Raw genomic sequence first — 131581 nt, 5'->3', positions numbered from 1 at the left:
CCAGCCCAAGGCTTCTTCCCTGGGTCCCCGAGTCAGGTGCCAGCCCATGGCTGCTTCCCTGGGCTGCAGCAAGACTGCAGTTAGTCCTTTGGAGAAAGAGCTAGAGAGGCTACAGCTGGTTCCTGAGAGGCCCCGGAAGCTGGGGGCCCGCAGAAACAGAGCACTGTGCCTCAGTTTCCAGTGTAGGGAGAGGTGTGTGCCCGTATGCACAACAGGGCTTTGGAATGTCACCCTGATTAATGGCATGCTAAATTCACACACACACACACACACACACACACACACACACACACCCCGGGCCAGCCAACCACAGGCAGACCACTCTGTAGGGAAACAGTGGTGCTTCTCCCCCAGCCTTGCTCAGACTGTAGCTATAAACATTGAGAGCTGAGAACTGAATCCATAATCCCAGGACACTTTCCATATGAATCTGGACCGCTAAGCATTTATTCAAAGCCTATCATGGGCCTGGTGTTCATTTGGAGTCCATACCTCATTTTCTTGTGAGAATTCCCAACAGAATAGAGTTTTTATTTTTGCTTTTGCTTTTTATTTGAACAACTTATTCTCTTCAAGTGATTTAAGATACTACAAGTCATGTAGTTCAAAGTTCTGCAAACTAAAAAAAAAAAAAAGCTTCAAAGGTGGTATGCCTCACAGTGTTTGTTAGAAAGGGCACTGGAGGGCGCCTGGGTGGCTCAGTTGGTTAAGCGTCTGCCTTCAGCTCAGGTCATGATCCCAGGGTCCTGGGATCGAGCCCCGCGTCGGGCTTCCCTTGCAGGGAGCCTGTTTCTCCCTCTTCTTCTGCCCGCCACTTCCCCTGCTCATGCTCTCTGTCAAATAAATAAATAAAATCAAGAAAGAAAGAAAGAAAGAAAGAAAGAAGAAAGAAAGAAAGAAAGAAAGGGCACTGGATTTGGAGCCAGATAACTCAAGTTCAAATCCTGACCTACCCAGCTGCCTGGCCTGAGGCCCTGGATTCCTTCATTTGTAAATTTTGTTTAATAATCCCTGCCTAGAAGAGAATGGATAAAGAAGTTCTGGTACATTCATACAGTGGAGTACCACCCAGCAGTGACAACGAGCAAACTCCTGACATATGCAGCAACATGAAAGAATCACATAAACTTTATCTTGAGTGGAAGAGACCAGTCACAGAAGACTACATTCTTTGGTTTGGTTTGGTTTGGTTTGGTTTGGTTTGGTTTGGTTTGGTTTGGTTTTAGAGAGTGTGTGTGTGTGTGTGTGTGTGAGGTGGGGGAAGCCCAAGGTGGGGCTCAATCTCTTGACCCTGAGATCATGACCTGGGCTGAAATCAAGAGTCAGACAGTCAACCAACTGAGACCCCCAGGTGCCCCACAGAGGACTACATTCTGCATGAGATTCCATTTGTATGATGCTCCAGATCAGGCAAAACGGATGGGGGAGGGGTGCTGCAAGTCGAATAGTGGTCACTTCTGAGGGGCATTGACTGGGAAGGGGCGTAATGCAGACAATGTGCTAAGCGAGAGCAGGTGGGGTTATATGGGACCAAATACGCCAAGATGCACACTGTGCACTTCACACATTTTACTGTATGAATGTTTTACCTCAGTTGCAAACAGAAAAAAATTCCCTGTCAAGTGCCCATGGCTGTGGTGAGGACCGTGTAAGACTAGACTTGCTTGTAAAACATCGATACAAATGAACTGTTATTGTTAAGTAATAATGCCGATGAACGATGTTAGAGCTTCGAGAAAGAAAGCCATACTCTTCTAGCCCAGCACTAACGTAACTAGGAGTAGAAATTAAGAACTTCTGGGGGGCACCTGGGTGGCTCAGATGGTTAAGCGTCTACCTTCGGCTCAGGTCATGATCCCAGGGTCCTGGAATCGAGCCCCACATCGGGCTCCCGGCTCGGCGGGGAGCCTGCTTCTCCCTCTGACCCTCTCCCCTCTCATGCTGTTTCTCTCTCGCTCGCTCTCTAAAAAATAAATAAAATCTTTAAAAAAAAAAAAAAAGAACTTCTGGGATATTTATGTAATGTCACCAAAAGGATATGATGTTAAGGTCTACAAGATTTCTGACATAGAGGTCTACACTTGGCATGTGTTGAGTGCTAACCCTGTTTATCGTCTCATTTAATTTTCTAACAGTCGAGGTGGGGTTATCCCCGATGCTGTCAGTTACATGACCTTTCCCCGGCCTTGGATGTCAGTAGAGTATCCAGGCCCTGAGTCTCAAAGCTCCTAAGGCTCTGCAGGCACCCTCTGGACTGTCACCCAGTAGTGCACCTTCTTCTTCCTGCAGTTAATGGTCCCAATGATTAGGTCTAGTAGTGTTAACCATACAATCAATATTGCACCTTACTGGGAAGGGAGGTAGGGTGGTCTGGTCATGACGCGTGCCTGAGGTGGGGTATGCAGTTACTGACATTCAGCAGGAAATTTCTATTGAAATCTGGTGCAGTGTGGGAGATTTTCCTTTTTTCTTATTTCAGAAAATGGGACAGATTCTCCAACTGAGTTGAGTCCACTTCTGACTGTGACCTGCCCCTAACAGACTCACCTCCAAATATCCTCTTCCCTCTCAAGGCCATCCATAGTCCCCATGACCTACAAGTCCAGCTCAAGTGCCACCTTTGCCCAAAAAATCTTCCTAGATAGCCTTACCCATAATAAACTTCTCCCTTTTCCAGAAACCCAGAGCAGCAGTGGTGTGGCTCCGAAGTGTGACTTGGATGGTACTTCCCTCCTCCCGGTCACCCACTCTCCTCCACCAAGTACTCCAAATAAACACAAAATCTTGGGCGCCTGGGTGGCTCAGTCAGTTAAGTGTCTGCCTTCGGCTCAGGTTATGATCTCAGGGCCTTAGGACTGAGTCCAAATTATGCTCCCTGCTCAGCGGGGAGCCTGCTCGTCCCTCTCCCTCTGCCTGCCCCCCCCCCCCATTCATGCTTTCTGGCTCACTCTCTCTCTCAAATGAATAGATTAAAAGATCTTTTAAAAAAATAAAATAAAATAAACATAAAATCTAAACAAAAACTGTGTGCCACCACTCAAATGCACCTTCAAGATGTGCTCTCTGCACCTGTCTTCCAACCTGGTGTCTCCCTTCGGCCAAGTGACATAGAAATTCTGGAGACTTTAAAAGAAGACTAGGCAGGAAGTCTGTTCTACATACTTGATTATATTTAACGGCCCTATTATATGTTGCCTTCTGTTTTTCGCATTTATTTATTTTCCCAGGTCTTGATCTTGGACACGGGAAGAAACCATATCAGTCTTATATTGTTTGCTCCATGGGGTCTCACAGGGGGCTTAACATAGCTGAGAGAGCACTAGTTACTAAAGACTTCGAGGGCTCTGCTAAAAACAGACTCTACTCTGTACATTCAGCAAGTTAACTTTATAGTATTATTTATAGGAGTGTTGCTGATAGTCATAATGAGAAATCGTGGTTGCTCTTATAATTGCATTTTATTGATTTCTCCAGTTGTTAAAGGCAATTTATAAAAAGCCAATTGGACTTGAAGCCGTACCACTGCTATTTTCCATGGTAATACTGTACTTTCTCATTACTTCTTTAAAAACCGTACTCAGCACATTTTGTAGGCTGAGGAAATCAACTTCTCATCTGGAGCATGTATATCAATAAACATGTTTTAATTCCAATCACACGTCTCCCCAGTGTAGGATTAAGTTATTTCTCATTCTGTTCAAATGGCAATTGCAGTTTATTTATATACCAGATAATTAGTGTTTGCCATGGTCTTCCTTAGGTTGACAGCTGTGCGGTTGGTATTAACCCCTGAGGCAGCACAGGGCCACAGTCCTTTATCCAAAATCCTTGGGGCCAGATATGTGTGTTTTGGTTTTTTTTTTTAAGATTTTATTTATTTATCTGTCAGAGAGAGAGCACAGGCAGGGGAAGTGGGAGAGGGAGAAGCAGGCTTCCCGCCGAGCAGGGAGCCCCATGCGGGGCTCGATCCCAGGACCCTGGGATCATGACCTGAGCCGAAGGCAGACGCTCAACCAACTGAGCCACCCAGACATCCCAGTTTTGGGATTCTACATTTTTTCGAGTTTAGAAACGTAAGTAGATTCCTAAGCCATAGATTTTATAATACCCTCAGCGAGAGCTGGGGCAGTGCCCAGTAATCAAAAACAGTAGTAGTTCTGGGGTAAAACCTAGTGAGGTCATCTTAACTAGTTTTACACTCGTGTCGGTCGGGTTTTGCTGCTAAATGAGGTTCCAAGCTTTTTGGATGGTGCAGTTGTAGGTGAGCGTTGGTGGGCTGGTCTCCTAAGGTGTTCCTGGAGCAGGCCACTGGCTTTGTGAGACTTTCCAGACCCTGGGCACCCCCCCGGCCCCATGCATCACTCATTCATTCGGGCATTCCAAATCCAATTTAGCAAACATCTGTTGAGTTTCGATGTGCGGGGCACCGTCCTAGGTGCCGTGAGAGATTTTAAGGGGAATAAGAGGCCTCCGTATCAGGCTGCCTGGGCTGCCATCACGAGATACCAGGGCTGTGGGGCTTGAACCACAGACATTTATTTTCTCACAGATCTGGAGGCTGGAAGTCCAAGATCAAGGTGCCGATGGGCTGCTGGTTTCAGGTGAGGCCCCCCTTTGGGGCTTGAAGATGGTCACCCGCCTGCTGCATCCTCGCATGCTACCTCTCTGTGCGTGCAGAGCGCAGGCTATCTCTGCTGTCTCCTCCTCTTCTTATCAGGACACCAGCCTTATCTGATGAGGGCCCCGTGCTTATGACCTCATTAAACCTCATTGTCTCATAAAAGCCCTATCTCTCAATAGTCACACTGGGGGACAGGGCTTTAGCACAGCATTGGGTGGGGGACACAACTCAGTTCCTAGCTGGCTCTTTCCCTCTCAGAGAGCTCACAGTCTAGTGTTAGACCCCGGCCAGAGCACAGCTAACCTGCTAAAATCTGTGCTGAGAAGCGAAGAGAAACACAGAGCTGGGGCGGAGCAGGGACATGGCAGGGGGCACGACAGCCTGAAGCAACACTGAGTGAAGGCAGAGCTGCGGGGAAGTGTGTGGAGGGGGACGGTGTCTGTTCAGGGATCCCTGACGATCAGTTCTGCGTAGCTGGGTTCTTGGTGCGCAGAGAGTTCTAGGAAGGGAGCCCAAGGTGGCCTCTGTGTGTTGGCTCCTGGCTTATTTCTGCACTGGAGGCCGAGACCTGTTAGTTCAGAAGCCCTCCCATGCCAAACTCAAGCCTTCACACATCCCATTATTTTAAAAATAGCCCAAACACACAAATGTTTAGGCAATTAGAGACCGCGTGCTTTGCTTACCCCATGACTCCCGGCCCAAGTGCTCTTACTAAGATAGGCCCCCACGCTGCCAGAGCCCCTTTGGAGTTCTCTGACCCAGAGACTTCCCACTGGGCTACTGAGCAGCATCACCTAGACACGTGAGTCCCTCCCTGATGCCCCTCTCCCCTGGGGCTTGCTTTGTCCTCCACCCTTTCTGGATGGCCTCAGCTTGAGCTCCCTACCGTCTGGGTCTCTTGCTGTGAGGCCTTAGCCTTTCCTGCAACCCCATCCAAGCCCCACCCCACCGAAGCTCGTGTGCGCTCCTGCCACCTCGAGGTCCTATCTTCTCTCCTTGCTCAGCGCCAAATCCACCGAAGCCCTGCAGAGAGGCAGGGGGAAGGCTGCCATCAGAGGAGGGACTTTTACTCAGTGACCAGAGACACAAAGGGCAAAACGCCTTTCACTCCCACCCCACACTCTCCACATCACTCTGGCTAACCTGTTCCTGGCTCTGGGTAGTCACTCACCCGAGAGCCTGCATCTAGACGACATGGCAGAAGTAGAGCTGTGCTGTGATCACCAGCCTCGCGCCTGTGGTCAAGATGTGAGTCTGTGAAAATTCTAGCTCCCCGGTGAGGAGAGAGAGTGCAAACGTGTTCCACTCCCTTCGGGAGCCCCTTACCTGCTCTATGCCAGAGGCCGTGGCTACTGGAAGCTACGGGACATTTCCTGTCCTGGTCTGGAAGCTGTAGAATCCTTGTGTTGCCCCCTCAGGTGACATCTCCCGGCCCAACTGCCTGCCTGCTTCCGGCCCCGTGTGGCCTCTTCGTGTCAGGGCTCTCGGCCTCCTGTCAGCTGTAGCCTGCTGCTGGCCCTGCCAGGGGTTCTCTGGGGGCTGGGCTCTCTCAGCTTGGCCTTATCCCATGGCTCTCTTAGGTCTGGGCGCTGAAGAATCAGACAGATGTTTCCGTGGTCACCGTTTCACCCTGCTCACTATCCTTCCTTTCTTTCCCGGGGACAAATGAGGAAATATTTTCTGAGGACTTGCTCTGGGCAAAGTCTTGTGCTGAAAGCTTGGGATCATTCGAGTTGTCTAAGACTGGCTACCTGCTTCATGCCACTCACTGTCTAATTGGAGAGAACACACACACACACACACACAGAAAGTATGTTCACACGCAGAAAGTATAGTTCTAGCTGTGTGCTGCGGGTCGGATCATAAGTCTTCATACCTTCTCCGGCCTTGAGGTGTCCTGTATCACCGCTCCCCTCTGCTCCCCGGATTCCAGCAATAGTTCTGTCTGGGGCTCCAGGATACACCTCAGGTGCATACCCCACATGACTCTGCTTTATCACCCAGGGCCTTCCTACAGCCTCCTTGGCCTCCCAACTACTACAGGGGCACCCCTCAACAAAGAGGGCAGGAGTGGGGTGAGAAGTGCCCCAGCTTCCACCTTGGGCAATCATACCTGCGAGGCTTTCTGCACAGTTCCTCAGAAGGCCCCCAGGTGGAATGAGACCCAGTTGCCCACAGTGGTAACCACCCTATAGCACTTTCTTGTATTGGCTCCTCCCTTGTTACTCTGCCCATCCCAAACTTCTTCCAGAATCACCTACCAAATAACCTAACTGCAGCCAAGTCCTCATAGCGTGAGACACTCTCTCATCTATAAAGTGAAGGGTTTGGACTAGACACTCCCTCAGGACCCTTCCAGCCCTAGAAGCACCTCGGTTTTTAGACAAGAGAAGTACATCGCAGACAGTCCCACCAGAAGCCACACAGCTGATTAACGGCACATGCGGCAAGAACCTGACATGAAACTGTCTTGTTAGATCAGCTTTCCTGGAACCTCATCTATAAAGTCATTTCACATAAAAGTCCCACATCACAACGTTTGGAAGCACTAAGTTAATAACTCTATCCAAAATTCATGTCTTAGAACTTTAAAGAGTTTATACCTGGAGGCAATTTTTGGCTCCTAGAGTTCTCTCCAGCAACAGCTTCTCCGGAGGCATAAACAGAATCACATCTTTTTATTGTGACCTTTTCCTTTATCTCAGGGACATCCCTGTATAGGAAGCTATTCTTTTTATTAAATGAAGTTCTCGTCTATATTCTGAGGGGCTGTTTGCCCAGTTTATATAAGGTAATCAAAATATCAGAAGGATGCTTTAAAGAAAGAAAAATATTCATGCCCATTTGTAATTTATGGAATGTGTATGCATAAGTGTACTTGATGGTTTTGCACCCAAATGCTGTGAGCACACATAAAGGTGTGGATACAGACCACAAAGTGACAGAAATAGAGTGAAAAGAGCCTCATGCCATATATTGCCTAGACAGCAAGCCGTGCAGGGCATATTGGTTGATTAAGAGTGCATTGATAAATTGGGTTTTGGCAACAAATCATGATGTTATATGAAGAAAGTGCTGAACCAAGACATAGGAGATTTTGGGGGGTTTCTGTTTTATCATTTCCAAAATAAAGGAAACTAAAACATTCGTGATGGGTTTTTACACTCTAAAAGTCTATCATTGATTGATTTTGACAGTACCACCTGTTGTGGGGAGGCAGCGAACCAATGAAACTAAAAGCATAGACTCTGTATTCAGCCAAGGTTCGAATGCCAGCACCAGTCCCTACTAACTGGGTGGTTTCCCAACACCAACAAACAATTCTCTGGTTCTCCAAACGCCGATGTTCAACAATTCAATTCCGTTCTGACACTAATTATCCGGAGTTGGTGCAGATCCCACAGATTAAAAGCTCAGTCCCTCCAGACTGCCCCCACCCCATTTCTGAGGCCAGTCGCAAGCCCTGGGCCACCTAGACTTCTGATCGGCTGGCTACCAACTGGGAATTCCTACAATCCCCTCTCCTTGCCTCAATAATTGAGAAGAGCTTACAGAAGTCAGGAACACTCTGTATTTACATTTACAGCTTTATTATAAAGGATATAACTCAGGAACAGCCAAGCAGAGGAGCCGGGGAGGTAGGGGAGAGGTAGGGGGGAGGTAGGGGGGAGGTAGGGGGGAGGTAGGGGGGAGGCAGAGCGTCGGTCTCCTCTCTAGGTGCGCCACCCTCCCAGCTCCTCCTCGTGTTCACCAGCCAGAGCACCCCAAACACCCAACATTGTTATGTACGGGTTTACATACAGCTCAATCTCCAACCTCTCCCCTCTCCAGCTTCTTATTGTCTTGTTTATAACAAGCAGGTAGGGCTGCCAAGGACAAGACAATTGTGCCTACATTTTTTCAGTTGTGATTGGATGGTGGGCACTCAAACATGGACTGCATTAAATGAAGTATAATGCACCGATTAAAGGAGGTGGTGGTCCCACTGTATTGGGCTCTGCAGACCTCTTCTGGGCTGTTTTTATCTAGCTCTGAGCATCCTGTTTTAACACAAATCTGGAAAAATGACCAATGACCACTAGAGGGCAAGGTGATGATGAAGGGGCCGAAGTCGCAGCGCATGGACCAATGAAACATGTTTATCTAGAGAATAAATGGCAAGACACACAGTAGTAGCCGCCAGATATTAAATTCGGTTCGTAAAGATCCAGAAACCAGCATCATGACCAATGGTAGCTACTTCAGAAGGGTTGATTTTTTTTTAACTCTTAATGGAAGCCCAGTACACATATAGAAAACTGCACAAATATTAAATATACAGCTTGAAGAATTTTCTCGAGGTGAACACACTGAATCACCACCACCCAGATCAAGAAACACAACATTAATACCCAGAAGTCCCTCTCCAGGAACTCATCCAAAAGGGTAATCACCTGATTTCTAATACCAAAAATTAGTTTTGCCTGCTCCTAGGCTTTTCCTAAGTGGAACCTCATAGCATATGTCTGACTTATTTTGCTCATCATTATGTCCATGAGGCTCATCAATGCTGCTGCATGCAGCAAAGTTCATTCATTGTCATTGTGTATAGTGTTTTCCATTCTAGTCTGGTTGGGCATTTGGGCAACTTCTAATCTGGGCTATTATGAATAGTGCTGCTATGAACAATCTTATATATGGCATTCACTGCATATATGTATGTATTGGGTAAATAAGAGTGGAATTTCTGGATCACAGGGTACATATATTTTCAGTTTTAGCAAATACTGCCTCATAGTATCCCAAAGTGATTTTTAAAATTTATATTCTGGGGCACCTGGGTGGCTCAAGTCGTTAAGCGTCTGTCTTCCGCTCAGGTCATGATCTCACGGTCCTGGGATCGAGCCCCACATCGGGCTCCCTGCTCAGCAGGAAGCCTGCTTCTCCCTCTCCCACTCCCCCTGCTTGTGCTCTCTCTCGCGCTGTGTCTCTCTCTGACAAATAAATAAAATCTTTAAAAAAATAATAAAATTTATATTCTTAACATCAGTGTATGAGAGTTCCAGTTGCTCATATTCTTCCTAATACTTGTTTGCCTGTCTTTCTCATTTTACCCATTTCGCTGAGTGTGTAGTTATTCATGGTGGTTTTAATTTCACTTCCATGGTAAGTAATAACATTGAGCATCTCCCCATCTGTTTATTGCCCATTTTCTTATTCTCTTTTGTGAAGTGTCAAAAGTCTTTTGTCCATTTTTCTACTGAGTTACCTTTTTCTTATTTATTGTACCAGCTGTTTATATATTCTGGAAATAAGTCCTTTGTTGGATAGATGTTCTGCAAACACCTCGAGGAGATAGATTTCAGTCTGATATAAAGAACCTCTTTATTAATGGAAGAGTCCAAATTTGTAGCCACAGGTGGCTACAAATTAGAGATATTGAGGAGAGAACCCTGCACTGGGAGGATGGGCCAGATACTAATGCCCACATATGGGTAACATTCTATAGTTAATCAAATCATGTACATATTCTAGACTTTATTTAAACCTTTATACAACCTGGCTAGATAACACTGATGTCTGCTCATTTTTAAAATTCCTGTTTTAGGGGTGCCTGGGTGGCTCAGTAGTTAAGCATCTGCCTTCAGGTCAGGTCATGATCTCAGGGTCCTGGGATTGAGCCCCACATCGGGCTCCTGCTCACCGGGAAGCCTGCTTCTCCCTCTCCCACTCCCCCTGCTTGTGTTCCCTCTCTTGCTGTCTCTGTCAAATAAATAAATAAAATCTTTTTTTAAAAAATTCCTGTTTTATTTTTAAGGCTGGCTGGCTTCCTGTCCCTTCGGCATAGTGCTCAGTGAGTGATTAAGCTAGTAAGGCTTTTACCTTTTGCTGTGGATCTGTGTGAAGATTGGGGAACACATTCAAAGTTTAGGCCAAATCTGCCCCAGCTTTTACTTTCTGTATGTGCAAGGCCTCACATTTGGCCAAGGATCGGTAGACTGCTAGGACCTGCCCAGGTTCTTTAATGAGCAAGCATGTTGCTTTATGTCTACACAGACTTCCAGACTACCAAGAATATGTGGAAGCCCATTCAAATATCAAAGCCCATGGCTGTCATGTTCCCCAGATCTTCCTGTAAATCTCTGGCTGTTCTGCTGCTTGTCCCAGTCAGTATTACAACCTCAGGCTAGTTGTGATGTTGATCTTACCTGACTGCCACAAAAATCACCATTATTTTGACAATGCCCCAGGCATGGCTTTTTCCAAATGGTGCTCCCTATCAAGTCGGCCTAATCTGGCAGTGAGGTTGCAGGTCCTCACGACCTGCCTTGCCCTGGTAGAACTACTGATCCACGTAGCTGAGGGGGTATGGCAGTAGCTCCAGGCCAATATGCCATAGATTCCCACCATTCTCACCAACGTTTTGTAGATTTTCTGGAATAAATGCTTCTCCATCTGTTGCATGCCTTTGGTCAATTTCCAGTGCTGAAATGGCTGTTTTTGACAATGTTTCCCATTTTATCAATGCCCTTTGGGAAGAGGATTTCCAGAGCTCCTTACTCAGCCGTTTCAAAAGTTCTCTCCCCTCCCTTTTAAGGAGGCTCTCTAGAAGACCCTATAACACTTTGACTGTCTGCAAGGGGGTGTAAGTATCTTACTGATCACACAGGGCAGCCATCGTTTAGGGTGGAAGGGGATTGCACAAGGGCAGAGATACAGGAGAGAGGATCATAGGGACCATCTTGGAGGCTGGCTACCATGCTATCCTCACCTCTCACCTGGACTACTATGATCATTCCTTAACTGAGTCTGTTTTTATCTCCCTAAAGTCTGTTCTCAACACAGCAGCCAGCAACCATCTTACATCTTATGTTGCTCTTCTGCTCAAAATCCTGTAACAGCTTTTCATAGCCAAGTAAAAGCCAGTCTTCACCATGGCTCCAAGGCCTTACATCATTTAGCCCTCACTGCCTTTCTGATTAATCTTCTACCACTCTCTCCTCCCTCACTCCACTCTAGCACAAATGCTATGCCTCAAACACACTAAGCAGACTTCTGCCCCAGGGCCCTTGCACTGGCTGTTTCCTCTGGCTGGGATCTGCCCAGATAACCATATGGCTGGTTCATTCAAGTATCAGCTGCTCAAAATGATCTTCGAGCACTCTTGCCATTTCCTTCTTATAGCACTTAACACATTGCCTGGTTTCCTCCACCAGGACAGAAGTCCCACAAAAGCAAGGGGTTTGCTCTGTTCTTGCTAAAGTCACATGCAAGGTAAATATCTGTGTAATATTTAAATAGATGGGCTAATGAAAGTGGATGTTAGGCCCAGCTCTGCCCTGTTGATACAGTGAATTCTGTATATGAGACAAGGCAATTATGTATATGAGAGAAAAGCAAGAGGAAATAGGCGTTTGAGTGGATGGGTGGGGAGAAAGTGTAGCTATTAATAAATGAACAAGAAAGGGAAGTGTGGGGGGTAAGTCAGGAAAGTAACTATGTGATATGAAATAAATCATTCAGATTTGTAAGTCTATAAAGTCTAAAAAAAGGCTAAAAGTCTAAAAAGTTTAATTTGAAGGAATAACATTACATAGAATTATGCAAACTCAGAGAAATAAAGGAAGTTTATCCATGAGTTGAAAGGAACAGACCAGCATACTGTAGTTAAAAACATTAAAAGACTGAGAAAAAATACATTAACATTAATGAAACTATGGTGGAAGCTTATCAGGGTATGCCCTCCGCATGGGATGAATGTTTCGGGGCAGCACTTGATGGAAGGACAGGATCTCCCTGATCTTGTCCTGGCAAAACTTGTTTGCTGCTACCCCTGCTTCAAACTCTCGGCGTTCCTCTTCTTTCTGCGCTTCCCGGGCCTGCTGCTGGTAGGATATTTGCATCTGAAGTTGCTTCCTGTATTCCTGGGCCAAACTGGAGCGCCTAAGGTATTAGAAATGTCAAGTACAAAATTGTAAAAGCAAGCATTTGGACTCATTTAGGGCATTAGAAGTAAAATGTAACTTTTGAAGTCAAATTAAAATTCCCATTAAAATCAGGGTGAGATGGGAAAAAATAGATGGAAAATTCATTAATGTGTTTATTACACAATAATAATTAAGATAAACAGAACAAATACTGATTTTAGGGAGGGAATGCTTCTGGCCCACTCAGAGTATTTCCTGCTATCTGGAGTGAGTCCTTGACCTCTCTCCATCCCCTCTCCCACTCTTCTCCAAGGAGTAAGTGACTTTTCTACTGGTCAGACCAGGAACAGGTTAGTCTGCCGGTTTTCCACTCTGCTCTCTGTCAAAGGGCCACGGCCCTGCCAGAGAGACCTGGCACTGCTGGGGTCTGGGTGGGTGTGTGTGTCTCATTCTGTTCAGTATGAACTAGACAATTTCCTCCATACATAAGCCACATTTTAAACATATAAACCACATTTTAAATTTTATAGCGTTTTTTTTTTTTACTATGGTAAAAAACACATAATGTAAAATTGACCACTTAACGATTTTTAAGTGTAGAGTTCAGTAGTGTTCAGGACATTCACATTGTTGTGAATCAGTTCTCCGCAACATTTTCATCTTGAAAATTTGAAACACTACACCCATTAAACAACAGCTCTCTTTCCCCCCTACCCCCAGCCTCTGGCAACCACCATTCTAACCACCATTCTATCTGCTGTGTCTATGAATTTGACTACTCTAGGGATCTCGTATAAGCGAAATCATAGAGTACTCATCTTTGTGTGACTGGCTTATTTCACTTAGCATAATGTCCTCAAGGTTCATGCATGAGTTGGCATTTGACAGGATTTCCTTCCTTTTCAAGGCTAAATAATATTCCGTTGTATGTATATATCATATCTGGTTTACCCATTCACGTGTTAATGGACATGTGGATTATTTCCACCTCCTGGCTATTGTGAATAGTGCTGCTATGAACATGGCTGTGTAAATACCTCTTCAATGTCCTGCTTTCAATTATTTTGGATATATACCCAGAAGTGGGATTGCTGGATCACATGGTAGTTCTAGTTTTAATTTTTTGAGGAAACTTCATACTGTTCTCCATAGTGGTCATGCCATTTAAAATCTATAAGCCACATTTTTAAATGTCAGCTTTTATCAGAAAAGAAAGCATGCACATACCTCTGTGGCAGATTCCATTTTCTACAGATGGTCACAGTAGCATCTCCCCTCCCATATGCTCTTCTGCGATGTGAACCTCTATTCCCCTTATCAAGAGGTGGAGCTTCGGTCTCCAGCCTTTGAATCTGGATAGGCCCCGGTGACTATTTTTATGACCAATAGATTATGACAAAGTGATGCTATGCCAGTCCTAGGCGCAGCCCCTGTCTATTGGAACTCTCCCTGCCAGAACCAGCCACCACACTGTGAGAAGCCCCAGCACATGGAGAGGCCACATAAAGGTGTTCTGGGTGATAACACCAGCTGAGTCCTTAGCTACAGTCAGCACACACTGCCAGCTATATGAGTAGGTATCTTAGGTGTCCAGGGCAGTTGAGCCCTCAGGTAATGTAGCCCTGGCTAACATCTGACTTGAACCACATGAGGGACCCCAAGGAAGAACCACCCAAGTGAGCCTTGTCACCAGAGAATCATGAGAGATAATCATAACTCACTTTAAGGCACAAATTGTAGGGTATTCTGTTATGCACCAATAGGTAGCTATGATACCTTCCACACATACTTGTTTTTCTTCTCTCTCAGTTGATTCAGTAGTTGGGCAGGGAAGCACATTGCTATTTATCAAGTCCCCCTCACATCTCCAACAATAAATTTTTCAAAATGAGAAGGAAAGACCTCCACAGCAGAGGCAGTAGCAGGAAGTAAGTAGGGTAGACCAGAAATTATTGTTAGTGCCCCCAAACTAACAATAGGCGCAGGTATATAAACCCCACTCTTTCTAGAATGGAAAGAGCTTATTTCTATGTACTGAGTATGTGTAAGTCATGGGACAGAGCCAAGGGATGGGAAAGGGGACCAGCAATTAGAGGAGCCAAGTCGTCTTCCTCCACCACACCGGTCATCTGAATTGGGTATCTTGGTCACCGGTGGGAAAGGAGCGCTATGGTCCAAGAAATGCTGCAAAGAGGCATCTGCCTATTTCCTCCACCAGAGCCTCGTGGTGGCAATCAGAGGGGCATTGTCAGAGAAGGCAGTGGTATTTCCCAAAGCACCTAGATCATTTCAGTTTTCCAGCCCAGTGAGGCTACAAAAATTCTTCTGAGGACATTTTGCATGGACTCCTATCCTCAGAAGCCATTTCTGCTACTCCAACTAATCAAGCCACACTGTGTTTCAGGGTTTGTTTCATGGGAAAGAACAGTCTTCTTGTTATTTCATTAGGATTTAATGTTGGAGCCTATTTTTAAAAAATTGTTTCTAACTTACTTTATTTTTTAAGGTATTCGTTCAGCTTGATACCTAATGTCTATAATCACAATGTATACAATAGCAATAAAATTTAATTTTACCAAGATGTTTGCTGCTTATTTTTATATGGAATTTTGTAAAATGACTGGAACTTTTAGGACAAATGTAATACTGATGTAAAAAAATGTCAATAATGCATGAGTGATGGCATGTTGTCCTCTCTCTACATTAAAAATTTTCCCTGTTTTTAGGCAGTAAACAATAATAAAGAAAACAAAATCATACCTTGCAAAATTCTCCTTCTCTTCACGGTTAAGCTCTTTAAGACCTTCATTTATGCGTTCCTGTTCCATAGCACGCTCTTCCTGTTCTTTTGCCTTTCGTTGCACTTAAGAAAGACAAATGTAATTTTTGGTAAATGGCTTTCTTCAGACAAGACTTGCTGGCATCCCTCTGGGCATCAATGCCATCCTGTCTTTAGAGAGGCAGAGCCTACAATCACTGGGCTGTATCTTAGGTCAATAGGGTAGAAGTAGTCCTCTCCAAAAAGGGAAGTAGAGGGTTTAGGTTCGAATGTGTGTGATCTACACAGATTTTTTTCTTAATCATTTTTCACTGAAAACCTATGATCAGCCTTTTCAAACCAGGTTACCACTATTAGAACACTTCTTACCTTTCTCTTCTTGAGGACAAACAGTTCTGTTGTCAATTTGTGTTAACAAGAGAGTTTATTTATGACAAAATAAATACTGGAAAAGGCCTGAGTTTATTATATATAAGGTATTTATAAATTAAATTTTAAAAACATAAGCATCCAGTAAGGGTGACAAAATTACAAAGAAAACAGAGTTCACAAAAGAATAAATACAATTGGGAAATACACATCTGAAATGTACATCTTTGGCCCCCAAATCCACTTAGAGGAACTTTTCTTAAATAATCATATATAAGCCAAGAAGAACTATATACAGAGATAGTAACCTGTATTCTAAAATAGTAGTAAAAAGATTCAAGACAATCTGAAGGTCCATTAATTGTGTTTAGGTAAAATAAATCACGGTCCATTTTTATAATGGATTTCTAGGCAGCATTACAAATTTTATAATTGAAGAAAAATGACCTAGAAAAATGTTTATGATAAGTGGCAAAGGCAGGCTGTAAAACAATATATTCAACATAAATCCTAATTTACTATATACATAGTAAAAATACTGGAAGGAAATACACGAAGTTGTGAATAGTAGCTATTCCTGGGTGGTAGAATTATGGTTGATTTTGTTTCTTTGTTTAAAAATGGCCCCAAATACTTAAATTTTCCATGTTGTCTCAATATATTTTAAAACATTTATCATGGGTAAATACAGAAATTTGTTAGCTTATAAGCTTTTTTCCCATTTTCTTACAACTCCACCTAATATGGGCTTAACAATTTTCAATGGCTGTTATAATTCCTGGAGTGGAGAATCAATGAGTTTTCTCTTGCAAAGACAACTAGTGTGAAGTCTAATGGTACCCGAATGGTAAACGTGTCCATCTTCTGCCTCTCCGGTTCACTGGGCTGGACATGGAACAGTGGAAATCTGAAGGTGGCAGTTCACCCTCTCAACAAATATTTCCTTTCGTGACCAAGCACTGTTTGGAGCTGAGGGCATACAAAGGTGTGCTAAGACAGGGATGTGAGCAAGCCACAGTGAGAGCCTCAGAAAGAGGATTTATTATGAATAAGGGGACATATTTGAGGAATGAGACATTTGAGCTGGCCTTGAAGGATTGCCTCGATTTCTCAAGATCAAAAGCATCATAAGCAGAGAAAACTACCCAAGTAAAGGTATGAAGGTATGGAGACACCTACAGAAAGAAAAGAGGGACAGGTAAAAGAGAGGAGGGGTGTGTGTGTTGTGCCCTATCTTCTCACTTCCCTTTATAGTCACTAAGGTGCAAAGACCATTCAACAGACACACTGTTCCTTTAACCTTGAGAACATCTCCAACATGACTGCTAGAATCTGCTAGGATATAAAACTCTTCATATGTTTATACTCAATGTATTAAATTAGGTAAGTTCTACAAGGCAGGGCTCTTGCCTTAATCCTTTTTACATCCCTCATACCATTTTACATATAATACCTACTTAATAAATATTTTGGTTGCTACTTAAGTTGAATTAAGGCCCAACTATAATATTATTATAATTCATGTCCTTACGTTTTTCCTGAACTTGAAGTTTTCTTGTACACATGACCTCATTCACAAGTTGTCTCCTTGCCTCCTTTTCAAGTCTCAGCTCCTTGTCCTCCTCAGCCAACTTCTTTTCCTTCTCTGCCTCTAATACTCTGTCCAGTTCTTTCTCCTGAGCTCTCTCCTCCTCACGCCGCTGAGCCACATACTGACGATATATCTCCTGTTCTCTTGCCATCTCTTCCTACACAACAGAAGAATCACCTCACGTTGTTAACTTGTAGGTGTGATGATAGTACAGAGGTTAAGTTTTACAACAATCTTTTAGAGCTACAATCCCAATTTTTTAAAACTACATACTGACACATTTATAGATGAAATATTCTCTCTAGGGTTTAGTTCAAAATATTCAAGAGTGGTGGTAGGGAACGGGTGGGACACACATGAAATACAGAATCGCCATTCGTTGGTGGTTGTTGAAGCTAAGTGAAGGGCATATGGGCGTTTATTGTGTTATTCTTTGTACCTGTGCTTTATAACACATTTTTTAATAAGTTACTTCGAACACTTTCCCAAAGTGTTTTTCAAAGCAGTTCCCAGATAATTTTTAATTATACAGCTCTATCTGTTTATTTATTTTCATTTAGGTAGGTTATGAAATTATAACCTGATAAACAAAATAAGTCATTACCACTATGATAGCACTGTTTCTGACTAGAAGCTCGTCACTTGATACTTTGATGATAGACCTTCTCAGCCTTAGCTACCCTTTGAAATCACCTGGAAGCTTTAAAAAGTACCAAGGGCTGAATCTCACCCTGAGACTCCAATCTAATGAACAGCGTTTAAGTTCTCCAAGTAATTTTAATGTGCAGCTAAGACTGTCAACTGGGCTTTGCAATGCTGGCATTTTTAACTGGCTTTTCTGTTATTCATGGTATTATACTTGTGCCGTTCCATCCAATCTCTGTCCTGACCTCTTTTGAGAATATCATAGATCTGGGGGAGGACCGGCAAGGTCTGAATTGTACCCTCAGAATGACTGGCATTCATAGTCTCATACTTGGGAGTAAATTTAACAAAAGAAGTGCAAAACTCATACTCTGAAAACTAAGAAACTGAAAAAATAAGTGGAAAGACAACCTACATTCATGGATCAGAAGGCAATACTGTTAAAATGGCAACGTCTACATTTGATCTACAGATTCAAAACAATCCTTGTCAAAATCCTAAATGGTTTCCATGGAGAAATCGACAAGCTGATTCTAAATTCATATGGAAATGCAAGAGAGTCAGAAAAGCCAAAGCAATTTGAAAAAGAACAAAGTTGGAGGATTCACATTTCCTGATTTCAAATTTACTGCAGAGCTACAGTGATCAAGCCATATAGATACATGCTACTGGCATTAAGGATGGACACATAGATTAATGGAATAGAACTGAGAGTCCAAAGATAAACTCTCAAATTCACTGTCAATTGATTTTGAATAGTGTACCAAGACAATCCTATAGGGGAAGAACAGTCTCTTCAACAAATGATGCTGGGACAACTGGATGTCTACATGCCAAAGAATGAAGTTGGACCTCTACCTCATACCATACACAAAATTTAACTCAAAATGGATCAAAGGCCTAAATGTGAGAACTAAACCTATAAAACTCTAAGAAGAAAACACAGGACCACCATCTTCTTGACCTTGGGGTAGGAACACATTTTTAGATATAACACTAAAGGCACAAGCAACAAAACAAACTATAGATGAATTGGACTTCATCAAAATTAAAACTTTTACACTTCAAGGGATACCATCAAGAAAGTGAAAAGACAACCCACAAGGTGAAAAATATATATATATTTTTCAAATATAAAATACAAAATATAAAAGACAACCCACAATTTATGTGTAAGGGACTTGTATCTAGAACACATAAAGCACTATTACAACTCAATAATAAAGACAGTCCAATTAAAAATTGGGGAAATGATTGGAATAGATTTCTTGAAATTTCAAATAGGTTCAAATAAATTTCTCCAAGGAAGATATATAAATGGTCAATAAGCACAGAAAAAGAAGCTCAGCATCAGGAGGATGTGGAGTCATTAGGGAATGCAAATCGAAACCATAATAACAGATCACTTCAAACACACTAGGATGGTTGAAATAAAAAAGATAGACAATAACAAGTGTTAATAAGCATGTGGAGAAATCAAAACCTGTGTACACTGCTAGTGAGAATATAAAATGGTAAAGCCACTTTGGAAAACAATTTGGCAAGTACTCAAAAACTTAAAGTTACCTTAGGACTTGTTAATTCCACTCCTAGGTATATGCCCAAGAGAAACAAAAACCTAAGTCCAAACAAAAATTTATATATGAGAATATTCACAGTAGCATTATTCATAATAGCAAAAAAATGCAAACAAATCAAATGTCTATAGATTGACAAATGGATAAATGAAACATGGTATATCCATACAATGGAGAATTATTCAGCCATATAAAAGAGGGAAGTATTCATACATGTTACAACATGGATAAGCCTTGAAATATGCTAAATGAAAGATGCCAGTCAAAAGGTCACATAATATATAATGCTATTCATAATAAAGTCCACAATAGCAAATCCAGAGACAGAAAATATATTAGTAGTCGCTTAGGAATGGGAGTAAGGAGGGGCGCCTGGGTGGCTCAGTCAGTTAAGCATCTTCTTTTGGCTCAGGTCATGATCCCAGGGTCCTGAGGTCCAGCCCCAAGTTGGGACCCCTGCTCAGTGGGGAGTCTGCTTCTTCTTCTCCTCTCTGCCCCTCCCCGCTGCTTGTGTGCATTCTCTCTCAAATAAATAAAATCTAAAAAAAAGGAATGGGGGTAAGAGGTAAGGAAGAGGGAAGAGCGAGATAATAAAAAGTTCTAAAATTGACTGTGGTGATGGTTGCACACTTATGTGAATATACCAAAAACCACTGAATGTATATTTGAAATGGGTAAGTCGTATGAATTATACCTTAATGAAGCTGTTAAAAAATAAAATAAAATGATCTAATGGAGAACAAAAAACTTAATAGCAAAAAAAAAAAAAGGAAATCAAATAATTCAATTAGAAAATGGGAAAGAAATCAAGAAATGGGCAGAAGACATCAACAGACATTTCTGCAAAGAAGACATCCAAATGGCCAACAGACACATGAAAAGGTGTTCAACATCACTCGGCATTAGGGAAACACAAATCAAAACATCAATGAGATACCACCTCACACCAGTCAGAATGGCTAAAATTAACAAGTCAGGAAAAGACAGATGTCGGTGGGGATGCGGAGAAAGGGGAACCCTTCTCCACTGTTGGTGGGAATGCAAGCTGGTGCAGGCACTCTGGAAAACAGTATGGAGGTTCCTCAAAAAGTTGAAAATAGAGCTACCCTATGACTCAGCAATTGCACTAAGATACAAATGTAGTGATCCAAAGGGGTATGTGCACCCCAATGTTTATAGTAGCAATGTCCACAATAGCCAAACTATGGAAAGAGCCAAGATGTCCATCAAGAGATGAATGGATAGAGAAGATGTGGTGTATATATATATATATACAATAGAATATTATGCAGCCATCAAAAAAAACCCCAACAAATCTTGCCATTTGCAATGACATGGATGGAACTAGAGGGTATTGTGCTAAGCGAAATAAGTCAATCAGAGAAAGACAAGTATCATATGATCTCACTGATACGAGGAATTTGAGAAATAAGACAGAGGATCATAGGGGAAGGGAGGAAAAAATGAAACAAGATGAAACCAGAGAGGGAGACAAACCATAAGAGACTCTTAATCTCAGGAAACAAACTGAGGGTTGCTGGAGTGGAGGGGGGTGGGAGGGATGGGGTGGCTGGGTGATGGACATTGGGGAGGGTATGTGCTGTGGTGAGTGCTATGAATTGTGTAAGACCGATGAATCACAGACCTGTACCCCTGAAACAAATAATACATTATATGTTAAAAAAAAAAAAAAAGGTAGTAGGAAGGGAAAAATGAAGGGGGGGAATCAGAGAGGGAGACGAACCATGAGAGACTGTGGACTCTGAGAAACAAACTGAGGGTTTTAGAGGGGAAGGGAGTGGGGGGATGGGTTAGCCTGGTGATGGGTATTAAGGAGGGCACGTATTGCATGGAGCACTGGGTGTTATATGCAAACAATGAATCATGGAACACTACATCAAAAACTAATGATGTAATGTACGGTGACTAATATAATAAAATAAAAAAAAAGAAAAAGAAAATGGGAAAGAAATATGAGAAAATATTTCACTGAAGAGGATATACAGAGAGCAAATAAGCACATGAAAAGTGGATCAACATCATTAGTTATTATGGAAATGTAAAATAAAAAAACAATGAGATATCACCACACATTTACTAGTAGAGCTAAGGTAAAGAATAGTACGACTAGCAAATGATGGTGAGGATGTGCAAAAACTGAATCATCCGTTCATTGTTGGTGGGAATGTACATTATTGGTCAGATGGTAAAGCTACTCTGAAAAACAGCTTGGCCGTCTTAAGAAAACTAAACATGGGATCACAATTGCCCTTCAAGGCATTTTTTCCAGAGAAACAAAAATTTATGTTCACATAAAAACCTGTACAGGAATGATTATAGCAGCTTTACTGATAATAGCCATAAACTGGAAGGAACTCAGGTGACCTTTATTTTTTATTATTATTTTTTTTTATTAAACCCAGGTGACCTTTAACAGGTAAACGGTAAAAACAAACTGTGGTATAGTCTTACCATGACTACCACTCGACAATAAAAATAAACACTACTGATACCTTCAACAACCTGGATAAATCTCCAGAGTATGATGCAGAACAAAACTGTCAATCCCAAAAGGTTACATACTATATGATTCCATTGATATAACACTCTTGAAATGACAAAATTATGGAAATGGAGAATAGGTAAGTGGTTGCCAAGGGCTAAGAAGGGGGTGAGGACAAGAGGGAAGTGGATATGGCCATAAAAGGGAAACATGAAGAATCCTTGTGATGGGAATGTTCTGTACCTTGACAGTTCAATGTCAATATCCTGGATGTGATATTATAGTTTTGCAAGACATCGTAGAGAAAAACTGAATAAAGGGTCCACAGCATCTCTTTGTATTATTTCTTTCAACTGCATGTGAATCTACAATTATCCCAAAATAAAAAGCTTAATTAAAAAAAATAGTAGCAGACTCCTGGTTTCTAGTCCGGTATATAAGGAGCTTAGAAGCTGCCACTCTGGCATCCTGACAACAAGCAAAAAGCTAGCAAACTTACTAAATCAACAGTCTCAGGGGCGCCTGGGTGGCACAGTCAGTTAAGCATCTTGGTTTCAGTTCAGGTCGTGATCTCAAGGTTGTGAGATTAAGACTTATGTTAGGCTCAGTGCTCAGCACGCTCTCTCTCTCGATCTCTCTCTCAGAAATAAATAAATCTTAAAAAGAAATCAACAATCGGGACACCTGGGTGGCTCAGTTGGTTAAGCGGCTGCCTTCGGCTCAGGTCATGATCCCAGAAGCCTGCTTCTCCCGCTCCCCCTGCTTGTGCTCTCTAATGCTCTCTCTGACAAATAAATAAATAAAATCTTAAAAAAAAAAAAAAAGAAATCAACAGTCTTACATCCATAAGAGAAGTGAGGTCTCCAGATTGGAGAGACAGACAAGTAAATACAGACAATCAGAACTTACCATAGTGGAAATCCATGAGCAGAAATTTCTATGGGAACCAGTGCTGGGGTAGGAAAACCTGTAACTGATGAATTGCTAGAGGCTCAGTGTAGATGCCTCTAAGAGTTAAAAACTCTAAAGAGACCCAGCATTGAAGGGTGGGGGAGACCACACTTTTGTGAGTTTTACCCCCTGAAGCTCTATCAGGTTCGCACAGTGAGTATCAGAGAAAAAGCCTTTCACGCTTCCCGAGCAGGAGAAGAAATGGAATCATTTTGAAATACACCAGAGCATTCTATTCTTAGGTTTGCTCTCAGGAGAAACTATTTAACCAGAGCCGAACCTGCTGGGGTTTTATCTGAGCCTAACTGACCTGGAAGAAGGTAAATACTCAACTCCAGGACCCCTGTAGCCTTCCATGTGGGAAAAGGGAAACACCATAATCAAGGATTCCAATGACAAGGGAGCATCCAGACCCAAAGGCATCAGCTCTAAAGATAGAGGGAGGACCCCTTCCTCTGCTTGCTTGGATTTTTATGGCTTGATGCTGACCTCACCCTTCTATTGTAGTTATTACAACAAAGGCTCAAAGCCAGTGGAACACACTAGATGAGGCCTGATTCCTTCTCTGTAACATTGGTATGGTCCAATGGGTCTATCACATCTCTGAACATAGCAACACAGATGACCCAGATTTCATCTCCAGTCTTGAAGAGGCCCCAATTGTCCCTAAATCCAGATAATTCTTCTTACAGGGAAATCCCCTCCCAAATTAACAGAGCCACGTGCCTCCACTTTGTGGGGACCTCCCATACTATTCAGGAGGCACTGGAAGGAGTAAATTTAATGGCACCTCATGAAAGAGACACTTAACTAGACTCTCAGATTTTATAATACCAAGGCAGCCCACAAACCCAAGGCCAGCCTTCAGGTGCCAAGCCCTGCAACGGACCTTTCAGAGCAACATTCCTGCCTCCTGGTCCTGGAGCTCCTATGCCAAATCTGTCAGGAAGCAATGTCTGAGACATTTCAAATAGCAGGGGCCTTGTACTGGCAGCTCCACCAACTGGGGGTGCCCAATAATATATTGGGACAACCCGAGGTAAGCTCCTCTGTTTAAAACAAGTGATTACCTCACTACAGAGCCCAATCCTAATGTCTCAGAGACCTTCAGAGAGTCCCAAGGCTCGCTCTCTCTCCCAAACAACTTCCCTGACCTGCAGGCTTGGCAGTGGCCCAGAGAATTACCCTAGGGATTTGGCAGACCCTCAGAGCTTATCCCACCCGCACAACTGTCCATTTACAACTCTGGTGGCCCACTAGGTCAAAGGCAACCACCAGACGTTCCTGGCTCTGCTAGACACAGAAGCCCAAGTCACAGTGATTCTAAACTCAGTCGTGGACACCACACATTCCTTTGCAAGGGGCACCCCTGCCAACCCAGCGGAGCTCACTGAGATCTGCTCAACTAGCAGTAGGGCCCATACTTGTGGTCCCACCCTGAGCCAGGCCTCTAGGATGTACAGTTGACTCTGAACAATGTGGAAATGCACAATGGTATATAGCCACTTTGGAAGACAATTTGGCGGTTTCTTAGAAAACTAAATATACTCGGGTGCCTGGGTGGCTCAGTCGTTAAGCGTCTGCCTTCAGCTCAGGTCATGATCCCAGGGTCCTGGGATCGAGTCCCACATCGGGCTCCCTGCTTGGCGGGAAGCCTGCTTCTCCCTCTCCCACTCCCCCTGCTTGTGTTCCCTCTCTCGCTGTGTCTCTCTCTGTCAAATAAATAAATAAAATCTTTAAAAAAAAAAAAAGAAAGAAAAAAGAAAACTAAATATACTCTTACCATATGATCCAGCAACTACACTCCTTGGTATTTACCTAAATGATTTGAAAACGTACAGCCACACAAAAGCCTGCATACAAATGTGTACAGCAGCTTTAGTCATAATCACTAAAACTGGAAATAACCCAGGATATCCTTCAGTAGGTGACTGGATAGCCTGTCGTCCATCCACACAATGGAATGTTGTTCAGAGTGAAAAGGAAATGAGCTGTAGAGCCAGGAAAAGGCATGGACGAAACTTAAATGCACAGTACTTGGTGAAATAAGTGAATCTAAAAAGGCATCATACCGTATGATTCCAAATTTATTACATCCTATAAAAGGTGAAATTGGAGACAGTAAAAAGATGAGTGGTTTCTAAGGGTTTGGAGTCAGGGGAGAGGAATGAACAGGGGGAGCACAGAGGATTTTAGGCTAGTGAAATTACTCTGTATGATACTTTCATGGGCTACATGTCATCTTACATTTGTTCAAACCCACAGAATGTACAACACCAAGAGTAAACCTTCATATAAACTATGCACAATGACTTGTCGATGTAGGTTCATCAATGGCAACAAACATCCCACTCTGCTTGGGGGATGTTGGTAGTGGGGAAGGCTATGTCATATGTAGAGGCAAGGGGTACATGGGAAATCTCTGTATCTTCCGCTCAATTTTGCTCTGAGCCTAGAACTACTCTAAAAAATAAAGTTTATTTTTAAAAAGGAACAAAAAAAAAATAGTACCTACAGGAAAAGCACAACACCCTCAAGAGTTCAATACAGATTTCAAAAGAACAGACAACTGAATACATACTGTAATGCTTTTCGCTACTCTCTGCCTGACAAAACTTTACATATTTTTCAAGGTCCAACTCAAATACCACTTTCTCAGTATGTCTTCCCCAGCTTCTCAGCATACTTAGTCACTCACTTCCTTCACTCCCATCCTGCTATCACAGTGCCAACTCCATGTTATAGCAGTGTTCCAAATTCAGTGGGCATCAGAATCCCCTGGGGGAGCTTGTTAAAACAGATTTCTTGCCCCTGCCAATTTGAATTTGGAGACTCTGATTCTGGAGGCTATGAATTTCTATTTCTAACATCCTCCCAGATAATGCTGACGCTGCTGGTTCGTGGACCACACTTAAGAGTAGCACAGTATGGTTCATTCTACATCTGGCTGGCTCCTGTAAGACTGAAAGCTAAGCAGGCTACCTCATCCAGCACATAGTAGGCACTGAATAAACATCTTACTCTTTTTTGCTTCTTTTTATCAGCCTCTTCCTCTAAGTCTTGAAGAGCCCTCTGCACGAGCTTCATGTTCAAGTCCTGCTCTTCTCTGTATTTCTGCTGAATATGTTCTATCTTCTCTTGGAGGGCTTTTTGCAAAGCAGCTCTAATTTCCTGTTTTGTCTTCCGTTTCTTTAGCTTATCCTGTTCGTTCTCAAGTTTCACCTGTGCTTTGTTATTTTCCTAAGGTAAAACAATAATGAAGATTATGCATCAGTATAGCTGTACAAAACAAATAAGGTAATGCATTTCACTTAAGAGATTGAGAATCAAGGGTTTCTTTTTTTTTTTTTTTTTTAAAGATTTTATTTATTTATTTGACAGAGAGAGACAGAGCGAGAGCAGGAACACAAGCAGGGAGAGTGGGAGAGGGAGAAGCAGGCCTCCCGCTGAGCAGGGAGCCCGATGTGGGGCTCGATCCCAGGACCCCGGGATCACGACCCGAGCCGAAGGCAGACGCTTAACGACTGAGCCACCCAGGCGCCCCGAGAATCAAGGGTTTCTTGGAGATACACACACCTGAATTTAGAGGGACTGTAAGATAGAAAACTTGCGGGATGGGTTAGCCCGGTGATGGGTATTAAAGAGGGCACGTTCTGCATGGAGAACTGGGTGTTATACGCAAACAATGAATCATGGAACACTACATCAAAAACTAATGATGTAATGTATGGTGATTAACATAACATAATAATAAAAAAATGGCTATGTCAAAAAAAAAGATAGAAAACTTGCTTTTCATTGCTGAGTCAGCAATAACACTTTGTGCTGTGAATGATTATGAAATAATAGGGCACCTGGGTGGCTCAGTTGGTTAAGCGACTGCCTTCGGCTCAGGTCATGATCCTGGAGTCCCGGGATCGAGTCCCGCATCGGGCTCCCTGCTCGGCAGGGAGCCTGCTTCTCCCTCTGACCCTCCCCCCTCTCATGTGCTCTCTCTCATTCTCTCTCTCAAATAAATAAATAAAATCTTTTTAAAAAAAATTATGAAATAATAAATGGTTGTGGAGTTCAAAATGCAGAAAAGTATAGAGAAAAATCACTTTTAATCTTAGTACCCACCACCCACTACCACACTCAACATTTCAGTGTATTGGCTTTCTAGACTTTACTCTTGTCTGTACACCTGCAACATCTAGATATGGACACATTATTAAGCAGCAGTAGGAGTCCCAAACTGGAAATGTACCATCAGATGCATATACAAAATTAAATTGTATGCATTTTGTTCTTTAAAAGTAGTACTTTTCCCCCATTCCTCTCATTTCTTATCTTTCTGACCCTCCGGGCTGGCTTAATTGCCTGGCCAACCAAGCAGTTTTAACTAGGGCACCAATGTTGTTGGGCATTGTGGGTTTGCTAGAAAATCTGGGTATGGTATAAACTGCAGCACTAGTCCTCCTGCCAGAGGCAGCTGAGCAGTCCTGGAGGAATAAGTACTTGCCCAGCTGGGACAAGAGATGACGTGGCAATAGTGAGGATGGTATACAATTCCCAACGTGATTTAACCAAGACTCACAACATCCGCAATCACCATGATCACTGGTTTGTGAGAAGACAGTTATATGCTAGACTTTCCTATTAATGTCATGAATAGTAAACCCTGAATTGTGAGGGTCAAAAGAAAATGTGAAAATCCTCTGCCACATCTAATGAAAAGCAATGGCTATCAAAAATGAAAGCCAGTAGAATAGCAGGCCACATTTTTTTAAAAGTAAGTCTGACTACACCAGGACGAAGCAATCAGCCAAATCCCCACTATGAGACCTGGGGGAGATGGGACAGGACAGGCGAGAAGTGTTCAAGATTAAAAGACCTAAAAGCAGTTCATCAAGTCTTGGTTTCTCCTGGGTAGCTCTGATTGTGCCCCTGTTGTGCTGATGTAATGAATTTATTGCATCCCTTTCGACCTCAATTTTGCCCTGGTTTGAATAAGAAAGAGTCCCTCTTTCTGAAGAGACTCTAAGAACCATGTTTGGATTCTGATTTAAATATCAAGTAATTCAGACAATGATGGAAATTTGATGTTGATTTAAGGTGATAAAAAGGAATCACAGTTACTTTTTTTAGGTCTGATATTGGCATGTGTAAGAAAATGTCCTTAATCGTGTCATTGAGATGCATATTTGACATGTATTTAAGGGGGAAATGACATGTCTGGGATTGTTATTTTAAAACATAAAAATGGAGTGGGGTTGGGGGAGGTAGAGGAAACCAATATGGCAAAATTATACAGCTGCTGAAACAGGGAGAGGGGTAGACAGGGGTTCACTGTACTCTTGACTCTGTGCATTTGGAAATGTTCACAATAAAACATTTAAAAAGGGTGGAATTTATATAACATTCTCAAAATCACAAAATAATAATGATAAAGAATATATCAATGCTGTCAGGAGTTAGGGTGGAGGGAGGTTATAACTCTAAAGGAGTAGTAGCTTTAAAGGAGTTTCTTTGGATGATGGAACAGTTCTGCATCCTGATTTTGGTAGTGGTTACAAAAATCTATACATGTGATAAAATTTCACAGAACTACACCCCTTCCCCCCAGGACTACACGTAAAAACTGGTGAAATCCAAAGATTTTACTATATTTAAATAAAGAATGACTTTAATTGAAGGTATTACACCAATGTTAATTTCCTGGTTTGTTTTGTTTTCAAATGCAACTTATTTTTGCATGTTTATTTTGTATCCTGCAACTTTACTGAATTTGTTAATTAGATTGAACAGTTTTTGGGTAGTCTTTAGAATTTTTGCCATATAAAACATTATCATCTGCCAATAGAGGCAATTTTACTTCTTCCTTTCCAATTCTGATGACTTTTGTTCTCTTTCTTACCTAAGTGCTCTGTTTAGTAGGACTTCTAGTACTATGTTGCCCAGAGTATAACAGTGGGTAACCCCTGCTGGTTTTTTTCCTGATTTTAGAGAAAAAGCTTAAAACCTTTCACCACTGAGTGTGATGTTAGCTATGGGCTTGTCATATATAGTTGTAATTACGTTGAGATACCTCCTTCCATACCTCACTCATTGATAATTTTTAACATGATCGGATACTGAATTTTTTCAAATGTTTTTCTGCATCTATTAAGATAATCATACAATTTTTGTTAATTTCCTGGTATTTATAGTTATATATACAAATATATAAATACAAACATAAATATAAATACATACATATATAATGTTTGGTTACATAACGGTATATACAGGACCTCAACTATTTTTGCACTTCTTGTGAGTCTAAAATTGTTCCCAAAAAAATGTTTTTGAAAGGAAGGTAGAAATAGAGCTAAGCATGGTATAATGAAAAATAAATATTTGGTCTGTATCCCTGTGTCCTGGTACATAGCTTCTAAAGCCCTTGTGATCTCTCAAGTGGTAAGACTATCTTTTGTACCCTCATGTTATGACTGGTGGCTGGAGCCCCTACATAACTTCAGGGTGGGGCTGGTAACCAGAAAGACCAAACCATATGATTAGAGGTTTGAAACTTTCAGTTCTGGATATCCCTCTACCTCCAGAGAAGAGAGAGGGGCCAGAAATTGAGTTCAGTCACCAATGGTCAATGATTTAATTAATCATGCCTACATAATTAAACCTCCATTAAAATGCCAAATGATAGGGTTGGTGAACACATGGAGATTGGGAACATGGTATGCCCAGAGGGTGTGCAAGCCATCTGTACTGCCCCCCATACCTTGCCCTATGCATCTCTTCCATTTGCCTGCTTCTGAATTGTACCTTTCACAATAAACCAGTAATATAGCAAGTAAAGCACTTTCTTGAATTGTATGAATTATTTTAGTGATTTATCAAACTTAGGGGGAGTTATGAGAACCTCTGACTTTGTAGCCAAGTCGGACCGAAGTGTGGGTAACCTGAGGACCCACCACTTGTGACTGGCCTCTGGAGTAAGAGCAGTCTTCTGGGACTGAGCCCTTAAACCTGTGGAGTCTAATGCTATCGCTGGTAGCTAGTGTCAGAATTCAATCAAATTGTAGGTCACCTAGTTGGTGGCATCCATAGAGAATTAGAGAATTGTTTGGTGTGAGAAAAAACCCACACATTTGGTGTCAGAAGGACTGTGAGTAAAAATGACTCACTAGGTATCTTAGAACAGAAGTAATTTGGGGGCCACCATTTCAATTTTCTTAGAGAAGCTAAAATATTTAGACATCTTCCATTAAACTCTCCAAGAGAAAACAGTCTCAAACCCAGGAAGGTTTTTAGTGCTCTGAAATATCTTACCTTTGGCACTTCTTATGGTTCTAAGTTTCAATACTTGGGATTTCCCAGGAAAATATATTTTTTTCTTAAATTTGGTGGTATTAAAGTATCAGTTGCTGGAAGCTTTATATACATATAAAATTGCTACTTTTTTTAGTGCTTTCATACATTTCCAGTGACAGTTCTAATTTCTCTGTAGTAGGGGCAACGACCTTGTTGGAGCGAAATGATTGAATTTGGTGCCTGGGGTGCAGAGGCCACTGTAGCTGTTGTAGAGCACTGACATAGGATTTGGAAACTGTCAGTTACCCATATCAAAGAATAGGGGGATGTTGCCAAATTGCCACCAGCCCTCCATGGTACTACCCATGATTATCACATTTCATCCTCACAACAAAGACAAGTGCCTTTTGCCTCATTTTTTAGATAAAGAGATCAAGTCACAGTAGTGAAGTAATTTGCCCTATGCAATGGGATGGCACTGTTGACTGGGCCTTGGACTCCAAGGCTCTGACCATGGTCTGCTGCCCTGTGAACTAGCCAGGCCATGAGGCAAAGGGCATGGCAGCAGGCCTGCAAACTGTGTACTATACCCACAGAGTGGATCAACCCGCGACAAGCATCGTAAAAGGCCCACCACAAAGCGTGCCTCCTCTTCCTTCAGCTGCTGCTCAGCCTGCCTTTGCACTTTGATGCCGGTGATCTGGGCATTCAGCCCCAGGCGTGTGTTCTCCACCAGCTCTTTCTGCCTCCTCGCCTCTTCAGCTTCTCGCTTTTCCTTGGCTAATCGGTCTTCCTCCCAGAGCTTTGAGAACATCTGCTCTTCCACCAGTTTCTGCCTTTTCAGCTCCTCATTGAAAGCTATCTGTGCTTTTCGCTCCTCCCACACCTTCTTCTGATGGATACAAAACAATTCAGCACGGAGCTCCTCACAGCGTTCTCTGAAAGGAGAATTTATTTTTAAAAGGCAAAACCCAGCCTTTCATGAAACACTGCTCTATTCAGGCACACATCTGCACAGACACTGAAGTATGAAAAGTAAAAGACCTGGAGGTAGACCACCAGAGCCGAGAAGACATGTGAGGGGCAGCGGGGAGACAGGCATCATGATGTCACAGGCAAAGCACAGGCACTGGCGTCCGGCCAAGCAGACTTTGAAACCGCGATCTGACATTTCTGTGTGACCTTGGATCACAAACTCGACCTATCTGAGCCTGTCTCTTTATCTGTAAAACAACTCTCTTTCAAGGTTCTGGTAAGGATCAGAGAAAATGGATGAAAATATCTGGTAGTGAATAGAAGCTAAATAAATGGTAACTATTATTATTACCATAGAGGAAATAGAAGCAGCATGGGTCCCTGCAATCTTACAAGTAGATTAAGGCTTTGGTAGGAAGAGGCCCTGCATGCCAAGGAAAGAGTTAAGGGTCAGCATATCATGAAGCTGCCCCAATGCCCCTAATTCCTGGTGGGACACATGTCACTGAAGGGGTTTCTGCCAGAGCTGGGAAAATAGCCAAAATGCTACCTTTTCATATCTAGACTTATGTCACCATTCCAGAAGAAATGCTCTTTCAGTAAGTGTTTAGACTTCATCTTTTCTCTCAGTCTTAGTAATTTAAATTTCCTCAAAAGTTCTTCCCGGAGCCTGTTTTTAATTTAAGGGCTATGATATTCAATACTGTCTACACTTTAGATTTACTTAGGGGTATCTTTAAAATCCTATTCTCCACTCCTTCCCTCTGCTACGCCCAGACCAGACTAGTTAAATCAGAATATCTGGGGGCAGGACCCAGGTACCTGTATTTTTTCAGAGAGCCTCAGAAACTTCTGGCACATAGTCAAGTTTGAGAACCTCTGATTCAAGGTAATGTTTATAAACATTAAGTCTTCCTGGTTTCATCAAGTTCAGCACCAAGAAGCTGAAATTTGAGAATGGGCTCAATAAAAAACTTCAAAGAACTTTAGTTGCTAAGGCTGAAAGAAAGGTTGATGTCTAAAATTACAAGTGTGGTCAATACCACAGAAATTGACATTTATCAAATACAGTTGAGTATTGTTCAACATTTGATGAGGACTAGTCTCATTTTCCTAAATAAAGGGGAATCTCTGTGAGGGCTCGGACTTAGGAACATATTTTAGGAATATATTCCCCATACTACCTACCCAATGTCCATTAAATAACTGTTGGTTAAATTGATATACAGTCATGCTTATTAGCAAAATAATGATAACTGGCAGTTATCTATATTCTGTGGAAATCTCAAAAAGATTACAGAAGCTGAAATTGCTAGGTTACCAAAAAAAAAAAATTTTAACATTGAAAAATGAATTCATCAGTGAAATTCTATCAGAATTGGTCATGACAACTAATTAAAGTCCTTCTCAATCCTATGACTTATACTCCAGAAAAGTTATTCAATCAATGAAAAATCTGAAGCCTAAGAATAACAACAAATATGGTTTATGATATTTAAAAAAAAAAGCTTTCTAATTACAAAACTAATACACGCAGAAAAACTGGAAAATATAGAAAAGTATGAAGACACTAAAAATACGCTTAATCCCTCTCCCCAGAGATAATTGCTTTTAGCATGTTATTGTATTTCTTTCCAGTCTTGTGTATGTGCATTTTTACTAGAATTGGGGTCGTTTTGTAGATCTATATACCTATACTGGTATCTCCTTATATTTTAATTTTTCCACCTAACATGATTTGGGGAATGTTTCTTCAAGGAATCCTCTTAAAATACCTGACCTCACAATTTTATTATAGTTTATTAAGCTATGGAATAGAGTCTACAACCTATAAATATATCAATTTATTTAAATATTTCCTTGTTTGATGAACGTATAGGTTACTTCTGACCTTTACTATAATGTTGCAATGAATATTTATAAATGTAGCTCTTTCTGCTTACCTCTGATGATTTCCTTAAGGTAATTTCTTTCCTTAATATAAAATCAGAGTACAAAAGTGTTGCAAGGCACCTGATGATGCATGTTGCTGAGAAAGCCTGAATTAACACTGTATGAAGATGCCCATATCAAGTATTTCTTTAGATCAGTAGATCTTCAAACTTTGATTAGGTATCCTTTTCAGTAAAAAAAATTCTAAGCACCCACAAACAGGTAAGATTATTATTTATAAATTGTATGCAATTATTACTATATTACTATATCACATAAATTATTAAATATAGCAAAAATAAAAACCAAAGACAGATGAGATTTAAAAAAAAACATCAAATATTTCCTCCCTACATTCTAATGATTCACCTATTCACTTAAAACTTGAGAACACTTGATTCAGGGAAGCTCACTTTTATCTACAGATAAAAGTGTGTCTATCTATTTTCATTATAATAATGATTGATAAGAGGAAAACTTTTTGTTTGTGAGTGTTTTACATGGTACTTTCACAGTAAAATCTTATTTTATCCTCACGTGTATCTTATAACTTAGATGGAACAGAAAGTACTATCCCCATTTTAGAGTTACACCAATTGAAACTCAGGGAACCTTAGTGTCTTCCCAAGCCACATAGCCAGTAGTTGTAGTATTATTAGCAACAGTTATTGAGTGCTTATTATTTGTCAGGTGCTGTTCTAAGCACTTGACACGTATGAACTCTTGTAATCTTCATAACAACCAATGTTGCAACATCACTCCAAGTTCATTCTTCTTATTATTATCCCCAGTTTAGATAAAACAGAAGCACAGAGCAGTTAAGCATCATGGGTAAGTTCATACATTTCATATGTGCTAGAGCTGGGACTGAAGGCCTGGTAGTCTGGCCCTGGAATTTGGGTTCTTTGGTACTTTGTTCTATCACCTCTCTCAGTAATTAACAAAGGCAAGACAATCCTCAAGTGTTCTGACAACACATCCTAGGGTATTCATTTCATAAAAACACCCCAAAAGAAAACAAAGCCAAAAATTGCCTACCTTAATCTGGGATCCAATCACTAATTGTATATAAATATAGAACACTTAAACACAAATTTCATGGGACGCCTGGGTAGCTCAGTCGGTTAAGCGGCTGCCTTCGGCTCAAGTCATGATCCCAGGGTCCTGGGATGGAGCCCCACATCAGGCTCCTTGCTCAGCAGGGAGCCTACTTCTCGCTCTGCCTGCCGCTCCCCCTGCTTGTGCACTCTCTCTCTCTGACAAATAAATAAAATCTTAAAAAAAAAAAAATTTCATGATGTATCAAAAGCATCATCCATAAAAGAAATGTTGATAAAATGGATTTCATCAAACTTAAAACTTTCTGTGAAAGACCCTGTTAAGAGGATTAAAAAAAAAAACAACTACAGACTAAGAAGAAAAATGTTTCCAAACCACACAGCCTGCACAAAGGACTCATATCTAGAATATGAGGCACCTGGGTGGCTCAGTCGGTTAAGCGGCTGCCTTCAGCTCAGGTCATGATCCCAGGGTCCTGGGATTGAGCCCTGCATCCGGCTCCCTGCTCGGTGGGAAGCCTGCTTCTCCCTCTCCCTCTGCCTGCTACTTCTGCTTGTACTCTCTCTCTGTCAAATAAATAAATAAAATATTTTCAAAAAATAGAATATATAAAGAACTCTAAAAACTTAATAGCTAATCCAATTAGAAAATGGGCAAAAGAGGGGCGCCTGGGTGGCTCAGTCGTTAAGCATCTGCCTTCAGCTCAGGTCATGATCCCAGGGTCCTGTGATCGAGCCCCACATCGGGCTCCCTGCTCAGTGGGAAGCCTGCTTCTCCCTCTCCCACTCCCCCTGCTTGTGTTCCCTCTCTCACTGTCTCTCTCTCTGTCAAATAAATAAATAAAATCTTTAAAAAAAAAAAAAGAAAATGGGCAAAAGACATGAAGAGACATTTCACCAAAGAAGATACAGAGATAGCAAATAAGCACATAAAAAGTTGTTCAACATCACTAGCCATTAGGGAAATGCCAATTAAGACCATGATGAGATATCACTACATACCTCTGTTCTAATAGTGACAATATAAAAATCTGGCAAGAATATGGAAAAACTTGGTCTATTATACATTACTGGTGCAAATGTAAAATGGGACAGCCACACTGGAAAACGCTTTCGCAGTTTCTGTAAAAATTAAACATACATAGAAAGACCCGGCAATAGCATAGAACAATTATCCTAGAGAAATGAAAATTTATGGCCACACAAAAATCTGTATACAAATGTTCATATTAGATTCATTTATAATAGTTAAAAACTAGAAACAATCAAAATGTTCAGTAGTGAATGGTTTACACAAACCTAAGTACATCCATACAAGGGACTATAAAGGACAAACTATTGATACATGCAGCCACTTGGACGGACCTCAAAGGCACTATGTTGAGTGAAAAAAGCCAATCTCAAAAGCTCACATATTGGGGCGCCTGGGTGGCTCATTCGTTAAGTGTATGCCTTCGGCTCAGGTCATGATCCCAGGGTCCTGGGATCGAGCCCCGCATCGGGCTCCCTGCTTGGCAGGAAGCCTGCTTCTCCCTCTCCCTCTGCCCCTGCTCGTGTTCCCTCTCTCGCTGTCTCTCTCTCTCTCTCTCTTTGTCAAAATAAATAAATAAAAATAAAAATAAAAAAAACTCACATATTGTGTGATTCCATGTATGTAACATTCTTGAAATGGTGAAATGATGGAGATGGAAAAGAGATTAGCAGTTGCCAGAGGTTGGTAATGATGGGGGTGAGAGGGGTAGGTGTGACTATAAAGGGGTGGAATGAGAGAGATCTTTGTGGCGATGGGAGAGTTCTGTATCTTGATTGTGGTGGCAAGTTACATGGATCTACACATGTGATAAAATGACAGAAATGTGCACACATGATGGACCACTGTGAATTTTCTTCATATTGTGCTGTAGTTATGCTTAGATATAACTATGGTGAGAAACTAGGATAAGGGTACATGGCACCTCTGTACTATCTTGACAATTTCTGTTAATATGTAATTACTTTAAAATTTAAAATAAGAGAGATCATTGGCTATCTTGTCATTATTATTCATTTCATTTCATTATTACGGAAAATAATTTTTCTGTTTAGAGGAGTGGAACACTAAAAATGACCCATTCCAGGCATCAAATATTCTAGGTACCTAACAGAAATGAAAGCACATGTCCACCAAAGACACATACAAGCATGTTCATAGCAGCTGTGTTCATAAAAGTCCCAAAGTAGAAATAACTGAAATGTCTATCATCTGGGAAATGAATAAACTGTGGCATATTCATACAGGGGAATACAAAAAGGAGGAGGAGGAGACGGCAGAGAAGGAGCAGTAATTTTATCTTGCTCTACATATGTATTAAAGCTCCAGTTATATTTTCGATAATGGGGCCTTAATTATTTATTTATTTACTTAATGCTGAACTAGCATGATTTTTAAAAGACCATTTATTTATTTGAGAGAGAAACAGAGACAGAGAGCATGCAAGTGGAGGGGAGGGGGAGAGGGAGAGAAAGAATCCTCAAGCAGACTCCGCGCTGAGCCCAACACAGGGCTCAATCCCAGGACCCTGAGATTAGGACCTGAGCTGAAATCAGTAGTTGGACACTTGACCGACTGAGCACCCAGTGCCCCAGTGGGGCCTGATTTAGCATCCTTGGTCAAAATTTAACCCTCACCCTTCACTCTCATAAAGAATTAAAACTGTGTGTGATGCTCTGTATTGAAGAGTTGGCAATATTACATTAAAAATACTAAAAACAATTTGTTTTCAGATGAATTTTAGCACTGTAGGATATAACTGTTTCTTCAAAAAGCTAACAATTTATCTAACTAGCAAGTGATACAACTTCTCTATGAAGCTGTATACTCAGTTATACAAGATTTGTCTGTAAGATCTATAAAATGTTACCAAATTAATAGGTATTTTAAGAGCACAAACCGCTTTTGAACCTCGTTTTTCTTACTGTGTTGAGCAACATTTACCAGGGAGTGGAAAATATATGAATGGTCATTGAAATTCACTTGCCAGTGTCCCCTTTGTCCCTCCCTGCATCTTCTCCTCCAGCCGCCAGCAGGGAGTGTTTGAGTCCTACCAAGGACAGCAGTGAGGTTATACTTTACATAGGCTAGAAAATCCAAGTCTAATTCTGTCTTGGTTACTACAAGCTTTAAGACTCAGGAAAATTAATACCTGTGGAACTCAAGTTACCCATTTGCTAGATAAGGAAAGTGATGAGTCCATTCTGGCCCTATGCATTACTACTCTGGTTTTCTTTACTGCTTTCCTTCAGCAGGTCCCCAAGCCCTGGAACTTGCCATTCTCTCCAGTTTGAACAGTCTAATTTACTGCTAGCTCAGCTGTATCTGCGATTTGTATGCACTACTCACTGAAATAGCTTACTTGTCCTCTGGGCCTCTACCAGGATGATTCAGGGCACTCTATATGATTAATAGCAACTTAATGGCAGAGAGAGAGGAGGTGGCAAAAGCTCTGCCTCTGAAACCATGTCTTAATCCTCTACATGTCTGGTTTTGCGGCTTTTTTATACCTGTTGACCTTTGGATTTCTCATCTGCTCAAATTTTGCATGCTGTAAAAAATGAACTCTTGTATTCCTTCTGAATTGTGCTAGACTTTAATTCAGGGTTTACGTTTACTTTGTTACATTAGTCTGTTCCTGAATCCAGAGTAACATGATACACAATCTGCCCCACTCACATTTGGTGACCTGATAGCTTAAATAACACTCATTTTTTTGTTAAGCCAATCAATCTATTATTTAATCACAGAATCTGGCACAAAGTAGGGGCTCAGAAATATTTATTTAATAATTGAATGACAATGGCTATGCTTTAAGCATTTCCAAGTAACATTTGAACTTTAAAGATCCCTTCTCAAGATAAAAATATTAATCAGTTACTCCAAAATTAAGAGACTGATAAAGTGGATAATCTGGAGCATTGCATGGGTTACATCGTGTGATCATCACTACATTAAGAAACATGAATGAAAAAAAAAAAAGAAACATGAATGAAAAGAGGGGGCAAAATGAACATATCATCCTGAGATATATAATAGTAGTTCTTGATGTTCACACTCTTATAAGGCATTATTAGAGGCACTGAAAGTATAACTGAGGAATTACATGTATAATGAAATTATAAATATGTAAATATGTCCTTGCTCTAAGAGCTGTAGATCTAAGAAGGAATGTAACACACTGAGACTTTTTTAGTATACCTTTGCTTTGGAGGTAAGGAATCTCCCACAGTTTGTGAAATTAAAAGCCTTTGCCAAGCTCTTCATGATACAAATCATCTCAGAAGATCACCCTCAGGTACTTCCATGCAAATCTTCCCTCTTTAAGTGCAGGGTATTGGACTGAACTGAGGGCACAGACTCAGGGTATCCCAAGATGGAAAAAGCAAAACAAAATGGGTTGATGGAGACAACCACAGAATTGGACTGAAGACCAGGGATCTGAAAACTGAGAATCACTGTGGGTATGGGTCAGGAAGTGGATCAAAAGTTAAGGTGATCAGACTCCAAGGACCAAGAGACCAGGCAGGGAAACAATAAAGAACAGGGAACCGAGCACACATTCTGCACAGGTGGAGACAACAGCACTAGGGACAGCGGGGAAACTCAACTCTACCAAAGACTTCCTGCGACAGGAACTTCCTGCCAATATAAGTCTGAGGTTAATATCTAAAATTCAATAACAGAATCTCACTTGGTACCTTCCATTCTAATTGGGAGATAAGCACAGAACACTAGAGCATGGGACTTACACAAACTCAGTACCTGCATGAATGGACGTGAACAATGCAGTAGACTACAAGTTTTCTACCATTATCCCCCTATAGAATCGATTTTGATAGTCGCCCATGTATGAGAGTACCTTTGTGGGAGTCTAGGAGTCCAGTGGGGAAGGCACACCACTAGAGCCAAAAATCCGATAATAGACACATTTGAAAGGATTGAGAACAGCTTCATTTTATCCATGTCACCTCTCCCCCAAGGTGGCAAAACTCAGTGATAAGAGAGATGCCCCTCAGTCCATGATTTCTCTCATAGGAGAAAGTGAAAGCATGTAAGTAAGCATTTGACTTCCCCCAAGTGGCTCTGCTTCTTTCTTGCCCCACCCAAAATACTGAGGTGCATGGCTGAAGGGTTGGAAGAGGTGGGGAGCACAGCAACCAGGGCCTGGAACTCATCAACGGACATGGATCCTCCTAACTGCCACATGGACTCCATCATTTCAGATGAATTATAACACTGTAGAATATAACTGTTTCTTCAAAAAGCTAACAATTTATCTAACTAGCAAGTGATACAACTTCTCTATGAAGCTGTATACTCAGTTATACAAGATTTGTCTGTAAGATCAATAATTGGGGACATCTTGCCTGCAAACACACCAACTGACCCATGAACAACCCCATTACTCCATGGCACACCCCCTGTGGCCAGCTGCCTTCATGTGCTCCACTAGACAGTGAGTATGAGTCTTTGCAGATGGCTAGCCAGCATAAACAGAAAGCTAGCCCAACTCTGTGAGACTGGGAGAAGGTACACAAATTTGAGGATTTCAGGGTACCATACTAGGGAAAACAAATGGAAGGCTCTCAGCATCTGGCCTGGCTTTTCAGAATTGAGAGAAGACATATAATCTTAAAAATCCTCTCCCTGAAAATAAAGAACAAGAAGTGAAGGGCAGGCACATCTGTAAAAAGGTCTGAGAAAGCCTCAGAATCCCTAGCTGGGCTGACTGATGAAGGTATTTCTCTCCTGAAGCAATCCAATAAAGACTGGAGGAGGTAACTGCTTCTTCAAATGTGAAGAGAGCAACACAAGACTTCAAGGAACACACAAAAAAATCAAGAAAACATGATGCCACCAAAGGAACACAGTAATTTTCCAGTAACCAATCCTAAAGACAAAGAATTCAAAATAATTATTCTAAAGAAGCTCAGTGAGGGGTGCCCAGGTGGCTCAGTTGGTTAAGTGTCTGCCTTTGGCTCAGGTCATGATCCCAGGGTCCTGGGATCGAGCCCCACGTTGGGCTCCCTGTTCAACAGGGAGCCAGCTTCTCCCTCTCCCGGCTTGTGCTCTCTTTCTCTCTGTCAAATAAATAAATATCTTTAAAAAATAAAAAAAAGAAAATCAGTGAGCTGCAAGAGCACAAAGACAGACAAAATCAGGAAAACAATACATGAACAAAATGAGAGTTTCAACAGAGAGAGAGAGAAATCATAAAAAAGAACCAAACAGAAATTCTGGAGCTAAAGAATACAATGGGTGAAATGAAAAATGCAAGAGAGGTCATCACCTCTCTGTTTATCAGATTTGATAAAACAGAATAAAAAAATCTAAGAACTCAAAGATAGGAAATTTGAAAGTATCCAGGGTGGCTGAACAGAAAAAAACAAGACCCAACTATATGCTGCTTTTAAGACATTCACTTCAGTTTTAAGGACATATAAAGGCTGAAAGTGAAGGAATGGAAAAAGATAGTCCATGGAAGTAGAAACAAAAAGAGAAGGGGTGGCTAAACTTCAATCAGACAAAAGAGATTTTAACTCAAAAGCTGTAAAAAAAAAAAAGACAAAGAAGGTCCTCATATAATTATAAAGGGGTCAATTCATCAAAAAGATATAACAATTATAAATATATATACACCTAACACCTAAACATATTAAACAAATATTAACAGATTTGAAGGGAGAAACTGCAGCAATCCAGCAATAGTAGGGGATTTCAATACTCCACTTTCAAGAGGAAATAGATCATCCAGACAGAAAATCAGTAAGGAAACACAGGACTTGAAGTACACTTTAGATCAAGTGGAACTCACAGACATACACAGAACATTCTATCCAACAGCAACAGAATACACATTCTTCTCAAGCACCCACTGAGCACTCTTGAGGATATATCATATGCTAGGTCACAAAAAAAAATCTTAACAAATTTAAGACGATCAAAATCTTATCAAGTATCTTTTCTGACCACAATGGTATAGAACTAGAAATTAATAACAGAAAAAAAAACTGGAAAACTAACAAATAATGTGGAAACTAAAAAACACACTTCTGAACAACCAATGGGTCAAAGAAGAAATCAAAAGGGAAATCGGAAAATACCTTGAAACAAATGAAAATGGAAACACGACATACCAGATTTATGGGATGCAGCAAAAGCAGTTTTAATAGGGAATTTTATAGCAATAAACACCTATATTAAGAAAAAAGAAAAATATCATGTAAACAACCTAACTTTACTTTCAAGGAACTAGAAAAAGAACAAACTGCCCAAAGTTAGCAGAAGAAAGGAAATAAATAAATAAAACAGAGACTAGCAAAATGATAGAAAAGACCAAAGAAACTAAGAACTGGTTTCCTGAAAAAATTTAACAAAATTGACAAACCTTTATCTGGACTAAGAAAAAGTAGAGAAGACTCAAATAAATAAAATCAGAAATGAAAGAGGAGACATTACAACTGATATTTCAAAAACACAAAGGATCATAGAAGACTACTATGAATAATTATAAGCCAACAAATTAGATAGCCTGGGAGAAATGAATAGAGTCCTAGACACACATAACCTATCAAGACTGAATCATGAAGAAATATAAAATCTGAAAATACCAATAATAAGTTAGGAGATCGAATCACTAATCAAAAAAATCTCCCAATAAAGAAAATCCCAGGACTAGGTGCCTTCATTGGTGAACTCTATCAAACATTTAAAGAAGAATTAATACCGGGCGCCTGGGTGGCTCAGTTGGTTAAGCGACTGCCTTCGGCTCAGGTCATGATCCTGGAGTCCCGGGATCGAGTCCCGCATCGGGCTCCCTACTCAGCAGGGAGTCTGCTTCTCCCTCTCCCACTCCCCCCTCTTGTGCTCTTTCTCTCTCTCACTCTCTCTCTCAAATAAATAAATAAAATCTTTAAAAAAAAAAAAAAGAAGAATTAATACCAATCCCTCTCATAAGCTTCCAAAATATTGAAGAAAACACTTCCAAACGCAGTTTATGAGGCCAGCATTATCCTGCTACCAAAGCCAGATGTGGACACTACAAGAAAAGGAAATTACAGGCCAATATCCCCGATGAACACAGATGCAAAAATTCTCAACAAAACACTAGCAAACCAAATTTAACAGCATTTTAAAAGTATCATACACCATGATCAAATGGAATTTATCCCTGGGATGCAAGGATGGTTCAATATACACAAATAAATAAATGTGATGCACCACATTAACAAAATGAAGGATAAAATTCATAAGATCATGGCTATAGATGCAGAAAAAACATCTGACAAAATTCAACATACTTTCATGATAAAAACTCTCAACACATTAGGTACAGAAGGAATGTAGCTCAACACAATAAAGGCCATATACGAGAAGCTCCCAGCTCACATTATGCTCAGAGGTAGAAAGTTGAAGGCTGTTCCTCTGAAAAAGTGCCCATTCTTGCCACTTTTATTCAGTATAGTACTGGAGGTCCTAGCTAGAGCAATTAGGCAAGAAAAAGAAATAGAAAGCATCCAAAATGGAAAAGAAGCAAAACTGTCTGCCCAAGACATGATCTTATATATAGAAAACCCTAAAAACTCCACCAAAAAAACTGTTAGAACTAATTAGTAAATTCAGTAAAGTTGCAGGATATGAAAACAACATACAGAAATCACCTGAATTTCTATACACAAGAAATGAACTATCTGAAAGAGAAATTAAGAAAACAATCCCATTTGGAAGAGCATCAGAAACAATAATATATTTAAGGAAATATTTAACCAAGGAGGTTACCTGAGATTAACTGGAGTTAACTGAAAACTGTAAGGCACTGATGAAAGAAACTGAAGACACAAATAAATGGGAAGGAATCATTTGTCCTTGGATTGGAAGAATCAATATTGTTAAAATGTCCATACTGCGCAGTGATCTACACAGTCAGTGAAATCCCCACCAAAATTCCAATGGAATTTTTCACAGAAATAGAAAAAAATCTTAAAATTCAGATGGAACCACAAAAGAGCCAAAGCAATCTTGATTAAAAAAAGGACAAAGCTTGAAGCATCACATACTATATTACAAAGTTATAGTAATTAAAACAGTATAGTACTGGCATAAAAATAGATATATAGATCAGTAAAACTGAATAGAGGGCCTAGAAATAAATCTGAAAATATGTAGTCAACTAATCTTTTACAAGGAGGCAAAGAACACATAATGGGGAAGAACAGTCTCTTCAATAAGCAGTATTGGGAAAACTGGATATCCACATGAAAAAGAATGAAACTGGACTATATAAACCATTCATAAAAGTTTAGTCAAAATGGATTAAAGACAAACATAAAATCAGAAACTGTAAAACATAGGGAAAAAACCCTTTGACATTGGTCTTGGCATTATTTTTTGAATATGACACCCAAAAGGAAAGGCAATAAAAGCAAGAATAAACAAGTAGGACCACATAAAATTAAAAAGTTCTGCACAGCAAAGGAATCAATCAACAACATGGAAAAGGCAATCATGGGATATTTTCAAACTATGTTATCTGTTAAGGGGTTAATATCTAAAATATATAAGGAACTCATACAACTCAGTGGCCCCAAAAATCTGATTAAAAAATGAACAAAGGACCTGAGTAGACATTTTTCCAGGGAAGATATACAAATGGGAAAAGTACATGAAAAAGTACTTGACATCACTAATCACCAGGGAAATGCTAATCAACACCACAGTGAGATATTACCTCACACCTGCTAGGATGGCTATTATCAAAAAGACAAGAGATGACAATTGTTGGCAAGGATGTAGAGAAAAGGAAACCTTTGTATGCTGTTGGAATATAAGTTGGTACAGCTATTATGAAAAACAGTATGGAGATTCCTAAAAAACTAAAAATAGAACTACCATATGATCCTGCAATCCCACTTCTGGGCATATATCCAAAGGAAATGGAATCAGGGAAGATTCCCATACCTTGATATCTGCAATCTCATGTTCACTGCAGCATTATTCACAATAGTCAAGATACGGAAACATTCTAACAACATTATGTGAATGGATAAAGAAAATGTGTGATATATATACCATATACATACACATCTATGTACCTATACATATGTGTGTGAAATGGAATAGTAGTCAATATAAAAAAGAAGGAGGGGCGCCTGGGTGACTCAGTCGTTAAGTGTCTGCCTTCGGCTCAGGTCATGATCCCAGGGTCCTGGGATCGAGCCCCACATCAGGCTCCCTGCTCGGTGGGAGGCCTGCTTCTCCCTCTCCCTCTGTCCCTGCTTGTGTTCCCTCTCTCGCTGTCTCTCTCTCTGTCAAATAAATAAATAAAATCTTTAAAAAAAAAAAAAGAAGGAAATCCTGCCACTTGAGACAACATGGACGAACCTGGAGGATACCATACTAAGTGGGTTAAGACAGACAAAGACAAATACTGTATTCTCACTTTTAAAAAAAGCTGAGGGCGCCTGGGCGGCTCAGTTGGTTAAGCGACTGCCTTCGGCTCAGGTCATGATCCTGGAGTCCCAGGATCGAGTCCCGCATCGGGCTCCCTGCTCAGCAGGGAGTCTGCTTCTCCCTCTGACCCTCCCCCCTCTCAAGCTCTCTCTCTATCTCATTCTCTCTCTCAAATAATAAAATCTTTAAAAAAAAATAAAATAAAATAAAAAAATTTTAAAAAGCTGAATGGGGCGCCTGGGTGGCTCAGTTGGTTAAGCGACTGCCTTCGGCTCAGGTCACGATCCTGGAGTCCTGGGATCGAGTCCCACATCGGGCTCCCTGCTCGGCGGGGAGTCTGCTTCTCCCTCTAACCCTACCCCTCTTGCGCTCTCTCTCTCACTCTCTCTCTCAAATAAATAAATAAAATCTTTAAAAAATAATAATTAATTAATTAATTAATTAATTAATTTTAAAAAGCTGAATGTATGGAGAGTAGAATGGTATGGTTTCCAGGGACTGAGGTGGGAAAAATGAGGAGATGTTGGTCAAAGGACACAAACTTTCGGTTATAAGATGAGTAAGTAAGTTCTGGGGATCTAATGTAGAGTATGGTAACTATAGACAATAACACTATATTGCATATTTAAAATTTGCTAACACAGTAGGTCCACAGCTTTCTCACTACAAAACAACAGCAGAACCTCAGTTCCTGCATTATCCAATGATGTGTATAATTACCAAGACTTAGAGGCACAACTACCGTGTATACCATCTTAAGGCCATACTTTACTATAAGTTAGTATGTCTAAATCATTTTTTCATTCACCAACTTCAGATTCTGTGTGTTTTTCTGATATCATTACCTGAATTGCTGGTCTAGTTTTTCAGCCACGAGATCTTGTCTCTCTTTTTCTTTCTTCTCTTTCAATAATCTGGTTTTATCTCTCATTCTATCTTTTTTCTCCTCAATTGTTTCTTCTTTCAACTGCATTTCAGTAAAATACCCACTTTCTTCTGATGCTAAAAGTTCACGTAGCCTAAAAAAAATTACAAAAAAAGTAAAACTGTCATGCCACATGGGCCGTTTTACTAACTGGTTTTTATTTACTTTTATTTATTTAATTAGCACATGTTTATTTTTATTTTTAAAAAAGATTTTATTTGAGAGAGAGTGTGCATGAGCGGGGGAGAAGCAGACTTTCTGCTGAGTAGGGAGCCAGACAGGGAGGCTCAATCCCAGGACCCTTAGATTATGACCAAAGGCAGACACTTACCTGACTGAGCCACCCAAGTGCCCCCAAAGCACAGGTTTAATCATAAATTTTGCAAGGGAAAAATATCATTGCAGTCTTCTATAAAATAAGACTAGTCCTCATTTTAAAGCAACAGAAACTGACATGCCATATTTTATTTGATCTCATACAAATTAGCTAATGTACATCTTCAATAAGAGTATGAACAGATTTTAACTAAAGTAACAAAATATAAAACAATATATTCTTTTGCTTTCTATCAAATGTGGGTTATTACAAGTGAAAATACAAACAGGCAGGAGCTATTGATTGGGTAAGGATATGACTATCTCAGCTATGATCCTTACTATAAAAATTTACTTGATTTTTGGTCGATCTTACATTAGGGTTTGTTTTATAGTCTGAAGCACCAGTTTGTGAACCTTACTTATTTCGTCTTTCTTCAGTGTTGATGATAAAACCTTGCATGGCATCCTTGATTCTTGCTTTCACAAGACTGTCCACAAACTTGCGATCATTGTGCTGGTCCCACTCAACTTTCAAGCGATCTCTCTCCTTTGACTTAATAGAAGCCAAAATAGCATGATGTTTCTGATGGCTGTGTTGGATTCTTTCCAGATGTTGCTCAGCCCCATGAACTTGGGGAGGCTTGGCTCTCTGAAAACAAATAATTATCACTTACAATCGATCCAAAACCGATTGCATATTTTCAACTAATCATGACCTCCACCAATACTAAATAAAATTGGATGTATCAAAGTAATCCTGCTACAGCTGCAAAGAGCTTAAGTGCCTAAGGTTTAACATGTTTGATTCTTTGAGCCTATACTTAAGATGTCATCAAATCAGTCTCAAATATTTCCTAAGTGCCACTTGAGTAAAAGTTCACGGAATTATAAAGTTAAAAATTTGAGCAGGACTCTAGAGATTATTTAGTCAAACTCAGAAACATTAAGTGATTTGTCAAAGTGCTTCCAATAGTCAGGGCAAACCTGTATAGAACAAGAATTAGAGGTCTTCTAATTCCTGACCTTCATCTTGCCCCCCACTATCCCACATTGTTTCTCAGGGGTAGACAACATAGTTACCATCAAAATAATTTCAACTAGAAGAGGCTACTATCTCTAAGTATATAGGATATATATAATGAGTTGTGACAATAAAAAAACTCTCTACTGAGAAGGAAGGGAAGGAGGGAGGGAAGGGAAAAAAGGAAAAGAAAAAAGGGGAAAAAACTGATAGTAATGCTTTATTTCTCTTGTGCCCAGTTTAATGCAAGGGCAGTACTCCTGATATTTTGGGGTAATTTGAATTTCTACATTTTTTTAAATACAAACTTCCACTAAAAAGTTGGAAACACCCTACTTTGAATACATATTGATATATTTAATAAAATCACATGGACAATCTTTCTCATTTCTGTATTCCTAGCATTGAAGTATAATGCCTTACCACTGTTGGTTCTCAGTGTGAAGGAAGGAAAGAAGGTAGGGAGAAAAGGAGGGAGGAAGGAAACATTTCTGGGTAGGCTTGATGCAATTTCTGCTCCTCCTGGGGCCATCATGAAATCCACTGTCTTGAGTTTTGTATTTTCAAGCCAGTTTTATCAAGTCAAACTTAGGTGAATAGTGAGACTGCAGGATGCTGATTTACAAGTAACAAGATTCTTAACTCAGATGGCAGAAAGTCAATCTGATAATTTACACTTCTAACATTACACTAACATCACTGTCAGGATTATCAAAATACTAGTGTTAAGTCTTGGTAAAGGAGACTCCTAGAAAAGAAAGAAAATCAACATTTGTAGATAGCCTGATGAAAAGATTCAAGGTACACATACAGGTACCTAGATTTAGCTGAACAAGATAAGACAGGGCTGAGGTGGATTGGAGACAGATGATGTTGGGGGTTATATCATGGTAGGTAGCTAATCCATATCAGAATTATTTAGAGCCTAGAGCCACTTAATTAACAAACTACTGTTCTCTAATATGTATGGCATTGTATGAATGAAGATTCAATGATAACGAAGTGGAAAAGGGTCAAGACTACACCTTGTTCAGGATACACACAGGAATTCAGGCTCCCAGTAGACATATGCGCTGAGAACCAAGCACCAAGGTCATCAAGAATCAATTGTCTTGAGTTGTCAGAGCAGGAACCTGGTTCTGAGGTACATTTTGACTGAAAAGATGAATGAGGGTGAGGGTGGTAAGAAATATCCTGAGTAGTAGCCAGGCTTCAGGAACCCCTTCAAAGCTTGGGGTATCCTGTATAGGACTCTGTGGTCAGGAAGGGCCCAGTGTCTGGAAGAGTAAGATATGAACTGGAGTTCTCTAACAACAAGGTGATACCAATCCATGCACAGTCTCAGTATTACTCAAAATCCACACTGTTTAACAGAAATATAATGTAAAACAGATCCATAGTTTAACATTTTCTAGTAGCTGCATTTTAGAAAGTAAAAAGAAACAGGAAGTTAATTTTAATAATATGTTTTATTTAACCAATATATTCAAAATATTGTCATTTCAACATGTGACTCTAGGCACATTTCAAGTGCTCAAAAGCCATGTATGGCTAGTGGCTACCATATTGGACACTGCAACTCTAAACCATGCTAAAGGCAGGAGAACATAGGATTTAATCACTACCTTGTGTTTCCAAGGTCACTGAAGGCTCTGTCACTGTAACATGTTAAATTACAGTTTCTAATGAGAGAGTTTACAGTTTATATGTCTTAAAGAACAGTATTTTACAGTCTAGGTTTAATTCTGGCCTCTACCCATAACAACTGTGTGATTTTAAACAAGGTACGTAATCTCTTTGAATCTCAGTTTTCTCACCTGTCAAAAGAAGCAAAATAAATGTGCTCCTAAAAAACTATTTTGAGAATTAAATAACTGGGTCCCTAAGCAGCACTCACCACGTAACTGCTCCTTTAGTTCTCCGTTACTTCAGACGTTACATCATTTATTGCTTTCTCCTGGAGGAATTGTTTAGCATCAAGTCTCATCTCTGGTGGCTTTAATTCTTCCCCCACCGCAACGCTGCTATCTCTAACATCCATACTTCTTATCACACTCTGACATCTGAGATGCACAACGCTGACTTTTCCCTTTTCCTCTTTATTCTTCTATAAGCTCAAAGTATTCAGTTGGCCTGCTTCTCTGGTTTGGTGGTAATTTTTTTTTTCATGTTCCTTATTTGTTCCCAACACAAGTAATGGCACTCGAACAATAGCCCAGTCCCTGAGCTCTGTGTTGGGATACAGAACCCAAAGTAGATGAGTTTCTGTCCCTTATGAAATCTGTCTATAATTACCACCTTGAACCCTACAATCTGTAGAAGCCTCCAATGTACTGATTTCCAGACCCAGAACCTATACAGTCCTTGGACCCAGAGAAGAGGGAGTAGGTCTGTAAGTGGACTGAGAATTGCTATGTGCACTGTGGTGCATAATAAAACTGCATCCTTCATTATTCCTGTTATTTCTTCCACAAAGTACCATCACAGACATATAGCACATGATTATCTACCATGTTAGCCTTTAATGGTTTATGCATGAACAAATTGTTTCTGCAATTAGATAATAAGCAACAGGAAGGCAGGGATCATACTTTTAATGAAGAATAAACCTCCCAGGGTCATTGTATTCACCCCTGTATCTCCCACAGTGCTGTGGACACAGCAGGGGCTCAAGTAATACCTCTATAATTGCCTAATTACACATGAAGGTTTTCTAGCCTGTAGAAACTTGTAGGAACAAAGGAATCTAGGTGCATAGACCAAGTGTCTGCGGTTCTGAGCAAAACCCATCAAATTCTGCAGCACATAGCATTCTCCTGGCCTACCACCACCCCAGCCCTAGAGGCAACCAACTGTCCTATTGCCAGGCCTGCAGGGACACTTCTGTTACAGTTGAGTTGGCACAGGAAGGTCACTGTAACTGCTCACAACCCCTCACAGCCCAATCCCCCTTCCATACACGATTTCCCTGGGAATGCAGGACCAGCCCAAGATTCAGACACAGCTGAATCACCACCAGCCAAGACCCGATTTCCTGCCCTGCCCCAGCCCAGCACGCTTTGTGTGACAGCCATGCCACATCACAAGGGGACAGACCTCCTTTGGGTGTCTTGGAGACTGAAAACTCTCAGTATCCCAAGTGGTGATTCTACAAATACAGAATCTAAATATAACTGGTGTGAGGTGGGGGTGGGGGGTGGAGGGTGGGGGGTTGAGGAACAGAGTACAGGAACTAGGTGAATGGCCTTATCCTTCCTTCTTTCAAAATTCAACCCACCGCACAAGGCACCTGCTCCCCTTGAGAGAGCCCCGGCTGGGGCCCGGTTGGGCTCGGCTAGGCCTGGAGTGCAGGGAGATGCAGAAAGCAGTAGGGTCCCGCACACACATCCCGTGCTTACCACGATCACCACTTTGGGAGTGGGGCCCTTAACCTCCCGCTGTACGATGCCAAATCGCTGGCTGTACATTTTCGAGTCCCTCGGGATGGGGGCGGCGTCCGCCGCGGTTTCCCCAACAGTGGAGACCTGCGGGACCAGCTTCCGCAATGCAGAGGTCTGGTTGCCATGGTGCGCCCTGCAGGGTGAGGGGCAGGTGGGAGGGGCCGAAGTCGGTCCCGTCACCATGGTGACCATAGACGCCGGTGCTCGCAACTTCCTCCCGGAGCCGAGGAGCTGAGTCTGCGCGGTCCTCACCCCGCCCTTGGCCAGGCCTCCGGCGACCGCGCTCCCTTCCTCTAGAGTTCATCAGAATAGCAGAAATAAGCCTCCTTAACCCGAAGTGAAGGCGAAGATCTAATTACATTCCATTGACTTTGCTATTTATATCCTGTAATCAGCTTAAAAGCATGAGAAAAGTTAGTGGATACTCTGTGGGAAGGTTAAATGTTGCGGGCATTTTTAGGTGAATCTTGATGATGGTAATAATCATCCCATGACAACCACCTTATATTTGTGTAGTTCTTTACGGTAATTTGCAAGGTATTTTCACACATAAAACCTTTGGACCTCACAAATGTCTTACAGGGTTTATGGAACAGCAGGTATTATTATCCTCATTTTCCAGCTAAGACAAGGCCTAGAGAGCCTGTCTTGTCAGCCCACCCAAACCAGTAATGATAAATCTGTTACTAGCATCTTCCTACTGCACTGGGCAGAAACCACAGCTGACTCGGGGTACCCTAGGATGGGGGACAGATCAGATGGCCTAAGAGGGCAATGACAGGACCTGGCTGGGCAAAATAAAGACCAAGAGTCTGAGGTACGGTTCACAGTAAACCAGGGTGAGGACATGGATGGGAAGCGCAGGTAATGAGGCCCTGAGAATCCGTATCTGAGGGGAACAGGCAACACAGCTCAGGGAACCTAGAAGGAGCCCTAGGCACAGGTGGAGCCCACAGCTGTACTTCAGTCAAGAGCAAGGTGGTAGTAACTAAAAGCCAATTAAGAATGACGCTTTGGTACTCTATTCTAAAGTGGGGGCGAGCACAGAACACTAGAGCATAGAAAAAAATCAGAACCTTGTCAGTCACTGACATCTAACAATAACCAAAGTACGACTATTGTGTATACCGTCGCAAGGCCGCAATTTACTGTAAATTAGCATTCCTTAATCATTTGTAATCCACCCACTTCGGATTTTGTATGCGGTACGTTTCTAGATTTGGATTCCATTTCCTGAATTGCTGGTTCAGCTTTTCAGCCACAAAATAATGTCTCTTTTTTCTTTTTAATAATCTCTTTTAATAATTCTCATTTTGTCTTTTTTCTCCTATAATGCTTCTTCTTTCAATTGCAGTTCGGTAAAATACTCATTTTCATTTACTGCTAAGAGTTTACGTAGCCTGAAACAAACAAAAAAGAAAGAAATTAGAGGTCGTCTCGGTTCCCTGGACAGAGTCCTGAGGGTCAGTTCCTTGATCTTCGAGTCCCACGGGCGACTGGCCCGCTGGTTGGTCTGTGTGGAACCACCCCTCACACCACACCCTTGGGAAAGAAGGGAGGCAATGAAAAAGCCCTCAGTCAGGCGCGGGGTTTGGGAAAAGCAGCAGAGATACACGAGAGCCAGTCGGGCACCCCAGAGGTCGTACAGCCCGTAGGATCCCGTCGAAACGAGTTCGGTGACGGGGGAAGCCGACCCTTGGCGACACTTTGCTGCCCTCGAACGTCCCAGCGTCGGTCCAGAGCTCGTCGTGCTGCACCCTTACCCCGGGCGTGCCCCGTAACTTAACTCCAGTTCCGTTTTGCCTGTTTTACCACTACGTGAAGAAGAAGAGTCGGCTTTCCTCCCAGCCCGGCCAAGGATTGGTGTCTCAGCCGGGCGGAGGCCACGCCCCCGAGCCGCCCCGGCCAGGGGTGAGGGGCTGCGTCTCCCGAGAGCGGTGGTGGGCTGACCGCGGCCCCGGCGCCCCCTGGCGGGCCTATTCGGAGGGTGGAGGGGCGGGGCCGGGACCAGCGTCCCGCACGGTGAGCCTCTGCCTTCAGCCAAGCCCCAAGGCCTGGAGAAGCGATTGGCCCAAGGTCCTTGGACAGAACCTGACCCTGATCTTGCCACCCACCATCCCACTTTCTCAGAGTCAACACTGTTACCACCATCAAGACACTCCCCAAAGAAACACTGAATATATGAAACAGTAAACGGGACAATAAAAATCATTTTAAAATAATTTTAAAATAGAACAGCTCAGAGATAGAAACTATTTATATTATTTCCAATTCCTATTGTGCCCCAACAAGGTTCACGCAAGGGCTGTCCTCCCGACAGTTTCCTGAATTCTATATTTTCACCATTAAATTCCATGATAAAGTTGGATATCCATTCACCATTGTAATACATACTGATGTATTTAATAAAATTGCATGGACTATATCTTTTTCATTCCTGTATCCCAGTATCAAGTACAGTGCCTACCATGGGCCAGGTTCTCATTACTTGAATGAATGACACAAAAATAGCCGAGACCAGCCAGTTTTTTTCTGGGTGGGCTTGACAGTATTTCTGTACTTGCTGGGGTCACCATGAAATCCATGGTCTTCAGCTTTGCATTTCCAGCAACGTAGCTTTATCAAGTTATCCTCAGGTGAGCAGTGAGACCCTTGGGAGCTGATTCATGGCAGGGTGGCTTTGTAATGTGTCACCTTGACTAGGCTACGTTTCCCAGAACTCCCTTCCCCGTATGCTTCCGGTTAGGATGGGCCACAAGAGACATTTTGCATGGTAACTGGAGGACAGAAGTGAAGCAGCAGCATACTGTTTTTACACTCGGAAGATTGGTGCAGGCGCACCAGGCACTGTTGCAGTTCACACATGTTGTCACTTATCTGCTGGCTCACCTCGTTGGTGTGGGGCAGCAGTCAGGCCTGCAGTCAGGCCTGCAGCTGCTCCACTTTCCCTGGGATCTTCCTTCAGCTTCTCTAATTCCTGGGCAGGATGAGTATTTAACTCTGTGATGAAGGGCACCAGCTTCTTCTACAGGACACCCACATCATCGAAGTTGGAGGTGCTGAGACACCGACATGGGTTCTAGGCCATCCTCGCCGGTTCCAGCTCTTGCTTGTGCGCGCCAAAGTGTCCTCCGTCTCCCACACTTTACATCCATCTTCCCTTCCCGATTGCCTGCCCTGCAGACTTCAAGCTCCAGCATTAGATGCAAAGACAACAGCCTTACAGAGACTGTTTACTCAGCTCCCACTACTGCATAAGCTCAAATCCCTATTAAGTCCCTTAAAATATACATATACATATATATACACACATATATATACATATATATATGTAATCTTTATATTAGTGGTGCTGCTTTTCTGATTGTACTGTGATACACACTGTAACCAGACTCTTAGGAGTCTGAATGCCAATCAAATAAATTTCATATAAGACATCACAGAATACTAGGGTTGGGTGGCTGGGTCCTGGGAAGAACAAAACAATACCAGAAAATTACCCAGTCTTGTCTCTGGCTCAAGAAGGTAAAGCAAAGGAAAGAGCAGAGAGGGTAGCAGAAAGGGTTAACAATAGGGAAATGTCTAATCTACATCTGAATTATCTAAAGCTGCAGGGCCTGGACTAGAATAAGGCAGGGGAGATACAAAGGCTACAGAATTTAAGGAGGCATGCACTCAGTCACAGCCCTGTAAAGCTGGCTACGTAAGGAACCACAGGTCTAAACTTTTTGGCACTTTATGAAGAACTGGGAAGTGAGGCGGGATCGCATCAAGACTGGCCCTTATGTAGGACTTGAAGCAGGAACTCGGACCCCTAGTAGAGACGGGCCAAGGGCGGAAACCAAGCACAAAAGTCATCAACGGGCAGGGGAGACAAGTTGTCAGCAAACCAGGCTGGCAGCTTTACTTCTGAAGACTGCTTTGGCTGAGGAGAATGAGGGCAACAAGCAAAATGGACAGTGACCCCTGGGGAAAGACGTCTATTAGTGTCTGAGGAATATTATGCAACACCTAAGGCCTCAGAAGAACCCAGTCTCTTGAATGCATGAGTGCTGTGACAAGGTGACCAAATCCACACAGCCTTGGCACTCCCTAAACCACGCTAGAGGCAGCAGCGTAAGCGATTTGTTCTGTTTAGGGTAATCCACTTTGTTTTCAAGGTCACTGGAAACTTCTGTTACTATAATATTACACATTATTGAATATAGGATTACAGCTTACAGTTTGGTGGCTTAAAGAACAAGGTTTTTACAACCTGGGGTTTTTTTCTAGGCTTACTGGTATTAGCTGTCTGACACTGGACAAGTTATTTAATTTCTTTGAGTCTTGTTTTCCCATATGCAAAAATGGGCAAAAATTATTGTCTTCCTAAAAAGATTGGAGAATTAAATAAATTATATCAGTAGGAGGAACTAACCAAATAGAGTTCCTTTCCTCGTTTATTCACATTACACTTTCCAATGCTGTCTCTCTGAAAAAATGGAAATGTTCAGAAACACCGCCAGGTCTCATCCAGAAGCCATTGAAAGATTATTCATGAAGATGGCTTGTATAGGCTGTTTTGTGGTGGCTTTTACATCCCCTCTCCACCCCAGATCCCCTACCTGTAATATCCACACTTCTTATCACAGTCAAGCTCCCGGGATTTGCACCAGTTGGAGCAGATGCAACAACTTACTATTCTTTCTCTTCCTTTCCTGCTTACTTCCGCTATAAGCTCAAAGTACTGAATAGGCCTGCTTCTCTGGTTTGGTGGTAGGTTTTTCCAGTTCCTATTGAATCCTACATAAGCCCCTCGGTCTACGGTCCAGCCTCTGAGTAGAGCAGTGTTCTCTCATAAAGCCAGTCTTTAAATATCACCTTGAATCCTACAGTCTGCAGAAGCCTCCAGTCTACTGCTTTCTAGCTCCAGGTTTTTTAAGGTCCTTGGACCTAGAGAAGAGGGAGCAGGTCTGTATGTTGAATGAAGTTCGCTCTTTGCAAAATGGAGCATCACAAAACCATTTCCTAGTATTCTGTGCCCACCATCCATTTCCCCATAATTATCCCTTATCTCTCTTCTCACTCTTAAAATATTCCATTACAAACAAGGTAACACATCATTACCTTCTCTGTTAACATGTAATGATATCACACATAGGGAAACTGTTTCCTCACTTAGATGATAAGTTCCCTGAAGGCAGGAATCCATGTCTCCTGAAGGATAAGCCTTCCAGGGTCATTGTATTCACCACTGTATCTCTCACACTGCAGAGTACCCAGCAGGTACTCAGTCAGTACCTCTGTAATTGCCCAAGGCAGATGAAGGAGTTTCTGGCCTGCAGAAACTAGTTTGTGGGAACAAAGGAATCCAGGTGCCTAGGCCAACAATTCATGTTGCCTGTGTCTGGGGCTGTGTGCACAGCCTGTGAACATTCTGCAGGAGGCAGCATTCCCGTCCTCCTCCCGCCAGCCCTGTCCTTAGGGGCAGCTATCCTTCAACCTATTGCCAGGCCTGCACGGACAGTTCTCTGGAGCAGCTAAAACTGTTAATAACCTCAACAGGCTCAGGAAAAGCTCAAGAAACACAGCCCGACCCCATCCACAAAGGATGTTCTAAGAGGTGGAGGACTAGCCTGAGACTGCGCAGTTGCATGTGGACCCAGATCAGAGCCATCTCAGGGCCCAGATCTCCTGCCCACCCACCACTGTCCAGCCCACCTGTCATCTATTCAAGACTCCAGAGGCCTTCAAGACCCCAAATGATGATTCTCTAAATAAGAATTTATATATTAAACCTGACCCCTTCTGGATTTTCTTAGGAAGATGTGGACCAGCTTTTATAATTTTCTTTCAAATCTCATCACAAGGAATCAAGTCCTCACCCTCCACTGACCCCTGTCCCTCCACCCACCCCCCCACATACACCCAAGGAAAGTCCTGACCTCAATCTCAGGAGAAATTTCTAAGGTCCTGCACATAACCCTTCACTGATCATGATCAACGCAGTGATATGAGCCTTTACCTCCCACTGCATCATACCAAATTGCTGACTCTACTTGTAAAACTCAGGGCCCACATCTGACCAGCACCAACCCCATACCACCCCTCACTGTGCGGGGCACACCTTGGCAACCAGACTGCTGTGTCCCGGAGGCGGGTTCCACCCAGGCTGAAAATCTCGGTGATCTGGGGAAGAATTAATATCATGGGTCATCATGGCCAACAGGGCTAAAGCAGGCTCAGGGCAGGGTGAAGCACCCCCCAGCACTGACCACGGGTGTGCCAGCCCCTCCTGCCTCCTCCTCTGGTGCCGAGTCGGAGGCGGAGTCATCCTTGCTCTCTTCCTCCTTGTCCTCCTCAGGGTCCAGTGGCTCTTGTTTCACAGGTGGCAGGCCTGGGTCTACTGCCTGGGAGAGGTGGGAAACAGGCAGCAGTCAGAAGGGCAGGGTAGGCCTGAGGAAAGAGTCTCTTATCAACCAACCTGTCAGTGTGCTGACAAATCCCACTTCCATCACACTTCAGCCCAGAAAATCCATCTCTCAACCTATAAACCTTTCCCATTCCTCAGAGAATTCCATTTTTCTGTTAGCTGGACAGCAAAGCAGGCAAAGTTAGTTGCCTGGGGAAGGTGGGGCACGTGCCAGACAGGTGGGGTAATTTTATGGTGAGGCTGCAATCAGCACATCTATTGCTCTGCTCAAAGAACCACCATCATTCTGCTCACAGACTACCCATCACTGACCCCCACCTTGCTGGGGCAGCCAGACAGCAATACAGGAGAAGTCAGGATGGCTGTGCCCGGTGTCCAGTCTTCCTGGGCATCCGCCTTCTCTTGCTTCACCTGGGGTAAGGCCACAACCCAACTCAGGCCAGGGCACTGGGCCTCCTGTGTGAAGGAGGATTGCGGCAGACTTGGTCCCAGCTTCCTGGCACAAGGCTGGGTAGGGCTGGGAAGGGCAGGATAAGATGGGACCCTCACCTGCAACAGGGCTTCTGTGGAAGCTGCAGCAGGGCCAGGCACCTGCACAGGACTGCTTGCACCTTCCCGTAAGAACACCAGGTCGGTGCCAGGTGGGGGTAGCACAAAGCCACTGCCTGTTTCCTGTTTCATTGGAGTCTGGGCACGGCCTGATCGGGCTGTGGGTGTGGTCAAGGAGGTCTTCAGTATCTGCCCCAGACGGGGCCGTCGAGTAGAGCCAGGTCTCTTTCGGCGAGAGTAAGGTGGGGGCGGCCCTGCCCCATCCTCAGATCCTGCCCAGACACTAGGCAGCAGACGCTTCTGAAGAAAGACAGGGTGTTATGGCCATCTGGTGCAGTGACCAACTCCACCACCCTGTCCTGATCAATGCGCCTGCTAATCCCCATTAGTTCCAGCACAGAACCTACTTACATAGGAGGCCCTCATCGTTGAGCCTGCTGGTCTCCAGTTAGCAATGCCAGTGCCACCCAGATTCTTCATTTGCCCCAGCACAATGCTGGCTAATCTTTGGCTGAACCTACTGCCCTGCCCACTCCTCTGAAGATGCACAATCCATCTGGCCTACCCCACCCACCTACCAGGCCTACCCACCACTCCCAGGCACTGGGGGCCCTGGATCAACTTGTCCCACCTGCCTGACCCTTCCTGCCCCACCCACCATGGCAAACTGCAGGCATTGGCGCCAACGACACTTCTGACGCTTCTGGTTGCTGCCCCCAAATTTGGGCTTGTCACAGCAGAAGTCGCAGTGGCCACAGTCCATCCGGCGTAGGCAGGCTGCACAGGCCCCACACTTGCGGTTCTGCCGACGATTTGTGTAAGGCTGCTGGGGGACAGGCAAAAAGAGTGTTGCTATTACTGGCACTATTCCAATGCTGCTCCTGTTGCTCCTTCACTAGCCTCATCAGAAGGAACTAGCTGTGCACTGGGCTTGGTCACACCTCAGCATCTGCTAGTCCAACACCAGGCACTATCATTGTATCAGACAGTGCCTGATACCATCAGGCACTCCCAACACCTTATCCGTCACGTCATCTGCTAGACCAGTGGCTACCAAAGTCTTTGACCCCCACCTTCAGCAGAATTTTGCTGACCCTCTATAGTTGCCTCCATTGTGCCTGCTGTATCTGCTCAACCTATGTGAACTCTCCTCACTACGCTGACATTTCCTCTATTAGCCCCACCAGCGCACTGATTCATCTGACGTTAGGTACTGTTGCTGCACTTGTCCATCCCATATTAGTCCCTCCCCCATTGTCTGCTCACCCCCTACTAGTACCCATTACTCTGTCTTGCTGTTCCCCTATTAGGCCCACTGCAGCAGCTGCTTCTTTGGGCTTAACCAAGTGCCCTGGGAGGGTCTAGGTTTGTCCATGTAGGGTAGGGCCACTCACTAGCTCGTCCTCGTCTACACAGTAATAGATGAACTCGGCAGGTGGCGAGGGGGCCAGGGCTCTGGGGTGCTGCAGAGGCAAATGGGGTGGGGTCAGGGCAGGTACTGGGTAAGGTTAGGGTTGTGCCTTCCCCCTGCCCACCAGGGCCTCACCAGCTCTGGGGACTCTGGAGGCTGTGATGGGGGAACTGGAGGCAGTGGCTGGGCTCGCGGGGGGGGCGCCGCCGAGCAGCCATCTTGGAGTCACAGCCTCCTCTGCGGCGGCTACGTTTACCCTGGGAGAAAGCCAGAAGAGCAGTTTAGGCTTGGTGGCACCAAGCAGACACAGGACCTACCCCCCAAGCCTCCAAGAGGCATGCAGAAAGCATGCATGGGACAGGCAGGCAGAGTGTGGGGTGCGGCACTCACAGCAGGGGGAGCCACAGCTAGGGGAGGGCGTCGTTGACATCGCTGATGGTGGCGACGGAGACGGTGGGCAAGGTGCTGGCAGACAGGGGCAGGTAGGTGGGACCAGGGAGTTGAGCATGGGGCGAGGGAGAAAAGAAGACATGAGGTGGGCAAGGCTGGGAGGAAGCAGCAGCAGCAGTAGCAACTTTAACAGCAGAATGAGTTCTGCCCCAGCCCTGGCCCCAACAGCGCTGGCCCCTCCAGCATGACTTACCCGTAAGCAGCGCCGCTGGACACACCTCCACTGGCGCCTGAGACCGGGGCGGGGAGGGCGAAGGCAGACTCGACAACGGCCACAGTCCTCTCGGGTCTGACAGCCCCGGCACACTCCACACCCTCGGCTCTGTTGGGGGGATTGGAGGGGGCAGAGGCATGATGCATGGGGCCAGTGCTATGAGAGCCAGGGGCCAGGGTGAGCCATGGGCCTACCCCACCTGCCCAACTCACCCTTTCCACAATCCGGAGGCACCGTCTCTGCTCACACTTGCAGAACAGCCCCGAGGCCACATCATGGGGCAACTGCAGAAGGCAGGTGGAGCAGGCCCCGCAGTCCTCGGTTACCCGGCAGGCCGCGCACTCCCCGCAGCCCACACGCTGCCAGGAATGGGTGGGGCGAGGTCACAGGCCCAAACTGAGTTGCTCCAGATGCGCTGCCCCTTACATGTCTGTTATTAGCCCCCACTGCCATGTCTAGTAGTCCACCACTTGCCTCATCACTGTATCTGACAACTACTGATTAGCTGCCATCAGAGGCTATCCCCAATGTCTACCAGTGCCCCGTTAACCTCATTGCTGAATCTACTGACACCCCATTAACCCATTACTGTCTGTTGACCAAAGCTAGCTCCCTACAAAATGACTCTGACACCCTGTGGATCCATCACCATTCCTTCAGATCCTCCATAAGCCCCCATCACATCCTGCTCCCACCGCACACTTGTGAGGAGGAGGCAGGTCGTGCTTACCTTAAACATCCTTTGCTCCCGGTTGAAAGCAATTCTCTGTGCTGGAGAGGGAAAAAGAGAAATGGACAAGAAGCATCAGATATCTAACCTCACCCACTGCTGCTGCCCTGATGTCCACCATTCAACCTCTAGCCCGACAGTGGTGTCCTAACCTGACATCAGACCTGCTCCACTCCTGTCTCCCAGGGCCCTGGGGGCCACTCACCTCGGCAGTCCTTGCATAATGTCTTGAGCCGCTGTCTTCGGGTACCATCTCCTGAGAAGCTGATTCCACAGTTCTCACAGCACCTGGGATGGTAAACATGGGTGTGGGGCTCTGACTGCACCCCAACCACAACCCTCACCCTCTTGGCTCACTTTAGGCCAACACTCACCCAGGAGCAGGGAGTGAAGCTGGGGCTGTGTCGGCATCAGCCTTGGTCTCATCTCTTGGGGCCTCCTTCCTGACCTCACCCTTCTGGGGTCCAACCTGACGTTTCCGAGTCTTGGCTGGCCGTGAAGGCTTCTTCCGCTTCCTGCTAGGGACACCTAAGGACTGGGGCTGCAGATGAGAGGGAAAGAAGGAAGAGATCAGTGGGTGGGTGTTAGGTGGCTCAGTTACCCCTGCCTGGGTACCCAACACTGTGTAGTACCTTGGGGGCTGGATAACACAGAATGCCTTGTTTGAAGTCGAAGAGGGTGAGGTCGCACGCAGGGCCCAGGTATCGGGTCAGCTCAACTTTGCTTCGGATCCTGTCTCCTGTGGGGCTAGGGATGGGCCAGGATGGGTTGGTACCTGGGTGGAGCCATGGCCACTCCACCCACACAACCCTCCCACTGGACTGGTGAACAGGCTTGCAGGGCTGGCAGGGGATACAGGAGGCAGCTTGGGATTGGCATGTAAGCCCTGACCAGGTCTTACCCCAACTAAGCCTGCATAGCAGAAATACAAAATGTATACAAATAGCAATGTATATGCAAATATAAACAACTAACATAAACATAAATACTATATATTTATGACATATGCTACTACTTGCAGTCTACGTAAATAAAAATAAATATGGGTAGAAATACCAGTATCTTAAGTAATATATAAATACATTAGTGTTATGTATTAAACATGTAAAAACGCAAAAAAAAAACCTCTTTAAAAATACACACACATACAAGCACATAAATATAAATACAAATATATGCATAAACATATTCAACTACATACAAAACAAAGTAGGAATAACTGATATTGAAAGAGAATACTCCACGGGTCTCTAGCATTTCTGCATGTCTTGCAAGAGAGGCACTGATAATCCTTTGTTATGAACTATCTTTTCAAGGATGTTTGTACAGCAAACAGCCTTGGAAGATAAGAGATAAGTTCTCCTTCCAGAGCAGAGGGAAGGCATCCTACTATCCTAACATTATAAAAGACTGGATTCCTTAAGCTCAAGGCTCCTTTCCTACAATCCAATGCATGGGCAGATGCTAGTTAGCCCTCTGCAGGTCACCATATGGGAACTGGTGTTTGGGGAACCGACATGAAAATAATGACATTCTGGATACTGCTGTTACTGTGAGTAATAAACTATCTTTCATTTCTGACCCAGGAGTCTCGTATATCCTACCAGCATCCACAAAATTGTGACATACTTGTTATCTTGCCCTAATTAGGATAAAACCTCTAATCTTGTACGGTTCTTGATAACAGCACTTAAAAGTATAAATTTTGACAGGTTCATACAAGTTGTGATTATGTGGATAAACATACAATTAAGTACAAACACTATCATTTATGATTTTACTATATTTCTCCAGGAAAAGAGCAACTTAGATACAAAGAAAAGTTCAGGAAAAATGCAGTAAATTCAATAACTGTATCACTAATATATCCTAAAACACCTTAGATCCTTAAACGTAAATAGTATATAAACACGTATATTCATATATTAATAGCTGATTCTCATTCGTGGTATATTGTATAAAGTCACGTTAAACACTGAATTGGTGAACATAGAACCTCTTCTCCTAGGGAAACTACAGGTTAGCTTCCTGCGAGCCTCAGGTGACATTTCTGTCAACTGATCAATGTGTAACCTTGTTTTATGTATGGCCTTTCAATAATTTAAAGCCAGGAGCTTTGGAGTATTGTTATATAGGTACTTTTGACAAGGTCCTTGTAAAATAAGCCAGTCTCATCAGGTTTGAAAACCTATTCTTCTATGTGACACTTTTCCCACGTAACACTTAACAGGTATTTTTAAAATTCCTCTGCAAACTCTTGGTCTGCAGAACTACCTTGTATGCAAATTTAACATTTTTCACGATGTATCACCTTTTGAAACATGTGAGCCAGTCAGCACTAGCTGAAATAGGTTTAACATTTTTCTAACCAGGGGTAACACAACCGCCAATGTCCCTGGCTTTCAGCTTCTCACTCTGTCCACTACACTTTGTTTTACTGATTATTATCTTATGGATCTTTAAGTTTAGCCCTTTTCCCACCTTTTCCTTAGCTTCGTTACATACTACAGATGTTACTTTAGCATTTTCCAGAAATTGGAAGTTGGACAAATTGGAAAATTTCCTTTTCTTTTTCTAGATGTACCACATTTTTGATTCATTAACATTGCACTCACACCTAACAGTACAACAACTCACACCTGAAATTTATTTAATGTGTATTTTCTCCTTGTAGCACATCACATTTTTCTCCTTACAGCCCATCACAGACTTCTTGCACTTAGAACAACAGACAGCACTTCAGCACTATGCTGCGGGCCATTCTAAACACCAAAATCACCAATAAGAAGTACAAAAATGTGAAAAACATGGCACTAAGTAGACCACGAAAAGGACACTTGATTACAGTAAAAGAACTGAATAAGAAAGCCTCATTCAACCTCAGCTGGGAATGCGTGTATCAGGCAGGCAACTTAAATTTTTTCCTGTTCTGTGCATATCTATGAAAGACCGTGACAATACAGGGAGTATCGACTTTAATACAAATTTTAGCAAGCAGACAAATTTGCAAATATGGAATCTACAAATAATAAGAATCGAATATATATGCATAATTTTAACCCACCCACAAAATTAAACACACCCCCTGATTTCACCCTGCTTAACCAGGCTCAGCCCTACCCATGACTCTGTCCACAACCCACCCAGTACCTCTGGTAATAGGTGTCTGAGCGTCCACAGGTGGCACCTGACTTTCGAAAGACCTCACGGCGCTTCCAGCCAGGGCCCAAGGCTGGGCAGTCCAGCCAGTCCTCAGCCATGGGAGCCAAGGGAAGGAGCAGCGGCCTGCAACATGGAGGGGGCAATGAGGAAAACTGAGGCTCTAGGAGAGGACACGTTGTGCCCTAGCCCCACAAACTGCTAGTATTTATTAGTGCTTGTCCAAGACCTGGTATTTACCATAGGCAACTGACCAATATAAGAGAAATTCCCCTCATTCTTCCCTGTCCTGGGCCCAGAAGCTTGTCATTCCTCCCCCTTCCTGACCTAGCAGCCCCATCTTCAACTTAAGAGTCCCAATCCTCAACCCAAAGATCCTCATTCCTTACTCAATGTCCTGATTCCCAATTCTTCCTGTCCTTGGCCTGAGAGCCCATCACTTCTCCCCTCTGCCAACCTAGGAACCTCTCATTCCTCCCAGGAGACACTCTGTCTTTAACCTACTGGTCCCCACTCCTCCCCTTTGTCACCCTGAAACCTCCATACTCCCCATCCTCAGCCTGAGAGGTCCTAGTCCTCCCAACATCTGCCCCATTCTGCTCATCCTCAGACCAAGGTCCCAGTACTCTACCTCAGTGTTCTGACCTCCCATTCACTCTCTTCATTGACCCAGGAGTCCCCAATTTCTCTTTCAGTCTTTTAGCCCTCCCATTCCTTCCCTTTCTGATGTCCTCTCATCACGCTACCTCAGGGCTATTGCCTCAATTTCCTCTGTGTCCTCTGCCAGAGAGCCCCCAGCTTCTCTATCTCTTTACCCTAAATAGCCCCTCACTCCTTCTGTTCCTCAGCCTGAAAGCCTCCTCCTCCCTTATTTTCCCTCTCTGTCAGTGTTCTGAGCCACAAGACCTCACCAATCTCAGTCCCTCAACCTTATTCCTCTCGTCTTCAGGTATAAAGTTTCTTCATTCCTTCCCTTCAGTGTCCCTTATTCTCCATTCCTCTCATCACCCTGAGATACCCTGACTTCTCCCCTCAGCATGCTGAACCCACCCCTCAATCCTCCCCGTTTTTGTCCCAAGATCAAGCCATCCCTAACTCAGCATTCGGAACCCCTATTTCTTCTCGTTCTCCATGAGTCCCAGTCGCTCCTTTTCAGCATCCCAATGCCCCCATTTCTTCTCGTCATCAACCTGAGAACCCCTCGTTTCTCCCTCTCAGCGTTCTGAACCCCCATTTCTCTCCTTAACCTGAGAGGCACCGAGGTCTCCCCTCGGTGGGATGGGATTCGGATCCTTCCCCATCCCTCTCCGTCCTCGTCCAGACTCCCGACACGTCCACCTGTCAGCGCTCTGAGCCCCATTCCTCCCCGTCCTCAAGCAAAACCTTCCCATTCCTCTCCTTCAATATTCCGACGCCGCCATTCCTCCCACTCATCGGCCTGAGGGCCCTTCATTCCTCTCCGTCAGCGTTCTGAGCCTCAATTCTTTCCCAACCTACGCCTGAGCGCTCTCCATTTCCACCCCCACAACTGTCTCACCAGCTCGGCACCGGGCCGGTAGCTTCCGCCGCTCTAGGTCCGCGGACCCATGCCGAGGGTCCCGCCTGTGACTCCCGCCTTGCCCTGCTCTTCTTCCTCCTCCGCAGACGCTTCCTCTGAAGCGGTAGCTGTCGCTGCCGCGGCCGTTCGTTGCTCCCGGAACCGGAAACCCGCTGCCCACTTCTAGGGCCCCGCCCCCGGCAGGACGCCTGCGCGCTAATGCCCCTCCAGCGCTTGCCCTTAGTGGGGAGGACCCCCGCACCTGCGTGTTGAGTCCCAGAGCGGCGCGCGCCTCTGGCCCGGGCCCTACTGCGCATGCGCCCTGACGTCCAACTACGGCTCGCACCCCTATCGGAGACCTGCAGCGCCGGAGCCCCTCATTTCGCCAACCGGCGCTCTCTCCCCACTCCGCCTGCCTGGCTTGCGCCAGCGCTCTCCCAACCTAAGGGGGCGTGGGGGGTTAGTGTTGGCCCTACGGTGCTCCCCCAGCTGTCTCCACCGGCAGTAACCAGGAGGGACGGGCGCCGAAGGCTGAGGTTGTGCCGGAGGCCTCCTCTCCCACCTCTCGCCTACGTAGCGCCTGTGCCGGCGGTCCCCCGACCATCTCCCCCAGGACTATTGTGTCCCGCTCTCTCCGCCCCGCCGAACAGTTGCCGGAGCGCGCGGGGACTAGTGCGTCCGCACGCTAACGCCGGCTCCTTCCGCGGGAACTGGAGAAGGGGGCGGTGCCGCGCTGCAGGTAAACAGAAGGGCCGTGCATCCGAGCCAGGCCGGCCCATCCTGGAAAGGCTGTGCTGTGGGGATCACTAGACCCGACGACAGGGCGGGATGGGGTTCCCAGACTTCTGTTACACACGTGTAACAAAGAGGGGTTTGTGGGAGAACGAGACCGTGTGTCCGTCATCGAATACATTTCTAGTCAGGAGGATGTCAATGCTGACACGGGTGGTAAGGCAGCCACAATACTGAACTAGTGCCGACTGTATACACACTGTTTCAGGATGAAATGTAGGTCATTGGGCTCTCCTTCAGCAAGGCATATCCCACCGCCCAAGAGGCTCCTGCAGAGTGCAGAGTGGGTGCCAATTGTACACTTAAAGCTGTATACTGCAACTAATTCTGAATACAGGTGTGTGCCACAGCTCATCTACCCAAGGGGTCTGGGAATGCAGTTGCAGCTGGATAAAGTGTGAAAAACATCAGTAGTGATCTTTCTTAATTCTTCAAAATTTTATTAACAAAACGGGGGGGGGGGGCAAGAGTGAGCAAACTCCACAGTCCCACCCAGGCACAGAGAATGGAGAGACAGAGGGACAGACAAGGACAGGAGAAAATTCTGAGACCCTCTGGTAATGGCAGCTGGGTAGTCAAATGGTGGATGGGCACAGGGAGAAACTCAGGGACCATTGGAGAAACAGATGAATGGCAGAACAGACAAATGGGGGATTCACGGCAGCTCCCCAGCCTGGAATGCAGGGTGTGAGGACTTCTGGGCCAGTGTGAGGCTCAGCGGTCAGCACTGGAGCGCAGGTCGGTAGTGAGTGGGTCATGTTGGATCGTTTGGTGCAGCATCAGGGCCAGTAATCCTGCCCGGTTAGTCATGGCTGTGCGTACATTGCGCTCCTGCTCAAACAGCTCATCCAGCTTGTACCACTGCCAGGGGAGCAAAAGAGCCATGAGAAGGAGCTCCAGAAGCCCCATCTGACCCCAGCCACATTCAGCATCAAAACCTACCACGCGCACACGCTCCAGGTCCACTTCGGCACGCCGCAACTTCTCCCAGCAGTAATGGCGGTTACACTGGCGTTTGGGCAGGCGGCAGAAGTCACCTGTGAGCTCAAAGACATCACGTACGAGAGGGCACCCACATACCTCATCTGCTGGCACCTGCAAGGAGATTGGGGGTCAGGGATAAATGGGGGTGCAGAGGCAGAAAAGAGGACAGGAATGGGGAATGGTCAGAGAAGTAAGGAAGGAATAGAGAGTTCAGGGTGTAGAGAGGAATGGACATAATGAGACAGAGAAAAGGAAAGGAATGAAGAGTGATAAAGCAGGCAAAGTGAGAGTTATGGAAGCAGTCAAGTAGGGAAAAGGGAAGGAAGGAGGGCAAAGGAGGAAGCAAGGGATGAATGTGGGGCAGTGAAGAAGAAGAAAGGACAGAATGGGGGGAGTTGAGGGCAAACCTTACTTTGGGGTCCCGTGAGTGCTCAGGGCACAGCACCTGGAGCCGCTTACAATAGGTCTTGCTCTGAGGATTGTAGACATCACAGAAGAGTCGTGTAGCTCTGGGGGTTTAGAGTAGAGAGAAGGTAGTGGAGGGAGAGAAGGAGGACCCATCTATTCTTGTCCATACCCATATCCTACCCCAACATGCCACTTCCGACCCCAGCCTTAACCTCCCTGCTCTAACTCCACGGAGCACCCACACTCACCCCTCAATGCGTGTGGGGTACATGGACCCAAAGGACGTCTGGCTCTCATACTGGAGGGATGAGCACAAATGGAGGGAACTGTGGATGTGTGCTGCATGCCCTCCCGAGACAACCCCCAGACAACACATCTGTTCCCCCAGGGACCCACTGATCTTCCCCCTCAGGATGACACCCTGACCTTGGCGTAGCAGCGCTCCATGTGGCGCAAGGCAACACGTGGGTTGATAGGGTGCCCGCAGGAGACGCAGAAGATCTGCAGGTCCGTGTCATCACTGTCCCCCTCATTGCTCTGTGTGGAGTGGAAGAAACGATAAAGCCAGGCAGGAGCAGGTACTGGGCCCCATGCCGCTGGGCCTGTGCTTGCTCACCTCCTCATCCTCACGGACAGCCTGCTGCTTGGCACGAAGAATAATGGCCTCAAGCTCATGGAATCGGCGCTCCATTTCCTGAAGGCGGGTGCGGGCGCTCTGCTGCTCACGGCGAATACGTTCCAGCAGCTTCTTCCCGTGCTCCTCAGCAATGCAGGGACTCTGCTGCCACTGCTGGATGCGCTGGGGAAGGATCTCATAGATGCGGCTGCAGGGAGGCAGTGGGTTGGGTGCAGGCAGGGAAGGTGGCAAACAACAAGATAAGTGGGGTGATCCAAGAATACTAGAATGGATGGCCGACCAAATGGCAAAAGGATAATTAAGTGACTGGTAGATAAATAAGCAGATGAGCACGTGAATGGTGGATGGATGAGGGATGGATAGATGGGTGCTTTGTGGACTGAACAGTGGGCAGGTGACTGATGGGAAGACATACAGAGGGCTCAGGCCATGCCCTACCCCGTATTCCCTGACTCCCTTGAACCCTCCAGGAATGACTCACTTGGCTGCCAGCTTCATGCCACAGTCATCTGAGCAATACTTGGAGCCAGGCTGGGCAGGGCGCACACAGCCAGGTCCCAGGCACTGCGGTAGTGATGCAGGGTCTTTGGAGTCGGCGCGCTCTGGGTGTTTCCATTTGTCCTTGTGCTTCTGTTTCTGCCGATGCCGCTTGTATCTCTCTTCTTTCTACGGGACGAAGCAGGTCAGGTCAGGTTAGGGTGGAGTTAAAGTCAGCCCTCGATCCCCGTCTCCCCCTGTACGCCACCCCCTTCTGGCTCTTGCCCCATCCAGCTCCTGACCTTTGCCTCTCCCTCCCCGCCCTGCCCTCGGCCTTCCCACACCCATTTCACCCTCTCCATCACCTTCTTCTCAGATTTCTTCTCCCGACGCTTTACATGCTTCACTTTCACTGCCCTCTTCCGCAGCGCAGGGTCCAGGAACGGAGATTCCTCTGTGTCACTCATCCAGGGCTGCAAGTGTGACATACACTGACCCACCTGCCCCACTCATGACTACCCCACCACTAATCAGTTCCCAAATCAGCCTTCCATACTCTGCCTTATCTTCCATGTCTCCTGATCATGGAAACTCAGCTTCTGTAACCTCTCCCCTTCCACCATGGGACACTCTGCCTGCTCACCAAGCCATGGTCATCAAAGGCCCCCGCACAGAAGTCCTGGTACAGGTCAGGGTCCAGTGGCAGGTCCTCATCCGAGAGTGGCTCAGGTGTGGCCATAGCCTCAGGTGGCTCCTTGACTGCTGATGATGCCACTGCCCCTTCGTCCTCACGGATGCGCCCCAGCTTCTGTGATGGCTGTGGCTGCTGCTGGGTGGGCAGTGGCCTGCGAGGCCGTGGCAGGGACTCTGAGGGCGTCACTGGCGAGAGCTGCGGGGCAGAATCTCAGGACTGGCCCTGACCGCCCTGCCCGCATGCCCCGCCCCGCCCTGGGGGGCTGGACTCACCGAGGAAGGGAAGTACTTGTACGATTCCTGTGCCGGCAGGAGGAAGGCCCAGGTCAGCCCCAGGTGGATGGAGGGTGGCCCTGCCCTAGCCCCTCCCACAAGAGCCTAGCCCCACCAACTAGCCCTGCTTTGCCTCCCCAGACACACCCACTACCCCCACTTCTCAGCACCAGGACATGCTCATCCCCGTCCCACCTGCCCTGACATGCCTGACCGCCTTGAAACATCTGGCTCTACCCTGCCCACCTGGGGTTGGAGGTGCCCCTGATAGCCCCGTACACCTGACCGTGCCCCATTCATCTGAACAGGCCAGGCTCCTTTCCACCTGTCTGTATGCAATCAGGCCCCACCTCACCTGGCCCACCCCTCCTGGCCTGAATGAGCCCTTCCTGGACATACTGACACCCCCACCTGGCCCTGCCCAGCTCTACCCATGCTCACCCGGGCCCGCAGCTGGCACTGACGCAGCCGGCACTTCTGCCGGATCTTGTTGGGGCCCCCAAACTTCTTCATGTCCCGACAGAAGTCGCAGTGGCCACAGTCCTCAGTGCGTCGGCAGGCCTCGCACTCGCCACACATGCGGGCTGACCGTTTGATCTGCTGCTGCTGCTGGTGATGCTGAAGACGGGGGCCCAGAACAGAAATCAGGAACACAAGTAGGGCCTGAAATGCGGTCCCCTTACCTATCCCAGCCATGGCAGCCACTCACCTGGCTGGGTGTGGCCACCAAGGGCTGTGGAGAGGATTTGTGGGGCGAAGCAGAGCCCCGAGCAAGCATCGCCCCAACCCCTGTCCCTGACCCCGCCCGACGCTGCAGGTCTGGATCTGGGGCAGGCCTCTTGCGCCCTCCACCCTCATCCCGGGGCTCACTGCCGTCTCGCTCATTGCTGTCCCGCTCCCGTGACTTCTTGTGCCGATAACGGATTTCCAGCTTAGGGTCTTTCTCTGTGGGGTCAAGGTGGGTTGACACTGAGGAATTTGGATGGTCCCAGAACTCTTTCTTCTTTTCTGTCCCACCCACCTTTTCTGTCCCGCACTCCAGGGCAAAGCTACCCCGTCTGGTGAGACCCTGTATTTGGGCTCACCATGGAGTCTCCGCTCAGCTCACCACAAAACAATAATCACCCACAGACATATATCACCACTCCCCATGACCCACCCTCCTTTTATGGCTTCTCCTCCCTCGTGGCAGGTGGATCTGCCTGCCCTGTCCAGGCCACCCCCTCACCTCGGCACTCCCGACAGTACCACTCCCGGATGGCCTTGGCCATCTTCTCAGTGATCCGGATGCAGTCCCCATGGAACCACTCATTGCAGTTGTCACACCCGCTGCAGAGGATGGGGTGAGTGGTGCAGATGTGAGGGGCTGGACCCATCAGCCTCACCCAACCTTGCAAGTGTCAGCCCCGCCCGCCTCTCCCCGGCTCACATCATGAAGCAGTTGATGTCTGGTTTACGGCAGATGCAGTAGATGGGCGCATTCTCCCCATTCTCCGACTTGCTGTCCTCCCCAGCATCTGGAGGCTCTGGGTCTGAACCATCACCCTCCTGTGGGATTCCCCCCACCATCATGGTTCCTTAGAGAACCCCCATCATAGTGCCTCATCCCTGTTACAGCTCCATCACGGCTCACCACAAACCCCAACATTCTGCCAATAGACTTTCCATCATAGCTACTCATTAAATCTTTCCATCACAATTCCCACATGCCCCCCCACTCACCCCTGATACCGCAGTACCACACTTATAAATCCCATCACTCTGTCTCAGACCTTCCATCACTTACCCCACTAACGCTCCAACACTCAATCCACACACTCTAAACAGTTAGTTACACTCTACCACTCATCTCATACTGCCCCCATCGTGACTCCTCACAGGCCCCCCTCACTTCTCAGACACCACGGGGTATATTCCGCAGACAGAACATATATTTCCATCACGGTTCCCCGCAGATCCCCCGTTATCAACCCCACAGACAACCCGCCCCCATCACCTTTCCCCACCGGTCCTTTGACAAAGACTCATCACGGCTCACTACATACTAACCAGTACCGCTCATCGCAAACCCCTTATCACTCTGCCCAAACAATCTCCCATCCGGACCCCCGCTAAACTACCGAAAGGGATCGCCACAAACTTCCATTACGGACCCCCATAATGGCTCATCACAAAACTCCCAGATGGTTCACACATCAGAAAATATTCAGAACATCAGACCCCCAACATTCTAGCCACAGACCCTTGTTAAGGTTCACCACAGGCTCCCACCATACTGCCCACAGACTCTCCTTACGGCTCACCACAGACCCTGAAGAGTCTGCCCACGGACCCCACCACTACCAACCCACCTGACCTCTACCGCCGACCCCCTCCCCGGACCCGTACTCACCATCTCTCCGCTCTCGGCGCACCCCTCCGCGACCCCCGCCAGCGACCCGCGAATCCGCACAGACCTCTCGGAGGCGTCCCGGCCGTTGTAAAGGCGCCCACAACTACTTCCGCTTTGGTCGCGCCTCCCGGGCACCGTACTCTTATTGCGCAGGCCTAATGCGTCGGCTCCGCAGCAAACAAGTAGATCCGCCGCCTAGAGCCTCTCATCTTGACTACTGAGACCGTACGGCGGCCGAGTCCATAAGTTTGCAAGAAACATGGCCGCACCTATACGGCTGCTTTCCCGAGGGCACTGCCACCTTGTCGGCTGAGTCCGTACGGTGACCACTTGTACGGACTCAACGTTACAGGAAATATGGCCGCGCCTGTGCGCGACTTCCACGCAGATGCCGTCATCTTGGAAACTGATTCCGTAAGATGGCCGAGTCCGTACGTTCACAGGCAATACATGGCAGCGTCCTAATCGCGGCTTCCAAGAGGGCGGCGCCATTTTGGCCATCGATTCCGTACGCCGGCGGCTTGCACTGCAAAGAAGTTCAAAGAAAAAGTGGCTGCGCCGGAAACGCTCCCTGTATCAAGTTACACTCAGTCTTCCATTCAGTTACTTTCCCCTTCCACATATATTAATGGGGCGCCAGCAGACTGTGTCCCTTAGCGCTGCGAAGGAAACCTTTCCCCCTGTTATGTCTCCGGTGTCAACGTCCACCACTCTTTCCCGCTCTCATTCCTCCTTCCAATTCCTAAGCCTGGTTCAGCCTCCGGGCTTATGCAGGAGCGCTCTCGCCCCTCAGAATCAGTCCCAAGCAGCCATGGTAGGCCATAAACGGTTGTGAACTGGTGAACTGACCGACTCTGGTGAGAAGTGGCCGAACCAAAGTAGATTCTGAAATCCGAGACAGGTGGCTTCACCAAGTCTTCCCCTGACCCCGCCACCGCCAGTGGATTTGCCGGGTCCCTGGTGACGTCCACTTTAGTTCTCTTGTTTTGTACATATTCAATTCTCTCCTATAAAGTTAATTGTAACATCTTTTAAATTAGATCATGTACAATAAAAAAAAATTGGGACACATCGGAGAGGTAGACGTCTCCTTAGGGTAATGATCTAGCTCGGGCAACCACAGAGGTCAAATGAGATAAAACAGGTCAATGCCTCCACCACCCCAAGTCCCACCCAATGGTCATAGTAAATGTCCACATGTCCACATTCAGAGTCAGAGCGACTTGATTCGGGTTGGGGAGAGAGTTCTGGGGAAAATGAAACTTTTTCCCCTTTGCTGACAATTCTGGATTTCTTGGCTCTGGATGTAATAGCAACTTATTTGCTACCGATGATTCTCCTGCCGGTGGTTTCAGAAGTCTGGTTTTTGTTTTTGTTTTGTTTTTTTCACCTTTCCTAAACATTTTTATTTATGGCCCCTCCACATCATCACAGACAGCTGAAGACACAGGAGCTGCAACATGGATTCAATGACCCTCTCTTCCCAAAACACGTTTTTAATCCACAAAGCAGTCCTTCAGATCCAGACTTGCCTCCTAATTTGATTGTAATATATTTTAATTAACATAATTTAATTCTTCAAATTTAGTTGTTCTTTTAATGTATTAAATTAACTTTAGTTAGTATAAATGAATATGTATGTGTCATAAAGGTACTGATACATTTATTTTAACATCAATTAATGAATTTCATATAATTCAATTTTAATTTAATTACAATTTGATGTATGAAAATAAGTTTAAGGGAATATAGTTCAAGTTTAACTTAAATTTAATTACTCAAATTTAATTTAACATCACTGACTTGATTTACTAAATTTAATTTGGTCTAAAATAATTTAATATTAATTCAATTTATTAAATTCAGCATTGTGTATCATTTAATTTAAATTTAATATTGTTTACTTAGTTGTATTACATTTCATTTAATATGATTTAATTCATTCAACTTTAATACATTTAAATTTTAATTCACATTTACCTGATTCATTACCTTTTAATGTTACATAACTAAGTTGAATTAATTAAATGTATATTCAATTACTGTAATCTTAAAATATAATTTATTAAATATGACTTATTCAATTAAGAAAAAACAGCAGGAAAACACAAATAACTCACCTCATGAATGCAAAAAGAGCCAACAATACAGATCTTACAGATATTAAAAAGAGAATATTATTCACACATTTATACCAACCTAATGCAATATATTTGACTACTCAGATAAAATGGACAAATTCACTGAAAAAGAAAACTTACCAAAGCTAACACATGAAGAAAGAGAAATTTTGAGTAGCCAAGCAGCTATAAAATTATTTGAATTTCTAATTAAAAACTTTCCCACAAAGAAAACTCCAAGCCCAAATAGCTTCACTAGTAAATTCCATCAAATATTTAAGGAGGAAAAAAAAAAATCAATCCTATACAAAGTGTTTCAGACAAGAGGAGGAAGGAACACTTTCCAATTCATTTTCATAATCATTTCCCTGCTACCAAACTAGACAAAGACATTACAAGAAAAGAAAATGACAGGCCAACATACCCCATGAGCATAAATGCTACAAATTTTGAGAAACAGTCTCCAAAAGACTGCTTTTCCTTATTTATTTATTTATTTATTTATTTATTTATTTATTTATTTATTTTTAAGTCACCTCTACTCCCAATGTGGGCCTTAAACTCACCACCTTGAGACCAAGAGTCACCTGCTCTCTTAACTGAGCCAGCCAGGTGCCCCCTGCTTTTACTTTTGTCATCACTATAGGATTTAAAGTTCCCCAAGACCATGCTTACTTCTGACACTAATTGTAAGTTTGGGGGTCCCCAACTAATTTGCTAGGACTCACAGAACTCACTGAAAGTTGTTGTACTCATAGTTATCTCAGGGAGAGGATTAAAATCTTTCATAAGACAGAGTCTGAAAGGGTTCCAAATACAGAGCTCTAGTTATCCTGTCCCTTAGGAATCATAGACAGAGGTAGTTGCTCTTAGGGACAATATGTGACAACAGGCATGGAGAATTGTCAACCAGGGCAGCTCACCTGAGCCTTGGTGTCCAGAGTCTTTATTGGAGTTCCATTACCTAGGCACTGTTGACTACCCATGTCTGATCACAGTTTCTATCCCTTCAAGAACATGATACCATGTGACTTTAAGTCCTCACCCCAAGTCACATTGTTAGACTATCCAGTGACTAAAGACTCAAGAAATATGTAAAACAGGGCGCCTGGGTGGCTCAGTTGGTTGGGCGACTGCCTTCGGCTCAGGTCATGGTCCTGGAGTCCCGGGATCGAGTCCCGCATCGGGCTCCCTGCTCGGCGGGGAGTCTGCTTCTCCCTCTCCCACTCCCCATTTGTGTTCCCTCTCTCGCTGTGTCTTTCTCTGTCAAATAAATAAATAAAATCTTTAAAAAAAAAAAAAAAAGAAAGAAATATGTAAAACAAAACCCACCAATAATCCTACCATCAAAGAGAAGCATTGTTAACTTGCTAACATATGTATATATGTACATATAGGTACATAAACATTAAAAAACAGATTTTGGGTAATATGGTATTTCCAGGCCTATGTTTTAATCTTTTGGTCTAACGTTTTTTTTTTTTTTTTTTTTTTTTTGGTGAAAAGATTTATATTTAGATTTAGCCAGCTGGACTCAGTTTAGATGATTCCAATTTTTTTGGCAACATCCAAAGCATCATAGTCAGGAGCCAGTCGAACGTATGCCTTCTTCTCTCCATCAGGCCTGATCAAGGTGTTGACCTTGGCCACGTCAATGTCATAGAGCTTCTTCACAGCCTGTTTGATCTGGTGCTTATTGGCCTTGACATCCACAATGAACACAAGCGTGTTGTTGTCTTCTATTTTCTTCATGGCTGACTCAGTAGTCAGGGGGAACTTGATGATGGCATAGTGATCAAGCTTGTTTCTCCTGGGGGCGCTCTTTCGAGGATATTTGGGCTGCCTCCGCAGACGCAGTGTCTTGGGTCGTCGGAATGTAGGTGACGTGCGGATCTTCTTTTTTTTTGTGACTGTGGACGCCTTTCAGCACCGCTTTCTTGGCCTTCAAAGCCTTTGCTTTGGCTTCGGCTTTGGGAGGGGCAGGGGCTTCTTTCTTAGTCTTCGGCGCCATCTTCGTAAAAGGGCTTGGTCTAACGTTTTTTGAGGAATACTTTTCCATATCCGTAAATATTTTTTAAAAAAATTTTTAAACTATTTTCAAAATGTTTTTTAAATACCTGAAAGTTAGGATTGTTATACCCACTTTATATTGAAAGCTGTTGAGACTCAAGGAGTCTAAGCCTCTAGCCAGGCCACACAGCCAGTAATAATAAATCTAATATTGTTAGTAACAATTTTCCTTCTTTGAGTGCTGCTCAGTGGGCTGAAATCAGGGCATAGACTGAGGGAACCCCAGCATGGGAGCAGCTAAATGAAAAGGCCGATGGGGCAGCCACAGAATGAAGCAGGTTCTGAAATCCAAGGATCACAGGGGACTTGTCAGGAAATGAATCAGTAGTCCAGGTAATCAGATTCCAGGCATCAGGATCTTAGTCAGGAAACAAGCAACATAGAATGAAGACTAGCAGTCTCTGGTTGTCAACACACTTCATGGTCTGTTGGTGTCAGGATCATCAAAAAAGACATGACTAACAGAGGCATTGGCTAAAACGATGCTTTACTCACATAGAGAAGGGACAAAGTGAGATCAGCTACACCAGTAGGCATAAGTTCCCCATAGCCAGTGGGACTCTTATTGCATTGGGTATGAATATTTTCATTGCCCATTCAATGTGTACTCCTTTGTTCTGCTTAAGCATGTGCATCATATAGCACCTGGCTAACTCCACTACTATATCCCACCAGGAATGGGGTCCGTCACCTGCTGCACCAGATGGGTGCTTGTAGACCATCACCCCGCTAAGGATAAGCATACAGGTTTGTTGGGTATGTAACTAAGAATAGGATCGCTGGGTCATATGGTAATATTTGAAGAAATTGCCAGACTGTTTTCCAAAGTAGCTTCACCGTTTTCTATTCCCATCAGCAGGTTCTAATTTCTCCAACTCCTCAGTAACATTTGTTATCTGTCTTTTGGATTATAGCCATGCCAGTGGGTGTGAAGTGGTGTCACATTGTGGGTTTGATTCGCATTTCCTTAATGGCTAATGATGTTGAGCATATTTTCATGTGCTTATTGGCCATTTTTATATTTTCTTTGGAGAAATATCTAATCAGATCCTTTGCCTATTTTTCATTAGTTGTTACTGTATCTATAAATATTCTAGATACATTCCTTATCAGACATGGGATTTGCAAGCATTTTCTTCCATTCTGTCGATTGTCTCTTCACTTTCTTGATGGTGTTTTTTGAAGCACAAAAGTTTTTAATTTTCAGCCAACAAAACTAAAAGACAACCTACCGAATGGGAGAAGATACTTACAAATGGCATATCCTATAACAGGTTAGTATCCAAAATATATAAAGAACTCATACAATTCAACACCAAAATAACAAATAATCCAATTTAAAAATGGGCAGAAGACATGGACATTTCTCCAAAGAAGACATACAAATGGCCAACAGACACCTGAAAAGATGCTCGACATAAGTCGTCATCAGAAAAATTCAATCAAAACCACAGTGAGATATCACTTCATACCTGTCAGAATGGCTAAAATCAAAAACTCAAGAGACAACAGTGCTGCCAAGGATGTGGAGAAAAAGGAAACCTCATGCACAGCTGGCGAGAATGCAAACTGGTACAGCCACTCTGGAAGATAGTATGGAGTTTCCTCAAAAAATTTAAAATAGAACTACCCTATGATCCAGTAATCACACTACTGGGTATTTACCCAAAGAATACAAAAACACTAATTTGAAGGGATATATGAACTCCTATGTTTATTGCAGTATTATTTATAATAGCCAAACTATGGAAGCAGCCCAAATGTCCATTGATAGATGAATGGATAAAGAAGATGGGGATTTTATATATATATGAATATTGTTCAGCCATAAAAAGAATGAAATCTTGCTATTTGCAACAACATGGATGGAGCTAGAGAGTACAATGCTAAGTGAAATAAGCCAGTCAGAGAAAGACAAATACCATATAATTTCACTCATATGTGGAATTTAAGAAATAAAACAAATGAACAAAGGGAAAGAAAAAAAGAGACAAACCAAAAGACAGACTCTTAACTGTAGAGAACAAGCAGATGGTCACCAGAGGGAAGGTGGGTGGAGGGATGGGAAAGGAAAAAAAAAAAGTTTTTAATATTGATGATATCCAGTTTATCTACTTTTTCTTTTGTCACTTGTGCTTTTGGTTTCATATGTAAAAAACTATTACCTGACCCAAGGTCACAGAGATTCGCACCTATGTTGTCTTCAAAATGTTTTATAGTTTAAGCTCTTACATTTAGGTTTTTGGTCCATTCTGAGTTGAAAGATCCATTTTGAGTCTTCTGTATGGTGTGAGGTAGGGGTCCAACTTCCTTCTTATGCATATAGGTATACAGTTGTCCCAGCACTATTTGTTGACTGTTCTTTCCTCAATGAATACTTATGGCATCCTTGTCAAAAATCAATTGATAATAAATATGAGGATTCATTTCTGAATGAATTCTATTCAAATTCATTTCTGAATTCAATTCTATTCTGTAAAACTATATATCTATCCTTATGCCAGTACCATATATCTATATGTCTTGATTACTGTAGCTTTGTTGTAAGTTTTAAATTCAGAAAGTGTGTCTCCTTATTCTCTTACAATATTATTTTAGCTATTCTGGGTTTCTTAAATTTTCCTAAAATTTTATGATCAGCTTGTCTAATTTTTCAAAGAAGTCAGCTGGGATTTTGATAGGAGTTGTTTGAATCTGTAGATCAATTGGGAGTAGTACTGCCATCGGAGCAATATTAAGCCTTCCAATGCACCAACATGAGCTGTCATCTTCTCTTAATACAAGCCCTGACTGCAGGTCCAGTTGGGCTAGACTGGGCCTAGGAATTGGGGCCAGCTGGACAAGTTTCTAGGGTCTCGGTATAGGTCATTAACACTCTTTCTTCCCTTCCTCCTACCATCTCCAGGTCCCCTCCCATCCAACACCTCAATTGCCACTGTTGCCACCACAATCACGTAGGGGGTGTGAGGCCTTTTCAACCTCATCCTGCCCCATGAAACCAGACAGTTGTCTTTAGGTTTTCAGAGACTTTGGTAGGGCAGCTGCACCATATGGGGAGGAACCCACAAATCATAGCGACCAGTGAGGACTCCTTTAAGGTGTGGCATTTGGGTTGCCCTGAGCTACCCACTCCCTGAGGAGGGTGGTTGGGTGTGTTTGCTCCTGCCCACTCTGGTTCACCAAGGGAACCAAGGACCCTGAAACTAGCTATTTCCTCTTGGCTCTGAGAAGCTGAGTCTCTGCACGATTCTCTGCTCCACTCAGGCCGGCCTCACTAGATATTATACCCTTCTGCCCAGAAGGCAAACTAATTCCTAGTACATCTTTCCTTTGGAAAGGCCGAAGGTCTAAATACAACTCCAATTTATACAGGGAATTCTATCTTATAAGAGGTATAAAAGTATGGTTAGCTCGGGGCGCCTGGGTGGCTCAGTCATTAAGCATCTGCCTTCGGCTCAGGTCATGATCCCAGGGTCCTGGGATGGAGCCCCACGTTGGGCTCCCTGCTCGGCGGGAAGCCTGCTTCTCCCTCTCCCACTCCCCCTGCTTGTGTTCCCTCTCTCGCTGTGTCTCTCTCAAATAAATAAATAAAATCTTAAAAAAAAAAATACGGTTAGCTCTCATCTGGTTCCAAGAGTGCACTGTTCAGCCTTTTTTTTTAGCAATTCATGAAGAGTTTTTTTATTTTGCTATTTATGGTACCAGCTGAAAATGGGGGTGAGCGGGCAAGAGTGCCCTCTCGGAGCAGGCGGGAGAGTGTGGAGGTGATGGTGACGTCCCCGGTGCCCACCCTCCCCTCCACTACCAGTCCCACAGCAGCTGCAGCCCTGCCCCTTGTCTGGTCCCCTCCGCCACCAGTGGGTGCTTCCACTGTGGCATCGGCGGGAGGGGCCCCAACCAGAGACCCTAGGCACTCCAACAGCTCCCATCCCATAAAGGAGCCCACCCAAAATCGAGTCCTGCGTGGGGTCCGTCCAACCTTTGAGTGGGTTTGTCCAACCTCTGAACCTGCTTCTGCAAGGTTAGGTTTCCATAATAAAAATCCTGCATCCTCAGGTGGTCAGGTGCACCAGAGCAGGAGGGGCTTCAGCTCAGCGACAGGAAACCCAGGCTGTCCCCGAGGCTGGGCACTATCACAGGGAGACTCCTGCAAATGCTGCTCACGGCCGGGGTGGCTCTCAGCAGACTCAGGGGCCCGGTGGGGGCCGTGCACCTTCCTGGGCCATGGTCTGTAGCAGGCTATCGGTCGGCTTTCACCCTCACCAGGAAACCCGTGTCAACTTATGGAGAGTTTAGCTAAGCTACTCCATGGTATTGCCATTCCCGCATCCATTTTGTTTGGCCAAGTGGCTTGCAGGGGCCTCAAATGGACACTGGCCCCCCACGCAAGCACATGCCCTAGATATCAGCCACAGTCACATGCAAATGTAAACTCCTGATAATGACTTCCCCAACAGCCCTTGTGATCAACAATCTCCCCTGCCTCCCCAAGCCTATATGCCTTAGGTACTACTTAGAGAAGACCTTGTGGGACTACCCAAATCCTACTCTTCAGTTTGAATTGATCAATTCGCCTGGGAACCCCAAAGCACTCCACCCAGGGACCCTAACTAAAGGCATGTGTCCCAGGTCCTGACTCCTGATCTGCACTCTGCCTTGATCTCTCCCCACCCCTGGAGGAATGCAGAGTACTTCCCTTAGGAACTGGGAGTAATAAAATTCTCTATTTCAATTTCTCTTGAGGCCTATTGTTGAAATGGGGGTAGGGAGGGTAGGGCTCACCATCCAGCACCCTGTGTCCCACTTAACAAATGCTAATTGAACGATGTCATAGGATGGTGGCATAAGATGGGAGCCCATGGCCAAACCACTTTTAACCTCCTCAGGGACTCAACCCTTTGCTCCTATGGGGTGAGAAGATCACAGAGACCTGGCCCAGCTAGCTCAGGTCTGGAGACAGGTGGCATAAGGAGATCTCTGGATGGGAACAGGGTTGATTGACCTCTTGGGAGCCGGGAAGCCTATCATGGGCCTCAAGGGATGGTGACACAATGATCTGCAGCCCTTTGGGGATCAGTGTCACCTGGCTTTTTGGGGGCGGGGAACCTAAGGATGTTTCCTCTGTCCTCCCTACCAACTGTGGACCTTGAGTACTAGGACAAGAAGGGGAAACCCTTCACACAGAGGGAGACCAGCTGGAAGCCGTGTGTGCTAACTGCTTTTCTCTCCCAGGCATCGGGCATCACCTTTCACACCACAACTGAATTCAAATTATTGTCACCACTAGCCACCTTGTTTTTTTCTAGCACTGTGGTATGACTTTGTCTCCCTGCTGTGTCTCCTGACTTACTCTTTCTTCTGCTGATTTAGGAAGATAAAACAAGTGCTCACTTTGGTAGGACATATACGAACAGAGGAAAATAAAACAAACGTTTGCAGTTTTCAGAATGTTTATGGCAGGCTGCCATGTTATGTCTTTATTTTGTGCTGTTTTAAAAACTGTAATTGTCCTAATATTCTTTTGATCTCAAGCATAGCAGGGAATTCTGTGAAAAGAAAACAAAGAATAAAAAAAAAAGACCATTCTTGTGTAATTTCTTTGAAGTAGTTTGGAATAGTTTTTGGTGTTTTATCTTAATACGGACAGTGTTTTTGTTTGCATTTCAAAACACAAAAGTATCTGTAAAATGTATTGTCTGTTCTTAAACGTACTATTTGATGTAATCCTATATGAATTTATAATATATGTGTTTATATTTGCTCACTATATAAAAGATTTTGAGAAATCTTTGTAATACTACAAAAAAATGTGACAAATAAGAAGCTTACGTTTTCAGTTGAATAAATGTTTTCCTTTAAACAAAAATGGGAGAAGAGGGAGGTCACTGACTTTTTTTCTACTGCTCTGGTGTTTCTTTTTCATATTTAAAGTTAGCTTTTACTAAACACAGAGTATCACATTCATACATTCCCTGTTTCTTGGCACCACAGCCAAAGGAAGACAACAATATTTACAACCATTATCAAAGTCAGGAAGCAGGGAGGTAGAGACAGCTGTTGACTAGAACCTCTCAGAGCTCAGGGAGATTTTATTTCCTTCCCTAGTGGCTATTACTATCCAGTCTGTGCTGCTATAAGGGACCCACTGTAGCCCTTCTAGTTCCCTCTATTAGAAGAAACAGGCTTTTACTGGAGGCAGGTGCCCTGGTGGTATGGGAAATCTTAGTGTTGAGGAAATAGGAGCCTCTCCTCTGCTTACTGGCTTCGGCACAGGAAGAGAATGGGAAAATGCCTGGGCTAATGAGCTTCATTTTCATGGCTTTTTAAAAAAAATTATGAACTATAGAATCACTTTTGATTGAGGCAAAAGAACCCTACTGTTACTGGAAAAGACATACTTCTTAGGCAAAGTTTTGACTGGTAGGATGGTGATGGTGGACATGCATTTTCCTTCCATGTGTTAAGCTAGGAAGCCCAAGAAAATGTTACCCGGGCAGCTGACAGTGCATTCACAGAGCCCTCAAGGACCAGTGGCAGAACCGCACAGATATCACAGGATCATCGGTCTGAATCCAGCTTAGAAGGGTTGGCATAGACAAACTCCTTCTGCACCCCCAAAGGGGATTTGCTCCACATCTCTGGTCTGCCATTGCCTCCTTCCTTTTCTCTGAGGCTGTCCTATTCTTCAGAGCCTCTGGAATCTTCATTTCCGGCACCGTTCGACTCCTCTGGGCCCTCATTGTGCCAGTTATTCTCACTGTTCTCATCATTTTCATCTTCATAACTGTCCTCTGGTTGCTAGCCATCACTCCTGGCTGTAGGACTGCACAGAGGAAGTCCTCGACCCATCCTGGAGTGGCCACCTCCACGTAGTAAATGTCATACACTTGGTTGTCCTTCTGTTCCTTCTGGTGCCCGACTCTTGATCCATCCTTGGATACAGTCAGCTGCTCCTGGGTCAACTCTGTGAAATTGCAGAGGACTACATCTGGGTCAGATGTTTTGCAGGAGCTGTTGGGTCTCTGGGTCTCCCTACTTGTGGACCAGGTCAACAGCTGGAAGCATGCATCCTTAGAGGCTTCTGGGTTTCCCGTGCATCCTCAGGCTCCAGGCCACTGGAGGGAATCCCTAGGATCAGTGGCTAGAGACCACCCTGCAGTGGCCTTCCAGCCAGATCTCCTGAGCCAAAGCACAGAGGTCAGGCCAGATATGCTGCTGGGTGCCCAAAATAGTGCAGGGTGGCTCACAGGAGAGGTTGCATTGGCTGAGTCCTCCTGGGAGTGCACCAGGGCCCCCACCTGGAAGGCATTATTCTCCACTGCTCTCTCCAGATCCTTGGGGGGCGTCTTTTGGGCCACTACTGGATTGCGAGGCTCCAAGGTCTTAACAAGTGAAGACAAGAGCTTTGGCAGGCTCCCCACTGTTCTTTGGCTTCATGCAGGGTACACCGGTCCTGCCTGCCTCCAGGGAGGGCGTCACCAAGCCTCTTATTGCTGTAGTATTCTAAGATTACAAGTTGAGCCTTGAACAATAGGGATTTGAACTACATCAGCCCACTTAAACATGATTATTTTTTTTTAAGATTTATTTGACACAGACAGAGAGAGAGAACAAGCAGGAGGAACAGCAGAGGGAGAGGGAGAAGCAGGCTTCCTGCTGAGCAGGGAGCCCGATGTGGGGCTCAATCCCAGGACCCCAAATTCATGACCTGAGCCAAAGGCAGACACTTGACCAACTGAGCCACCCAGGTGCCCCTAAACATGATTTTTAAAAAATAAATACAGTATAGAACTGTAAATGTATTTTTTTTCCTTATGATTTTCTTAAGAACATTTTCTTTTCTCTAGTTTCCTTTGTTGTAAGAATACCATATATAATACATATAACATACAGAATATATGTTAACCAACTGTTTATGTTATCCATAAGGATGTTGGCCAAGAGCAGGCTATTAGGAGTTAAGTTTTGGGGGAATCAAAAATGATATGTGGATTTTCAACTTCACATAAGGATTGGTGCTGCTAGTCACTGTGTTACTCAAGGGTCGACTGTACTTACAACTCTTCCTTAACAAGGTACTGATCTTTTTTTTTTAAGATTTTATTTATTTCTTTGACAGAGACAGACACAGCGAAAGAGGGAACACAAGCAGGGGGAGTGGGAGAGGGAGAAGCAGGCTTCCCGCTGAGCAGGGAGCCCGATGTGGGGATCGATCCCAGGATCCTGGAATCATGACCTGAGCCGAAGGCAGACGCTTAACTGACTGAGCCACCCAGGCGCCCCACAAGGTACTGATCTTAATCTCAGCACTGTACAAGCAGCTGCCTCAATCCATCAGGAAGAATCTCTGGGCCAGACTCGTCCTTCTGGGTGTTTGGAACATGTCAAGAATTATACAATTTGTCAGAGTGAGCAACACAAGAAGAGCCAGCTAAAACTTGCATGGATTGTGTAAAAACAACACAAATAAGAACTGCAGACGTGAAACGCTTTACCCAATTGCTGAGCAAAACAGCCACCAGCATGCGTATTACCAAAAACCAGATCTAGTCACTAATTACATTCTGAGATCCTGCAGACTCTTTGCTAACTGGCTTTAATATGTCCCTCTCTCTGGCAGTGGGAACAATGTAGGTGGTTCTTGCTAGGAAGACAGTTGCAACTTAATCTTTCCTTCTTGTCTTAGAGATGAAAAAAGGGCCCTGTAATGTTTTCCTCTTCTTAATAAATTGAATTTTTAAAACATGCCATTTGTCTTTCTTGTGATTTTATCCTTTTGGTTCATTCACTCTCAATTATGTCTGAAAATGTCAGCATCCTCATCTCTGCAGTGATAGTGTCACCTCTCTGGTTGCTGCATCCAGGCCTTACAAGACCACGACTTGGTCCCACAGATGTCCCAGGTTCTCCTTTACTGACTTTCTGAGACGGCAGACAAGCCCTTCTCAACTTGACCCCAACTCACATTTCGTTTGCCTAGCTCTTTACCCGCCCTCCCTGATCAGTATATGAGCTGTACTCACATTGAAAGTAACACTGAAAATCCTTGTTGTGTCTCTAAAACTGCTGCCCTTTGTTTCCAAAGAGGGGAACACTATCCCAACGTCAAAACTAAATGTATTTTTAGCTCTATTTATTTTAGTTTACGTACAATAAAATTCATTCCTTTTACTCTACAATTCCATGAATTTTAACAAAAGCACAGCTGCAGGTTATGAATCAAGATACAGAGCTCTCTCATCACCTCCCAGAAAGTTCCCTTGTGTCACCCCATTGTAGTCAACCTCTTCCCACATCCTCCCCACCTGGAAACCACTGATCTGTTTTCTGCTCCTGTAATTTTGCCTTTTCCAAAATGTCTTATAAAAGGAAATTTTGGGGTGCCCGGGTGGTTCAGTTGGTCAAGTGTCTGCCTTCGGCTCAGGTCATGATCTCAGGGTCCTGGGATCGAGCCCCGCCTCAGGCTCCCTGCTCAGCTGGGAGTCTGCTTCTCTCTCTCTCTCTCTGCCCCTCCCCCCTGCTCATTCTCTCTCCCTTTCTCTCAAATGAATGCAATCTTTTAAAAAATGTACAATTCAATGGTTTTTAGTATATTCACAGAACTGTGCAAAGATTACCACAATCAATTTAGGACTTTTGCATCACCTAAAAAAAGAAACTCTGAACCCATTAGCAGACACTCCTCACTTCCCCCCAACTTCTCAGCCATAGGCAATCAAAATCTACTTTTTGTTTCTATAAATTTGATTAGACTGGACACTTCATATTGATGGAATCATACAATATGTAGTATTTTGTGACTGGTTTCTTAGCATAATTTCAAGATTCGTTCATGTGGTTGCATATATCAGTATTTCATTCCTCTTTATGGCCAAATAATATTCCAGTGTTTGGATATAATACATTTCATCTATTCATTTGTTGATGGACATTTGGGATGTTTCCACTTTTTTGGCAATTATTGCTGCTATGAACATTTGTGGACAAGTTTTTGCATGGACATGTGTTTTCATTACTATTGGGAATTACTACCTGGGAATGGAATTGCTGGATCATATGGTAACCCTATATTTATTTTTTTTAAAGATTTTATTTATTTATTTGACAGAGAGAGACATAGCGAGAGAGGGAACACAAGCAGGGGGAGAGGGAGAGGGAGAAGCAGGCTTCCCACCAAGCAGGGAGCCCGATGCGGGGCTGGATCCCAAGACCCTGGAATCATGACCTGGACCAAAGGCAGACACTTAATGACTGAGCCACCCAGGCGCCCCGGTAACTCTATATTTAATCATCTGATGAACTTCAAGGCTGTTCTCCAAAGTGGCTGCATCATTTTACATTCCCACCAGTAATGCATGGAATAATTGTGACTACCTGGATCTTCCATCGAGCTGTACACAGTGCAGGGGCTAAACCAATATCTCTGTGATTGCAGAAGCGTGAATGGAGTAGTGTCTTGAGTATTGTACTGGCTAGGCAGAAACAAAGGAATTAGGGTGCTTATAACAACAGTCTACAGTGGAATGCAGAACCTAGCAATATTCTAGGGTGAGCAGCATTCCCTTGGTCTCCTACACAACCACAGTCCTTCCAGTCCTCCATCCTTCCTCCAATTTCCAGGTCTGAGGGTCGGTTCAGCCAGGCAGCTAGTAGAGTTGAACTGCTCACATAAAACAGTGGTTAGAAGACTGAGAGAAGACAGAAACAAAGGCATGACTCCCACAGCTCCATCAGAATCCACAGGCCACGCACCACGAGATGCATAACTAGTTCCATATCTCAAGCTGGTTAACGGCCAGCTCTGCGCCTAGATCTGTTTCCCAACCCTGTGTCCTCCTTGGGACATACACACCCCATCACAAGGCGACAGCCCTCCCGGGTGTCGGTGTCGTGGAGACTGAAGGGCCTTCAAGATCCCAAATGATGATTTTCTAGACATAATTTATATACTAAAGCTGCCTCGTGGGGGATATTTCCTGCTGTTGGGTTAAGTGGTGAACTCATCTGTCAAATCCCCTTGCTATACCAGAGCATGCTCCCCTCTTAACAGGAGACCTGACTGCGGTCCAGTTGGGCTGGGTTAGCCTGGGGGCGGGGAAAGCCGGAGAAATCTCAGGATCTGGTAGGGATGAGGTAAGAGACCGGAAGTGGGCTCTGTCACCATGGGAACCGAAGACTACAACTTCCCATGGAGTCAAATTGCTGAGTCTGCGCAGTCCTGGCCTCATCATTGGCCACGCCCCCAGTCTCCCTTGCTCCTTCGCTCTCGGGTTCGGATGGAAAGGTGGAGACTCTGGGGAAATCCATTATGACGAATACTACAGCATCCTTTCCCGTGAGAAACTCACGATGTAGTTGGAAAGACGATATAAAATCAAACAATTTCAATAATTTTTTAAAGTACCATCAATAATAGAGGAATGCAAAGTTCAGAAAAATTTGACTCGCTCTGAAGGGAGATCAAGGAAGATTACCCGCAGAGGCATTTATTGATCTAAATTTTGAAAGATGATCCGGAATTATTCGGAGGACGAAAAGCGTTCGTGGGCTGAAGAATAATCCGGACAGAAGAACATCATGAACAAAGACGTAGAGGTATCAAACAGCATGTACGTACTGGCAAGGTGGGGTTGGGAGGCACAACGTGGCAACCACCAGGGCTGTTCCTGTGGTACCAACTGCTGGGCAAGAGGGGTGGTTGCTGAGGCTAATGAGGTAGGCAGGAGCCAGGTCAACAGTAGAGTTGTATGTCATGCCAAGGAACCGGGGCTTTCCTTTGAAGGTGACAGCCACGAAGGCACTTTTGTCAGGGAAGCGTTGAGTCCTGCCAGTCACCCCTGACCATATGTCTCAAACCATTCCTGATCTGGTTCCCCTCCTGACAGCTGAACTCTAATTCTGACCCTACTTTTCTAAGCAATAACAAATCTGACTATGATGGTTCATAGGAGGATGTTGTGGATTCCAAATCTGTCCTGAACATATGTGGGGCAGTCCAGGTGAAAGGGCAGGACCAGGATGGCTAATGGGCCAGATAATCCAGACATTCCGTTCTAGTGGTGAGATAGATAGTTTAGCAATGGAATGTCCAGGTATAACAGATGCTGTATTGCACTGCTCTGTTGCCACTGAGAGACATACCAGCTGCAGGTAGTGTTGCTAGGAAATTCACCAAGAGGCTTTATGGAGAATCTTAAGCAGATACCAAAAAAAAAAAAAAAAAAAATGTTGGTGAAAAACAGTGCTAAAAGCAAAAGGATTAAAGCCAGGGACATTTAGTTGTACTGAATGATTTACGGATTGGCTGATTAATTGATCAGAGCTGGAAGATTTATTTAAAAATAAATCCTATGGGAGAGGATGTTAATTACACAGTCAACATAGGGTAGGAGATTGGTCTTGAAGGAGAGGATTACTGCCTCTTCCCTGAGAGTAGGTGGGAGGTGGAAAAGAGGCTCCGCATTCCCGCGTTTGCCCCTGGAATTCTGAAGATGTCTGTCCCTACATAGATCTATAGTATCTTTGAAATCTAAATTCAGAACAGCTTATGGGCTTGAAGGGGTTAGATTTATTGTGGAGGTGAGATTGAAAGGATAATGCCATCCACATTCAGCCTGTCCTTTTTCTTTTTATAGATTTGGGCCTGTTGAGTTTGGTTGTGTCTCAAACTGTGTATAGTTGGATTGTGGGGTTTTTTTTAATCTGAGGCTCTTTCTATCATATTGAAGATTAAATACATTTACTTACAGTATTATAATTTGCAAATCAATATAAAAACTTGGTGAAAGATTCACGGTTCATGCCTAGATTTGGGTTGAATTAGGTAGGGCAGTGGTGAGGAGGCAGAAGTTATGCACCAGGGGACTGGGTCCCCTGGGAGTTAGAACTGGTAACTGACGAAGCCACATGAGAATTTATAGATTTTAGAGGCCATTAGGGTGTGATGACAGAGGGACAGAGGAGTTGTTTTGGGGTGATTGAACTTCTCTGGATCCTGATTGTCATGGAATTTACACAAATCTATACATGTGCTAAACCTGTAAAAAGTCAGTGTTACTGTATTTTAATTTAAAAAACAGAGATTGGGGCGCCTGGGTGGCTCAGTTGTTGAGCGTCTGCCTTCAGCTCAGGTCATGATCCCAGGGTCCTGGGATCGAGCCCCGCATCAGGCTCTCTGCTCGGCGGGAAGCCTGCTTCTCCCTCTCCCACTCCCCCTGCTTGTGTTCCCTCTTTCGCTGTGTTTCTCTCTGTCAAAGAAATAAAATCTTTAAAAATAAATAAATAAATAAAATAAAAAACCAGAGATTTACAATTTAACCCCAAAATAAGTAAACCTCTTATGTCTGACCACCTAAAGTGACATATGTTTTATTTCTTTAACCAGTCTGATTTCTCTGTGATGTCTCTTCGGGTCAGTGTTTTACCTAGAATTAAAAATGGCAGAGTTTATCAATCTTACCAAGATTAGTACCTGATGCTGCAGCTGTAATAAGATTAGGTATTTATGGTGAGCACTGTGAACACAGTGGCGTTCACCCAGAGTGCTAACAAATCTCTAAAAATAACCAAAAGGAAATTGTGTGTTGGTGTTAGGGTTAGATTGGAGTTGGGATTCTGTTAAGTTTGAGTGAAATTCATAGTCAGTGAGAGGGGAGGGAACCTTGAGCAGGGGTGTTTATAGAGAATACTGGGAATGGTCCACACTTCAGCCATTTTATATCAGGAGCAGGACCTCCAGTGTGTTTGCTTCTGACAGGTGGAATAATGAGAGTTTTGATGTTATTCTCTATACTTTTCTGTGTTGTTTTGATTTGCAGTTAAAAACATGCGCTACTTTATGGGGCGCCTCGGTGGCTCAGTTGGTTAAGCGACTGCCTTCGGCTCAGGTCATGATCCTGGAGTCCCGGGATTGAGTCCCACGTCGGGCTCCCTGCTCAGCGGGGAGTCTGCCTCTCTCTCTGACCCTCCCCCCTCTCATGCTCTCTATCTCATTCTCTCTCTCAAATAAATAAATAAAATCTTTAAAAAAAAAAACCATGCGCTATTTTCATAAAAGAAAAGCTAATGCTGAAAAGGAAGATAGTGAAGTTTATCTTCATAAACTTTTCCAGCAGGTATCCTGAATTTGCATTTTGTTCAGCTTGTGGCCTCAAGAAGAATGGTGCTGCCCTGCCATCTAGTGGCCATATGGCAAAGGTGCCTTCCAACCAGCATTTCAATAAAGCAAAAATTAGTTTTACCAACTTTGAAGAAGACAACAAATGTACATTGTTCTGGGTAAAACTTTGATTTGGTTGAAGACTTGTTGATACCAAACACAGATCAAGTATTCTATTTTATGGTAATATCTCATCCTTTGGGCATCATCAAGGAACAAAACTCCTCCACCTCAAGGCTTAACTCTTAAGGAACGACATAAAAATTAGACGGACGGAGCGCCTGGGTGGCTCAGTCGGTTAGGCGGCTGCCTTCAGCTCAGGTCATGATCCCAGGGTCCTGGGATCCAGCCCCGCATCGGGCTCTCTGCTCCGCGGGAAGCCTGCTTCTCCCTCTCCCACTCCCCCTGCTTGTGTTCCCTCTCTCGCTGTGTCTCTCTCTGTCGAATAAATAAATAAAATCTTTGGGCGCCTGGGTGGCTCAGATGGTTAAGCGTCTGTCTTCGGCTTAGGTCATGATCCCAGGGTCCTGGGATCGAGTCCCACATCGGGCTCCCGGCTCAGTGGGGAGCCTGCTTCTCCCTCTGACCCTCTCCCCTCTCATGCTGTTTCTCTCTCGCTCGCTCTCTAAAAAATAAATAAAAATCTTTAAAAAATAAAAATAAATAAATAAATAAATAAATAAATAAAATCTTTTTAAAAAAATTAGATGGACACTCTTACTGTTTCTTAAAAAAGAATATATGGAACAAAACAACCTTTACTTTAGAGCTTATGGCTTTAAAAAATCAGTATCACCAGGAAGAGCCCGGTTTAGTCGTAGTTAATCAGTAAATCCGGGGCATGGTGTAGCAGTTTCTTACGGTTACATCTTACATTGGTTTGCTAAGGCTGATGGAACAAAGTGCTACACACTGGGTGGCTTGACCAATGGAAATTTGTTGTCTCACAGTTCTGGAGGCTGGAAGTCCAAGATCAAGGTATTGGCCCCATTGGTACCTTCCGAGGGCTGTGAGGGAAGGATCTGTTCCATGCTTCTCTCTCTTTGGCTTGTGGATGGCCATGTTCTTTCTCCCTGCACCTTTTCGCTTTATCTTCCCTTCATATGTGTCTCTGTGTCCAAATATCCCCTTTTAATAAAGACACCAGCCATATTGGATTAGTGCCCAGGTAATGACCTCAGCTTAACTTGATTACCCCTTTAAAGGCCCTATCTCCAAATAAGGTCACATTCTGAGGTAGTGGAGGTTTGACTTCAACATATGACTGGGGGGGGGGGGGGTGGCAGTGCACAATTCAACCCTGATTTGGCTTCCTATCAGCTGAATCACAATTCTATCTTGCTAAACAGCAAGCATGAGGAGAGCGATACAAAGAAGGCTGCCATTACTATTTCATAAGTGCCATGGGTGGCAGTGAGTCAGGCTAGAACGGAAGGGGCATGACCAAGAGTGGGGTAAGACCCGTGGAGCATGATGGAGGGTGGGGATTGTTGACCTGACCCACAACGGGACGGATGGTGTGGAAACGCTTTGTGTGGAGTGGGGAGGGGAGGTGAACAGCTGGGCGCAGGCATTAAGGGGAAGTACATGGTCTGGCAGCGGGGTATACGGACCCGTAAGAGAATATAGAGAAAAGGCAGAGGGGGGACTTGAACCAATGAAGGTCCTGGGAGCAGCTTCACTGGGGTGTGAGGGGGGAAGAGCTGAACGACTCAACTGCAGAATGCGTGTGTAATCGCTAAGCTGTGGACAGGGTCAGGATGCGCTTTGCCCCTTTAGGCGCCGCTGTGGTGTGGGCACATCTGAGCTGGCCTGATTGTGCTGCTCCCTATGAGGGTGGCTAGGCTCTGCGGAGTTCATCTGCAGCTCACACTCCTTCTGGGCGGCCTCAGTTTCTCTCAAACATCAATAGCAACTGGGAAGGTAAATCTACTGGGCTTGGGTTTGTCCCCTCTGCTATAAGAGTAATTTAACATCATGTGCGAGATTTCTGGTGTAATTCAGCCATTTCCTAGGTTATCTGGGAAGTTTATTTGGAGGTCTGGAAGTAAATCCAGAGGTCCGAAAAATCTTCGATGTAAAGCTCTAAAATCTTATACGCATCTTTGAAATACATAAATTATTATTAATTTAGCTTTATAGAAAGCTTACACAAGATTAATAAACATATCCTGTTTGCTGGGTCATATGTAGGCAGATAGAGATTTTCTAAAACATGGAAATCACCTCATCATATAGATTTGGACATCATAATGACAGTTAATAAGATGAAATTCTAATTGAGTTTTCATTTTATTGCTAAGTTTTCCTTAAGGAGAAGAACTTAAAGAAGGTAAGCAAGAAAAACACCTTGGTTCTAGAAGATTAGAACATATTCAGCAAAATGAACACATTGATATAAATGGTACACAAATGGTCTTTTCTAGCTTCCCTCTGACCCATTATTAGAGATCTGATGGGCAGGTATTTCTGCAATTAATTGATTCTGGAAAATCTGGCAAGCATTGCTCCTCTCTGCCTCAAGAATTGGAAACTGCCCAGTTTATAAATGCCAATATAACAATATCCTTTAAGTGTTTAAAATGCTTTGGGAAAAGTCCTGTCAAATAAAAGATAGAGTTTTGTAATCTTAATACCTGATCTCAAATATTTATATATAAAATATTGATGCCTGTTCTCAAAAAAATATTTTACCTAATTCACAAAGTATGTCAGTATGTGAATGCCATAATCCAAGTGTATGTGTTGGTTGTCTTCCTCTTGAGATCCACTCTCCATGATTTTCCACCCAGCCCTGGACTGAGGGGGTCTGACATATACGGACTGCTTCAAGAATTTTCTTTGCCTCCTGGCCTCAGGATGGGTCCAGCCAGTGGGAGTCGGGGTTATCTGCAGAAGATCCATAGGTGGGAGGAGAATACAGGCAGATACTTATTCTCCTAGCTTCCTTCCTGCTGAGTTCCTGACAGGGGTGCTTGGAACCTAACCAGAGACCACGGCTCCTGCCAAGTGACCCCTTCCATAGAGCTGCCTCCCCAAACTCATGGGACTGTCAGTCTTCATGCGTAGGGATAATTAATGTTCCCTAACTTATAAACCCCAGGGAGCCGCACCATCAAATGTTACCTTCTGAGAACTCTGCCACATATTTTTTTTTAAGATTTTATTTATTTATTTGAGAGAGAGAATGAGACAGAGAGAGAGAGCATGAGAGGGGGAGGGTCAGAGGGAGAAGCAGACTCCCCGCTGAGCAGGGAGCCCGATGCGGGACTCGATCCCGGGACTCCAGGATCATGACCTGAGCCGAAGGCAGTCGCAGTCGCTTAACCGACTGAGCCACCCAGGCGCCCCTCTGCCACATATTTTAAGTAGTCCCTCTTTATTAAATTCTCCTCAAATTATCCAGTTTTTTTTTTCCATCCTATTTTTGCCAAGACATTGAATAATATGCTGTGTTCACTCTTTCCTTTGTGTGAACTAAGCAGATGGCAGAAAACACTAACATACAACCTCTGTGAAAAGCTGGAGAGATGTTTTACTATAGAGCTGCTCTATTCATACATCTCTTCTTCCCCCTCTATTAGTAGAAACCAGTGCTCCAATCTCCAGTCAGCTGAGGTCAGCTTAGCTGCAGCCTGTCAGGATGCAAGGGGTTAGTCCTACTTTGTTACTGTGTGGGTTGGACACTTTATAGCCCCCAATGCAGTAGCCATCCTCTAGAATGTGTGAGCTAGAAAGATTTCCTTCTTCTTCTTCTTATTGAAAAAATATTAAGTTCTTTCATTTGTGCCCTTGTCCCTTCCCTTCAGAGGCAGCTGGACTTCTCACCTTATTCTTTTATTACATATACACATTCTGTCCTGTTAAAATGCTAGACTCTAGAAGCCAGAGACATAAAAGCTTAGCCTGTCATAGTAGAAAGTGTGTGTTTATATGATATAGTGAATTGTGTCCCTTTAAAATTCATACGTTGAAGTCCTAACCCAACAATGTGATTTTATTTGGAGATACGACTTTTAAGAGTTTAATTCCACTGTAGTCTAAAAAACATACTGTGTATTATTTCTAGTCTTTTAAATTTGTTAGGGTGTACTTTGTAGCCCAGAATGTGGTCTGTCGCAGTGAATGATCTATGCAAGCTTGAAAAGAATGTATATTCTGCTTTTGTTTGACAGAATATTCCATAAATGTCAATTAGATCAAATTGATAGGGTTGTTCAGTTAAACTTTATCTTTACTGATTTTTTTTGCCTGCTTGATCTATTAGTTATTGACAGGGGGATGTTGGAATCTCCAAGTGGATTTGCCTATTTTTCTTTTATTTCTATCGGTTTTTGCCTCACATGTTTTGATGCTCTGTTGTTAGGTGCGTACATGTTTAAGATCATGTGTCTTCTTGGAGAATGACCCCTCTATTATTATGTAGTGTCCTTTTATCCCTGATAATTTTCCTTGTTCTGAAATCAACTTTGTCCAAAATGAATATAAGTAGTTTTTTTTTAATGAGTGTTATCATTGCGTACTTTTCTCCATACCTTTACTTTTTTTTTTTTTTAAGATTTTATTTATTTTTTTCACAGAGAGGGACACAGCGAGAGAGGGAACACAAGCAGGGGGAGTGGGAGAGGGAGAAGCAGGCTCCCCGCGGAGCAGGGAGCCCGGTGCGGGGCTCCACCCAGGACCCTGGGATCATCACCTGAGCCGAAGGCAGACGCTTAACCACTGAGCCACCCAGGCGCCCCTCCATACCTTTACTTTTAATCTATCAGATTCTGTATATTTAAAGTGGTTTTCCTGGGGCACCTGGGTGGCTCAGTTGTTTAAACATCGGCGTTTGGCTTAGGTCATGATCCCAGGGTCCTGGAATCGAGTCCCGCCTCAGACTTCCTGCTCAGCGGGGAGCCTGCTTCTCCCTCTCCCTCTGCCTGCTTGTGCGCGCTCTATCTCTCGCTCGCTCGCTCTCTGTCAAATAAATAAATAAAATTTTTTTAAAAAAGTGGTTTCCCTGTTGATAAAATATGGTTGGGTCTTTTTTTTTTTTTAATCCACTCTGACAATCTCTTTTAATTAGTGTAATTAGACCCATTCACATTTAAAGTGATTACTGACGTATTTGGATTGATATCAGCCAGGTTTGTAAGTATGTTCTATATGTTGCTAGAGGCCTCTTTTCCTACTTTCCCTGGGTTTAGCTGAGCATTTTTATTAATAAACAATTATACTTCTTTTTAAAAAAAGTTAGTGGTCTCCCTAGAATTTGCAATACACTATAATATTTGTGGAGTTTTAAAACCACCACTATATATGTATAGCTATATAGGAAGGACAAAATTGCAAAATGTTTAAATTTGAAGAATTTAAGTGAAGGGTATATGAGTGTTTGTTGTTCAACTCTTTCCATTTTTATGTATGTTTGAAATTTTTCAAAATAAAAAATGGGGGGAAATGTTACTGTGCCATTGTGAGAGGCCAGCCAGCCCGATTTTTTCCTTCTTGTAGTCAATTTGCTTTTCCTCTGAATGCTTAAATTATTCATTCTTTATCCTTAAAGTTGAATAACTTAACTTGGGTATTTATAGCTGTAAAGTGTCCCTTAATACATTTTCCTGGAATGCAGCGTGCATCTCCATCTAGAGGCTCAATTTTTTTTTCCTGGGTAATCACCTTTATTGAATCTTCTGGCCCGGGGTGCCCAGGTGGCTCAGTCGATTACGTGATTAAGCATCTGCTTTGGCTCAGGTCATGATCCCAGAGTCCAGGGATGGAGCCCCGCATCGGGCTCCTTGCTCATGGCGGAGTCTCCTTCTCCCTCTGCCTCTCACCCCGCTCGTGCTTGCTCTCTCTCTCTCTTTCAAATAAATAAATAAAATCTTTAAAAAAACAGATATTCCGGCCCATTTTGGGGGCACTTTCCATTTAGGACACAAATTATCCTCATGTTGGACCATTTCTATCTTCTGCTTCTGTGGGCTTCTCTGTGTTTCTTTAATTTCTTTTTCTTCAACTGCATATACTATGTTCATCTTAAGCTTTTCTCTTGATTTTCAATGCTGTCTCTTCTATACCTTGCTATTTGTAATTCAATGTATTTTGTAATGGTGTTGCTTGGACCTTTAATTTATATTTTTAAGTCTAATGTTCTCTGTTCTGTTTCTTTTGTTTCTGTTTACTCTCTTCTTGATGGGGTCTTATTTTTAATTAGTATACATAGAGTTCATATAGATATAAAATTTCTTGCTATTCCTTTTTTTTTTTAAAGATTTATTTATTTGAGAGAGAGAAAGGAAGAGAGTGGGGGGAGGGGCAGAGAGAGAGGGAGAGAGAAACTTTAGCAGACTTTCGGGCCAACCATGTTGCCCAACCTGGGGCCGATCCCAGGACCCTGAGATCACGACCTGAGCCGAAACCAAGAAGTCAGATGCTTAACCAGCTGCACCACCCAGGCATCCCTCTTCCTATTCTTTTAAATATGTATCCCTGTAAATCATTTTCTTTATCAATATTTGCATGGTTTCTTCTTTCCTTGCCTTCCCCCCCCTTTTTTTTTCATTTTCATTGTTGAATGCACTGAACCATTGTTCTGCTTTTCACAATTTCAAGTAGTAGTCCATCCCTTTGAGGAATACTCTCAACTTTGGGTCATTTCCCAATGGGAAATTAGCCTCAGGGAGAGAGCGATGACCAAGGATAGGGGGAAAAGAAAGGGTATCCCTCAATTGGTAACCTTCAGATTTCCTTCAATTCATAGATATGTGGGCTCTCCAATATGATTTCAGGGTGGTGGTGTGATTAGGAGCCAAGCCATCCTCTACTTTTCCTCTGTGCTCCAGAATCTTCTGCTTCCCTCCTTGACATCAGTGTTTGAAGTTCATTACATTATCTCTGGTTGTTGCCGATTATTAGTGATTTTTTGGGAGGAGAGGATTTAAAAAAACTTATTTGGGGGATGTTTGTTAAGAAGAAGGAAAAGAAAAATCTGTGGGATAGTCTTAATTCCCCCCCTTTTAACTTAAAAGTCCATTACTCTCCACCCAGTCATGTTTATATTTAAAAGCAGGTCACAGGAAAAGGGAAATACTTTTCAGAAGGAAAAAACCCAAATGCTTTGAGCTGGACATGATCTCAGAAGTCATCTACTTCTCAAGTTCACAGAGCCAGTTAATGACTGAGCTGGGACTACCTAAAGGTCTCCTGATATTTTTTTTTCCATCTTCCTCTCTCTCACTAATGGGTAGAATTGTAGACATCGGGGGGTGGGGGGAGACAGAGAGTAGTTTTCATGCTGGTGACTTTCCTTCCCTGCCTCTAATCATACTACATGCCTCTGAGACTTTGTTAAGGGCACTCTGGTGGCCTGGAAATTGGGCCTCTAACTATAACACTAAAAAAAGTACACCCTGGATAAAGACTCTATAAAATGAGGGAAGAACACTAGGGGAAAATTTTAAGCAGCTTTTTTCTTTTTCCTCTTCTCTCTAGTTTCAAAAAAAAAAAAAAAAACCCTCAACCAACCAACCAAACAAACAAAACCAAAAAAATGCCACCAGAGGTATAAATCATTTTAGGGTATGAACATTGTAAAAGTGAGGAGTTGGATTTTCTGGGTTGATTCAACTCAGCTGCCATGACAGATAATGAGAATTGAGAAATGGTCCCTGTGAGAACTGTATTATGAGTATATGCCTTGGATTTTAATGTTGTCAGTTGGAAAATGCTCCTAAAAACAAGCTAAAGGAGGGTAGTTTAATAGGAAATGTAAAAAACAATCTGCCTTGAATGCTATTACTCCCCAAAGGGTCAGACATATTCCCGATCAGTGACACATCTCAGAATGCACCCCATCTATTACAATGGGCCTTCCCTCTTCTGAAAGGACAGCTATGAAACTGTCCCCAAACTTGTTGTCACTATCCACTGACAAAACCAGAGGATTAAATATTTCCTGAGCTTCCCAGAAAGGCAGAGTCCTATTGCTTAAAGAGATTTTTGATCTTTGTGCTACAATGGGGACCTTTATTGATTCTGAGTTAGGGACATCCAGAAATTAAACTTGACCCCTAGCTGCAAGAAAAAGACAAAAGTAAGAAAAGTACAAATAAAAGTATTTTGTCACAATCAGTTAGGTATCAAAAACTTAGAATTCATAAAAAAATCTAGAATTGTTCATGTGGTAATATACATGACATGAAGGAATTAAACAATGATGGAAGTCTTTAGGTTCAGAAACATAAAACATGGGAGCGAGTGACTGACCCCATGCACCTGAGAGGCAGCAGAGCATCATGGGAAAGAGGACAGGTTCTGAGATACTGACGTGGATAAGTCCACCAATGATAAGCCCCAGTTCCTCATCTGTAAAGTACAGATCACAATTGTAAGTATTCATAAGTTTATTATGAAGATTAAACAGGTTAATATGTGTAAAATGCCTGAATTAGACTAAGTATCCAATAAAAGTTTCCTGATGTTATTGTTATTATTTTTCCCTGCAGACTGGAGTTCACATTGTTTTTATTCTTGTTTATATTTCTTGCAAGGACCAGTCCAGTGATTTCTTAGATTTTGCTCTTGTAAAAATTAATAAAGGGAGGCTAGAAGGGAAATTCTTACCATTCCATGTCAATTACAAGAAGAATTGTCAATTATAGACCCCAACAGAAGAATCACCAATAGGAAAGAATCATCAATTATAGGCCCCAGCAGAGAAAGATACACATTGTATCCCCCAGGAGAAATCAACTATCTCTGCAACTCAGCCAATGAGAAATCATCATCACCCTGAACTCTTGCTTTTCCCCAGCAAACTTTTGTTCAAAACAACCCTTCCCAACTTGTGCTCCTTCTCCAGAAAGTAATGTTTCAGAAACTACTTCTGTCCTACTCTCGGACCCTGTGTTTTGGGTAGAATTGTCCTAACTCCCAGCTCCTGAATGTCTAGCCAACCAGACCATTCCACCCCCCTTAACATGCTGATTAGTTTAAGACTGGGCAGATGACCCAAATTAGGACAATGAGGTGAAATCCTGGGGCTTTTGCTAGGCTTGTTCAGAAAGCAAGAACTGCTAACCTATTAGAGTATAAGTCTAGAGGTACCAGTGGTCACCACAGGGAAAGCCTCCCTGAGAATGGATTCAACACAGAGGAATGCAGAACTGAGAGACAGAGATGGTTCTTTAATTGGATGTTTGAGTTCCTGGGTCCAGCTGTAACTGTAGACACATACACATGCACACTTTACAGTTTTATAAGCCAAATAAAGTCTTTTTTTTTTCTTGCTTAAGTCAGTTTGGATTGAGTTTCTGTCATTGCACTTGATATCCTGATAAATAATCCTGACCTAGATAGAAATATGAACCAGGCAGTGCAATCTAATTGCTCATTTGTATATTTTTTTTTTCACATTTTCCCCTTCTCCTCTTGTATTCAGTGCCTTTATGCTCTTGGTCTTCCTGTTTATTTTCTCCTGGGAAATAATCTGAAAATGTTTGCCCTTGATGTTACAGGGTGAATTTGTGTTGCTGTGTTATTTTTCTTAGATATTTACATTTGAAGCCTTACATTTAGTCCTACAATGAAAGGCTTTGTTCCTGTAAAAGGACTTTAGCTTTAGATAAGTAGGTATGTCAAAATGAAAAGAAACCTTAAAAATGTATCAACCAAGTAACAATGTGTAACTGCTATTTGGATTCTAAATCAAACCAATAGTTTTTAAAATAAAAAATGATATAATCAGGGGAAACTGAACATTGGCTGGGTATTTGTTATTCAGAAATAATTGTTAAAATATTTGTGTGATAATGCTAATGTAATTTTTAAAGAGTTTCTATCTTCAGAAGATAAATATGTAAATGTTTTTGGATAGAAAGATACAATATTTGAAATTTGCTTCAAAATATTCCAGTAGGGAAAAAAAAATTCCAGTAGGAAAAGAGTGAGAGGAGAGGAGGTACAGATGAAACAAGATTTGAGATAAGTTAGTAATGGTTGAAGCTGGGGTGATGGGTTGAGCATGGGGTTCATTATCCTATTTTAACTTTTTAAGTTTGAAATTTTCCAGAAATTTTTTAAAAGTAATAAGTAGAAATGGCCAAGGTTGCTATTTGCCTACCCAGAATCTATGCTCTCCTTCTCCCTTACAAACCGAACCCCTATATGGTTGAGGATGCAACGTAACTGTCTAAATAAAAAAAAAAAAATTAATGATTTTTTTCTTCCGGTCTCCCTTGCAGATGTGAATGACCAGTGGAAATCAGAGAGACGCCATTGGGTGTGGCTTCCAAAAAACTCTTTAAAGGTGGTGGCTCAGCTGGTAAGTGAGCCTCTGACCCTTGCCTCTTCTTTTCTGCTGCCTTAGACCAAGATCTGAGGAAGGAACTGTCAGGGTCATCTTGCATCACAGTCAAGATGCATGATGCTATGGATGGCGGCGCCAAAAGACAGAAGGAATCTGGATAGTTGATGACTGTGGAGCTGCCACACCAGCTCGGGGATACTTTCCCTTTTTTTTTTTCCCAACAGGGAGAATAAACCCTTTTTCTTAGTTTAAATTTGTAAATGCCCTTACAGAGGCTGTAAACTCTACGAAGACAAGGTCCCTGTCCTTAATCTCACAAACTGGAGGGCTTTTTGGAATTATCTGGGGTGCTTTTTAGAATATTAGGGCGTGGACCCCACTTGCAGGGTGCCTGATTTCAATGACTTGGTGTCCAGCGTAGGCATTGGAATTTGTAAAAGCTGTCCCTGGTGATTCTAACGTGCCACCAACCTGGAGACCTACTGTTAGAGCTCGTCATGTGATTCCCGGAGCGCGCGGCTCCTGGCCGGGCAGCAGTCGACACGAGATGACTGGGATCACTCGAGACCGCCTGGACCAGGAGGGCCACTGGCCCCGGGTGCCTTGCGCGTCAATCCACCCAGCCCCGCCTTTTTCCCCCGCCCCGCTGTGGCCCCGCCCCGCTGTGGCCCCCGAGAGCGCCGGAACTCGAGCTGCCCGCCTTCCGGGAGCGCCGAGGTGCGCCTGCGCGGCGCCGGGACCCGGCGGGCACTTTGAATTTCGCTCCCGGAGTCGCGTCTCGCGATCCTGGGCTTCCGAGACTGGGGTCTCGACGGCTCGCGATACTGCAGCGAGTGGCGCTTTGCTTCCGGACCCGCGCCAGGTTGGGATCTGAAGTTGGGGGTCCTGCGCTCAGAGGCAGACGGAAGGCATTGTTTGGGCGGAGTAGGGGCGCGGGGCCGCCACGCGGAGCCGAGGAACCGGGCTTTTCTTCCCACCGCTTGGTTGGCTGGAGTGGATGCTTTAGATCTGTCCTACCCTCGGAATGAATAACTGACTCCCTTCCTTCACCTCCCTCTGCCTCTGTATCAACCCCAAACCGGAAAGCTCCAGTCCCCCGCAGCATGGGAGAAATGCTTACTTGGACTCGTTTCTTTGCACTTAACTGTGTGTTTTCTTTTTAATTCATGTGTACTTTGCGGTTTTAGAGAAAATTTCCGAGTTGTCTTTATATATAAATAGTGCATTTGTCCCCCTAAATCCCCTGTACCTTGGTTTGGGATGCGTTGATTACAGAAGGCTCAAAGACAAGTCAGTATTAGACTCTAGTTAAAGACTGAATTTTGTAGAATTGAAAGAAATTGAGTTTTTTGGGTTTTTTTTTTTTAAGATTTTTACTTATTTATTTGAGAGAGAGAGAATGAGAGAGCACATGAGGGGGGAGGGTCAGAGGGAGAAGCAGGCTCCCCGCCGAGCAGGGAGCCCGATGCGGGACTCGATCCAGGGACTCCAGGATCATGACCTGAGCCGAAGGCAGTCGCTTAACCAACTGAGCCACCCAGGCGCCCAGAAATTGAGTTTTTGTACTTTCTTTTCAAGATGTGATTTACTGGATCACCTCTGTGGCCCATTTACTGGCTCACATTACTGATCAATACTGGTAAATACCGGTATTGGATTTTGAAAGTAAACAGAAACTTGTCCTTTCTGTTTTTGTAAATGTTTATTTTTTTTTTTCTTCAGAGTATTAAAGGATGGCCTCCTCGGATCTGGAACAATTATGCTCTCATATTAATGAAAAGATTGCCAACATTAAAAGAACTCTGTCACTGAGAAATTGTGGTAAGTAGGACAGATTCCACTGACGTCGCAGATATAAAATGCATTTTAATTATTGTTCCACTTTGACTATCTTATGCCTGGTGAAGTGAAAGGTAATTTTAACTTTCAAATAGTGGTTTTTTGAAGCACTCCAGCATTAATATTTTGAATATTGCAGAGTACTAAAATGTAAGTTATATTGAACAATGAACTGGATATTAATTAGACTTAATTGCTTGTGTTTTTCTGAGATACACAAGGCACAATAGGAAGATTTGAAGGTTATCAAGCATTTGTGGTGTTAAAGCTAAGTGGAGATACTGAAAGGTAAGGAATAAAAATAGAAGTGGAAAAGACCCACAGAGGTAAAAATAGCCCATTATCCATCTCCAGCCTGCTTTGGAGGAAGCTTATCGTTATATATGACTAGGAAACAACCGATTGAAAATGTCCAGTTCTTCTAATGTCCAGAAGCTTGGAGGTTGTAACCATCTTCCAGAATATTTTGAAGTGCTGAAAGAGGATGAGGCAATGACAGTGCAAAGAAATGGGTGATCCTTGTCAAGTCTGGGAAAATACTGTTTAGAAAAATTGTGAGCTCCTGGGTCCATTCTAGGAGAGCTTAAGATTTATTTATAGGCAGAATTCTACCTGCTGGGAAAATTGTGGTGAAGTTCAGTGTAGTTTGTACTATGAATTGGTAATATAAGAAATTTTTTAAAATATGAAATTATAATGTTGAAATGCCCTTTCGAATTATACATGTCCTTCTAAGGACTTTGATATTCTTCATCTCTTGTTGAGAACCTCCAGTAGAGGAACATCATCCATTATACAGTTTATGGCTCACATTCTCTGTAGAAAGTTAAAGCTGAAGGGACTGTGGGTTTATCTTCTCCAGCTCCCTCATTTCACACATGACTCTCAGAAGTCAAGTGACTTGCCCAGCTCCCCTATCTCCTAGGTAGTCGGTTGGGACTACAGTTTTGTATCTTGATTCCCAGTCTAGTATTCTTTCTACTTCTATGCCACTTTTATTCAATAACGCAGAAAGGACATCTATAACTAGTCTTGTTTAGCTTCTCTTTCTAGGGGCATGATTACTGTGGGATAAACAGATAAAATTTAGAGACCTATAAAACAACTAAACCTTGAATTCAAATGACCCCACCAAAGCATGAGAACTGGCCTAAGCAATGTGAACTATTAGATCACTACACACTCAGTAACCATCATTTGTATGTGGGGAGAATGATTTGTCTTTTTGGTTCCATAGCTTATTTAGTAGAGCCCAGTAATTTGTTTGCCACTCTGGCTGGAGTAATTTACTAGATTACTTCTATTAAAAGTATTGTATTTGCTTAGTTGATTATGTTTCTATAAATTAGTAGACAAGGCCCTAAAATTTAGGTGACAAATTATTTGAGATACCAGTGTATCCAAACTAGTTATTTACTCCTTATAAATTAATCTCAATAGAGACATCCGTACTCTTATTTACTTACTAATTTCTTTTCGTTGTTATGAACCTACTGTCAAATGCAATTAATATTGCCCTATTAGATAGAATTATATGCTGCTTGTCATAATGATGATGAATAGTAGTTAGCATTTATTGAGTGTTTTACCAGATTCCAGGCACAGTGTTCAACCCATCTTATATGTACTGTCTCACTTATCTTCACAGTAACCTTGAGGTAGGTGCTGGTGTCTCTGGCTTTAGGTCTTGGACCTTCTGGCCATTTCACTCTACAGCCTCCATAATCTACAGATATAGTCAAATTGTGTTTTTGTTTATTTTTTTCCCCCCGTCTCCCCAATTGTGCCTTTACTTACGTGTATTTCATTGGTTACTAGAAATAAAGAAGGAAAGATTTCATTATGAGGATAGTTTTTCTTTTGTGCTTTTGATCTGCTCTTTAAAACAAAACTTTTTTTATTACTTCTTTTATTTCTAGGGAGGAGGAGACCCTGGTTTTCCCATCCTCAAATCTATGGAACTAGAGAGGGGTGCCAGGAGGTGGGGTTGGGAGTATGAGAGCATGCTACTTTATAAATGCCTGGTGTTTGTTTCTGTCAAGCACCCCAGGCTTAGTACCAGCCTGTGACTTTTTATGTTACTTTTTCTGTTTAGGACTAGTAAATAGTGTAAATATGAATCTCAAACCCAGGTGCATCCCAAGCCACTACTACAAATTCTGAAGGGAAACTCTCCCCCATCTTCCACACACCCTTGAGAGCCTGTCCAAAACACAAGCTCCTCTCCCTGGCCAGCGATTAGAATTTTGAGGTGTACACTTTAACTAAAGGTTTATTCCATGAAGAAGCCTCATTTGGGATTCTCACTTCCAACACCCTGTGCTTTGAAGTACAAAAGCCTTAGTTCTTGCCCCCATTAAAACCAAATGTGTTGTGTTGCTGAGACTGGCAAACTCCTCTCTCCAGATTTCCTCTGCACCCCCAGTTAGGGCTGCTGCAGCATCAACTCCCACATTCTGCTAGTCTGCAGGTCTGTCTTCATGCTGAAGCCCTTGAGAGTTACCTTATTCTCATGAAAGCTCAGCTCTGCATGTAGAAGTTTTTTGTTTTGTTTTTTTAATCTAACATTTCTAGGTGTTTTATCATAGTAGAAGACTTTGCCAAAATCAAAAAACTCAGGGGACACTTCGTACTTATCTCTCTCTTCCTTCTCTACCGTATTACTTAGAAATGAAGTCTTAAGATTATCCAGGGAGACAGGTCCTAGGGGCTGAAACAAGAGTCCTGTCTCCTCCCTAAGTGTCTCTCTAAAGTAAAGCTCTGGTCCAAGAGTTTAATTGGGAACAACTGAGTTAAAGAATACAGTATGCTAATACTTTTCTGTATACTTTATTTTTCATTCCCTCTTTGTCTGTTAATAGGTCAGGAACCTACCTTGAAGACTACATTAGATAAAATAGGAGATGAAATCATTGTAGTAAATGAACTTCTAAATAAATTGGAATTGGAGATTCAATATCAAGAACAAACCAACCATTCACTCAAGGTAATGTTTTTCCAGTAAAGAAATGAAAGGGCAATAGATACAAACTCCGTCATCACCAGGGGATTCTGAAGGATTCTTTAAATTTTTAAGATGTTCTTACCTTTTTAAATTACTAATGGTATAGAGTACCATTTGCATTGTATCTTCTTAGTATAAAGGACTCCAGAGCTCCACAGGTGTTTCTTTATGCTGGTTGCCAGTGAAATTGAACTGTACTAAAAGAAAGATATCCTAAATAATTTTTGGTAGGTTTAATTTAAACAAGTGATCTGGTAGAGTGGTGTGTCAGGAACACCTACCCTGGGGCAAGGAGATGCAGATTCTCACCCTGGCTGCCCTTAGCACCCTCTGTCACCCTGAGAAAGACCTTTTACCTCTTCGGGTCTTGTGGTCCTCATTTGGAAAATAATGAGTCATACCGAATTATTTCTTAGGTCCCTTCTATTCTGCATTTCTCTGTTCTATAAAATGTAAGGATTCTCAAGTACAGAAACACTTGAGTCTCAGTCGCACACCATTTTGTTCTAAGTAAGCTTTCTAACTGACTAAGCTAATGAAAGTGCTTGTGTACTTCTGGGAAAATACGCAATCTGTACGTAGTTACCTCATGCTGTTAGAGCTGCTGATGTGTTCCGTGGGATTGAACAAGGTGGCCTCCATGGTCCCTTCCAGCCTTATAATCCTTAAGGTCTGTAAAGACTTTTCAGCTATAGGAATGGGCATGAATATGTCTATCCTATTACTAGTTGAAATGAAATTAGTGGCTATGAACATCATTCATCTCTTTGAAAGAAAGACGTCCTATAAATTCAAAACAAAAGCCAATATTAGTTTCAGTTCTAACCTACTCAAGAGTGCCCACGGTTAAGTGTGGGCCTAGAGAATGTTACATTCAGAATTGAAGACTATTTAGAAGTTTTGTTCTTCTTATGATTGAGAGTCAGATGACAGGAATCCAAAGGTGTAGAGTATTTTTCTTAATAAATTTGCATGAGTTCATAGTGTCAAGTTGTAGTGAAAGGTAAACTAAAGACAACACAAAACAAAAACAAAGCAAAAATTTCCAGTGGAAATTTCCATTAAGCTAGAGTATGTGCAATGGAAGTTGTTCTGAGTAGGTTCTCATACACGCGCTCCAGGCACGCACTTCCCCCTGGAGCTGTTGTACAGATAACACTGGGGAATGTTTGTTAAGTCAACAAAAGCAATTTACCAGAATGACAAACATAAATCCTTCATACATTTTTTAGTTGCTTTCCAAGGCTGCAGTTAAATGTCAACCCTCCCTGTTGTAATGTGATTATAACAGTCATTCTCTGAAAACCAGTAGAGAAAGCTACTATCTTGCCATCCAAAAAGAGCTCTAGAAACCAAAGGGTTTTTAAAAAAATACTGCTGCAGTCAGTGCTTTTCCACCTCTTCTGTGTTCTAAACACCCCCAGTCATTATGATTGTGAGTGAGTCTTTCATGCTCTTTATAAGGTCTTAAAACACACACAGGCAGGACAGACACTTACTTGGGAGCATTTTCTTTAAATTTTAGGAACTCTGTGAATCTCTTGAAGAGGATTATAAAGATGTGGAGCATCTCAAAGAAAACATTCCTCCCCATTTGCCTCAAGTAACAGTAAGCCAGAACTTGTAAGTGTATTTATAATTATTCTTGCTGTCTGCATTTATAAAACTGTTAAACACCTCAACTCTTTCTGCTTTCTCATGGACTTGTGGTTTTGTTAGTGATTATGTTTTTTTTTTTTTTTTAAAGATTTTATTTATTTATTTGACAGAGAGAGAGAGATTGCGAAAGAGGGAACACAAGCAGGGGGAGTGGGAGAGGGAGAAGCAGGCTTCCTGCTGAGCAGGGAGCCCGATGCGGGGCTCGATTCCAGGATCCTGGGACCATGACCTGAGCCGAAGGCAGACGCTTAATGATTGAGCCACCCAGGCGTCCCCAGTCTTCTTGTCCTGCTGCCTCTGCGGAAAATGTCGCTCCTCTTTCCCACGGGCGAGTGTGTGCTGGGCTCTCTTTTCCCACTTTTTCTCATTTCTTTTCCTCAGAGCAGAGTTTGTCAACCTCAGCCATCTTAGGCCAGATAATTCTTTGTTGTGAGGACAGTGAGGATGTTTGGTAGCACCCCTGATCTCTGCCTACCAGCTAGCTGTCACTGGCATCCCCCCACCCCTCCCAGCTTTGACAGTGAAAAATGTCTCCTCACATTGCCATATATCCTCTGGGGGACACATTCTCCCCTGATCCTTGAGAACCACTGTCTTAGGGTAAAAATAAGCTTAATAAACGTCCCATCTTAAAAACAGCCACAGGAACAAAACACTTAGCTTTGCTTCCCCCCCTCAAACTAGTGTCCCCCGTGTGTCCCCCACCAGTATATGGTCACACCTCCTCTTTTCCCCAGAGCTGCTCGGCCTGTCCCTGGGCTGCTCGTACTACCACACTTCGGAAACCGATCCAGAAATTCCCCCTCAGCCCTGATCTTTCTTTTCAGATTGTCTTTCTGTGTCTCTTTGTGTTGGAAGCGCTGAGCTCTGCTCTGCCACAGCGCTCCATTGGCAGCCCGCAGCCCTGACTTGGCCACCTCCCGTTTCTCTGCCCTCCTTTAAACTGCGGGCGTCTCCTAAAGCTGTGTGTGGCTCATGCCCCCTCCACCGTGCTCAGTGCTCACAGATGTCCAGCTCCAGCCTTGACGGGACCTCTGCTGCTTGCCGGGGGCCTAATACATGAGCTGTCCTCCCAGCTCTGCGTGTTTGAGGCCAAGCTGACCAGGCCCTTGTTAGCCACCCGCCATTCCTGCTGCCTTCCTCCCGTCCCCTGGACAGCAACTGGGTACCTTCCGCCCGTCTTTCTCTCTGTAGCCCTCAGCTGTGCACGCTGCCTCTGCGGGGTTTTGTCTGTCCCAGCCCTCCCTTCCATTCTCATTGGCTGGCTCTGAGTGTGATCTTCCATCATTGTTCGTCTTTGTGCTTTGAGCGCTCCTGTGTTTTGTCCCTCCATGGTTCCACTACTCCCCGCTCTCCAGGCTTCTGCCACCAAAGTTACATTTCTAAAAGGGGGTTCCAAAGGTGTAAAAACATTCCATGCGTAACTTAAAATTTTTTAGCGTTTGAAATGTATCCTATATATACAGAAAAGTGACTAACCATTATTTGTGCAAATTAAAGAAGAAGAGTAAAACAAATGTCGATGTGTCTACCAGTCAAATTAAGGAAGGCACGAGGCTTGCTGAGTAGGAGAAGAGTCACATTACTGCTGGTGATTGAAGTTCTCCAGAAGAAGATAAGCTCAGCAGAGTGCCTGGCATGGTCAGGGTCCCCTGCAGTTTCCCTGCAAGAAGAGAAAATGGTGGGCGAGGTCATGAATGAATGCTAGGAACAGAGGTCACCACAGGACATCTGCCAGGATTGTAGTGTGAGCTGGACATCAGACATCCAGCAGGAATTTGGCCTGGGGAGTAGGAGGAGTTTTTCTTCTCCTGACCTCACTATGGCTTAGCTTCAGTTTTCAGCCAAGGTCAAAGCAGAACCTTTCTGTAGGTTGAGATGGTTTTCAGCTGATACAGCAGGGCATGAAGAAAAAAATCAGGAGCTTCCTTAGCCTCTGGTGAAGACAAGCAAGTACAGCTAAGAGTCAGCCAGGCTCACCATGAAGTCTCATACTCATGGAAGGTTGATGGTACCATAGCATTGGGCTTCTTCATCTTGACAACCTACAACATGGCCATCCACAGTCATAGCGCCTTAGGCACTATGACTGGTTGCCCTGTGTCTGGTGCTCAGCTGTCATCTTGGGATCTCACCTCCCTGTCTTTCTTGAGATTCCCTTCATTTGCTTTTGGGTTGGATCTACTCTGTCTCCTGTACCCCATTTCTTTTTTGGAGCAGTCGAGCTGGTATGGCTTCACTTGCTGCTGCCAGCAAGGGTCTGTTCCTTCCCTGGCAGCTAAATAACCCAGAAGCTACAGCCTATTTCTACACTCTCAGCTAGTGGGGTAGGAGCTATATTAGGCTTCTCACTGACTCCAAAAATTGGGTAGGACTGAATCCAAGAGTTCCATGCTCATTGCTGGCAACTAAAATGAGTCTGTAACAGGCAGGGACTGATACTAACAACCAGTGGGATAAATCAGAAAAATTAGAAGTATAAGAGGACTAATGTTTCTATGTCCAAAATTAGGGATTCAGGAAGAGAAGCTGTTTAGTGGTTAAGATAAGTTCGACTTCACACGTATTGACTTTGAGGAGCCAGTGGGTAACTGGTGAAGATTCGGGGACTTAATTTTTCAGCATTCTCTTCACTATTCAGATCTTCATGAACCATAGGAGTGGGGGCAGCAAAAAATGTTAGCTATAAAATTATTTTAACAAGATGAATCTTGTATTTGTTAACTGATTATTTTTAGTTGAGAAGATTTTCTTTTTTTTTTTTTTTAAGATTTTATTTATTTATTTGAGAGAGAAAGAATGAGACAGAGAGAGGGCATGAGAGGGGGGGAGGGTCAGAGGGAGAAGCAGACTCCCTGCCGAGCAGGGAGCCCAATGAGGGACTCGATCCCGGGACTCCAGGATCATGACCTGAGCCGAAGGCAGTCGCTTAACCAACTGAGCCACCCAGGCACCCAGGAAGATTTTCTAGTATGCGGTGAAATTCTGATGATCTCTTATACATCTGTGCATCTCTGTCTGCAGTGCTAATGTGTCAGATCTTGACCCTGAAGAACCAGTCAAAGTTGAGGAACCTGTACCCACAAAGAAGCCCCCAAAAGAACAAAGAAGTATTAAAGAAATGCTATTTATAACTTCTGATGAATTTAATGGCATTCCAGCGTAAGTATTTAAGATAAAATTTTAACATTCAACTCTTTAATGGTCAACATACATGATTGTTTAAATCCTAAAGCTTGATTATATTCATAGCATGCTGTGTTCAAATATTGATCTTTTCTCAAAGTCTTATACAATGAAAATGCAGGAAATCTTTGTTGAAGATGCTTAAAATCATGGTTTTTATTTGGTCTAAAGGTCTTTTCATAGCAAGATCTAGAGATGGGTCAGTTTATTGCTCAGTCCTCTGCAGGACCATTTTGTGGTACAGATTCATCCAGTTACATTTTAAAAGTAGCTGTTCTGGGGCGCCTGGGTGGCTTAGTCAGTTAAGTGTCCAACTCTTGTTTTCAGCTCAAGTCATGATCTCCGGGTCATGAGATCAAGCCCTGCATCAGACTCCACACTTAGCTTGGAGTCTGCTTGTCCCTCTCCCTCCTCCCACTTGGGCTCTTTCGTGCTCTCTCTCAAATAAATAAACAAAATTAAAAAATAAAGTAGCCTCAGTTTTGCTGTAATTTTAAGGAAAGTGTGCTATATAGTTTTGAGAATTAGAATGGTGGGTATTGTGTCTGTTTGGTTTCCATTTGTTCCTCAACTTATGCCACACGTTTGTTTGAGTCTGTGTTCTGTTCCAGGCTCTGGATCACTGAGGAGAACAGTACAGGGGTGAGTAAGACAAGATACCTTCCCTGGAAGGAGGTCTCCTTTGCTCTTTACAGAAGACAGTGATGGAGAGCCCATTATGGAAACTCCTGTTTGTTTGTTTAAAGATTTATTTATTTTAAAGAGAGAGCATGATCGGGGGAGGGGCAGAGGGAGAGAGGGAGAAAGAAGGAGAGAACCAGACTCCCCACTGAGCACAGAACCCCGTGTAGGGCTCCATGTGGGGCTTAATCTCATGACCCTGAGATCACGACCTGAGCTGAAATCAGGAGTCAGAGACACTTACCAACTGAGCCACCCAGGTGCCCCGGAAACTCATCATTTTAAACTCATCATTCCAGGGCTTTGCCTAACTTCTTGGCTTTATGTTGTTATATTTCTTGTTATGTTTTTATTATATAAGTAATAACTTGTCAGAACATGTTGTCAGAAAATAACTCATCTGTAATTCTACCACCCAGATAAAATGGGAGTATTTCCTTCCAGATTTTATTTAACTTCACATATGTAATAGGTTGTTTCTGATGGTTATTACAACAATGTGGTTACACTGTCAATACAGTTTACTTACTTTTTTTATTATGAGCATTTTGCCATTGTTAACTATTATTGTACACTTGGGCTTCTTAGTTGTGTTGTATTTCATCAAAATGAGACCGACTTTTCTCTTTAATCTTTATTTTTTGTCAGTGATTTCTTTTATGGTAGCTTTATTTTCATGAAAATTCTGTTTGATGATACTCAGTTTTTTAAATGTTATTTTTGTTGCTCATTGGCTGAGCCAAAGAGAAAAGCAAATGTCTGTGAGGAACGGTGGAGTAGATGGGCTTTTATAAAATGCTTCCAAGAAGAGATAAAGGAAGGAAATTAGGGTAGTCATAGTAGAGTATTCATTTTTAATTTAAGGGGTTATTTACTGCATGGGAGAACTTAGACAATTGGGATAAGGAAGAATATATTCCAAACATGGGGCTTTTATTTATTATCTTTAAAAAATAAATACTGAGGGTTGAGTTAAAGTAGAGAACATTGGCAGAGGGTGGGGTTGGGTATTGAAATTAAGGTGATAGTTCAGAGGATTTAAAGGAATTGCTTTGTGGGGAGCTGTGGGATCAACAGTTTGTGGGAACAGCGGCAAAAATGCATTTAGAAAAGAAGAGAATAGGAGCAGCTAGGTGACTCATTTAAGTGTCTGCCTTCGGCTCAGGTCATGATCCCAGGGTCCTGGGATCGAGCCCCGCACTGGGCTCCCTGCTCAGCGGGGAGCCTGCTTCTCCCTCTCCCACTCCCCCCACCCCACTTGTGTTCTCTTTCTCTCTCCCCCTCCCTCCCTCCCTCCCTCTCTCAAATAAGATCCTTAAATAAGAGAAGAGAATAATGAAAATGAATGTTTCTTGGTTAATATGAACATTTTCCTTTAAACATATTCACATGTTATTTTATATTATGGAAGTTGATTAGGAAACTGCCCCTCTGAGGAGAGGTGAAGGGCAGAGTTTCACATACTGAATCCACAGTTTGTTGAAGGGAAAAACGGAGGCAGATCATTGAGTTTTGGTTTTGGTATGTACAGAGAAATCGAGTCTTCTGTTTTTATATTCTAAGACTGTGTGGTGACTGGGAGGATGGCAAGAGGGAGATGCGACTGGAAGAGTGGATTTAGAGAAAGACCAGTGCTCGAGGGGGTAGAGCCCAGAGCTGTGCACTGGCTCCCCTCCGCCCCGCAGCTCGCCCCCACACCCTTTCCTCTGCCATCTTGCTCAGCTGGCTCTCTGTCCTGATCGGAGCTGCCATCTTTGTTGTGGCCTTTGTTGTCCATCTTCCCTCCTCCTCCTCCTCTTTTTTTTTTCTTTCTCAGAACAGATAAGTTTGCAAAAAACCAGAGTGGTGTAAGTTATGTAATTTATTTAATATTTAAATGTTTCTTTCCCTTGCTCACAAACATTTAAAAATGTTTAAATAAGCTTCTGTCTTGCAGTTAACCAGCAAGAGACCCTATTTTAAATTGTAGTATTTGAGACCCAATTTAAAATTGATGTTACCCTTCTTCCTCTCTAATTTAAGTACATTCTCTGTAGGCAGAGAATGGAGATGAATACATCCAGATAGAAATAGGGAAGTTAAGATACGTTGTGGTTCTATTTAAATTTTCAGCTGTTGAGATATGTCTGGTTTATTTGGAAGTTGATATACATTTTTTTAAAAGATTTATTTATTTATTTATTTTGGCAGGGGGTGGGGGCAGAGGGAGAGGGAGAGAGAAAATCTCAAGCAGACTCCATGCTGAGTGTGGAGCTGGACGTGGGGCTCCATCTCACAATTCTGAGATCATGACCTGAGCTGAAAAGAGTTGGATGCTCAACCAAGTGAGCCACCCAGGTGCCCCTATACACTTTTTTTTCTATGAGGAGTTCTAATAGCTTTGCTTCTGTATAAAGTCATCATACATAAACATTTTTCAAAGTAAATAATTTTGTAAAATGATTCTTTTAAAAATTAATCATATATTTATTTGCAGGTACATGAAATCTCGCTTAACTTATTGTCAAATTAATGATGTTATTAAAGAAATCAACAAGGCGGTGGTTAGTAAATATAAGATCCTACATCAACCAAAAAAGTCAATGAGTTCCGTGGCCAGAAATCTCTATCACAGATTTATTGACGAAGAAACAAAGGATACCAAAGGTAAAAATGATAGCATACATAGGTGTGCATGTCAATTGGAGTGTAACTAAATCGTGAGAAACAAGACGAATTCTAGAAAATTCTGAATCTAGAGAGGTAGTTCTTAACCAGGAGTGGTTTTCCCACTAGGGCACATTTTTCTCCATCGCTGGAGATATTTTTGACTGTTACAACTAGGGCTGGGGGTGCTTCTGGCAGCTGGAGACTAAAAGTAGACTTGAGTACAATGCACAAGGCAGCTCCCACGGAAAGAAATAACTACTTCCAAATGTCTGTAGTTCCAAGGTAGAGAAATGCTGCTTTAGAGTCTATTATGAAACTATACCCAGTGTTTTTAGAATTAGAGTAGTAATGAAAACAGTTGGTCCTGCTTATATAGCACTTACATTCGACAGATAGTGTGTTGAGAGCTCTAGTCCTCACATCTTACGAGGTACGTACGGTTACCCCCATTTTGCAGGTTAGGCAGAGAGAGCGTCTGTTACTTGCCCAACGTCAGCCAGTTAAGGGACAGAGCTGCTGGGGGTTTCATTCTCTTAACCACTATCCCATATTTCCTCTTGCAAAGTCAATTTTTTAGAAGATACAAACAGATAGCCAGTAATATAAGCAGGGCTACGTTTCTAAAATGCTACAGTAAACATGCAACTTCAGTTGAGAGAATACTAATCATTTTAGCAAGAATACCTGTTCTCAACTTTGGGTGCCTAATGCTAATAAAAACGATCAATGTTATTCATGTTCATAATCTAGTGCATTAAAGTCTCATCCTGAAAGTTGTCCTTAATGAAAATTAGTACTAATATCTTCATTTTCAGGTCATTATTTCATAGTGGAAGCTGACATAAAGGAGTTCACAGCTCTGAAGGCTGACAAGCGCTTTCACGTGATCCTGAATATCTTACGACACTGCCGGAGGCTCTCAGAGGTCCGAGGCGGGGGCCTTACCCGATACGTTATAACCTGAAGCACGTGGGATCTTTTGAACTGGCTAACAATAGGGGGTAGAGGCCACTCACATAGTTTTCTTATATGTAATTTCTTTATATATAAAATTTCTTTGGCTTTTTCATTTTCTTTTTTAGCTTCCTATAAAAACGAAACGTTTTAGTAAGTAAAGCATATATATTTTAAAATTCACTTTCTTTCAGCACATATTTAACCCCCTACCACATGAGCCTCTGTGCTAGGCGTATAATGGAACTAAAAAATATTCATGGTTAGTTTTTGTGTTTAGTGACAGTGCTGTAGACCTCAGTAAGACAGATACACATGTGATAATGGAAGGAAAAGGTCAAGAAGATAAGGTCAAGCGTACCCAGGCTCCTTTTTTTTTTTTTTTTTTTTTTTTTAAGTAGGCTCCACACCCAGCATGGAGCTCAATGCGAGGCTTGAACTCACGACCCTGAGATCAAGACCTGAGCTGAGATGAAGAGTCAGACACTTAACCGAATAAGCCACCCAGGTGCCCCAGTGAGACCCAGGCTCTTTAGAATTAAAGGTCGTGGGGCGCCTGGGTGGCTCAGTTGGTTAAGCGACTGCCTTCAGCTCAGGTCATGATCCTGGAGTCCCGGGATCGAGTCCTGCATCGGGCTCCCTGCTCGGCAGGGAGTCTGCTTCTCCCTCTGACCCTCCTCCCTCTCATGCTCTCTGTATCTCATTCTCTCTGTCTCAAATAAATAAATAAAATCTTTAAAAAAAAAAAAAAAGAATTAAAGGTCGTTAATGTCAAAATTCTATCAATGGCATTTCAGTCTACAGGCAAAAGTTGGATTTGTAGGCAGCCCCTCCATGTAATGATTCTGCTTTCCCATATGTTGTTAGGGAACAGGTTACCTGAAATGCATTTGGTATAAACCGATCTATAAACATCAACCTGTAATGAAATTATAATAAAAATATACTGAGATGAAAAAGATAATAACATGTAAGCAGTTTGATAGTTGTCATGGAAAATGGGTGGTTGGATTGCAAGAATTTAGGATGTTTCTCTTGTGCACTTAAGGAGACTATCTGGCTATGTGTGTTTTAGTCAGTGTTCTCCAGAGATATAGAACCAAGAGGAGATAGATATAGAGAGAGAGAGAGAGAGAGAGATTATGACAAATTGGTTAGTAAGTCCCCCGATCTGCCATCTGCAAGCTGGAGACCCAGAAAAGCCATGTGTAATTCAGTCCTGAGTCTGAGGGCCTGTGAAGCAGAGAAGATGCGATGTTGTGGCTCAAGCAGTGAGGCAGGAAAAAAAGAAGTGAATTCCTCCTTCCTTCACCTTTTGTTGTGCTCAGGTCATCCACAGATCGGATGATGCCCACACACACTGGGGAGGGCAGTCTGCTGAGTCCACTGATTGAAATGCTAATCCCTTCACCCTCACAGACACATCCAGAAATAAGGTTTAATGTGGGCACCCTGTGGCCAGTCCAGGTGACACATAAAGTTACCTATCACAGTCTCTCTGCCATTTGCCGGGCAGGTTGATCCTTGTAGCCGAGGGAAAAATCATCTCCTAGGCCTGGTGGCCTGGTTAATACTGTCACCGTGAGGACCACAGAATATATTTTGAGCACTACATATTATTATCCCTTCTTTCTCCCTAATTTAAATTCAGATGTGTTTAATTCTTCATGTCTTGCTTTAAATAATAATGGCATTATCCTTTACTTCGTTTTAAGTCTTGCTTGATTTTTCTCTATAAATGTTTTTTTTTTCTATAAAAGACCATTTTATCTGCTTGAAATATTTCTTCTTGAAGCTCACAGTGAACAACTGTTAATAAATAGGTCTAACTCGGGGCGCCTGGGTGGCTCAGTCGTTAAGCGTCTGCCTTCGGCTCAGGTCATGATCTCGGGGTCCTGGGATCGAGCCCCGCATCGGGCTCCCTGCTCCGCGGGAGGCCCGCTTCTCCGTCTCCCCCTCCCCCTGCTTGTGTTCCCCTCTCGCTGTGTCTCTCTCTGTCAAATAAATAAATAAAATCTTTAAAAAAAAAATAAAAAATATGTCTAACTCTTGTAGAACGGATACTGAGGTGAGCAGTTAGTCTCTATTTTAACCATTAGCACATAATCTGTTACATTAATTTGGGCATACACTGGAAGACTTGTATTCATCAAAGAATAATAAAGACATTAATTTTCAAACGAGAACTAATTTCTGTGACTTGAACTTCATTTTCAAGAAAAATGACAGGCTTGTTCTACTTATTATTTTTGAAAATAACACTTTTAAAGATCTAAGTTTTGATGCACACTCCCTCAATGTGATATCAACACTCTTCCATCAAGAGGCAGGATCCTTGTTCCCTCCCTTTGAATCTGGGCGTATCTTTGTAGCTTCAGCCAATAGAATGGAGAGAAGTGCCACTGCATGATTTCCAAGCTAGCTGTTAAAGACAATATGAATTCCATCTGTCTCTTTCTTGGGATACTGGTCTTTGGAACCTTGTCACCATGTTGGAAGAATGCCAGGCTACATGGAGAGAGCACATTAACCGCCAGCCTCAGCAGCCATGTGAAGAAATGATTCCAGCCCTCTGCATTCACGTGTTCTTGCTGGGGTCCCAGGCATCAGGGAGCCAAGGCAGGCTGCCCCCACTGTGCTCTGATTGAATTCAGGACCCACGAAATCATGAAAAAGAAATGATAGTGGTTTAGAGACACTGTTTTTGCACCGTTTGTCATACAACAAGAGATATTGGCAACACTACTCAAAACTAGCTTCACCAACAGTGGAACATCCTGACGTTATGTTCCTCCTAGTGGGCAAAATGGGAAGTAGACAGGACTGCCTATGAAGTATGATTGTCAAAAACATTAAACATGAATCTAAGACAAGCTCTAGCGTCTAGTTTATAGGAACAGGGTATAGAGAAACAAGCCAAATGTCATCATGATGAAATGATCAAACATCCAGATATAAATAATCTGGTCTCTTAAAAACAAGTCAATAACAGAAAAAAAAAATGGGGGGGGGGAATCCTGTTCTAGCTTTATAAAGGCTTAAGAGCCTAACCAAATATAAACCATCAATCTTGAGGCACCTGGGTGGCTCGGTTGAGCGACCGACTCTTGATTTGGGCTCAGGTCATGATCTCAGGGTAATGGGATCGGGCCCTGCATTGGGCTCCCTGCTCAGCGGGGAGTCTGCTTGAGATTCTCTCCCTCTACCCCTCCCCCTGACTAATGCACTCTCCCTCAAATAAATAAAATCTTTAAAAAGATTTATTTATTTGAGAAAGAGTGAGTGAGGGAGAGAGAGAACACGAGGTTGGGGGTAGGGGAGCAGCAGGGAGAGGGAGAAGTGGACTCCCCGTGGAGCAGGGAGCCCGATGTGGGGCTTGATCCCAGAACCCTGGGATCATGACCTGAGCCGAAGGCAGACACTTAACTGATTGAGCCACCCAGGTGCCCCAATAAATAAAATCTTAACACAACATGAACTTCGGTATTTCACATCTTTATTCATCCATTAATGGACACTTAGGTTGCTTCCATATCTTGGCTGTCGTAAATAATGCTACAATAAACATTGGGGTGCATGTATGTTTTTGAATTAGTGTTTTTATTTTCTTTGGGTAAATACCCAGTAGTGGGATTACTGGATCGTATGGTATTCCTATGCTTAATTTGAGGAACCTCCGTACTGTTTTCCACGGTGGCTGCACCAGTTTGCATCCCCACGCACAGTGCAGGAGGGTTCTTTTTCTCCACATCCTCGCCAACACTTACTTCTTGTCTTTTTTAGTCTAGCTGTTCTGACAAGTGTCAGGTGATACCTCATTGTGGTTTTGATTTGCATTTCCCTGCTGACTAGTGATGAGCATCTTTTCATGTGTCTGAACACATGAGTTTCTTGAATTATGCTGGATGTAAATATTGTTATGTTTGCACACAAAGCAATTTATTTGGCATCTGACTTATGCATGGAGAAATGATATATGTGTCTAAGCTTGGTATCTGAAAAATGTGTCACTTTTAATGAACCCTGTTTTCAAATAAGCTTGGGTAGGACACACCCTCTACAGCTGATTAAAGGGGACAGACTTTCATTTCTTTTTTTTAAAGATTTTTTATTTATTCATTTGAGATAGAGAGAGCCTGAGCAGGGGAGAGAGGCCGAGGGAGAAGCAGACTCCTCACTGAGCCAGGAGCCCAACGTGGGGCTCGATTCCAGGACCCTGGGATCACGACCTGAGCTGAAGGCAGACGCTTAACTGACTGAGCCATCCAGGTACCCCAGATTTTAATTTCTAATGAAGGTTTAACTTAATTATTATGAGCCCACCTGCTGCCTTTTCTTTTTAACAACTGTAGTGCAATTTCAGACTGATACTTTAAGTCTAGGGTCAATGCAACAACAATGCAAGTAATTAAAATTTTCTTCTTTCTGATGGGTCAACATGACAATTATAATTTCTGATTATAAACATTTTCTTGCTAGAATGATTGTGGGCTGTGCCTCAGCTGCATATGAAAACTTACAGCTCTAATTCTTATTGTGACTCAGAAATCCAATTATTTCTTGGGAATACTTTCTTGGACTCTAAAAAAACAATTCAGCAACATGGTGCATTAAAAACTGGAGCATCAGAAATCTGGGTTCTAGTTCTCCCTCTGCCATTTACTCCCTTTTGGTTCTACCTTCAAAAATTTGACTCCCTTCTCACAAGTTCCATATCAACTACCCTGGTGCCAAATAGCATCATCTCTCCCCTGGATTAGTTCAGAGCTTCCTAACTGGTCTCTGTGTTTGTTCTTGCCTCCCTACTGCCTATTCTCCAAAGAACCAAAGTTAGAGTAGGTCACTCTCCCGCTCAAAAACCTTCAGTAGCTCCCCATTTCTTAGAGAGTAAAAGCCGAGTCCTTACAAAGGCCTGGAAGACTCTTCATGCATCCCTCCTCCTGGTCCTCTATTTCCCACCTGAGCTCCGGCCACTCCTACCTCCATGCTGTTTCTGGAACAGGCCAAGTAGGAGGCTCCCTCAGGCCTCTGCACTGACTGTTGCCTCTGCCCAGAAAGCTTTTCATCCTTCACCCCTATGAACCCCCTCCTTCCCTCCTTTAATCTGCTCTGATGTCATTTGATCTTTGAGGCCTTCTCAGACCTCGCTGTATCTTAAATTACAACTCCCTTCTGCAACGCTTCCCCTGCCCTACTTTATTCTCCTTCATAGCACGTATGTGTATCTGATGGTCTATGTATGTGAGCAATTTATTTGTCTTTCTCCCCCTACTAGAATATTAACTCCTGGGCCCCCAGCCAATCTAACAGGGCTCGACAGTAGAGGGCGCTAAAGAAATACTCCTGAATGCACATTCAGGGCAACAGTTTGTGGCCTGGGCAAGGGATTTCACCTTTTCATTCCTCCGTTTCTTCCTGAGTATAGTGACATGGTTGAACAAAAATTTCTCTCAGGACCTTCTGGTTTTAATAGTCTCTGATTCTAATATCCTCAGTTACTTCTGGGAAATAAATTCAGTTGAAGTTGAGGGATATTTGACTGGATTACAAAAAATTATAAAAAATATTTGCTGATAATTACATGGAAATCTCATATTTTAAGCAAAGAATCTGTGGAAGTATTAAGCTTCAAGAAATAATGAAGTTCTAAGTTACTAGTTGAGTGATAAAAAGAGGTTTTCACTGACTAAAAACCTTTATAAATTTTTCTCAGCCCAAATCTTATTTTCTAATTTATTTTGCTTGTTAGATAATAGTTCTAAGATTTCACAATTTATAAATGTTATGCCTAATCATAAATGAAATTACGGTGGAACATTGAGTAGAACTATGTGTTATAGCCTGCAGTTTTGTTTCATAATATTAAATATTTCTTTTATGGGGCGCCTGGGTGGCTCAGATGGTTAAGCGTCTGCCTTCGGCTCAGGTCATGATCTCAGGGTCCTGGGATCGAGTCCCACATCGGGCTCCCTGCTCCTTGGGAGCCTGCTTCTCCCTCTGCCTCTCTCTCTCTGTCTCTCATGAATAAGTAAATAAAATCTTTAAAAAATAAAAATAAAAAAAATATTTCTTTTATGAAGCAGCCCAGCTTCTGATAAATCATTGCCATTGTTCCAAAATACATCTACTAATACAAGCGGCAAAAAAGGGTTACTCAATATATTAAGGAATCCTCCTAGATAAGTTTCAAACAGTGTTACTCAAGCTGGAGCCAAGACTATATATATATATATGATTTAGAAAGTAGAAATAATTTATTATAATGTCAGTTGAACCCTATTAAAGTTAGGCTGACTCAAACTAAGTCCCTAAGGTAAAAAAAAAATAGATTCTTAACTGTAGAGAACAAACAGAGGGTTACTGGAGGGGAGGCAGGTGGAGGGATGAGTGAGATAGGGATGGGGATTAATAGTATACTTGTGATGAGCACCGGGTGATATATGGAAGTGTTGAATCATTATATTGTATGCCTGAAACTAATATAACACTGTATGTTAACTACAATGGAATTAAAAATTTTTAACAAAAGATAAGTCTCTAAGGAACATACACAAAAAGTATTTATGAGAAATTATGGTATGATTAGAAATTTGTATCTCAGATTCTTTATTATGAACACGCTTTTGCCTGGTGTATTGAAAAGCCGTAAGTTAGGCGGCTAGGAGGTTACATCATTTTTAAAATTGCAATTGAATTTACAAACAGTATAATGCACAGATCTTAAGAATATAGATCGAGTATTGACCATTGCGTATACCTGTGTAACCCACACCCCATCATTGTTTTTTCTTAGTTAAACTTTTTATTTTGAGATAATTATAGGTTCACGTGCAGCTGTAAGAAATAACAGAGCGAGACTTTTTACCCTTCGCTCTTTGCCTCAATGGTAACATCTTGCACAGCTATAGTACAAGATCACAACCAGGATATCGACTTTGATACAGTCAGGACACAAACATTTCCACCACCACAAAGATCCCTCATACTGCCCTTTGGGGACCACACCTGCTTCCCTCCCAGCACCACCCCCTCCTTAGCCCCTGACAACCACTCATCCGTTTGACATTTCTATAATACTGTCATCTCAAGAATGTTATATGAAAGCGTGATACAGTACAAAACCTTTTGAGATTGGCCTTTTTCCCACTTAGTATAATTCTCTGGAAATTCGTCCAGGTGGATGTACATATCAACAGTTCGCCCCTTTTTACTGTTGAGTAGTTCTCCGCAGTATGGACGATGCGGATGTACCGTCCTTATTTTAATCATTCCACCTGTTTAAGTATCTCTGCATAGTTCCTCAGTGGAGGCTATCATGAATCAAGCTGCTAGACGCATGCAAGAACAGTTTTGTGTGTGAACATAAATCTTCATTTTTGGGGGAGTGCCGTTCCCAGGAGTGCGATTGCTGGATCCCATGGCAGTTGCATATTGACTTGTTGTTTTTTTTTAACCTGTCAAATTGCATCCCAGAGTAGCTGCACCATTTTATATTTTCCTCTGAGCACCGTTTTCACTGCATGCCACAAATTTTGATGTTATATTTTCATTTTCCTCCCTTCAAAATATTTAAAAATTTCTCGAGACTCTTTTTTTTTTTTTTTACCCCTGTGTTGCTTAGAAGTGTATTATTTAATCTCCAAATATTTTGGGATTTTCCAGCTAACTTTCTGTTATTGATCTTGAGTTTAATTCCATGTTGGCTTGAGAGCATACTTGGTGTGACTTCTATTTTATATTTGCTAAGGTGTGATTTATGGTCTCGGTGAATATTCCATGTGAGTTTGAGAAGAATGTGTAATCTGCCATTGTTGGGTGAAGTATTCTATAAATGTCAATTAAATCCTGTTGATCGGTGGTGCTGTTTAGCTCAACTATGTCCTTACTGCTTTTCTCCCTGCTGCATATGCCAATTACCGATAGAGAGGTGGTCAAGTCTCCAAATACCACCTTGGGGTTGTCTATTTCTCCTTACAGGTCCATCGGTTCCTGCCTCGTGCATTTTGATGTTCTGTTATGCACACACACATTAGATTGTTTATGTCTTCTTGGAGAATTGACTTCTTTATCATTAACGCCTCTCTGTTTCCCTGATCATTTGTCTTGTTCTGAAGTTGACTTTGTCTGAAATTCATATAGCTACTCTAGGTCTGTTCTGATTCGTGTTAGCAAGGTAGATCTTAATCCCTTTACTTTTAATTTATCTGTCTTTATATTTAAGTGGGTTTCTTATAAACAAGCTATAGTTGGATTTTTTTTAATCCTGTCAACTTTGCCTTTTAACTGGCATATTTAGCCAATTCACATTTAAGATGGTTGTTGATGTATTTGGATTAATATCGGTCCTATTTGTTACCATTTTCTATTTGCTGCATTTGTTTTTCACTTCTTAGTGTTTAATTCTCTCTTTGTCTGGTTTTAACTGAGCGTTTGATATGATTCTATTTTCTCTCCTCTCTTAGCATATAAATTATACTCCTTTCAAAAAAAGTTTTAGTGAGGGGTGCCTGAGTGGCTCAGTCGGTTAAGCGTCTGCCTTCGGCTCAGGTCATGATCCCAGGGTCCTGGGATCGAGCCCCACATCGGGCTCCCTGCTCTGCGGGAAGCCTGCTTCTCCCTCTCCCACTCCCCCTGCTTGTGTTCCCTCTCTCACTGTGTCTCTCTCTATCAAAAAAATAAATAAAATCTTAAAAAAAAGAAGTTTTAGTGGTTGCACTAGAATTTGTAATATACATTTACAATGAATGGAAGTCCACTTTCAAATAACACAATAGCTGTTCACAGGTAGTGCAGGTACCTTATAAAAGAATATCCCGAATTTTTTCCTCTGTCTCTTATAACATTGCTGTCATTCGTTTCATTCATTTACCCATAAGCTATGATCACCCAATTCATAGTTGCTATTATGATTTTAAGGTGACAACCTGAGCTTGCAGGTGTCCAAAATGTGTGTGTGTGTGTGTGGTCTGGGGGGGACAGTCTTATGGGACTGAGCCCTTAACCTGTGGGATCTGATGCCATCTCTGGGTAGATGGTGCCAGAATTTAGTTAAATTGCAGGACCCCCAGCTGATGTCATAGAGAATTGCTTGGTGTGGGGAGAAACCTTCACAGACCTGGCAAGCGGAAGTGTCAGAAGGGGAAGGAGACACACAGAGAAGAGAAACACCCAGTAGGGAAGAAAGGGGCTTTTCCCTATTCGGGAAGGAAAAATCTGTGAGTGTTGCCACTTCACACTCCTTTCTTTTCCTTTGGGTATTCCCACTCTGTGTGCGTTTTCCTTTCATCAGTCTTGGGACAGAGGCTACTTACTCCTCAGGCCCTTCTGCTGTTCCATGGGAAGCCAACAATGTTTGATGAACAGCGCCGCCCCCCCCCCCCCCCTGAACTAGCAGGATTAGATGTCTGCACTTCATCTCCCCTTTTGTGGGCAGCTACTGATGGCTTTCCTCATCTGGGTCCTCCTCCCAGCCGTTGCTCTCCTCAGGGCTCCTTAGAGACCCCTCCTCCCCGCAGGGTGCAGCAAGTATGTGAGTGGAATGTGGAAATAGATGTGGGCTTCTCCTTCTGTGCTTCCTTCATTTCCAGGATCTCACCTGCTCTGCTCTGGCACTCCCCAAGTCCTTTGTTTGATACTGCAACTCTCTACCTGGATTTTAGCTTACCTGCACACAGCTAGGGAATGCCCTACAGAAACACCTGTCTGAATGCACATCTTGCCCAGTGCAATTCCCTTTTTTTGAGGGGCATGTTCTCTCTAGTTCTGCCTGTTTTGAGCCATTTTCTAGACTTTTCAAATAGCCAGTTTTTAAAGGTTTTGAATATCTGTGGGAGAGTTAGTCCATTTTCCTACTCCTCCATTACTGGAACCAGAACCGAGGAAGCTCTCTCTGGATCTTTTTGATGAGAACAGCAAGGTGGGCTTCTATTATTTTTTTAAAGTAATCTCTACGCCCAACATGGGGCTCAAACCCACAACCCCGAGGTTAAGAGTCCCATGCTCTATGACTGAGCCAGTCAGGAGACCCCAGGTAGCCTTTTAGAATGTAGATAGTACCCCTTATCTCCCTGATCACATGCCTGCTGTATATTCTGTAGGGTCCACTGACATCTCCCCACTGAGTAGATGGTAACTGAGAACTACAGTTTTCTGTCTTATACATCTATATTATGGGTTTAGGATTTTCTTGAAGCAGGACACCTACAGACCTAGACTTAACTCTGGCCTGTTTCCAGAGCTTGAGAGAATATTGAGAGAATTGTGCTTCTGTTTATACTTTTATTATCGAAGCTAATAATTGAGGAAAGTCCCTCTGCCAGATCTCTCTTCTTCTCTGGTCCTTTGTGTTATCAGAAGCAGCTGTTGGTATTATTAAGCTAGAAATAATGATTCACTTCTGGTAATCCTTTCCAAGTTAGAGACCATGAGAAATCATACAATCATTGGCTTCCCTAAATTGAAACACCCAAGCCTCTGCTGTTCCGTGTGGGCAGGCCACGGAGGTGGGTGGTTCTCTCCTATTCTGAGGTTCTCGAGAACTTGGAGGTGGGGTTGGACTCAGAGATATGTATTCACAAACACCTCTGCCATTTGTGGGTTTGGACTGACTTCTGTCTTGGGGGAGGAGTGAGAAGGGCATTTGCTCTTTATGCTCGGAGTCAGAAGAGACTCCGTGCCACATTAACTGCCATATTTCCTGGTTCTGGAACCTAGGGCACCCTTTTGAGATCAGTAAACGGCAGTATTCTATCCCCGCAGGCTGGGAATTCATGTGCCAGATGTGATTTTTCTGTTTGTGTATGCCACTGGGCAGAGACACAATGATTAGAACAATCTTTTTTTTTAATGTATTTGTTGGCAACATTAAGAGACTGGGCCCCAAGAACTTTGATGAGGTATAACGGTTAATTTTAAAAAGGGTTAAATCTCATGTTATGTTGATGGGACGGCCTCGAGGTGACTATAATTTTAGATGGTGAGATGTCTATCCCCTGCTGTAAGGGATCACGTGGATCATTTATAAGGATGGGAAGAAACTGGCCCAGTTTTTTAGCTACTAATTTCTTCTCCTAATCTGATTGGACCTCCTCATTTGGCTGTCTTGGAATCATCTTTTTTCTCTATCCTTTGGCACATCCTGTATCTGTTCCTAAACCCAACCCTATTTTCGGCCTCTCCTGACTGCATGTGATCTCAACCCTTAGTCTCCCAAGACGTGCTCATTCGTGCCCCTTTCAACCATTATGCTTCTAGGGAAGACTGTGGCAGAAACTTTAACACAGTGGCCCCCCATCTGTTTTCCACTCTGATGGACAAGATGGATCTGCTTATCCACTTGACAAATATTTATTGAGCATCCACTTTGACTCAGGTATGTTAGGGGCTAGGGATCAGTGATATAAAAAAGATATCGGTTCTTGCTTCCATGGAGCTTATAGAAAAATACCAATGCGATGAATGCTTTGATCATGTGTTCAGAATATTGTAGGGACACCAGAAGCACTGGACATGAATGTATAGGGATCAAGGAAGGCTTCCTGGAGGAAGTGATATATAGACCAAGGCCTGAGGGTGATTAGGAGAAGAGAGGACTCAAGCAGAAGCAACAGTCTCTAACATCCCCATTTACAACACACGTCCAGGGAGAATCCAGGGTTATGTCCAACCGCCAAGTTTATCCTATACCCACCCTTTTCTCTCCTGCTTAAGAGAATATATAGAATGCAAGGTGAGCAGTAATGTCATTGGAGAGATAAATATGAATCTGCTCTAACTTCTTAAAAGGATAAATCATAAATTATTTACAAATTGTTAACTAAGAATTCAGGTATGATCCATTGCTGAGAAGTGCACTTTGAAAGGGTTTACTGTGCCAGACATGGTGCCTTACACATAGCAATTAATAAGGAAAACAAGAAAAGTCATTAGAAAATGCATCCCCTTCCCAAAGGCCACCACCTTTCAGAGTGGAGATACATCCTTCCAGTCTTATTTCTTTCCAGCTACATATTATTAAATGTATAAAGAGAGTCTTGTGCAATATAGGTATCACTGATTCTTTATTTAATAGATCATAAACATTTCCCCATGTCATTACACGCTATCCTACAACATTGTTTCAATAGCTGCATACTTTGCATTTGGGGGTGCTTCCAAATTTTCATAAACAATATTACATCTCAAAAAAGTCTGTAAGCTATATAGCTAAATCTTCCTAGCTTTGGAACATCTATAAAGTGATTCCTCTTCTTAAGGTGAACTTGAGATGGGTTAAGTGATACAACAAAAGAGAGAGTTTGAGCAAAACTGGGTTGAGAAGGTGCCCTGAGTGGGAAGAAGCATGATGAATTTATTTTTTATAAATCTAGGTAAGGTTTTCAATTTATATTTTCATAACTTTATCATTTATTGATATTTATTTACCAAGGTGCTGTAGAACTTTGAGAAATAAAATGAAAAGTCATGGGTATTAGATTTAACTATACAATTAAAATCCTAATGTTTTCTGGGGCGCCTGGGTGGCTCAGTTGGTTAAGCGACTGCCTTCAGCTCAGGTCATGATCCTGGAGTCCCGGGATCGAGTCCCGCATCGGGCTCCCTGCTCAGCGGGGAGTCTGCTTCTCCCTCTGACCCTCCCCACTCTCATGCTCTCTCTATCTCATTCTCTCTCTCAAATAAATAAATAAAATCTTTAAAAAAAAATCCTAATGTTTTCTTAGAATGTTTACCATCATGAAACAGAAGAGGGTAATTACAGGGAATTGCTTTAATAATTTGTAATTGAATTTGGTAGAAAACTAATACTTCATGTAATTTTAGGTGGCAGTAGATTTCTCCCCAGTTCAGGTTTGTTATTTAAAACATTTTAAGCTATATAAGCTCATTACTGCTTTCCTTATCATAATACTATCAATGATATTGTGAGTTTATAGACGGTAGAGGATTCTCGGCTGAGACCTAAGAGTTTATGAATTCTTTGAAATGACAATGAAAAAAAAAGATGAAATATTATTACCTTGTCAATGTTGATCTGATTTTTAATTTCTCTTAAATCTCTATTTTTCCCAAGAACTGACACAGTTTATGCTACCTTGAGATCATTAGTCATTTGATCAAAGATAATTTCTTGCACAGCTTGTTTGATCATCTAGAAGCATCCACTGAGAAGTCGTGTACTACACACATACTTAGTCTTGAGGGAAGTATTAAACATCTCGTAATTCCATCTACGTCCAGTTTTTCTTACCAGAGTTAATGGTACTTTTTGGGCAGTAATAGCTGGCCTAGAACAGATCAATTCCGGGCCGCCCCCCCAACCCTTTCTTCTCTGGCTTGATTTTGGGGACATCTCGCTCACTCTCTGGTCACCAGTCATGTTGAGCCTCCCCCTGTGTGCAGTCCAGAATTCAGCACGAAGGCTGGGCTGCTGTGACTGATTTGTGTTCCTACAGGACACATCCCCACTATCCCACTGTCACCATTGCTGAGGGGGCTGGGGGCCGGGGAGCAGGTATCAGAGGATCCGTCCTGGCTGGGGTCGCAGTGGGAGGCAGGAGCACGTGTGGGCTGAGGCTCCAAGTCCCTGGCACATGATCCATTGTCCCATCAGACTTCATTTACAAAATACAAACTCAAAGATGAAATTATTAGGAATTTCAAGATGGTGATGAGGTGGGGGCATTCAATCCCAAGCACGAGGCCTTTCTGAAGGGGGTTTGTGAGATCACACACTCCACAAAGCTGGCCCTGAATATATTAGTTCATGTGATCCTCATTTCACCGATGCAGAAGACACTGACCTGAAAGGCTAAGTAACCAGCCAAACATCTTATGACGGGGATTTGGACTTGAACAGGACACTCCTGTAGTCTCTGCTCTCAACCTTTATGCTGGCCCACCCTGCTGTGGGGGTGGGGGGTGATAAAGGCCAGAATTCACCCCTCTAGGAGGTTGGAACCACAGGGAAGAAGCCATTTCTTTGTGCTTTTCCTCCATATTAACCATGTAGGTGATGAGCCTAAGTTCCTCAGGTGTCAGGTCTCTCCTGGGTCCTGCTGGTGTCTCATGTCTTCTTTATCATTGATGATGTTCACCATAAAAATGGCCTGTCACATTGCTCCATTGTCCTCACTTTTCTCTCTGTATGTGTGTACATGAATATACAATAGGTAGTTATATAAATGATTCATATATTTAAAAACATGTGTAATTTTTTTTTAATGTGTAATGTTTTTTAAGATTGTATCCAGACACCTGTGTGGCTCAGTCGGTTAAGTGTCTGCCTTGGGCTCAGGTCATGATCTCGGGGTCCTGGAATCGAGTCCCACATAGGGCTCCCTGCTCAGCAGGGAGCCTGCTTCTCCCTCTGCTTGGGCACTCTCTCTCTATTTCTGACAAATAAATAAACTCTTTAAAGATAAATGAATGAGGGGCGCCTGGGTGGCTCAGTTGGTTGGGCAGCTGCCTTCGGCTCGGGTCATGATCCTGGAGTCCCGGGATCGAGTCCCGCATCGGGCTCCCTGCTCGGCGAGGAGCCTGCTTCTCCCTCTGACCCTCCCCCCTCTCATGTACTCTCTCTCATTCTCACTCTCTCAAATAAATAAATAAATCTTTAAAAAAAAAATAAATAAATAAAGATAAATGAATGAATGAATGAATGAATGAATGAATGAATAAATAAATAAATAAATAAAATCTGTATTGCCCTCTAGTTGGGCCACAGAAATTTAAGACGAGCCACCCAAAATGGAACAGAGGCTGTATATTAAGGGCAATCATCACAATATGAACCATACTACTCCCATTTATGGCTGGTGTGCAAACACACATGTCCACGGCATCCAGATAGTTGGGGTCACAAGAACGTGGGCTGGGACAACACGAAAGGCGGACAACTCTTGGCCCGTCCAAAGGGAGTGATCTCTAGTGAGTTCTGGTGCATGGTTGCCCTGGGGGAAGGCAGGCTCAGCTGTTAAAGGGAAGCCCCAGATCCAGATATTTATGTAAAAGTTACCGATTTAGAAGTGTAGGTAATGAACTATTTATTTTGTGTAGGCTATACTCACATGTGTGGGCTAGATTGGGGCTACACTAACTGATCATTTATGACCTTTATTGGTGCTTCCTGCAAGCTGGGCACTTGTATGAAGAGCTTTACGTACAGGTTCCCAGCTCAGTCCCTGGCGCAACCCCATGATGGCTTAGCCCCCTTGCACAGATCAGTAACAGAGACCCAGAGAAGTTACACAAACTGCCCAAGGTCACACGGCTGGGATTTGAACCCACTCTTGCTAACTCCCAAACCCCTGGTTTTAACTCTTGTACTTATTACCCACCACGTGGGATAGATGATTCATTCCATTAAGAAATATATATTGAGTTGCTAACATATGCCGGAGACTACTCTAAGTGACAAAGATACAGCAGTGAATAACAAAGATCCTGCCTGCCTTCTAGCGTGTGTTTGTGGGAGTCGAATGAAGTAGAGAGAACCACTGGGGCTCAGATTTGTTTCGAGCAACAAGATTCCCTGGTTTCTGCATCTTTAGAGCCAGAGTTCCAGCCTGACCGCTCACCTTATCCCCCCAGTTCTTTTTGCTCTGACCTATTTCCGTCTGGGTTTCTCGGGGCTTCTATCCAGCCAGGCCCACCATTTTGCTTCTCACCCTTCAGCTCAGAATTTATTCCCACATCTCTATCCTGTGCATTCGGCCTGAGCATGAAGCAGTGCAGACTCTGACTTGGCCTTGGGGGAAGCCCCTCATTCCCAGGCCCCTACCCCTTCCCAGACACTGCCCTGGCAGGAGGTGTCACATCAGATGTCTTGCTTCTTAAACTTAAGGACACTTGTGCCATTAAAAAAAGGACTATCTCATCACTACCAGATATTGCTTTCTCTAGAAAGTCATGGAATATTCTTATATGCCAAGTTTTGGAGTTTTATTTCACTTCTAAGTGTACTATTTTTGTAAGTCAGATTTACTGAGGTATAAATTTAATACCTTGGTAAATTAAGGTGTCTGTTTCTTTGAATTCCAACAAACACATACAGCCAGGTAACCTCCACCATAATCGAGTTATAAAACATTTCTACTACCCCAAAAAGTTTCCTCCCGCCCCTTTGCAGGCAATCCCCAGTCCCGGCATGCCTTTGATCCATTTTCTGTCCCTGAGGTTTTTTCTTTTCCAGGACGACATATAAATGGAATCATACATTTTGTGGCCTTATAATTGCTGAATGGTATTCCCAACTGCTTTTTGAGACCAGTGTTGTCTCAGTGGCAACATTAACTTTGAAATCCTAATGAAAACTAACGGGAAATTGTAATTGCTGTTAGAAACACATATCTTACAAACCACTTCCAAAAGCATACCAGTGTTATTACATGAGGCATACCTGAACTCCATATTGATCTATGCATGTAATTCATTGACATGAGAGAGCATGCCTAGCCAAACTAATAACTTTCTTTTGGTGAGGGAGGTGGAGGTGAGGGAGCCAAGGAATTACTGTGGGGATTTTTGCTAAACTGCTCCTCTCATTCCCAGCCCATATAGAGAACGACAAATATAAGCGTTACCATGCCTTGCCTACTGCTAGTGTTTAATCGGCCCTGCTGCTGAAAAGCCAAACTACAAGGACAATTGGGTCTGCATAGGAAATGAATGTTTCTGGGGGCACTTTCTTGCTTGGGTTGATTGGACTCATCTCATTAGAGTGAATCCGTAGGCAACAGTTTGGTGAAGAGGGGAGAGCAATCATTCCAGACAGGGTGAACAGCATGTGCAAAGGCCCTGTGCCATTGTGGTGCATCATGCAAGGTTAGCATAGACTTAGGGCTGACATTCAGCTGTTTCCCCTGCTCAGACCGTCAAAATGCTCAGTATTCATTCTGACTGATGAGTGTGGGCTTTACCAGTTGTTAAATAATTTTTAACATCCCCACCGAATGGGCTCTAAGGCCAGCTAGCCTCAGGCAGTTAGGTTTTTGCACACTTGAGCCCAACTAGAAGCAAGGGCCCAAGGAGAGAGTCATGTCTGTAAAGTACATACTGGACTGAGAGCCATTCCTTACTAAGACTTCCTAGAGAGGCCAGGCCTGCAGAGATGAACAGTAATAAGTGCCATGGGCAAAACTCGAGTCCTCAGAGTCCTTTTCTGGGGGCCACCAAGAAAGCCACTCATGAAAGTGCTGAGCACAAAACAGCTCTTCCCTAAATATTTGTTGACCCTCTGGGGGCACAGGGCATTCAGGCATTTCTGTCATTTACTTTTTTTGTTAAGTCACGTGTTTGATTCATGTCTATTTTACTAGGACAGGTTAGGTTTATCAGGTTTGGCCTAAGGGACGGACCGTTATTCTGATTTCCAGTATTTGAAGGTTATCTAATCCAACTCGGACTTTGCCAATGAGGGGAAAAGTCATTTGGCTCAAGTCCCCAACTAGACAGTGGGCACCACTGT

At 43.3% G+C, this 131581-nt stretch overlaps 4 protein-coding genes and 1 pseudogene across 8 annotated transcripts; 1 reads left to right on the top strand and 4 right to left on the bottom strand.

Moving 5' to 3' along the window:
• Positions 1-12260: 12260 nt before the first annotated feature.
• On the bottom strand, positions 12261-50412 carry CFAP53 (cilia and flagella associated protein 53). Its single transcript, XM_021686135.1, has 8 exons — positions 50344-50412; positions 46344-46573; positions 45527-45700; positions 30868-31171; positions 25965-26183; positions 17208-17424; positions 15289-15391; positions 12261-12544 (listed from the first exon to the last, which is right to left on the bottom strand). The coding sequence occupies exons 1-8, from the start codon at positions 50410-50412 to the stop codon at positions 12316-12318; spliced, it is 1545 nt and encodes a 514-aa protein (XP_021541810.1). The 3' UTR covers positions 12261-12315.
• A 3070-nt stretch (positions 50413-53482) lies between these two features.
• Positions 53483-65079, bottom strand: MBD1 (methyl-CpG binding domain protein 1). The gene is given in 18 exon segments (XM_044921179.1): positions 53483-55317; positions 56492-56553; positions 56640-56774; positions 57116-57208; positions 57347-57646; positions 58005-58172; positions 58741-58809; positions 58893-58955; positions 58958-59014; positions 59148-59222; positions 59401-59529; positions 59634-59780; positions 60152-60192; positions 60357-60439; positions 60526-60692; positions 60784-60898; positions 63302-63436; positions 64848-65079. Coding segments are annotated over 17 exon segments (1854 nt in total). The 5' UTR covers positions 63412-63436; positions 64848-65079; the 3' UTR covers positions 53483-55277.
• A 985-nt stretch (positions 65080-66064) lies between these two features.
• CXXC1 (CXXC finger protein 1) lies at positions 66065-71767 on the bottom strand. 3 transcript variants are annotated; one of them, XM_021686355.2, is made up of 15 exons: positions 71504-71767; positions 70541-70659; positions 70340-70440; positions 69821-70056; positions 69553-69729; positions 69112-69138; positions 68789-69034; positions 68511-68618; positions 68150-68334; positions 67648-67855; positions 67458-67568; positions 67280-67329; positions 67036-67132; positions 66582-66734; positions 66065-66500 (listed from the first exon to the last, which is right to left on the bottom strand). In XM_021686355.2, the coding sequence occupies exons 1-15, from the start codon at positions 71504-71506 to the stop codon at positions 66354-66356; spliced, it is 1968 nt and encodes a 655-aa protein (XP_021542030.1). In that variant the 5' UTR covers positions 71507-71767; the 3' UTR covers positions 66065-66353. The 3 variants fall into 3 exon arrangements, with proteins under 3 accessions (XP_021542030.1, XP_044777226.1, XP_044777227.1); XM_044921291.1 differs by lacking the exon at positions 66065-66500 and having other exon boundaries at positions 66636-67132; XM_044921292.1 differs by lacking the exons at positions 66065-66500; positions 69112-69138 and having other exon boundaries at positions 66636-67132.
• A 3328-nt stretch (positions 71768-75095) lies between these two features.
• LOC110577102 lies at positions 75096-75640 on the bottom strand (annotated as a pseudogene). Its single transcript, XR_006541212.1, has one exon. The product of XR_006541212.1 is annotated as a 60S ribosomal protein L23a-like (transcript).
• A 24461-nt stretch (positions 75641-100101) lies between these two features.
• Positions 100102-114501, top strand: SKA1 (spindle and kinetochore associated complex subunit 1). 2 transcript variants are annotated; one of them, XM_021686358.1, is made up of 7 exons: positions 100102-100160; positions 101868-101966; positions 104846-104970; positions 106514-106611; positions 109672-109809; positions 112991-113160; positions 113979-114501. In XM_021686358.1, the coding sequence occupies exons 2-7, from the start codon at positions 101879-101881 to the stop codon at positions 114125-114127; spliced, it is 768 nt and encodes a 255-aa protein (XP_021542033.1). In that variant the 5' UTR covers positions 100102-100160; positions 101868-101878; the 3' UTR covers positions 114128-114501. The 2 variants fall into 2 exon arrangements, with proteins under 2 accessions (XP_021542033.1, XP_021542034.1); XM_021686359.1 differs by lacking the exon at positions 100102-100160 and adding an exon at positions 101240-101291.
• The last annotated feature ends 17080 nt before the right edge of the window (positions 114502-131581 follow it).

Source organism: Neomonachus schauinslandi, chromosome 14 (genome assembly GCF_002201575.2).
Source record: "Neomonachus schauinslandi chromosome 14, ASM220157v2, whole genome shotgun sequence".
Classification (NCBI taxonomy): Eukaryota; Metazoa; Chordata; class Mammalia; order Carnivora; family Phocidae; genus Neomonachus; species Neomonachus schauinslandi.
This window is presented reverse-complemented; position numbering and strand designations above follow the sequence as displayed.

Coding starts and splice junctions, on each gene's coding strand:
- CFAP53 (XM_021686135.1), bottom strand. CDS start 50,412: ATGTACAGCCAGCGATTTGGCATCGTACAGCGGGAGGTTAAGGGCCCC. Junction 46,574..50,343: donor CTCCCAAAGTGGTGATCGTG/GTAAGCACGGGA, acceptor ATTTGTTTTCAG/AGAGCCAAGCCTCCCCAAGT. Junction 15,392..17,207: donor ACTTCAAGTTCAGGAAAAAC/GTAAGGACATGA, acceptor GTCTTTCTTAAG/TGCAACGAAAGGCAAAAGAA.
- CXXC1 (XM_044921291.1), bottom strand. Junction 70,441..70,540: donor GACATCAACTGCTTCATGAT/GTGAGCCGGGGA, acceptor CATCCTCTGCAG/CGGGTGTGACAACTGCAATG. Junction 69,730..69,820: donor TGGTGGCCACACCCAGCCAG/GTGAGTGGCTGC, acceptor CCCCGTCTTCAG/CATCACCAGCAGCAGCAGCA.
- SKA1 (XM_021686358.1), top strand. CDS start 101,879: ATGGCCTCCTCGGATCTGGAACAATTATGCTCTCATATTAATGAAAAG. Junction 101,967..104,845: donor TCTGTCACTGAGAAATTGTG/GTAAGTAGGACA, acceptor GTCTGTTAATAG/GTCAGGAACCTACCTTGAAG. Junction 109,810..112,990: donor GAATTTAATGGCATTCCAGC/GTAAGTATTTAA, acceptor ATTTATTTGCAG/GTACATGAAATCTCGCTTAA.